The sequence below is a fragment of the Sceloporus occidentalis genome, unplaced genomic scaffold (assembly GCF_023333645.1).
Source record: "Sceloporus occidentalis isolate IW3139 unplaced genomic scaffold, rSceOcc1.0.p SCAF_173, whole genome shotgun sequence".
NCBI classification, from domain to species: Eukaryota; Metazoa; Chordata; class Lepidosauria; order Squamata; family Phrynosomatidae; genus Sceloporus; species Sceloporus occidentalis.
The window spans coordinates 1,124,518-1,255,434 of NW_028317153.1; the positions used below are offsets into that span (position 1 = coordinate 1,124,518).

General features: G+C 38.3%; 2 protein-coding genes across 2 annotated transcripts; one reads left to right on the forward strand and one right to left on the reverse strand.

Moving 5' to 3' along the window:
• Nucleotides 1-1,519: 1,519 nt before the first annotated feature.
• LOC149279288 (EKC/KEOPS complex subunit TP53RK-like) lies at nucleotides 1,520-2,732 on the reverse strand. Its single transcript, XM_089501401.1, has 2 exons — nucleotides 2,498-2,732; nucleotides 1,520-1,998 (listed from the first exon to the last, which is right to left on the reverse strand). Exons 1-2 carry the CDS (start codon nucleotides 2,730-2,732, stop codon nucleotides 1,520-1,522), a joined length of 714 nt encoding a protein of 237 aa, XP_089357527.1.
• A 2,830-nt stretch (nucleotides 2,733-5,562) lies between these two features.
• LOC149279289 (solute carrier family 2, facilitated glucose transporter member 10-like) lies at nucleotides 5,563-72,476 on the forward strand. The gene is made up of 6 exons (XM_089501393.1): nucleotides 5,563-5,586; nucleotides 6,870-6,933; nucleotides 7,801-9,120; nucleotides 9,556-9,678; nucleotides 9,989-10,124; nucleotides 72,134-72,476. The coding sequence occupies exons 1-6, from the start codon at nucleotides 5,563-5,565 to the stop codon at nucleotides 72,474-72,476; spliced, it is 2,010 nt and encodes a 669-aa protein (XP_089357519.1).
• Nucleotides 72,477-130,917: the final 58,441 nt, after the last annotated feature.

A 130,917-nucleotide genomic window follows, 5' to 3' on the forward strand; every position in this document is an offset into this window, starting at 1 on the left:
CTACATATTACCTCTATACAGCACACATTCACTCAAACCCACCAACTTTCTACATCATATTACCTCTCTATACAGCACACGTTCACTCAAACCCACCAACTTTCTACATCATATTACCTCTCTCTATACAGCACACGTTCACTCAATCCCACCAACTTTCTACATCATATTACCTCTCTCTATACAGCACACGTTCACTCAAACCCACCATCTTTCTACATATTACCTCTATACAGCACACGTTCACTCAAACCCACCAACTTTCTACATATTACCTCTATACAGCACACGTTCACTAAAACCCACCCACTTTCTACATCCTATTACCTCTATAAAGCACACGTTCACTCAAACCCACCAACTTTATACATATTACCTCTATACAGCACATGTTCACTCAAACCCACCAACTTTCTACATATTACCACCTCTGTACAGCACACGTTCACTCAAACCCACCAACTTTCTACATGTTACCTCTATACAGCACACGTTCACTCAAACCCACCGCTTCTAGATGCTGTTACCTCTATACAGCACACGTTCACTCAAACCCACCCACTTTCTACATCTTTATAAAGCACACGTTTACCCAAACCCAACTTTTTACATCATATCTCTATACAGCACACATTCACCTCAAAAGTTTTAAAGGCTAGAAATGTTGAACAGCAGCGTATATATACTTTAGAAACCTACTTTATGTGTATAGTATGGGGCAGTCACTTTAACATCCTGTTATTCCTCCCCCCAGATGTTAAATTGCTGATGCCTTTGTAAAGGGTGGGGGGAGGAGAAAGGAAAGAATTTCAGGACAGGAAATTGATTAGATGAGCTTCTGCCATAGCATTCACTTACCTTTAAATTAAAACAACTTTAAAGTGAAAAGCAGCAGTTTCCATCTAAACACTAGACTGTCATTATGCAGAGACGTCTACAAGAGACAGACGACCATGGAAACCATCACGTCTGTTTCACCCCCTACTTGTCAGAGGATGGAAGTCAAGCTGAGATAGTGAGAGGAGAAGGTAAATTGCTGAGAGGGAGTGAGGGTGAGAGAACCTCTGGAGTTTTAGGGCGATGATCTCTCGTACTTTCCTGTACGCTGTCTAAACCAGCTTGCAGGAAGCAGCTTGGGGCCACTTTTGGAACCGACAAGCAGTTTGGGGAAAAAGCTGGTACTGTGGGACACGCTGCTGGTGAATTCAGAGGGGGGAGGGTCCTGTGGTCTCTGATTTGCTCCACAAACAGACCTGGCGTCGGGCTTGGCCTGTACCGCACCACTCTCCACGTTGTCCTAGTGTCAAAAAATATCTATATCTAAATAAAGAGAATATATTTTTATAGAAAAAAATGGTTTTCAAGGTAACATTTTTGCATTTTCCCCAAAGTTAATAATTTCTTTACAAATAAAAAGACGCAGACACAGAATTCTGAATTTTTTTTTTTTTAATTAAATAAAAATAACTTTTTTTTTTGAATACCCTACAAACATGATCCATTGACGATTCAGCGTCCTTTACCCGACCATCGACCTTTTCCGCCCTCTCAGTCTCACTTCGTCGAGCTTTTTAATCACGGGGCCTGATTTCTTGGAGGCAGAAGTGTAACTCTTCAACAGGGCTTGGAAAAGGTCCTCGGTGTTGGGGTGAGTGCTTAGAAAAGCCTTTTCTAGAACGTACAGATCGACGCCTTTGTCTTCTGGAAGCGCAGAGATAAAGCTCAGGCCAAAATCGATCAGAACGAGGCCGAGCTCATCAAACGGAGAACGCAGGAGCATGTTGGATGTCGTGAGGTCGCCGTGGATGACGTCCTCGTCGTGCATTCGCGCCAACAGCTGTCCTATTCTGTCTGCCAGGAGGCACAGTTTGCCATCATCGCCGGCAGCCCTCTGCGCAGATATCATATAGTCCCGGACGGTGGTGGATCCCTCGATGTCTTCAAGGAAAATGCAATTGGAGACATAGTCGACGAAATAGACCACCGGAGCTGCAATGCCTAAAAAAAAAAGAGACAGAGGCGAGTGAGTCATGTGAACACCAGAGTGCCAAGGATGGTTTAGCGCAGGGGTTCTCAAACTGCGGCCCTCCAGCTGCTGCAGGACTACATCTCCCATAATGCTCCTTCAGCTAAGGGGCTGGCTGAGGAGTATGGGAGATGTAGTCCTACAGCAGCTGCAGGGCCGCAGTTTGAGAACCCCTGGTTTAGCGTCTCAATTTCTGGCAGTGCTGCTGGTGTTGTTACTCCTGACTTGGGTCTTAGATCTGGACAGTCCTGCAGGTTTGGGGGAGTTGCTATGTATGGGTCACTCCACTGTCCACAAATCTGCCTCTGAGGAGCTTGAAGTGCTCCTTGTGCCTCCGACACTTAAGATTACATTACAAGCACAGCCAGCAGGCAGTGGGCTGCAGCAGGGGAGTCACAGCCAGCAGGCAGTGGGCTGCAGCAGGGGAGTCGCAGGCAGTGGGGTACAATGCTGCCTAGGGGCCCTGCTCACCTGCCTTCCTGCACCTGAGGATGGAGCGCACCTCCTGTGCTGTCCGCCTGTGGCTCAGCTTCTCGTCCAGGGCCGGGTGCCTGTAGGCCTTAGGGAACCTCTCCTTGACAATGGCTGCCTTACCCAGAAACTTCCCTCGATACACCCGAGCCTCGGCCCCCTGTTTCACTAACGCAAAACCGTCCAGGAAGCTCCGAGTCCGCCGCTTGCTGTCGGACTCCGCCTGCCCGTCCATTGGAAGAGCTTTCTGAGAAGATACGCTGACAGCGTACGATCTCCAGGCTAACACGGAGCAAACGTCACGCAGAAACCGTAGCGGATATAGTGAATCCCACTAAGTAGCATGCGTTCGCATGCTTTTGGTGCAATATGAAATATTCCCCGGGCGGAAAAACGTGTGAGCAGCAAGGTTCCGAAACTGTATGCTAAAAACCCTGATAATAATAATAATAATAATAACAACAAAAAACCCTAAGAGGCACCAAAAGGCTGCTCATCAGCGCACGGCATTTGTCTACAGCTCCCAAAGCCTCAATAATGTGTATACAAACAGGAGGAAAAGGGTTAATAAATTAAGCGAGGTAAATAAAACTCCATTATTCTTCTAAATGCCCCACAAAGTCACGTAAAACTTCTGACACCCCCCCTAAAATAAAAGCGCTCGTCTCTCGCCATTTTTAATGTTGGGGTGCAGAAACGCAACTACTTAGCAACTGCTAAGTCCCTGCAGAATTTTTACCATGGGGGGCTGAGAGTCAATTCCACAAATCCCCTGAATAATTACCCCCCAGCTCACCCCGGATCAAACAGTATCCCTGACACCGGCGGGTTGAAAGGGGTTTTCATCAGAATTCCTGTATCCTCGTGTTGGTTTATAACACCTAATAATCCTTAATTAATGGTCTTTTTTTAACGATAAGTTTTCTTTAACGCCAAGCGGTTGGCTTCAGGGTATGATATGGTCTTGTATACAATCTAGGACGGTTTAATATAATTATATACGTTTCCACTTTCTCTCCAAATTCTCCCATTTTTGTCACAAAATAACTAAAAAAACGTCTGTCGCTTTGTTCGGTCCTAGAGAGAGAGAGAGCAAACTTGGTAAAGATGATCTTTATTGGCCAACTAAAGTATAATAGATTGCAAGCTTTTCAGACTATCTCGCTCTCTTCCTCAGTCATATTATACCATATACCCAAAGAAGACACCTGGATAGCTTGCAATCTATTATACTTTCGTAAGCCAATATATACAAATGTAAAGAATTATTACAAACCACACTTAAGGTGTTTCCCTTCAATAACCATGATGATAGAATACAATAAAGTAGATCAGCATAAAAAACAAACATATATTTTGTAAACAAATAAATGTGTCCCATAATAAATAAATAAATGATAGGAAATAGTTACTCGGTCACGCGTTCCCATTCAAGAACATCTGCTCCATTGAGCCGTTAGACACTCATTTAAAAAAAAATCACCCAGTCTTTTAAGCCTTTGCTAATTAACATCATAGATGCGGTTACCATGGTTACCATACCCTTTAAATCCTCTCCGATAATCTCTTTAGATACTTTTCCGCTTTAACATCGATACCAGTAATTCTCTTCGGACGCGACGCGAAGCTACGCACGAGTATATATATATATATATATATATATATATATATATATACACACACACGACGGCCCTAGGCATCAAATACAAAGTCCCTCTTCTGTCGAGATAAATCCTGCCACTCTCAGGATAACCAGCCCTGGCTTATCCTAAAGATTTGGAGATCTATGGAGATTTATGATGGACCATTGCGGAAGACTTCCTTCTCTAATGTATTATCGGTCTCTATAGGAAACCTGGCCCCTTCCCAACCGTGCTGTATATGGTTAATGGCATTTAAGTGGAACAGCCTCCCAGCAGAAGTGGTAAAGACTAACAGACAAAGGGAACTTGGGTAAAATCTGTACCCCATGTACGAACTGAACATTTTATCAGCATTGAATCCATATAACACAGCAAAGCAACATTGTAGGAGCTTCTTTTTGCCTGGCCACACATATATATATATATATATATACATATATATATACATACATATATATATATATACATATATATACACATATATATATAATGTAAAAAAAAGTATTTTTTTGACATCGTGTCTACTGGACTAATACAGCTAAACCCATTTACATTATATATATATATATATATATATATATATATATATATATACAATCACATAATCACTGGAAGAAATCAGGGAACTAAACACTGATTAATTGCTTTCTTTCTGTAACTCTTTTTTTGTTTGGATTAAACTTTGCAGTTTATGCCCGCGTAACACACACACGGCCATAAAGGAGGAGAAAGGAATTTTCTCTCTGCCACGTCCTTCCAACTTCCTGGAAAAACATTCACTCCCACAAAAAAAAGGCAGCCTGATGTGTGAGTGAGTGAGTGAGTGACTGCTGAACGCTTTCCAGAGGAATGCACACTCCATACCGCACCCTCCCGTGAGTATAACTCGTCCACGCTAATCTGCGATAAACTCCATCATTCCACGGGAATAACGTCAGCTCTGCATTTTTATTCAATACCGTACAGAAATAGAGTAACATTGTACATCACTTTTTTTGGTGGGACGGATAATTTAAGCCCCTGGTTGGTTATCAATGTAATTCAAAAAATGTCATCTTTTACTATAACCTATTAATCTGGTATCTGGAATATTTTATTAACTCAACTGTGTTTAGGATAAGGTAAGGCTTTATTAACTAAACTGCATTTAGCATAAGGTAATGCTTTATTAACTAAACAGCGTTTAGGATAAGATAAGGCTTTATTTACTAAACTGCATGCGGACAGGTAGTTCGTGTTATAATTCAGTTTGATCAGATGATGCCGTGAGCCCAGAGATACTTACGGAAAATGAAGCCCTAAACTATACGTTCTTTTCCCCATGAGTGTCGGGGGTTAAAAAAAGGAAATTCTGGTCACCCCGGCAAAAACAAACCAGATTGTTTATAGAGTCAATACCGTCCCTTTAATTGGAACACGTTGATGAGATCAGCCCAGGTGCGTTCGGTAAATAAATTCAGTAACATCTGCAAACAAACGTGGTTTGCTAAACCGATCCCCTCCAAAATAAATACAAACAAAAAAGCCCCCCCCTGTACTGTAGCTTTGGGTTTAATGAAGATCTTAAAAACCCATTTTCTAAAAATCTGATCACCTTCATTTAAATCTAAACACAAGTTTAAAACCTGAATCCTAAAATGTAATATTGAGATAAGGAAACCGAATTAGGGAGTGTCACAACAAATCCAAGACTGTTGGCAGGTGTGAACAAGTCAGCTGCATTTTTTCTGATTCCCTGCAGGTAAAAAAATACTGAATTCTGGTGTTTTTCTGTATGCTTGTAAATTCACGCACTTCACCCATTAAGCAGGGGGGTGATACTTCATTTAAAACGCCTTCAACGGTGAGAAAATTGGACCTCAGACACCGGTAAATATCCGTTTAAATGTAAATGATTTCATCATGCAGGATCAGAGGCATGTATGACATCACAGGGCTTGGATGTGTCATTCGAAATGCTCTCGGCTGGTATGAGCACCAAGATGTTTACTGTCTGCTGACACTGCTTAACGCCACAATTTATGATTTCTGGATTTTATTTTAACTGCCTTCCTCTGACGAAGCTCTCCCACGGAGTTTTGTATCGCAGGCGGGGAGGAAATAGTAAAGACAGCATTGAGACAATGTAACTCGGCTAACTTATGATTTCAATCCTGACTTTTATTTTTGAGCAACGTTGATACAAAGTGACATCTCCTTCCTCTTTGAGGTGTTTCTTCAAATTGTATCAACTCAACCTAAAAAGAGGTCACATGATCCGTCTGGCCTAACGCTGGCCTATTTTTTGTTTCTTGAGGAGGTCAAAAGTCCTTCTCAACGCCTGGAGGAAACAGAATCCTTCTTCATCCGAAACCCAAGCAACGACTTTTCTGTTACATTTTATTTTGTCCGAGTAAAAACTCGCAGATGCGCAAGGAGCTCCCGGCTCAATAAACAACGACTTTTCAGTTACGACGAGCTCCCGGCTCAATAAACTGGTTCTGCCACCTCATGACAATGTTTTCTTGTTGCAGCAACTCAATGTCAGGTACGCCCTCCATTCTATGTTTAGAACATTCTTCTCATAAACTAGGGAAGTTACGTGGAAAGAAACGTAACATTATTTGTAAAGTAAAACCCAACAATGGTTTAGAACGTTAATCCATTTCTGAATTTTTTTTTATTTTTTATTTTTTATTTTTTTTTTAAAGCTCAGATTAGATTTTGACCAAATCTCTGATTTCTTCTAGGTGACTCTTAAAGAGGCGATAACATTGGGCGATGCTGCCTGGGTGACCATCAATGCAAAAATGGGTATGTATTATTTCTATTTTATTTAACACATTAAATTATGATTTATTCTTCCATGGAAATCTCTGATATATTCTAAATGCTGTTTACGTTCTGGTGATCTGTCAAAAAACATGTTTGCGGATCACGTTGACACAAAGTAAGCACATTGTGTGTTTGAATAGCCTTTAATTGGTCTAAGGCAAACAAGCTTCAGCGGTTAAATAAAATGAAGTTTTCAGAACTTCTTAACAACTCAATGCGGTGATAGAAAATAACGTGAAAAAGAAACATTTGCAGAATTATAAAGATAAATCTTTATTACTGATGGTGTCCTGGAAAAGCTGACTATACAGAAGTTTGGGTGCTGTATAGTCAGCTTTTCCAGGACACCATCAGTAATTGTTAACATGAGGGAAACTGCAGCTTGGCTTGCGCATCTGTGATGTAACCGTTTTCTACCATAGGAGGTAGTGGTAGAGGGAGCTTTATATATAAAGAGCACTTACTGGTTTAGATCAACTTTGTTTTCTAGCTTCATACTCTGGTTTGTGACTCAACGTTTCGGTCTTGCCTCGGTTGATGTTCTTCTCAACGCTCAGAGATCGGAAGCTTTGTGTGGTTGGGGTTTTAGTAAATAAATCAACCCGTTACCCTTCTGTGGTATGGCGCCTACTGGCCAAATTTACAGCCAAGCATACTTCTGGTTCTCTTTATAGGAGACCGAACACATCTGATCACCAGAGAAGCTCAAATAAGTCCTTCAAACACCAATGGTTACTGTATTGCTTTTATGTAGCAACTATGTAACAATGTATAGAAATATAAAGTTGTCTTTGTATAACAGGGTGGTCTTCCAAATGTATCTAACCAAATCTACCTTTATTTTAGGTGTCAGCTCTGCTACTCTTGTTTTAGCAGCAGCTGTGTCCACCCTCGGTGGGCTCATATTTGGATATGAACTGGGGATCATATCCGGAGCGTTACTTCAGTTGAAGAATGCTTTGTACCTCACCTGCTCCCAACAAGAAGTCCTGGTCGGTGCGTTGTTGGTCGGCGCTCTTCTGGCTTCGCTTTTTGGAGGGTTCGTCATTGACCGTTCTGGAAGGAGGACCTCAATACTTGGCAGCAATGTGGTGGTGTTGGTCGGAAGTCTTATTTTAATCGTGTCTAATTCTTTTTGGTGGCTCGTCGTCGGAAGAGTGGTCATTGGGGTTGCCATAGCCATCTCATCCATGGCGTGCTGCATTTACGTCTCTGAAATAGTACGCCCTCACCAGCGCGGAATGCTCGTGACTCTCTACGAAATGGGCGTTACCGTGGGAATTCTCGTTTCCTATGCAATGAACTACTTTCTATCAAACTTAAATATGGGCTGGAAGTATATGTTTGGACTGGCCATTTCTCCAGCCGCCATACAGTTCATCAGTATCCTTTTCCTTCCTTCCAAATCTACGGACAGTGTTTTTATTGAAATGCAGGACATTGAGGACGAGGGCAAACCAAATCCACCAAAAAGACATTTTTCTTTTTTTGATCTCTTTAAGTCTAAAAATAATATGAGAAGCAGGACTCTGGCGGGTCTAGGCTTGCTCCTATTTCAACAATTCACAGGGCAACCCAACGTTCTTTATTACGCCTCGACGATATTTCACTCTGTGGGATTCCGAAGCGATTCGTCTGCCCTTCTAGCGTCCGTAGGACTCGGGGTGGTCAAGGTCCTCTCCACTTTAGTTGCCCTGAGTTGCGCGGACAGAGCCGGACGGCGAATCTTGCTTATCGCCGGGTGCCTGGTGATGACCGCCTCCCTCACCGGGATCGGGATCTTATGTTTTAACATCGAACTGGACAGCCACAAAGACTGTGAATTCCTTTCCAAGGTGAATCCTTCTCAGGATCTTTCTAATTCTTCTCTAATGTTTCCAAATGCCGTTGATGGAGCAACTACAAGGAGCCGTCAAACCCGCCAGAGCGTCTCGGTGCCAAGAGAGCTTCCGCCAGGTGGGACTGGCAACCCCACAACCCTAACCTCTTCTTCTTTTGGTGCGTCGAGTACGGAGGAGTCGCTTCAACCGAGCAGAGACAGCTCAAAGTTCAAGACGACGCGTGCTGCCGGCGCTCAGCCCCTTAACGATCACGTTATTTTAAATTGGATTACTCTGTTGAGTATGATGACTTTTGTAAGCGCTTTCTCTATTGGATTCGGACCAAGTAAGCATAAAGCAAATATGTCATTAAAATTAAGGCTGATGAGTGTTTCCGAGTTCAGAAAATGTTTTGTTTTTTTTCTCCTGGATTCTGCTTCCAACCAATAGGAGGCCAGCAGAACAAATACTCCGCCTCCTGGTTACTTTTTATTAAAATGGGGCATTTTTGTTCCAAATTAAACACTCCATTTGTTGTAATAGTAACTATAAAGTAGTTTCTAAGGGTCATTTATTCTCTGGATGTTGGAATATGCAATATCTGTAAAAATTTGCCCGATATTAGTTGTTATTTTGTAATTTGGTTTTTAAATTCCCAAATCTCACCTTTCTTTCTTTTTCTACCCTGTCGTCTTAGAGAATCCAATTCTTATTATAAAATGCCCAATTCTTCTTATTAATTAAAAATAATGCTGGTCTTTATTGCATTCTCTTTGCCCAGTGACCTGGTTAGTCCTCAGTGAAATATTTCCGGAAGGAATCCGGGGAAGAGCGTTTGCGTTCTGCAACAGCTTTAACTGGGCGGCTAATCTTCTGGTCAGTCTTTCCTTTCTAGATGTCATCGGTAAGTATATTTACTCTGCGGATCCTGTATGTAGGGTCTCCGAATATCGTTTTTAAACAGAAACCAAAAAATATAGACGTACGTTACATACAGAAGAGCTTCATTTATAAAGCCACTTCCTGCTGTTTCTATACACATTATCGGGGCTTTTAGGGCTGTAGAACCCTGCGATCCCCTCATACCCAGCAAACATTCTGACCTCCTAGAAAAGAGGGGCATCAGGGGGGGAGGGGAGAGGGGCATCGGGGGGGGGGGTGAGAGGGGCATCAGGGGTTTAGAGCTTAAAGTATAACTTTTTTCCCCACTTTAGATTCTATCGGTCTGCCGTGGACGTTCCTCCTCTATGGCATGATGGGGGTTTTTGCCACTATATTCATTTATTATTTTATTCCTGAAACTAAAGGTCGCTCTCTCGATGAAATTGATAAAGAGTTTTCATCTACAAGGTACGTGACGTATACTTAAAAGGTGAAAATCCAAGTTTGTTCCAATAAACTCCCTTTATCTGCAGACCTGGAGCCACCGTTGCTGTCAGTCAAGTGATATTTTGGGTGACTTTCCCGGCTCAAACACCACACTGAGCTGATGCTTTATGACAACGCTAATGAAGTCCCTTCCTCCATAGACTTTCATTAGTCAAAGAGTCCGGCTGGGTAATTAAGACCGAGCCGTTCTATTGTTGATAAGGAGTTTTAAAAAACATTTTTTTTCTGATACTGGGAATAAGAAATGGTGAGCATTTCCCTTTAATGTTGGAAAGAGAGCAGTAAAGGTCCATATATGAGATACGGCCCCTCGAGGGGCTTTTCTGTGACCACCAGCCAGATGAATGAATTACACAGCGATGTGGAACGCGAGAGATGAAAGCCTGCGCGTAATATAAATGTGGGTTTGTTGTGTGATCGCTCTAGAAAATTTAACATCTCCCAAATTTTCTGCCCACAAACAAAGCAATTGGTGTTTCCTCGTTATCTGGAAATTCTACGATACGTTTCCATGAATCGCCGCTTTCGCTATCGTTTCTGGAGTTTAGGCTTCGTATAGATTTTGGAAGCTATTAACGTAACCCCAAAAATCCTGCAGCTCATTGGCTAAGAATAAGCCCGTGGAATATTAATAACCCACATATTTAAACCCTTAAGTAAGGCCAATGAGCTGTGGGGTGGACTATTAAAGGGTTAAGTCCATTTAGAAAGCTCCCAGGTATTTTTTTATAGTTATTTTGTAGCATTTACACATTTGGAAGAAAAATCTTGATTCATTATAGGTTTACGAAAGGAAATGCGATTTGGGAAAATGTCGGAAGGAGGTCGCTTTCTGATCCTAAATATGAAATAATGGGAAGGTCCAACACGTCGGTCTCCAGCGCTTCAACCAGCTCCTAAAATTCCTGTGTGTCTGCGGATAAAATCCTTCAATGCCTCGTTTAAATGGAAAAGTGGCTTGAAGGTCTTCGCTGCCGTAGATCTGGATGTTTTCTTGGTCTCGTCACTGTATAACTATGATGGAAATTAAAAAACAAAACAAAAAACAAACTTTTGGTATCTTCTTTATTTCTGCGAATGGCTTTTAACAAGAAGTCCCTTGATTTTTTTAATTTTTTTTTCATTGACCAAAAAGCAGAATTTTGTGGCCATTGGCCATGTACGTGCCTCTTGTCGATAGAGTCCTATAACTCTGGAGTTGATACCGTTTGGGTAAACAGGTAACCAGAGTACTCCTTGATACTATCAGAAGACGTAATAAACCGCGCACACTTGTATGTCTTCTCCTCTAACAACAGATATTGAAAGAGTGGAACCAAAGCTCCTAATTTCACGCCCCCCCCCCCCTGATGTACGAGGGATATGTGTAATGCCTACTGAATCCACTAGATGGCGCTTGTGATCTAAGTCTTGGAATTCTAAATGTTCCTGTTTAGAACCCGGAAAGACGTCTCCGTATTCCTCGACTTATGAATATTAATGACCGATCTCATGTCTTGGAAAGCCTGTTGTGCGTTTGCACATCCTATAACCACATTAGCCGTAACGCTGCAGTAATCAGTGCATAATCTGAGAGTTTCTAATAACCAGCTGCAGAGAACAGATGCAGAACACGAGACGATGTTGCAAAGCGATCTGTATGTATCCCAGGCTCGTTAATAAATCGGGAAGAGGACTGATCAGCCACTATCGATATATTAGATTATATTTTTCTTTATATTTCTGTTCTAGGCAGACTTTTGTGGGTCGGATTTGCTTTACATTTTTATTGCACTACATTAAATAAGTAGATCTTAGTTTCCTAGGTCGCCTGGTACGATAATAAACTGGATAATAAAATATGACAAATTCTACCATCAAGTTGACTTGATTCAGGGCAAATGGCTTTAAAATGAAGTTACCCGGTCAAAAAGAACTAAAGAATTCTACAGACAGGGTTTATTAGCAGATATTCCTACGAGTTGCAAAAACATAAAGCTTTCTTGGTTCTCAGCCTTGCCTTATGTCCTAGATACACGTGCCAACTTAAATTCCTTCACTGGATTAACCTCTACCACTTCTGCTGGAAGGATATTCCACTTACCCACCACCCTCTCATAAAGTAAGTACATTCTAAAATCACATCTAAGCCTCTGATGTTCTAAGTTCATAGAATGAGCATGGAAATGCTCCATCCAGGGTGTGAAAAACCGATTTCCCAAGAACTCTCGTTACTTTCTCTGGAACCTTTCCATAGAAACACTATTTCCATTAATGTTTATTTGCTCTGGTCTTACAGCTGAGAGCCTCGGATGAACAGGTTCTGCAGACGGCGCTCAAGCGTCCTTATTTCATTCTGGTTGACGTATTTCAGTATTTGCGTGTCCATTGGATCTGGCTGGTTACTAAAGCATGGCTCGGAAAGTTTTTGTTTTTTTCCAGGACACCAACCAACGCCGAACCAACAAATTCCAGAGAACGTCTCCTAAATACGCTACAGCTGTGTGTGTAAAGCTGCACCAAGACATGAGCTTAGTTGGCCTCCAGCTCTTGTAGATTGGGTGGCCACATTGTGACCATTTTGTCCAGTTCCGTAAACCCCTTTTCCCTTTGGGGTCCCGGCTCCTGCATTCAAACTGGGTTATAGAGAATTTTGGTGGACACCAAAAGTATTAGAGATACTTTGTTGGGGGAAATTGGAGAAGAAGAATCGTCTAGAGAATAGGGTGCGTGATTGGTGTTTATGGCTGTTTTCTTATACGTTGAACCCAGAGCGCCTGCAAATGATGAGCTTAAGACAATAATTGCCTCTTTTCAGAAGAAAGAAGGAGCTAATCAACGAGACTCGCGGAACGCGTAGAACCCAACGCCGCTGCGTGATCTGCTACAAAAGGGTGTTTGCGTAACCGTACAATGCGTTTTGTTCTCGTGACATGGATTTCTTGTTAGCTAATCCGTTAGGTAAGAAAAGCGATCTAGAGAGTTTGTTTCAACAATACAGAGCTGTCTAAGGTGGAGGTTTCGGCGCCTCTGTGGCTACGTTGGTGGCGTGCTTTTACATGCCACGTTACACTTGTGACCTACAGACAATCCAGAAGGGGGTAAAACAGATTTTGCTGGGTAATTAAGGTCTTCGATGTAGCAAGAGTAGGCAGGGCAGGCAGGAGCTAATTTTCAGCATCAAAGTAATGTCGTAGGCTAGACGCTGACGGGGCTGCGCGGGTCAATCGAAGAGAAAATGGCAAATCAAGAGGAAATCGGGGTGCGATAATTCATTAAATAGTGGGAAGTGTTAATGGCTGTTTATTGGTCATATAGGAGCACGTTATTAGTCATCGCTGGAAAAGCCATGGATATTATGCAAATTAATCATAAACTACCACAAATGTAGGAAAATTTGATGGAGCCAAATTAACTATTTTTTTACAGCCACTACAACGCCCATAAAAGGCAAAATTTTGGCCAGCGCTCCACGCTGGTCACATGATCTCCACTACTATAAATTTTCAGTAGAATGTTTGCAGCGAAACATAATTTAACTATTTCATGCTCCTTCCAGAACTTTTTAAAATACCAGTTTTTAGAATGTTTTTTTAAAAAAAATAATAAGTCTAACCCTAACACTTACTTTCACTTAGTGAAATTTATATTTATTTATTTATAGTTTTTATTTATTAAAGTTTCTATGTTGATTTAATGTTTGTTCAAAATTGTGTAAGTATTATTGGAGCCAGCAGGTGGCGCTGTTCCCAAAGATTTTTCTTGTTCTTCTATACACTCCAGGTTTAAAGATTTCAGTAAAAAATGTTTTAAGGGAAAATAAAATAGGCAAAAACATAATGTTGAATAAAGATTTTTCAGAATTTTTTAGATTTTTTTTTTTGTTGAAAATATGCATTTTCTTTCAATTCCTAGAACTAAAGATGGGGCAGGTGGGCGTAGAAAAGAAGAGTAAGGCGGCTTCTGAGCATCTGGAAGATATTTTAAAGACGACGTTGACTCTGATTGAAAATCCATCTAATTCTTGGTAACTGAAATGTATCATAATTAGAGAGATTTGATTAAATAGGTCTTCGATATCCAAGTAATAGGTTCCCTAAACCTGCCTTCAAGTACCATAAAGAGGCGAAAGCTATTTTTTCCTTTAACACAGGTGGATCCATCTATTACCCCGACACTAATGAACATTTTTTTTTTCATATTTCAAGATATTCTTAAGATTTGGCCACAGCTACCCCAGAGCCGGAGATAACACCCCATGCACTTATTGTGAAGGTTATCAGGATCAAGAACATACAAGGCTGTATAGGCCGATGTCTTGGAAGAACAATCTTGGTTTCATAAAGAAGAACAAAATTCTATGTTCTAGATCAAGAATCGTAGCTGTATTTTTATTAAATGTATTATGAAAAATGGAAACAAAAGTGTTTAATACAATAAAAAATATTTTATTAACCCAAAAATCTATTTTTTTTTGGTTGGCTCGAGACGTTTGAGATGTTTGAGAAGACATCAAACTGTCTTCCTTGGTGGAACGTCCAACTTCAGCAGATAATGGATAGCGTCCCCCCTGTTTTTAAAAGCTAGGCCTGCTGAAGCGGAAAGATAATCTTTGAGCGTTAATAACGCAGCGGAAACGGTTTTGTGGTTAATTTGAGGAAGATCTACCAACAGTTCGGTAATTGGTTAGGTCAAAATTTCAGGTTCGATGATAATGTTCTCGGGTAATTAATCACTGGAGGTCGGACGTCCCATTCAAACCGTCTCAAAACCAAGGCGTAAAAAATAGCTAAATTCTAAAACATGGAACATACATGTAACATATTACCCAGCATTAGAAGGATATTTACCGTGCTATACATATATCATATCTCATTGTACAGCGGTACGGAATATGATGGTGCTACATAAAACAATAAATAATAATATGCAACATTTATAATAAAATACTCTAGAAATATATTTAAAGTAGCTCTGACACCAAAAAATTTATAATTAAATTTTTTTTATTAATTTTTAAAATCCGTAATAAAAATGGTTGATACGTCACAGCATGCCTTCCTGATTGGCTGCTTATTATGGAAACACCATTAAAACCTTTGTAATATGTTTTATAACTGGTTACAAGGACCAGGAAGTAGGACATTTCCTCGGGAAAAAAACCCCATTATGCCTTAACTTTGCATAAAAAATCCTTAATTGCCATTTTCAGAACATCTCAGGGCCAATGAGTTTCCATCACAAAATGTAAAATCTACATTCCAATATGATGGGGCTATAGGGACCTTCTTGGGTGGGTAACTCGCTGTGGCCACTCCTTGGTCCCTACTTTAAATGTATCGTTATCTTGCCATAATAAGGTTAAATAATATATGTTATATATAATATGTATATATAATATATATATATATATATATACAGAAGCACCTTGGCAGCAGAAGTAGCTGCGTGTTTGGAAAGCCCTTCCTTCTGGATGTCCCATCGGGCCGGCACTAACTTGCCCTTGAGGGAATTCCATATTCTTTGTAATGCATAAATTCACACCACCGATGTGAGAAGAGTTTGTCTTACTGAAGAATGTATCAGTTTCAAAGTTCTCACTTTCTTTGGTTCTTTTTATTATAGTTTATGGCTAGAGGCTTGGAGTATTTCAATAGGAAGCTACTCTGTTTTAGGATGAACCGTCTCTTCTTCACGGTGTTTTCGAGAACCAACATATCATATCTACCTGAAAGAAACGAGGAGTCACTTATATACAGTATATATTTTAACATAAATAACTATGTTTACATGGGTTTGGAAAATGACATCATAATAATGTTGGGGCACGTAAAACCAAGTGGCCCCATTAACTCCCCCCCCCCGTAACTCACATATATACTGGCACACATATGCACACACACTCATGCTAACACACATACTTACACCTACATATCCTTGCTTACACATACACACTAACACATACAGTCAAGGTTGGAAGGCCCTTTGTGATTGCTTTTGGACCGGCTCCTGAATTGCCCCCCGGACCACCCAGTCCCTGCAGTAAACGGTAACATGGCTGCCTCCGCTAAATGAACTTGTTACATTCAACAGTAAGTTACTATAGCTACAAATGATGTCAAATACACAAGAATATATGTCCGAAATGTTGTGGAAATCACAAATGCAATAAAACAGAAAAAAATTCCTTTAATTTTTTTTTTTAACCTCAAGCCTTTAAGTCCGAGAGTTAATTATATTTCAGTTAATCAACAAATCCATTGTTAGATCAAATGTCCATCAACTTGAGTTCCGTCGTTACTCGAAAAGAGCGACTCTCGCTCCCTGGAATTAATGGAACAATATGATTGGAAATTGAATTCTAATCCTCCGTGCTTCATAGATTGCTGAACAGCCTTTCAGCCATAGAATCATGCGATTCTCTCCAAGTATTACCAATTTAACTTGAATATAATCAATTATGGGAACTGTCAATCACTCATGTTTGCTTTTTAACAAGCTGAGAAAATAATGTAATTGAATGATCCAGGATACTTAATTCTTTAAATGTACTTTTATGACAGAAAAAACAAACAAACCATTGTTGGGCAAATAATTAGATTATTCTCCTCACACACAAATCGACGATATTTAATTAAACTAATTGTTAAATAGTTTTTCATTTGGAACCCTGGTTTATATTAGTTAATATATTTAGTACATAAGGACTGGACACAATTTTTGATGGGTCTTGTAGAACTGTTTGTAACGACCGTCATCCCAAACGCCCCAAGAAACTTTTTATGTGGTGGTGGCCACATTTATGAGGAATTTGATTTCTTTAAGTCTTGGTTGTCGTTGAGCGTCTCATGGACCTTGGTTGCCATGTCTTGGGTTCTGCAGCAAGATACATGATGTTACTTGAGACCATGTTGTAGAAAGGCCCTGCTTCTTATAAGCATTAAGATCTTACGTCGAGCTAACGTTCCACGGTCTCCTGACCCATGGCTGAAAAGTATGGCGCTCCATGGTCCAACAACATATCTCGGCCACCCCTGCTGGCCTATTTCAACTCAAGTATTAAGCAAAGAAAATTCACCTGAAACCTTCGGACGCTACAGTTGAGCTTGGCCGGCTCTAAAAAAAGTTTTGTTTTTTCTTTAAATTCTATGCATGAAGGGTTTAGTAACCAAACCGATGGGATGAAGAGTACCTGGTGATAATGGTGGACCTGAATTGAGATTAAAAGTGGGAATGTCTCATCTGCGAAAAAGTAGAGCTAAACCCAGCAATGACAACCACCAACCCTGTTTATTAATATTATTATTTAACGCTTATGTTTCGATATATATTTTATATTCCATTAAAGATACATTTCACGCAACTTCATTCATTAGCCATCATTGCCATTGGAATCCTTCCATCATCCCAAACAAGAAGTCATAGGCCACTTCCTGGACTTAAGCGAAAAGGAAGACGTATTTTAGGGGGAAAGACTTACAATCAGGGATAATTTGGAAAATCCCTGTTCTCCTTTAATTTTTTTTTTACACTTTTTTTTTTTTTTTTTGTGTTCCAAAAGATTAATCCAACAAAGCGTCTCTCATCATTCAGCCTTTGGATAGCGGAGTTTCGTAACTCATTGTTGGAATTCAGTTCCTCAAAATTCTGATGGACTGAATCATATGAATTTTTTGCGATGACGAGTTGGCTTAATAAGGGCGATTATTCAAGCTTTAATAATGATATGTTGATTGATTTTTATTTTATTGCAGAAAACTATAATTGTGTTGTTGATGCCAGGTTTTCGTGGATAGTTTTTTTTTGTGTGTTTGTAAAAGAGATTAGGTGCGAGTTTCAATTTCTTAAATGAATCATATTCAGCTTGTTTAGATGGCGTTTCTTTAATCGCATGTCCCACTCCTGAAACTCTAAACTACTCTGTTTTGTGTTATACCCAGGGGGATATAAGTGACGCTGTCTTTAGGTTCTTTCCTGTATTAACAGAAAAACAGCATTGTAAGGCTGGCAACTTTTGGATCTGGGGGCAATTAAAGAAAAATGGCCCCCGGTAATTATAACACACACATACACACTTACTGTGAACCTAACTTTGCATGGCGGCTGTTTGTAGCACACAAGGTTGCTGCCCCTTCCATTGCAGGGTCACCTAATGTTGTATTACGTGACCCCACTGAGCTCCCGGACCAGTCCAAATTGAACAGTTGCCATCCAGGCCAGTCCGTCCCTGTTTGGTAGAACCACCAGAGCTGACCCTGTTGGGTAGTAAATATTTTCTCTAGCCTCTGAGACACCAACTGGACCCAGTAGGGTCAAACTGGCCATCTGGCACACTGGGCAGATGTGTGGTGGACCAGTGGCCAATAGAGTCTCATACTTACCGATACGGCCACTTCAGCAGCAGATCAGAGTGACCACTGGCTGCATAAATATAACAATGCCGCCCGCATATCCAGTCGTCATGCGCACATACGTAATTTTGCGTCCACTGCCCCCCCCCGTCCGGCCCTGGACCCAATTAATCGGATTTCTTGACATTCCAATATAGCTCTGTACTATCCCTATCGAGAAATTTACAACAAAAAGATCTAGTGCTCTTACTTACAGGTCAAGCCTTGACTTGAATTTCTGTCCAATAAAACTCAACGTTATATATTCTTTTTATTCATTTTTTATTACAAAATCCCACGTTTCTAGGTCACCGAAATGCCTTTTAAAGACTTTAGAACCTTCACTGTTGATCTTTTACAAAATAGTTTGTGCGGATTAGCAAAAACCCACATATGAAAATCTGTAAATGGTATATAAAATCACTTATTACTCCTGACTTTTAGGAATGTGGCATTAAGAAACCCATCGCAAAACCTATTAGTAATAAGAAGTTTTTGTGATGGAGCCAAATCAGTCATAGTGGGTCTTTAACCGAGGCATGACAGCTCATTTGTTTAACTTGGGTCGGATTCGAAAAGTTTTGATGGAGTCTAATCTTCTGACCTGTGTTTACTTTGGCTATGAAATTATTAAAACATAAGAAGACTTCCTATTTCCTTTGCTTCGTCGGGTAGCACCGGGGCTGGGACGGAACAGACGGACGTGAAAAATGTAGCAGTCGAACGTAAGAAGGTTTATGGGTTGAATTAAAAAAAAAAAAAAAGTGATGGAAGGTTGTATGATTTCTAAATAATCTGGGTTTTACACTAAATACCCAGTTGGAGTTCATTTAAATTAATGAAACTCGGAAGAAATACTTGGTAACTGAACTCAAAGTGGCTCAAGTTCCATTTTAAGTCATCGGCACTGTTGAGAGTCCTCTAGACGTCACAAGAGTAGCCTCCGATTAAGAATTCTTTGGAGTGAACACATAAGGTGTTTAGCTCTTGTCTCCCCAGCCATAGCATGGCCAATAAATTAACTTGTTATGGGGTTCCGACGCCTTGAGTCCTCCATGCAAGACATGGTTGCGTTGACCAAGGTCTTCTACAATCTTTCCCCCCACAAACCATAATTTATATCAGATGGGTCTTCATCTAACTTGGGGAATAAAGAATAGTAATTCTGATGAGGTAAACGGCTAATGGCATCAATCTGAATTTGCCCAATATGACTTGTAAAATTCTATATTTTCATGGCCACCAGTTTTTCTAAATTAATCTTAATTGGGCCAGAATTGCTAGACAGAGAAAACAAATAGTGCCAATTCAACGGAGGGGCCACGAGACCACAAGAAGTTAGGGTTCAGCCATCTCCCCAAGCCCATTCTTTTTTTTCCTTCCAAACAATCCGTATTTAGTGATGGATCTTATTTTTGTGAAACTGTTCACCTGCCATGAAAGCATATGGGCCGGTTCCAATACGGTCTTACACAACCTAGTAGGTGTTATCAATGAGGGCTTATCAGATGTTCTGACGTCATGTAAGGAAGTTTTACATCACCGAGAGGGTAGTGGATACATACAGCAGCCACCCAGCAGAAGCGATGCATGTGAACGTTTCTTTATCCTATAAGAATCCACTATAACTCATTATACAAGAAGACCAAGGAGATGGTGGCAGTCTGCCAGTGTCCAGAAGAAGCTGGGAGATTACCACCCATGAGGCCTCATTACCCCAATTTGGGTCCTCTCTCTGGTCCTGGGGGGGTTATTTTATGGAAGAACATTAGCGGCAAAAGCCATTATCTATATTATGGTTGTTAAAGGAGATCTTACAGGCGTAAGCATTCAAACCAGACCCGCTGACAAATGAATGAGAGGTTAAAGACTACAAATGGAGATCTTCTTACGTTAAGACAAGCAGAACAAAGTGTTACACGCTGTGATTTTAAAGACTACAAAAAGAGGGTTTTTTTCCCCCATGTTTTGGGGTAAGATTAGTATGTTTTGTCTTCTCTCAAATTCCAACCAATTGCCTTTATCCTCTGACCTCCTTACATATGACACGGAAAATCTTCTTTGAAGGTTCAAAAGGCTTTTATTTTATTATTTTTTTAAAAATAAACTTGATACAGTGTTTAAAAAAATGGTTTACGGTAAAATTGCATACTAGGGTTACGAATGTATATCTCAGAAGTCAGTCTTCAAAAACTATATGCAGATTGGTAAAATTTTAAATATGCTATTATTGGACATGCAGAATAGGAATCTACCAATAAGTACATTTTTAACCCATATTCTTTAGCACATCGATAATCTTTTGAACTTCAGAATCCTTAGTGAATATTAAGGGAATTTCTAGACTTTCCATGATTTATGCAAACATTATGAGGAGAAAAAAAAGTAATATTTTATCTTAGCAGGAAGTCACTTAACATGCGTTTTTGGAGTTTATGTTAATTTAGGAAGTCTTTAGTCAAAGGCGATGGGAATGATCCATTGGTAGCTATGGTGATTGCATCACTTTTACCACTTTACAACATTTTAAGGATTTATAAATATATAAATTCTGCAGGAGGTAGGAGGAGGCATTCCCGTCCTCCTCATCTGCCATTGGTTGCATAGGATTAAATACGGTAAATTAGAGTTTTGGAATTCAATCTTTTGCACTTATTTTAATTTAATTGTTTTCTGAATAAATGTATTTTTGGCTCAAAAATAATGATAAAAAAAAACACCAAAAGGCATAGCGGTCTTCTGCAACGAAAATGTGACATTCTGCCCTGGTTTCCTGGCTCCTGTATTGTGCATTCAGGTTTTTGGACTGTTCCTAGTTTAGCCTCTAGTGGCCGCTCTGCCTATGTTTCTGCTCTCCTCCTATTGTTGCCACCTGGCCTCGTTACCTGCTGCCCTGCAGTATAAAGGGCTGTAGCTTCCAGCAAACTGGGCCTTGGTATTGAAGTAATAGGACCATTTTGCCCCGGGCCCCCTTTTGTACCTGATCCTGTATTGCTCCTGCCTTCAGCCCTGCCAGTGAGCTTACAGTCGTGTGCCCTGCCGCTGGGCTTCTATTTCAGCATCAGCCTTGCCAGTTCCAGTCCTGCTCTTCTGTCTGCTGTGTGCCTGTCTACCTTGCACCATGAATCGCAGCGTACAAACAGACAGCACTATCCCTGCACCGAGGCCCCTCGCTAACCTGCTTAACCAGTGTGTGACAGAATGCCAAGGCCATACTGAGGAGTCCACAGGGATACCATCGGTGTTATTGATGCTGGCTGAGGGTATGCTGGTGTTGTCCAAGTCAGTTAAGTGCATGGTTGAGTGCAACACTAGGAGTGCTAGTACCAGTCCAGGGCTGTGTCTGAACCTAAAACGTTATAAACGAGAACCCCTCACTAAAGCAGAAAAACAAAAGCGACAGGAGGGAAATTTATGCTTTTATTGTGGGGGGACAGATCACAGGATTTCTTTCTGCACGCTTCAGGCCACCTAAACCAGCTAAGTCCTCTGTTGCTGATGAACAAAATAGCCAGGCCTCAGAACATGAAAGTCATGGGGAAACTAGAGGTGAATCGGGGGAGGGTAAACCCAATGCTCCCATTAACCCTTTCAATCCTATCGTTGGGCCTAATGATCTGGAAATGCCTAGTGTGTCTGAACTTACAGGGGAGGAAAATATGTCTTTTGAGGCTCCGGATCTCGGTGAGGAGGACATAACGGAGAATAATTTTTTGTACTGTTAAAGAGGCTGTTTCATCTACTGCCCACAGAAGCAAAACGTAGAAAAGGAAAACTGTTGCTGCAAGGACTCCTATGGTGATTGGTTCTGTCAGGAGTACTACTCCTATCACTCAAAGCAAACGAAAAAAATAACTCTGGAAAATTGCAGACTGCACGACATCCTTTAGGGGCCCCAGGTCTTGTCTTGTCTCGGCTTCTGACGGGACAATCTTAGGTAGAGAAAACCTTGCTCAGTATGAAAAACATTTTAGTGAACACAAGTAACTCCAATGTAAACAACTACCTAAGGAGTCTAAACATGTTTCTTTAACCCCTTAATGACAATTGCCGGTTCTGGCACGGCACGGAAAAACAAGTCGATTACGACAAATGACGTGCCAGAACCGGCACGTCTTTAAACGGGTGCAGAAAGTGATCTACGTTCGCTTTCTGCACCCAAACGGTGTTGCTGTAATGCCTCCACCTCGAGGCATTCCGCAACGCCACGATCGGCACCAGGGGCCATGTATGGCCCCTCCCCGGGGCGTCAACAACCGCCATACATTGTTTTAAAAGCGCCCGTTTTAAAAGCGTTTACGAGGCGATCAACGATCACCTCCTAAACTTAAATGGTGTCGCTGGAATGCCTCGATCAGGAGGCATCCAGCGACACCAAACACTTACCTCTGGATGGGCTGTGACCGCTCCAGAGAGCGGTCACAGCCGCCGCTACCGGTGATCTTCACTATCAGCAAGATGGCGCCGGCCCGGGAAAAAAAATAATAAAGATGAAAAAGTTCGCTAGACGGTCTCCAGACCCTCTAGAGAACTCTGGCTCCACTTGCAGGTTCAATACAGGTACTGCATTCAACCATGGAAGTCAATGGAGCCCAGCTTTCTAATCACAGTGTGATTAGTAAAAATAAATTAAAAAATAAAATAAATAATAATTAGAAAAAAATAGTAAAAAAAACAGTAAAATGTAAAAATAATTTCCCACTGATGTCAGGGGAACCTTTAAGTTGAAAAAAATTTGTAAAAATTTTTTTTAAAAAGGCAAAAAAAATAAAATAGATATATAAAAAATATATTTTTGTGAGCAAGTCCTAAAATTAGCACATTACCTTAAAACAATTCTCGCATGGAAAGAGTTAAAATACTGGCATATTAAATGCCCATGGGGTGTCTACTTTAAAAAAATGTATGATTTGATGGGGTAAATTGAATTGGCCAGGTTCAACAATGTCTCAATTAACACGGGGGAAAGGATGGCCATACATCTAATTTCCAATTAGAAAAATGCACACGTACCAAATGTGGCCTTTTAGTTCCCCCCAAAAATGACAAACCCATGCATGTGGGGTATCACTGTACTCAGGAGATGTTGCTGAACACATATTGGGGTGTCGTGTGACAGCGGCATATACCAGGAGCTGTAAATTCATACATAACATAGGTGTGTGGGGGAAAAATACACACAAAAGAATACTACTGCAAACTTTGAAAAAATTCTGGTGGTAAAATGTGTGCATGCAAAGAGTTAAAATACCAGCATTTAAAATACCCTGGTGTGTCTAGTTTTCAAAAATATATGGTTTTGTTGGGCACACTGAAATGGCCCGGCTCAAAGATGTACCAAATAGGGCATGGGCAGTGGATCCCCAAATGCCAACATTGAAAAATGCGCATGGCCCAAATGTGGCCCTTTTGCCCCCAAACAGCCAGGCAAAATCATTCATGTAAGGTATCGCTGTACTCAGGAGATGTTGCCGAACACATATTGGGGTGTTTTGTGATAGTGACATATACCAGAACCTTTTAATTCATACCTGAAGTAAAGTGTGTGTGACAAAACAAATGCAAAAAAATGACTACCACAAAGTTTGACAAAGACTGGTGGTAGATATGGTGCATGGAAAGAGTTAAAATACTAGCATTTGAAATACCCTGGGGTGTCTAGTTTTCAAAAATATATAGCTTTATTGGGCATACTGAAATGGCCCGGCTCAAAGATGTACCAAATAGGGCATGGGCAGTTGATCGCCAAACGCCAAAGTTCAACATTGAAAATGCGCATGCCCCAAATGGGGCCCTTTTTCCCCCAAACAGCCAGGCAAAATCATTCATGTGAGGTATCGCTGTACTCAGGAGATGTTGCTAAACAAATATTGGGGTGTTTTATGATAGTGACATATACCAGAACCTGTTTATTCATACCTGAAGTAAAATGTGTGTGAAAAAACAAATGCCAAAAAAATTACTACCATAAAGTTTGAAAAGGCTGATGGTAGAATTAGTGCTTGGAAAGGGTTAAAATACTAGCATTTGGAATACCCTGGGCTGTCTAGTTTTCAAAAATATATGACTTGATGGGGTAAATTGCATTGGCCGGCTTCAAAGATACCCGAAATGGCACATGGGGGGAAGAATTACCAGATTTGGAAAAAATGGCTTTGAAATAGCAAAACGCTACCTGTACTTATTGCCCCATGATGTGTAGAAAAAAGCAAAAAACATAAAAACATTGGGTATTTCTAAACTCAGGACAAATAGTAGAATCTATTTAGCAGGTTTTTTCATTACCTTTTATAGATGAGTAAAAGATTTTTCAACTAAAAGTTAGAAACAGTCATTTTTTTCTAAATTTGTCACCGAATTTTATACTTTTTTTAATAGTAAATAATATGATACAATCAAAACAATCTCATTTAAAGAAAGCCCTTCTTGTCCTGAAAAAAACAATATATAATGTGTGTGGGTTCAGTAAATGGGAAAGAAGAAAATTACAGCTAAACACGAGCAGCGCAGAAATGTTAAAACGGCCATTGTCACGAAGGGTACAAAAAGTAAAATCAGCCTTTGTCACGAAGGGGTTAATAAGCCAAAATGATTCTAAAAGAACCCCTAGCTCCTTTTCTAAACCCCTTGTCCTTGGCACGGTTCTGGTGTCTGATAAAGCTGAGGTAAACAAGAAAAACAAACCTGGTGCTCGCCAAGAGAAAATTATGACAGCCGATACAGAGGAGTCGTGCTACGTTCTGCCACCAGATTGTACCTATGCCTCTGATGGGACTCAAGTGAGACTTTATGAAAATATGTTGTGTACTAATTCTGACTAGTTACCTGTTCATGTCCTGTCTGTCTGGTTTTCTGTACTAGGGACTGGAGTGTGCTGTTTTCAGCAGCTCCTTTTAGTGTGGTCCCTCTTCGTTTCAAGTTTTGTCGCGTTCTGAGCTCGCTCCTTAAAGAGGGGGTACTGTGACATTCTGCCCTGGTTTCCTGGCTCCTGTATAGTGCATTTAGGTTTTTGGACTGTTCCTAGTTAAGCCTCTAGTGGCCGCTCTGCCTATGTTTCTGCTCTCCTCCTATTGTTCCCACCTGGCCTCGTTACCTGTTGCCCTGCAGAATAAAGGGCTGTAGCGTCCTGCAAACTGTTTCTTGGCATTGTAGTAATAGGACCGTTTTGCCCTGGCCCTGTTCCTGAATTGTTCCTGGCTTCCTTTTGTACCTGATCCTGTATTGGTCCTGCCTTCAGCCCTGCCAGTGGGCTTCCTGTCATGTGCCCTGCCAGTGGACTTCCTGTTGTGTGCCCTGCCTGAGGGCTTCCAGCAGCGTGTCCAGTCGTGTGCTCTGCCAGTGAGCTTACAGTCGTGTGCCCAGCCCTTACAAAAAATTACTGCAGTTTTTCTGAAGTAATACTGCACATTTACTGCAGTTTTACTGCATTTGTACTTCACTGTACTGCAGTATTACTGCACATTTAGTGCACTTTTTTTTTATACTGCAAACCTACAGTTGTGCTTCAATGTACTGCAGCTTTATTGCATTTGTACTTCCGTACAAAAATAACTGCAGTAAAACTGCAGTACAGTGAAGTCCAAATGCAGTAATACTGCAGTAAATGTGCAGTAATACTGCAGTAAAAGTGCAGTATTGCAGTTTTTTCATGTCCAAAAAACTGCAGTATTACTTCAGAAAAACTGCAGTAATTTTTTCGTAAGGGTGCCGCTGGGCTTCTATTTCAGCATCAGCTTTGCCAGTTCCAGTCCTGCTCTTCTGTCTGCTGTGTGCCTGTCTACCTTGTACCATGAATCGCAGCGTACAAACAGACAGCACTATCCCTGCACCGAGGCCCCTCGCTTAGCTGCTTACCCAGTGTGTGACAGAAAACAGTTTTCTTTTTCCGACTTTTGTAAATTTTGACCGTAAGAGTCTATCTATCAAAGTCATTTTTTCTGAAATACCCGTTGTTTTTTCAACATTCCTTTGGGTTGCCAACTTTTGAGATGAATCTAGACTTATGTTACTCAATGTGTTAAAAATGAACAGGGACTTTTTGTCCACTATCTACAAATTCAATCATTTGAACAGCTAATGCATCAAAGTCTTGTTGGGCGTTCAAAGGCTTCGCTTTTTGGGGGAAAAAAGTAAATTTTCTACTTTTAGAAACTTACTTCACATAGAGGAAAATGAATTATGAAAAACTCTTGACGGGGGTGGATCGTGCACATGGCAGCCTAGAGTCCGAGGTTTTTGGGAGGCTGGGGTCTGGTGCGGCAGGGATTACCTACCCCATTTATAAAGCAATTGGGTGGGGGGCAAATTGTGCCCTGCTTAGAGCCCCATACCTATACCAGTAAAAACCATTTGAGTCAAATTTAGGCTGGAATTTGCGTTAAACAGGATAATGGATGATGCTGGACTTTTTAGTACATGTGGCAAACCACTATTACAGAAGTGAAATTTCCTTTAAAGACTATTTTTGGGCTATCCTCCCCATTTCGCTCGCCTCGTATCCCCATAGTCACCCTAACAGCAGATAAAATAATAGCTTTTTTTTTTTTATCACGGACTTCAAAAGAGAACCAGACAGATTAATGAACTCTTTGTTTTTGCACTTTTGAGTTCAGGAATAGGAATTAGATATCGTTGAATATGCTCCGCAACACGGTTTTGGTGAAAGATTTGGAAAAGGGTGGGAATTTTCGGGCTTCGTGCCAACGGCTAAGTGCTCCAAATGATGCACCAAAGAGTAAGGAGACACCAGTATGAAGCTCATTTCCAGAATGCTTTATGTTAAAACTTGGTTACATTAGTTCATCCTTTTACTCAAAGTTCCGTAAATGTATAGTGCTTCACCCAGAGCTTCAAACGGACATATCTTATTATGAAGAACCAGAGACTGAAATAGAGACCCCGTTTCAAGCCCAGCTTGAGTTTTCGGTTGATTTATTTCAGCACAAATGGTAAATATCGTATCATCACATTATCTGGACTTCCCTTGGTAAACCCAACCTTGGAGAAGTCCAATATTTTACCATGTGAGGTCTTCTGAAGAAGCTTGTAAGTTGGATATTGGGCATGTTGTCTCCTAAATGTGCCTTTGCGTGCTTTAGTATTAGGGCCACTTGGCTAAACTCCAATATTGCCACCAGAAGCCGGCTAACAGAGCGTCTTGTTAAACGAGACAGACCCTGCCAGTAATATTTATTTACCTGCCTCCAGAAACCATATTCTCCGAAACAATTTCAATAAAAAGGAAGCACTTGCTCTTTGGGGCATTGTCCTGGAAATCATTAATTGCAGAGGAATATGATACTGTAACTGATATTAGGAGAAAATGCATTTAATTGGGGCTGCAAACACAGCGGAGGGTTAAAAAAAAATCATGGCAGGTAAAATGATGACGAAGACATAAAATACTAAAAAATAAATATGATGGAAATGTTCCTGATAGGGCTATAAAGTAATAAGAACTAGAACGGAATGTTGTAAAGAAGAAGTAACACGTATTTATGGTTCATGCATTTTCTAGTTTAGCACAATATATACGGGACAACGTCTGCAAAACCAGCTCTGTGTAAAAAATATATATTTTTACTAGAAAATTAATATTTCTTTTGGAATCTAGAAAAGGCCCCTGGGAATCAGCGTAGCTAAATGGACAGGGAGCATGTATGTGTGTGGGTTAGTGCATGCTCAGGGCATGTCCGTGTTTTGATTGGGGTATGTTAATTGAGGGGTGGGAGACCCTAGGTGATATAAGGTGCCCTCTGGGTGACCCCGGTCACTGTCCTTTTTTACAGGCACGGCCAACAGTCTTACCTGCTTCCCACCCTCCCTCCCTATTTCTTGTGTACTACCTTTCTTTCTTTTGTCACAGCTGGCGGTTTGTGTGTCCTTGCCGGTCTGGTTTTGGTAAGTGATGGAGTTTGGATGCTGGTGTAATGGAAGGCTCAATCCTCCCCTAACCTCTGGTGTTTTATTGGACGTGCCCACCGAGCTTGTTGGACGGCTGGTGGTTAGCATTGGTGGTGGGGCAGCGAAAGGTAGCTGTCAATTTTGTTTGGACGAGGGGGGAGGTGAGTACCTGTGGTCTGGATTGTGCAGTGTGAGAGGCCGGCAAGGACGGGGTTAATTCGGTTCCTGTGTTGGTTATGTTTTGAATATGTTACGGTAATGTGTTATGTATATTTGTATATTTGTATTTATTATTTATCGGTTATTGTATATTATTCTTATTGGTTTATGGTGTTTTGGGCCAACACAGTGTTTTATGGTTTTATAATAAAATTGTGCTGTGGCCTGCTTTATCCAATTTCGGTCTCCGTGTCGTTATTTGGTGGGTTAAACTGGTTTTGGGTTTACAATGCACGATACACACTACCTACATACATGGATGCTTTGGGAGACGTGCCAGTGAGGAACATTGTCGGCCTAAGACTCCAGCAAATGGTAGATCCATAACGCGACACTCATCAGATAGTAATAGCTCAAATATTTAGTAAAGTCCACTCGAGTTTAGTTGATCTTGGGAGCCCATGGCTAAAAATGTAATTTGGGGGAAAGAAATCTGTGTGATAAAAAGTCAGGCAATGAGATCAGGAAAGGTGAGTATATATCAATTAATATCCAAGTCAGTAGAAAGAGGGATCTGATGCCAGCTACTCAGACCCATGAAGCCCCCATTGGACAAAATTATAGAAAGGCTGGAGCATATTGTAGTCAATAGTCCAAAAATATAAACCCCAAACCAAAAGGTGGAGATGCAGCAGGCAACGGGTTCCATCACTGGGCAACCCCAAGGCAAGCCAAATGGAAAAAAATATACCGCGAACACAAGAACAAACCCAAAAATGATCATGTCCTACATATGACACACATCACAGGCGTCCAACACGCTCTCCAACTGAAGTCATGATGTAGACGTACTCCCTCTGACCTCAGATTAAGGTCTGCTCAGTTGATTTTGGCACTCACTGTCCTTGAGGCACCACTATCTTTGTAAAGTATAAACGCACGGTATCTCCACTGTCTCATTGACTGCCTTTTGTAAGCCCTGATGAAGGCCCTTCTGGCTGAAATGTCTACCTAGGCATGATCACACAATATAGTTTGCACAGTATGTTTGTATTCATTTAAATGGGTACTTAGGGTCAGTCCTAAGTAGCCAAGTAAATATTAGCCAACTCGGCAAAGCTTTGAGATGTTCACCTTAATTTAAGAGCAACCAGCATACGCACACCCACAAGTTCATTGTTACATGGAAACTGGGGATAATAATGTGGCCCTAGGACTTTAAGTCTGGAGTGATGGATCAGGCGAGTATGGGGCACTGCCCAATGGACAGTTGCCCAGTGTGCCAGACAGGCTTGGAGAGGAGGCAAATATAATGGAAATTGGGGTTTGCGTTGGGGAGTTAGAATTCAGGTCAAAATATCTAAAATTTTGTTCTGCGGTTCTTTGCCAATACAGCAAAATACTAGAGTGGAATTGACCATCTCCAAAAATCGCCGATAAATAGCACTTTCCATCCAGGGGAAACTCTATTTTTTCACTCTCAGGAGTGAAAACTGGTTGTTTCCAACCACTTCTGTACCATATAAGCAAGCAAAAAAAACCCCAAGCTTTTTGTCATAACAGATCAGATTCTAAAAATGTTAGCCATACTTATGCAGAGTTTGGCTCCTTCCCTCCTCCGTGATCATAATTATAATGAATTCAGCGTTTTGTTGTGTCAGCTTATCATTAGCTAAATCAACGCTCTTTTGGGGTAAAAAAATAGGGAAAAAGAAAACTTTGCTTTTTTTTCCTCTCTCTAAACTGACAGAATCCTGAAAGTCAGGAAGCCGGTGCCTTGGAGAAGCATGTGTCACCATGAAATAATCGCCCTCGGAAAAAACTAAAATCCCCAAGTGTCTCCCAAAAATGCAGTTGTTAAAATAAATTACTTTTAGGAAAAATAAACATTATCGCCTTTTAATGACAAAGGGGACATACCTATTAGCTTTTAATTAGGCAGATAAGAAGCAGCTGTTCCTTCAGGTTTTTGTTTCTCTAACATTATTTAAGAGGTCCTTCTAACGTCAACCGTTTAATGCGAAAGGCATTTTCGCATTTAAAAAGATGGAAAAATTTAACCTGATCACAGCCGTACACTAAAAAACATGACTTTCTTCGGGTTTTAACAGTAAGAACGCTTAAGCCTCCTGGATTTTAAGAAAGGATCCAGCTGGGGCTCCGTCGGTTTAATGATGGAGGAGGGTCTGTTGCTGGAGTTGTATCCGTTCCTCAAGGGTCTTCAGTCCTCATGAGGCTCAGACACAGGATTTAATGGATACATGTATTTCGGTGGCATGAAAAACCTGAAGTCAGGCACTCTCAAAAAATTATTATTTGGTGGCAGATAAATGGAACAGCCTCCCAGCAATAGCGGTAGAGGGTAATACAGTGAGGGTATTAAATATGCATGGGATAGGCATATGGCTCCTGAATCTAAGACGAGACCAACGACTGATTAAGGTTTGAGTCTTTATGGCAGGAGAAACGGGCGACTTAATGGGGGCCGGATGGGGCCGATCTGCCGGCATGTTCTATGTTTCTCTGGTAATGGTAGAAAGTAGCTCTTTCACACCGTGGAAACATCTGCGGAAAAAAATTTGACTCCGCTATCATTTAATAGACGTGTTACTTCAGGAAGTAAAGTCATGGGTCGCATTGTGACGTCAACGAGCAGTTATCAGCAGCTTCTCTCTAGCTGTAGTTGCCACAAAAGGGGGTAAAATTGTGGGATACCTGTGATAATTCCAACGGGAACAAAGGTTATCTTTTTAACAAGCTTTACAAGAGATGACACAACGTCGAATGCTTTGGGTGTTATCTGGTGGAGAACCCTCCATTTCTAAAATCATGTACCATGATGGCCTTGTTAGTTCTGTCCGAGAACGCATGAGACCTTTGAATCTAAAACGGGGCCAATACGCAATGGTCAAAAATAAAAACTTAATTTCATGTAAATTAAATCATTTTGAAACCCTTTACACGATGGGATTTTCCCTTTAAAACAAACAAAAAAAAACCTCCAAAAACTTGGACTTCACCAATATAATTTTGCACGACTTTCATAATTGCTTTTTTTTTTTTCTTTGGCCTCCACGACACTTCTGAGTAGAAAATTCAATTAACTGTACCAGGTCAGCAATGATGTTTTTCCTGGCGTACGTTCATTCTGCCAGGGGAAATGTTTTTTTTTTTCTCTTTTCCTCGGGATTTGGTCATTTAATGTTGTTAAATTCTTCCAGAACTCCGGTTAGATGCGATTATAAATATGTCGATTGTATTGTGTTGATTGACAGTGTTGGTTGAGGGATTAAGTAGGGATTACCGCGCGGAATAATCACAAGGTCCTTTTCGTGGTCAATAACGGCGGGGAGGTTTGCGCCTCCAATCTGTATTAACTCTGCGATAACCTGATTATATATATATATATTATAAAATAAATGGGGCCCCCCACCCCTTGTCCCCAAAGGAACTCAAAGAGTCAACATCATAATCACATTAGCCGGGCTGGTAATACGTATGTTCTTAACTCTTATTCAAAAATGTTTCTGGAGATGTGGGGTTTTACAAAGAAGGGCTATAAATGGTGATTGAATCTAACAATTTTTATTGTTTCCGCTGTATCTGGAGTATGACGTTCTAATCTAAGGGTGTAAAGGATTTCATATTAAAGGGACTTTAATGCATATGCATAGCTGGGTCCCTTTAAATTTACGTGGTGACCCCCTTGCCCCTGTATCCATTTGCCCCGTTCCCTGCCCCTAGCTGCTTGCAGTGCAGAAGATGTGTTGGGCCAAACCTATCACCTGGCACGTGATATACTTAACGTCAGCTCCAGTGCTGGCTCTGCAAGTATTGTGTGCATGGGAGCTAGTGAGAGAACCCAACCAAGGCGCTCCCATTGATTTCCCGACATTGAATGTCCAGACATCATATCCATGGACATAAACATGCCCAGAACATCACATAGAGGACAGAAGGACGGGTTTCTATCAATCCATGCCAACTGAAATAGCACAGATTGCAGCTCCCTCTGGAATGACACACCCCATGGATGGAAACATGACCCACCAGGGATGTGGACCACCACGCATGTACATTCAAATTCCCAGTGGTGTGACCTACTAATGCTTGTTCTTCTCCCAATAGGACTATACATCCTCTGCCCACCACTTCACCAACACCTACTTTATAGAAGACCACTCTTCACATAAAGACTTCGGGTCTCTTTTTCCCCTGTCTTATCGTTTCCTTATGAAACTCAAGCCCTGGTGCCTACCTTACCGGGCTGTTCAGCCTTTTCATATAATACTTTTGTTTGCACATTAAGTGTTCATTATTCTTGGCTACAAAAGTTAGCTATACAGAAGAGCATACTGAGTACTTAATATATCCAGTATTATTCTAATACCCAAATATATTGAGAAAAATAATTTTCTGTTGGCTAACGCAACACCCGCAAAGTGGTTCCAGTCCACTGAGGCCTCATCGGCCACGCATCAGCGCAGACGGAAATCACCCAAAGCTCTTCTAGATCAACTCCAAAGCTTCACGAAGGTCACTGAAAAAACTGTTATTGTATAGAAAAGACAGCATACCATAACATCCTCCTGTTTATTTTGTACTCTTATGAACCATTAATCATTTTTAGAGAACATCAGGGAAACTTAACAGATAGTAGAGAAACAATCGTAATAATATGGTAGCCTTTGGTGATCCTTTGAGTCCTCTAAGCAAAGTAGGTTCTAAAATGTATTATTAGAAATATGCAGAATATGATGTAGCTATATAAATCAAATAATAATAGTAATAATAGCTTGCGAACGGGGCCCTCTGTAAATGCTGGCACCAAATACAAAGAAAATTATTAAAAACAATAACAATTATATTATAATTATTATTAGTAGTAGTAATATTATTATTAGTAGTAGTAATATTATTAGTATTATTATTATTAGTAGTAGTAGCAGTAGTAATATTATTATTATTTGCAGTAGAAGTAGTAGCAGTAGTAATATTAGTAGTAGTAGTAGTAGTAGTAGAAGTAATAGTTGTAGTAGTAGTAATATTATTAGTAGTAGTAGCAGTACTAATATTATTATTATTAGTAGTAGAAGTAATATTATTAGTAATAGTAGTAGTAGTAGCAGTAGTAATATTATTATTATAAGTAGTAGTAGAAGTAGTAATAGTATTAGTAGTAATATTATTAGTATTAGTAGTAGTAGCAGTAATATTAGTAGTAGTATTATTAGTAGTAGCAGTAGTATTATTATTATTAGTAGTAGAAATAGTAATAGTAATAGTAGTAATATTATTAGTATTAGTAGTAGTAGTAGTAATATTAGTAGTAGTATTATTATTAGTAGTAGCAGTAGTAATATTATTATTAGTAGTAGCAGTATTATTATTATCAGTAGTAGTAATAATAATAATAATAATAATGTTCAGTAGTATATCTTGGCACACCGGTTAACATAACTGATTGTAATTCTTGGATATAATTCTTAACCTATCACAAACCCATCACTTTTCTTATAGGCAAGTTGAAAAAGGTGGTTTCACAAGTAATTAAATATTTTTTTAAGAATTTTATTTTTTCTCACAAAAATAATAAGATTTTTTTTGTTAGAACCATCGGTTGAAACAAGGCCCCAGGAAAGTCCCTTTTGATAAAATGTATTTTTACTAACCTAAAGTTTTCATAAAGTTGTGTTATATGTCGGAAGCTTCTGTAATCTACGTGTTACCTGCAGCCATAGACCCATCGCATGCGAACGTAACAATTGAAAGGGAAATGCTATCCAGCAGCTGGCCGGGCAGCGCAGAATCAGAGCATGTATCTTCCACGGGCCTTGGAGGAATATTAAGATATTGGTGTCATAGCCAGTGGCTTCCTTTTTATGAGGACACCTTATGAATGATATGTTTCCCCCTGGGGATTAGCAGCCCTTTCTGAATCCATGTGAACGAAGTGATTCAATCGTGCGGCAACTTGCTGCCTCCGAGGCATGTGAAAAGGGGAAAAGCTTTCCAAATCACGCTGATTTATTCGGTGTAAAAAAATTCATTGTAACCAGAAACAAGGAACGCATTTTCTCAGAACATCACATTACTGTCTAGGGTTCCCTTTCTGAAAATGATATATGGAAGTACGTATATATATATATATATATATATATATATATTTATGTATTTTATTTTATTTTTTTAAATACATACTCAAGCAGAGCTATAACCTGAGTACAGAGGGTCGGAAACGTGTATAAAAACAAAGTATGGCATAAAATACAAGTAAAATACAGAAGTTCTATCACTTGAAGGGTTCAGCACATAATCACCTTCAGAACCTTTTTTCACTTTCTATAGAAACAACCAATCAGTGCCTGCTTTTGTGTCACATGACCATTAAGCCTTCCCGACAGAATTATGAATGAATCAAAATGTTATGCCATTAACAAATTTTTTTTCGTTTTGGGCATTCAACAGTGCCATGGAATGGTCTTCAGTAACAAAAGTGGAACGGAACCTTTAAAGGAAAACACGTATATAAGAACGTCATTAGTACCAAGAATGTTGCTAGGGATTCTTGGTTGGAAACAATATTTTGGCCGCACTATGTTGGAATAACGCTGATATTGCGATGTTATCTATAGGGGTTCGTTGGAATTTGGTACAGTTTCGCGTGACTGTTCCTATATAAACCAACCCAACAACAATTTAGTTCTATACAGTTCAGGGGTTAATCCGCATTAAGATTTCTAAGAAGCATCTGTCACTGCAATTGTCTCGCAGAAATAACAACCAGCTCAGCTGTTTGCTTGGAAAGTCGGAAGGTCAAGACTTTGACCTCTGTTGAGGAGTATCAGTTACAACCCAACGCCAACCCTACCAGCAGGACTCGGAATATTCACGTCCTTCTAATAATACATACACACGGCTTCTAGTAAAGTGTCTTAGGGTCCCTGCCAGATTTACTAAAAATATGTCTCTTCCCACTGATGGGGAGTTACTTAGGGAAGTTTAAGTGAATTACATTAAGAGGATAATATCATGATTTGAAATGATACTCATGAATAGAATTATTTCTATCAAATGTTTGCACCGAGACGTTGAAAGATTGACCCATTCGGCCAGAGAGCAACGAAAAAGCCCTCTGGAACAGGGAACGGATCGCAATTTTTAAACCTTTGAAACACATTCAGTTAATTTGCATAATGGGTTGGTGCTTGGATATGCTAATGAGGCAGTGGCATCATAAGGTTTGGAGGTGTAGGCAGGTGAAATGTTATTATTTATTATTATTTTATTAGTAGTATTATTATTATTATTATAATGACAGTATTATTATAAAACATGGAATGGCTTTTTGCCACGGTTACATTTCTTTTACCTTCTTAACTAAGCCAAACCGCTCTCAGGTGTGTTACCCAAAGTACTAAAATAAATTTCAGGGCGGATTCATGTAAGGTAATTGAAGATGTATATTATTGTTATTATTATTTTTTTAACTTAAACTTAGTTTACTTGTTAACCTGTGGGATATCACTGCAAGAAGTCATGTGACATTATGGAGCCACCACTTTCTTGCAAGCCGTACTGCGTGGATTGCTTTCTGGCAGATGTCCTTGCTAAGTCTTTTCCACCTAGACCTTCATTAGGTCTTTATTAAATCTGTTTTGTGACAGATGTAAGAGTCCTTGCTAAGCCTTCTCCAACTAGACCTTCATTAGATCTGCTTTAGGTCAGATGTAACAGAGTCCTCGCTAAGTCATCTCCACCTAGACCTTCATTAGGTCTGCTTTAGGTCAGATGTAACAGAGTCTTCTCTAAGTTTTCATCACCTAGACCTTCACTAGTTCTGCTTTAGGTCAGATGTAGCAGAGTCCTTGCAAAGTCTTCTCCACCTAGACCTTCATTAGGTCTGCTTTAGGTCAGATGTAACAGAGTCCTCTCTAAGTCTTCATCACCTAGACCTTCATTAGCTCTGCTTTAGGTTAGATGTAACAGAGTCCTCGCTAAGTCTTCTCCACCTAGACCTTCATTAGATCTGCTTTAGGTCAGATGTAACAGAGTCCTCTCTAAGTCTTCTCCACCTAGACCTTCATTAGATCTGCTTTAGGTCAGATGTAACAGAGTCCTCTCTAAGTCTTCTCCACCTAGACCTTCATTAGGTCTGCTTTAGGTCAGATGTAGCAGATTCCTTGCTAAGTCACCTCCAACTTTATGAGTCAGATGGTTCACTTAGGATAACTAAGAAGCCAGGTGTTATATGATGACCGCAGGAACAGAAAATAAGACAAAGCCACACACCCTGATTGAGGTGGTCTAGAACAATTCCGTAGAGTGACCTTTAACTTGCTTTTCAGTCCAGGTTGATTGATTTCCAGTCGAACTCTGTAAAACAATTTTTTTGTTATAAAACCATATAAAAACGGCACCATAATAACAAAATTTTCTACCAGATTCACTCTTTTATAAAATAGCCCAATGCAATCTGTCCTTGGTTTCTAAACGGCACCCGCTCAACGTTTCGAGAGCCATGATGGTGTTATTCCATTGTGTGATGCAGAACCCCCCCCCAAAAAAAAGATATTGTGGACATTGACGATAAGATTGCAGGATTCTAGCGGTTAAGAGGTTAATAAATTTTAAGGGTGAGTGGTTTCCAGCGTAACAAGATACTTTGTATGTGCTTTCCGCAGTAGCAATCGACTTTGCATCGACATCCTTGTGTTCAAAAAAAAAAATTCCATTAGATCCAGGACTAAAGGCTGGCTTAGGCACTGTGTGGTTTTACAATTGATTACCTGATGAAATCTTATCTAAAATCTTTTTATTTTATGCTATTATAGACACCGAGGGAGAAGAGTGAAGCCCAATTTGGAATGGGTTTGTTAATGCACATTGCCCATTGGAAATGGCCTTGGGGTTAGCAAAAGAGATTAGAATTCCTATTACCCACTATTTTGTGTCAGGTTACCAGTAATTGAAAAAATTTCATTAGTTATGAGGTTACATATTGATACATTGTATCAGGTTCAGCAGCCTTTTCTTTAATCTTCATTTATTAGCTAATTTCCTCTGTTGGGTTCACAGGTTCAGGCAGAAGTGCCAACAGGGTCAAACCATTCTAGGTCTGTAATGCAATGTAATTCTATTTCTACCGCGGCTGCTAAACCAAATCCATATTTACCACGTACGGGAGTAACAGGCTCCATCTTTATCCAAATGGAACCCAATCAATGGGGAGTTTCTCTACCTCAACCATTATGGGAATTCATTAGTGGCTTTATCAAACGTTCTAGAATTTACCCGGAATGTATCTGGAATTATCGTTAGGCACCATTTCTTTATCTTTATTATTCAAAAATAAATATTAATTGAGTCAAAATATATATTATGCCATTATATATACAATTTAGAATAATTTCTCCAAGCTCTGGTAGGATCACTTCCAAGAAGATGGTGGTGGTGATTTATTTATATATCAAAACTGGTGGACAAAAGTGAAAAAAAGTAAAATTATTCTTTTATTAGGTATCAAGTCATAAATATGTGGTTGCTACAACCATAGTGATAAATATGTTGGGAAGGTACACCATTGGATGGTGTCTACTTGCCTCGTCTAGGGGATCCGGTGGACGTATGGTCCCAAAGTAACATTGCCCCATAGCTTTAGGATAAGGATTATAGGACATTGGTAGTTGGGACCTTCACTTCCCATGATGCCCTGCCTGCGGGCTAAAAGGGGATTATGGGAAATGTAGTTCATAGCAAGTAGAGTGTAGGCTACATTGTCCTAGGAGGACCTTCCAACATCTGGACTCTGGACCACAGATACAGAGGAAGGAGCAGCCCACGCAACCACCTACGTGGACATTGGCTTTCTCTACTTCCCACTCCAAGAAAAGCCATTGTGAGACAGGAAGAAAGCCATAGTCTTAACTCCGGCACCTGTCGGATACTTTGTGGTGGCCAATATTTCGGCACCTTTCTGCTATTGTCAACTACGGCAGGAAATAAACCAGTCATTGGCATGAAAAAAAAACCCTTCACATCTGCTAAACCAATATACGAGGAATGTTCTATATATACTGGCAACACTTCTGAACCCCTTGGCTATTTCCAGCTCCAAGCATCCTTGGGATTCTTAAGCGACATAAATTTTCTTTGCGGCCAAGGGACCAGATAGTACGTGTGGTTTTGCAGACCTTATTTCCCAAAACAGATATAAACTTGGTGTTGGTGTATCCATCAGATTCAAAACTTCCTTTTCAAAACCACAAAAATTTATAAACCCCCCCCCCAAAAAAAACCCCATTTAAAAAAAATATATATACATTTTTTTATGTGGATAAAAATATTATTTTTCATAGCTTAAACACACACTTTGAATATTTTTCTGTATAGTATAAGAACATTTTTTGTTGGTAATTTGGATATTTTTAATACATTTGTTCATTTTGTCCCCTAGACACTTGTGTTTAATGAATCGAACAGAACAGAAGTCTTAGGTCTTTGCCAGGGGTATAAATAATTACTGCAAGGAACTTAAATCTTATATTTAAAGAACAGGACACCGTCAACATGTCTTTAAGAACATGTATGTAAATCTTAAGTGGGTTACCTAAACTAAGTCTCAAATTACATTATTTGTCTAACAAATTGTATGGGTATGTACAGACGTAATCCCGGCTAATTGCATTTTTTAACAGATGTTTTAAGTATATGGGCAGCACAAAAAAAAATCAAAAGAAGTTTTGTTTTTTAAAAGCGTGTTTTAAAGTGGATGACTGCCTCATTACTCTTTTTTTAAATAATTACGGCACTTATCTTGACATGTCAGTGGAATTAGAGGCTGTTAAGATGCCGAGGGTGTTTGATTTTTCATCATTTGCTGTCTTCTAGCTAAAGAGATTGGTGGGATCAGTGTCGTTTGGCTGTTTTTCCCAAAATATCAAACTTTTTCTTCTTTTTTTTTTTTTTTTTTTTTTAATCCATAATGCTCCACGTTCCAATATTCCATTCTTTATCGCCGCTAGATAGATCAAATAACCTTGGTGCAGAACAGGTCTGCTAAAATTATAAGGGAGCTTGAAAAGGATCCAGTTGGAATGTAGATGCTGTCGAGATGCCTTGTTGCAGTTAGCAAGCTTGCTGCCTCCTGTGGCCAATTATAGAACTGCAGGTGAGAAAAAACATTCCCCAAATTCTTTAAACCAAAGCAATCCAGGGGCAACTGTCACCCTGTCCCTGTTGACCCCAAACCACCACCTTGGAGGGTAAATATAGGTAATAGTTTTATTCTTCTACGTCTTACAATCATGGCCGTCTATTCAACACACTGTGATATTACAGGAAAATTCTTTAAATTTAAAATAAAAGGACATTTTTAGATTACAAATATTAAACTGTAAGAGTTCATAAACGTGAACTTTCAAAATATACAAATTTTTATATATTATATCATGTATTGTATAAATATTTGTAAAAAGAAAAAAGAAATACTATTTATTGTGTATAAAAGCACAAGTATACATACCCATCATAAGCTTCTAGTAAAAGCACATTTTGTGTAAAGTCCAGACTCTTATCGTTAAAATAATTATGTATGTTTAGAAATGACAACAACATTTTGTTATGATTATAATTTATAACTGTTTCAGATAAAAAGACAGAATGTCGGATCACAACGGAGGCTTTGGGGTGCAGCTCTGGAGCTGCAGCTTCTCCATAAATAATTTTTTTGTTTTTTTTCTTACAGCATTTTACTTTAATATGCATTTTTCTTTGATGAGGCTGCTTGAGACGTTAAACTTAAAAGAAAAAAACCCCAAACATTTAACCCTTTGAGTGTTTATACCAATGAGAGTACTCAGATGTACGGCTTGTTAGCTACACGTACGTTTACTGGTACATTTTCGTTTTTATGCCTCATTTTTACAGCTGCGAGCTGCAGACAGCATTTGCGATTTTTAATTGACGTACATGTTTTAGTAGCTATGGGACCAGATAGCTCATGTGGTTTTATTACCCTTTCCCACATAGGAAGCCGAGCTGCAGTTGGTGTTTCAATCAGAAACACATCCAACTTCCTTTTCAAAACCCACAGAAATGTACGAGGTTTGCAAATAGCCAGAACCATGGATGATTACCTCACTGGGCCCCCCCTAAATCCCAATTAAAACATACGGGATGGAGTACCGACCAGCACATAATCCAGGTGGGGGTTCCTCGGCTCTGTAAAACCTTAACGTTTCAATCAAATGTAACGTTATGGGCTGGTTAATGGGAAGCTGCCATTTGTAGAAGCCACCCAACCTTCCACATAATTTATGGTTTCCTAATTCTCGACCCATCAGTCTCTTTAATCTTCTGGGCCCCACACAATGTCTGATGAAGTATCCTATGGGCCCCCGGCAGGCCACCAAATTAGCTTCTCCATGCCTGTACGTTAACACCTTTTTATGTGTCTTGGCGGCCCTCGGCACCGACTTTCCCGGGGCTAATCCATCTCTAGGATGGACAATGGCCCTGGAAGGTTTTATGGGGCCACCACACCTTAACGTTCATAAGAAAACTTACAGGAGATGCTCTCGTCTAATCTGTAAATCTATAACGAGGGATGGGGGGGCGGTTTCTGAAACAGGACAGTCCCTTTTAAAAATCAGGGCAGATTCTTTTGCTAGAAGCTCGGTTTACTTTCAGTTAGTAAAGTGAAATAGCCCGGAGGTTTGTGTATTTACAATTTCAAAACTAATTATCTGTAGCGGACATTTTTTTTTGCAAAGTAAATATTTTAGTTATTTTTCTTTCCAGCGGGTTCTGCTTTGAGATTTGAATGGCAGCTCGGCTGCTGGTTGGGGTGTTATAGACTCCGTGCTCTCTGAAGCCACCCTTTTTTTCTTGGAGAAACAGTCCGTCCGTGAAAGAGGAAAAATTCCCCAGCAGTTCCATCTGTTTCTGATCGAGCGAACGAAACCTCAACTCTTGATTTTCAAGAAAACAGAAGGAGCGGATTGTTCTTCTCGTCCCGTAATGTTTTTATTTTATTTTTTATTTTTGTGGATACATAACTCAGAAAGTTGAGAAACAATTTAACCGATAATCTCTAATAGACTTGTGGATTCCGAATTTTGATGTGAAGGAATTTTATTAAATTAGTTACTTCTTACAAATATCCAAATATAAGGCGGGAGCCCCAAAGGAACAAATGGAAATGAAAACGGCTTTCCCCACTCTCGCTCCCTCTTACTTCTACCACAACCCCTTCTTACTTTTACCACAACCACTTCCATGTCTCCCATTCACAGACCTTCTTCTCTCCTCTTCAGCACTCTCCGGAGTACCTCCACGTGGAGGGTGGAGCCTCCATCACACCACAGGGACAACCTCTTCGCCATTCCTCCAATCACGTGGAAGGGAAGAAGAAAATAATAACTCGAGAAAGGCGGGAAAGGAGGGGATTGAAGCAATACAGTAACATACAGGGATTGGACAAACGGGGTTACGGGTGACCACCTCCCCTTTGGTCACACGTAACCCGGATAATTGCATAAAAGGACTGGAAAAAATTAACCAGTGCCGTGTAACAAACCCAGAGCTAACCCTACCGTAAAGGCGAAACCGTGCCACATCAGCAGTGGGTGCTGTGATTATTATTTATTTATACTATATTGGTGCTGAGGACACCTCTAGCCGTGTTACCCAACGGCTGTATTTATAAATTCCTTCTAAAAAAATAATTTCCAGCCTGGCGCCCAAGTTCCATCCGGAACCTAAAATCACCGACACATTCACGAACCTGCCCCAAGCATTTGATCTATCTGAAATGTATGTTGTATACCCAGTCCAGGCTTGCCGATTAGCTGGTTTCCTCCCCGCTTTGCCAGCCCCGTTCACTTCACTTAAACGTCTGAGCTAAAACCAGATTTTCTACCACGTCTAAGACCCTTAATAGCGAAAACCACTTAAAGCAAAGTCAGCCGGCTATTAAACACGTCCTCACCGCAAACTTTTAAAGCGACGGTCTCATTAAACCAATTCAAAATCTTGCAAAAGTAAATGAGATCCTTTTAAAGCCATTATCATTAAAATAACGTATTAGGGTCTGGAAAGACAGATTATGGCTGGCAGAGCTAAAGACGATGGAGAAAGAAGATGAAAGTCCCACTATTACAACAGAACGCTGACCATTTATTACCGAGCGCGGACGTCGTATCAATTCCAGGGTGCCGGAGTCGATGGCGAAGAACTTCTTTTTGTTACCTAATACTTAAATGCTACCACTTACTCGACGTTGAAGTTGATACGCGGCACGAAACCATGTAAACCCGTACGAGAGTGTGTTTATATTAAGCACTAAGCTAGTGGCCTGGACAGGTGGCTCATTGCGATCATATTCTTCTGCTTCCTTGACTTAGCGTTGGCTCAAAACCAAACCGTGGAAGCATTCTAGATCCAAGTGCTGCCAATTTCTGATACAGCTGGGAATAGCCTAAAAACGCCCGATGACCCATATTTCCATTGAGCTATAATTCCGCCAAAGCATGAACTAATATGATTTTATTGGACCTCGATTTTAAGAGACTTGAAAATATAATTTTCACGTTGAAGTTAAACGTTTTAGTTACAATATTACTTATACTGTATACATAAGTATGCGTGTGTGTGGTATATGCTATTTTTATGATAATTATAGTTTGTAATTTTATATTTGATTTTCGTTCCCCCTGTTTCCCTGATTTCAAATTTTGAAATATCGTCTTATCACCATAGCAACCAATGGAATGGTCCAGGATTGGTTGCTACAGTGACAAGACCACGTTTCAAAATGGTGACAACTCTAAAGTTACATTGTCATGGAAACGTGCTTGTAAATATTTTGATTTTCATAAAAAAACTTTTCTACCTCGAAACTCGTCTGCTTCTTTTCTCCAAAAATCAGCAGGTAAATCCCACTGTATGCATCTACTTCCCTTAACTACAAAGGTCAATGCGTCTCTATAGGGAAAAAAAATTGATAGATGAATATAACCATCAGAATCGAGACATTTACAACCATCTATATTTTGAACTATTTACAATAGATGAGCTCCATAAACTATAATAATTCGAGGAGTTTCTGAAATGCCTTCTTCACGTGTACATCCTGGGGATTCTGTGGCCAACCATTATCTTTCATCCAATAAATCGTTGTGACATTGTTTCGAGTTAACATTATAACATTTGGTCCGAGGACTCCTCTCAAAGCACTTGGCAGAGTAAATTATTTAAGTTTTTAGCAGTAAAGATGCCCCTGGAGCTTTGTGTAAAACGGTTCAATTGTAGGATATCATTTAGCTCTGGTTCATATAAGGTAAAATACATCATATACTGAAAATGTTAAAGGATAAGGATTAACACTGCTGTCTTATGTCAAAAAAACACACAAAAAGCTATATACATTTCAATTATGTTTTTTTCTAGAAAAATATGGGAAATTATTCAATTGGACAAACAAGTTTGGGGCAAATGTTATAAGGGACAAAGATCTTCTGGGACCATGGGTTGGGATCCATCTAAGCATCTAGGACACCAGCGTTTATAGATGTGCAGCCAACCCCCTAAATTTACAGACAAAAACTTACAGAATACATGTGTCAATTATCAAGAACAACCAGCTTTACTAATCATTGGTCGTCAACCAGAACATTGCATGTCCATGTTTCCTAAGAATAAAACTCTGGCTGATTAAAGCTGGTGGTTTCCCCGTCACTTTATATAACTCTCATGTGATGTGGACAAAATTACGAGGTCGAGTGTCCTCTTGGCTCTCCATAGGGGCTCGTTTTAGAAATTTGGCTCAATCTTGGAGGATTAAAAATGGTGCCAAAGTTGACACAATCAAGTTCTTCAGCTTACTTTACTCTTATACCATTAAATTATTATTATTTTTTTTAATTTTAGATGAGTTTAAAAGAAAGATTAATCTGATTACTTCCTAAGGCTCAGCTGGCCAGCTGTGCACACTTACTAAGAGATAAAATTAAATACAAATTTCACGTTAATAAAAGTAATGTTACGAAGTTTAATTAATCGTTACCCCACTTCCTTCTTATTTTACAAATCTGTGCTTGATCTACAAATTATTTAAAAGGATTACAAGAAGAAATCAAGATGTTGGTGGACACCACTGGTGGTCTACACCCGAAAATCAAAAAAACCCACATCCTGCTGTAACGACTCAAACCTTAATCAGTCGTTGGTCTCGTCTTAGATTCAGGAGCCGTATGCCTATCCCATGCATGTTTAATACCCTCACTGTATTACCCTCTACCACTTCTGCTGGGAAGCTGTTCCATTTGTCTACCAACCTCTCCTTACATATTACTGAAAAAAACGCTGAAGCATCCACAAGAATGTATCTGGTTTTTTTTGTTCAAAGAAATTCTTTGGAACCACGAAGGATAATGAAGTAAGAGTTCTCTGTAGTATCCATCTGTCCTTTTCCAATAAGGATTTCGAAGCTTATGGAAAAACAGAAGACTTGTCACCTCTGAGACATAACCGTGTCATTAGCAGATTACCTTAATTTTGTTTTTGAGTATTACATTATCCATTTTTTTTGGCTCTTTCTTTTTTTGGAGGAAGGGTGGGGATGGTTGTTTCTCCGAGAAGTGCCTGAAGCCTCCCGTCGGAATGTTCTGGCTCAGATGTTTAGGTACAATCTAATTAGCGCATTCCAAACTTCATTTTCACTGAAACACAATCAATTGTAACTCGTTTTTGAATCATGCTGTTATCTCTAATTGTTAGCACGGGTCTCCGATGACTATGCAAGTAAGTAAATTATCCTTTCCCATATATGAGAAATTTGCCATTTACCCTGACAGCCTTCAACATTACTGATGAGTGTGCTCCTCGTGATTAAATAATGAGAACGCAAAACAAATTTTCCGTTCCTAATAAAAGAAAGCGCTAATGAACTAAAATTAAAATCGAAATTCTCAGTTCTCTCATAAATATTGCAATGTTTCACTTCCTCACTTCCACCGAATATGGAAGAAAAAAATGGCAATAAAAAATATTAAGTCAGCAAAATTAGATCATAGTCAAGCAAACTGAGTTTTTGTTGTTAATGTTCAGTTGTAAAAGTGGATTTTCCATGGAAAGAATTAGACAGACCAGTATTTATGGGGCTTTAAAGACAACCACTTTTTCCGAATCTTATGGTTTATGGTTTCATACCAACGGTGCCTTCAAAGCTCATGAGAAGGAGGATCTGTCAGTCTTTGGGGTCAACACAATAGTTGGGTAATTCTAGAAGGTTCTCGAAGGGGTATATAAAGTATTGCCCAAGAAAACCCATTTCCTTCTTCAGGACCCCCTCAAACCCACATTCTGAGGCAGGGATCCTAAAACATACAGATTCGCCAGGGGTAGAAGTTGGGGGGGTAAGGGTACACGGGGCAAATGCCTGGTGGGCCACTGGCCGACATCACCACATACTCACCCATCTGCCTCTGCATCTGAATGGGCACTGACATCAGGCAGCCGCCAACTCTCCATCACCAGTCCGATCCCGGCATTGTGGGTGTTATGGAGTCATGCACCTTCTATGATTACCCCAGCACAATGTATAGGTACATTGTTAGACCTTCCTTATAGTAAACCTCGTCTACACATATATTATAAAATGTTATTCTCTCTATTATGTTTTTTTTCTCCAGGAATCAAGAGAATCCTAGCTCAATCGGATGCTTTTAAGTCAAGTTATAAACTTTAGTTCTGCAGGGATTGTAAAAAGATGAATCACTGGCAACTGGTGAATTTATCTGGGTCGCTGTCTAGACACAAATCTCTCGGGGAGGACAGAAATATGGAAATGTGTGGAATTGGGCCGTAGAATTATTTGTTTAGGCTTAATGCAAATTCGGTGAAACTCCTTTTTTTTATTATTATCACATTGAATTTATATATTGTTAAAAATGTAATATTTGTTAAGAAGCTGATGGTGAAATGATACTAATCTATCCAGACCTTGGCTGCTTTTATTAGAAGATTGTATTCTATGTATGGCTTTTATTCTAGAATCCAGAATGCATCCAAAATACCCCCCCCGCCAATAATTCAGGATTCTCTCTAATCCGAGGCAAAGTTTTTGTATCATGTGACAAAATGCAATGAAACACCTGAATGTTACAGTAAGCTGGAAGCACGTCAATAAGAGTTTGATTGCATAGTCATGTGTTCATCAGGATCTGGGCTCATATGGTTTCATTCAATTATCCCTCGATGGGAAGACATCAGCGGTGGTTTTGTAACCTCACTTTGCTTGCGGTAACTCGCAGATAACTGATACATGGCCGGTTAAATAAGATCCATTTAAACCAAGTGTAAAATGAAATGCTTTAGGCAATTAGGATGAAAGTCAGTGAGATGGGAGGATCGGGGGAGCGGACGTCACCAGAAGCTCCGCCATTTTGGTGGACGTTCGCTGGGACGTTATGTCTCTGGAGATGAGGACGAAGGGAGAAGAAAGAAGAGAGAAAAGAGAAGATAGAAGAAATCTAATTTCTTCTATCTTCTCTTTTCTCTCTTCTTTCTTCTCCCTTCGTCCCCATCACCGCAGACATAACGTCCCAGCGAACGTCCGTTGAACAAAAAAATGTGAGACACTGAAGCAGATGTGGCCAACAGATAAGGTAGGGTAGTGTGTGAGAGAGTGTGAGAGGGTGAGTGAGAGTAGCTGTGGGTGTCGGACAACAAATTTTGTTCCGGAACTTAAAATGATTTTCGCTCAAAATGAACGGTCATCAAAATGAACGGTCTGAATCATTCGATTTGCACAGGTCTACTAGCCAACCCTTTAAGTGAACTAAAAATAAAAAAAATAGTAAAACAATACTAGAAACAAAAAAAGACAAAACATATGTATATATAACCCCCTACAAAGTGATAGCGTTGGTATGCATAATAATAAGGGAGATTTTGTGTGCCAAAATCAGATTACAGGTATCAGTATCAATCGTCGGTAAAACGTAGTAGTCAGCGACCGATTAACCAATAGGATATTCTTATATAGTAGTTCTGCAAAAAAAGCTCCTCGAAGGAAGAAAAAAAGCCCTAAAAGACTTGTGGAATTATACTAAATACCGACACCTTCTTTCCTAAAACCCAATATCGAAAAATTCCTTCCTATGCCCCCCATCTATGTGTGGGTAAGAAGATTGGGGTGATCTTTGGGAATATTTATCAAGCCTTAAAACTGGCAGGTGGGCAGAAAAGTTCATGGGAAACCTGCCCCCCCCATATATATATATAATGTTGAACTTATTTTTTGATTTTCATGATTTACAAAATTATAGCATTTTTACATCCTTACCAGTTCTTATTCATGCCCTATTTTATTAAAATATAATCTTTAATTATTACTGGTTAATTATGTACCCTTTTTTGTAATTTATTTCTTAATTGTTTGTGGTTAGCCAAAAATTACATTTTAACTTTTATGAATCCACAAATTGAATTGCTCCTAACAGTTGCTGTATATTTGAGAAACTGATTACAGATGAGTGCAAAAAATATCACTAAACCCCACAAAAAAAGTACTAAAATTTCTAAAGGGTGAAAAAAAAGTTTAAAATATTAATCAAAATGTAATTTCCTGATTCAACATTTCTTTATCTCCTTCTAAATCTGCCATTGTCATTTTTAGCGTGCGTATAAATAATTCATTTTTTAATATATATATATTCTTTCAGGAGTATTTTTATGTTCACTCGTTTTACTTGACAAATAGCTCACCTTTTCAATGGAAGAGAGAAAAAAAACAATGATTTGGTTAAAATATTATTACTTGACAGGATTAATATTTTTTTTGTGAATTTGACTAAGGCTTATTAGAGTTTTTCTTATTATTTTGCTTTATTTTTATATATATATATATTTCAATGCCAGAGTATCCTCCTACAGAACGTGAGGACACACACGTTTTTTTAATTTAGTGGTTCTTGTTCACATCAAATTAAAGGACTTTATTTGCTGTTCTATACATTAAACGTGACAGACGGCTAGGTTAGCAGTTTCACCCAGAAGCTCTTGATGATACGACAGACACACATTGAAATCATGAGCAAATCAAATCGAATTAAGATCATGCCAGACCTTTTTCGATGGAACCAAACCACATGTTGGACTATTTCAAGTTGAATGTATACATTTTTCTTCCTTGGAAACCAAAGAGTTAATGGGCTTGGATGCCAAGACAATGAAGCAATTGATACAGCAGTGGGGAAAAAGTCTTCATACATAAAATGATGTAGACTACACATCTCCTCCAGCTGACACAAGTTACTTATAAGTAATCACTATTTTGAAATGGTGTAACTTTCATTTTTTAACATATATATTTAAAGATTGGTCGGCCTACGTGAACGAAGAATGTAGTTCGTAATGTTGACGAAACATGTTGGTTACATATGGAAACTCTGGATAGTAAAACATATTTAAAAACAAATGGAGCTGAGGGGGGTCGACCTCTAGAAATGATTCTGACCCATCAAACGCAACAAATTCGTGGAAAATATTTGGTGGTGATGTTAGGGGAGCAGTGAAGAAGACTTCAGATGAGAGGCATTCAAAGGAAATTAAGAAGACGCCATGTCTATGAAATGTTTTATCCTCGCACGCGTACATATTACCCAAGAATTAAGTAGCTATGACCTCATCGATGGTAACAGTGATTATAATTCTAACTAGGACTAGCTCTTTATGTTGTTTCATGGTCTCCCTCGCTCCTTGTGGTTTGTTCTCCCTCACGTCTTATGTCCATGTAACCCCTTTGTCCTCCGTTTCCCCTCCTTATTGCCACCTAGGCTTTGCCTTTGTTTTGTTAACCCCCTTTTCTGTTCCCCTTTAGGCTGGTTGTATTTTTGGTGACCCCAATTTGTATTTTTCCATTATCTTTTGATTGATTGCGCTAACATTATGTCCCAAAGCCTTTCCCTTGTCCTTAATAGCCTTAGGTGTCTTCTGGGTTGAAGCTACTTGCCAATTTGCAGTAGACCTCCTTCAAAGATTTTAGTGACTGCGAAGAGGGAGACTTGGTGTTGGGTCCTCCATTTGGCCAACCATGTATATAATATGTGGTCTGCGCACTAATGATTCAACAACCTACATATTCCAAAAAGACATTAAGTAACATAATCATGATTAATTCTTCGTGTATGATTTTGAATTCAGCATTTTTCTCCTAATTTGAATTATTTCAACTTTATACATTTGGGCACACGGTTTTTCCAACAAATTTTGAGATCCTTAAAACATCAAGATTGATACAAACTAGATCACCCAACCTTAATTTCATTCAGTGAAATTTAATCACACAAAGAAATCTTGACATTTTAGTCCCAAATTTTCTGGAGCTATAAAAATGGTTTATACAAACTTCTAAAACTCAATTTCTTTTACAAACTTCTTTCTAAAGTGATAAAAAAACATGATTATATTTGTTTTCTATCCAAAATCTAGATCTCTTGGCTGTGAAAAGGGTAGATACTTGGGATTTATTAATTGTTCTCATAAAAATCGCACATCTTAGTGAGGGTCTGTGGTTTTTTTGGATGTGAACATTTCTGTTGTTTAACATTTTTTTGGCAAAGTAACTCTTCTAAATTCTCACTGCTGCTGTCAAAACAAAGGTGGAAGTGGAACATTTACAATTTACATTTCTGGAAAGAGGGGTTTTCCTTATCACAACAAACAAAAAAGTTAAAAAAAAAACCCCAACAAATCAGGACAGGTCTTTAGTTTTTGCAATAATAAAATGAGTGTCTGTGTGTGTGTATAGGGGCTGGGGACAACTGAAAAAAATAAATACAATTAGAAAAATCCAATTGGTTACTGTTATCCGAACCACAAAGAATAATAAGAAAAAAAAATGAAAAAAATAAAATAATACATTTTTTTTTTAAAAGTATATATATATATTGGATAATATCAGGACCCCCACCTTGTCAAAGGTATATTTCCTTGGAGTTACAATCTAATGATTATAGAAGTGAAAAAATTTCTCACTCATCCTTTTCTTTTTTTCTTACGTAATATTTAAACATATCTGATTTATTGACTTAAGACTAAGTAAATCCTTTCAAAATTAAAACCTCAAGTGCCATTTCTTTAAAGATTTTTTTTTATATTTCCCTGTCTTTCTCTTTTCCTCATCTTTTTATTTTTTTATTTTTAGGGTGTGACATAAATCATTATCGGGAAATAATTCCCAAAACATAAGCCCTACCATTAATTTCTCAGACAATTTACTATATAATCAATTGTAGAATGTTAACATTTGTATATATTTACAACATTAATCACAAGACAATTATCATGGAAAACTTCAAGATTAATGCATTTTAGGTCAAAGTTTACATTTACCAGAGGGAGGCTTTAAAAAATATTATTTGTAAGCCTGATTTACCAAAATCTTTTTTTTTTTTTTTGATGTCCAGTATTTGAAAAATGAAAGTCTATGGAGGTCTGACAGAGACTTTTAAACATATCCCTCCACCCTTCATTCGGTGACCACATCCCCACCCGGTTTTTAATAATAAAAACGATAAATTTAAAAGGTTAAGACAAAATCTAGCACATTTTTCTTTGCTTTTTCCCCCTTTTTTGGCAAACACATTGTTTTTAGTAGTATACAGTTTGCACTTTTGAGATTTACAGCTCGGAGAAACAGCTGATGTTTTCATATTTTTAGTCTTGAGACTCCTTTTTAAAGGCGGGAGGTCCTGATGTGCATCCAAAATAATTATATACAAAGGGAGGCCATGATCAGCAATATATATATCTTCTTAATGTATGTATGGTTAATTTGGACAAGGCTTGGATTGACAATACAAGAGAGAAGTGAAATGTTAAATGGACGGAGTTGACACCTTTTATTCGGCCAACACAAGGAGATGGAAATTTACACAAGGTTTCAGACTCTGAGGTTCCTTCTTGAGATGGAACAATGGGATGAGTTTATGTTGGCCCAATAAAAGGCATCAACTTTAACTAAATACTTCATTTTCTAGTGAACTAACAGAGCTATTCTCAGTTTTCTTGTATGGGAAACTCTTAAGCTAGACCCAGCCCAACATTCTAGTAGCCAACCGCCATGATACCATTGTATCTAGAGGTCTTATGAAGACAAGGCAAGATGGTTAATTACAGATGGAGACTTGGATGTCCCTGGTACCCAAGTAGACAACCAGGGATGGAGATTTTAGGTGGTGGTGCCCCTGGTATTTGAGGGATCGCCCACCGTTGCCTCCACCACTCCATCTGGAATTACTACAATGCAACAAAATTTGTGACATTACAGTTCAGCCAACTGTACAACTATCTACACTAAAAGTCTTTTTGGGCCAAGGTACCAACTGGTACTCTTAAGCCAGACCTAGACCATACAATGCTTTAATTACTATCAGAAATAATAATAATAATAATAATAATAATTATTATTATAATAAATGTTTTTTTGTAAACTAAACAGATGGAAGTGAATGTTAATTTTCTGCACATATATTCCTAACCCAGTTATCATTAATTTTGTCAAATATTGCAAACGCAATATTCCCGTGATAGCCTTTTTATAAAACAGTCTAGTAATTATGATCATTAGATTGGATAACCGTCATTAATGCGGACAAATCCATATAATAAATCAGAAGGAGAATTCACAAGTCTGCCTACTTAGAATGAATTAAAATTCAAATTTCAAATATAATTTTTGAACATTCCGCTAACACAATAAGGCTCGCTTCCACCAAAGCGGCAATTAAAAATATAGAAACGGAGTTTAAACTATGTAGAGAAGATTAATGGGATCTATTTAATATGTTAGAATAGAATTTTAGGTTAAGAAAATATTTATATTCTTTTATCACCGGAAAATTTCTTAAAAAAATAGGAGAAATTAGGAGGAACATGGGAAATTATAAGGGATTTTGGTCAGGAAGAGATGATGGGAAGAGGGATTGAAACGGGCATAGGACGGGGGAAATATTTTAGGGTAACACTAGAACAGGAAGTTATGAGCTGATGGATTTAATTTGACAGGGTTTTTTGATGTATGACAAATAAAAATGGCATTAAGTGCCTTCAAATTTGACACTGTACTTTATCATCTGTATTTAATACGTCTTGCCAACCAGCGACTGAAGACCGGACTATGACAGCCTAAATGGCGTCCTATTCTTGGGGAAAATTACTTAAACGTTACTTCAAAGTTCCTTTAATAGCCGATCCTCAAAGTGTTCCCTTTTCAACATATTCAAAAGGTCATTTGGGGCCATATTTATCAAGGCAGAATTGGTTTACATTCTGTGAACATGTTTGCCTATGACTTTATTTTTTTTTCTGTTTTACCCCAAAGTTTAAATTATTTGATAAAAAAATTAAAAATAATAATAAAAAATAATAAAAATACAAATAAATTCTCCCTATATATTCTTCATCATTTTCTCCCAGTTGAATGAAGGTTGGATTTATTATCTCTAATAGGTATTTGAAAAGAGACAGTCTGTGTTTTTCTCTGGTGGCTAATCCCGACGAGTAGACATCTTCCTGTTTGTCTCCAATGACCACACCGTCGACTTTTCCAGTCCATAAAGTCGATGGAGACCTTTCTTGGGTCAAAAGGGAAGAATATTTATTTTTGTGTTTCTTTCGCTTCGCTGAGGTTGAAGCGCACATCTTGATTTAAATTCTGTCAGTTTTTGGAAAGCTAATGGCTCAGAACAAAAAATTCCCACTGAGGAGTCCAGTCAAAACATCCCGAAAAATAGCGAAATGGCCATCTAATCAAGCCCATATGTTACTATGCTGCTCGCCACTAATTACCCGGCTTAGATCAGAAACTGTGACTGCTAGGGGCGGCCTCATTTAATAAGATTTATAGGAGTTCCAATAAAGTGGAAGCGCTCGACCATGTTACACCTTTCTTACAATTTTCAAAATAGTTTTATGGCCAAGTTCTTACTGCGGACCTCATGGACAAAATCCTACATCCAGTTATGATAAATACTAAGTCGTATAAAAAAAAGAAGATTTAAATGTTGGATTATATGGAAGATTTAGAACGCTCATAAAGGTTGCCAATAAAGTCCCCAAAATAAGAAAAAAAATGAAAAAAAACCACTGAATCATCGGAGGTCTTGAACATAAACTGACATAGAAAACCAAAAAAAAACCATGAAGAATTGTGTAAATAAATTATTTTGGGATACAGATATTAATAATTAAATAACATGGAGTCCATCAAGTCTGCTGATTTTATGGTCTATATTGTGACATGAGACTTGGCTATTGAGTAAATTTTTGAGGATTTGAGGAAAATTTGTTGGCCTTTTTATTTTTTTAGTGTGTATTAATATATATCTTATTTACCAGTCTTTACGATAACAACAGGTAAACAGTTAGTATTATTATTATTATCCTTTATTTATATAGCGCCAACAGTTTACGCAGCGCTTAATACAATACATAAATTAAAGGGATATGACAAGACAAGAATTGACAGACTAAGACAAACCGATACATTTGGTGGAGAGAGCCCTGCTCGCAAGCTTACACACTGAGGCCGCTGGTGCAGATTTGGTATGGTCCACGGCTCCAGTGGGGTTCAGCCACCATGCAGGGGTACAAAAAAATATATATTGGCCCAAATCTTTTTTTTATGTTCACTAATTTATGTGGAATTCTTATTTTCAGATTAAATAATTGTATTTATTTTAAAAAGTCAGAACTTATTAAGGCAGCATGATAAGGTTGGACATATTGGAACAGAAACTTAAGGACTATTCCATGCCCAGGAGCTTACAGTCTAACATCACTTTTGGCTTCATATGACTGAATTTCAACAGCACAAAACAAATAAAATTAGGTCAAAATTGCACAATGTTTTTCAAATTTACTTTTGAAGTGTTTGGATGCACTTAAAAAACACATTGTTGCAAAACAGGACTGAAGAGAGTCGTAGAAGAATCGCAAAAGAACACTTATAACTAAAATATAATAATAATAATAAAACATTTAATAATAATAATTTGAAAATAAAATACCAAATTCCTTTACATTTAAAAAAAAAGTTATTTTTAAAATTGATTTCTACTTTAATAAACTAAAGCGACCAGAGCCCATAAGAGACTTCACCTCTACGAAATTTCCTTTTGGGTCAGCAAGTAAAGAATTAAGCATATATAAAATAAAGATAAAAATTTACCGTCAATGATAAAGGTCTGGAGTGGTTAAGAAATCATTCATTTTTTGGCAACTGTTTCAGGAATGAGTGTATTAAAAAAAAAAAAAAGGTAAGAAAAACTCATGGGTAAATGAGAATGAAGTAGATAATCCTGTTTGATCCTCCATAAATCCTTTGGTCATAGTGGACCTGTCAATCAAGGTATTTTTTTTTTCTTTTTAAGCCCAAAGGGACTAAATCCCACACAATATAAAATGATTTATTAAAACTGTGTATATGTCTAAAAATGATTAATATTGTCAGAAATAATTATTTTTTTCTTTTAATGCTTTTATAAAATAATAATAATAATAATTTATAAGCATTTAAGGGCACAATTAATTATTAATTTTTCTACATTTCTATTCACATTTTGTTTTTTTTTTCATTTTCTGACATTTTCACTTCCATTGAACCACAGCTCGAGTCGGACTCACTTAAAGATTGTTGAGAAACAGCCACGTAATCGCGTTATTTCTCAAAGGCAAACATTTGTTTTTCGGCCACAATCGGGTTTCTCGTCCTAATGCTCTTGTGTTTGCATTGGAATAAATCTTTATTGTTTAGGTTCCTTGCCAGGCGGCACCTAATTCACTATAAACAGACAAGCAACCTTAAGTACATTTTGCACTCAAACAAATCTCAATTAACGACATTTAAAAAAAATAAATCTGAATTTGCATTCGTTGCGTAGCCCACATTTTAAGAAATTCTTTTGGTGAATAAATATGTGGATTGCGTAAAATTCCCGCAAACGGAAAATTGTGCGATGTGTGTATACCGGCCTGCCCCAGTGTTAAATATTTGTCTTGTATCGTTGTTGCCCAATTGGCAATTTCCCCCCCCCCGCAAACTTGATCCACTTGAGTGTGTCTGTGTCAAGTGTCCTAAGTAGATAAGTGATCGCTACTACAAAACGATACAAAGAACAAGTCTGAGGTCCACAACTCTTACTTTTGTTTACAATGAAGAGGGGAAAAGGTGTTCTTGTCCACCAAAGATCTTTGACCAGGAAGTTTTTGATGATATCCCTTTTTCTGCGTTACGCATGTCCTCACAGTGAATGCAAAGTTGGATCTTAAGTTCTAGAACGTTCTAGATGATACAATGTTTCCGTTTCTGTTGCCTGAGAAAGTTCTCCCAGACAAGCTTCAAAGGCAGTAGAAGATGTAACCTGTGGAGTTTCTCAACACTTCACCTTATGTCTATGGAGTAGGGTATCTCCTATCACCCAGTGATTACAGGGAAGTCTGGATAGTTTTGTCCATCACCAAATGAGCCATTATATCATTATTTCTCAACCTGTGGCTTGGATTTCTTCAAATAGTTCCAGGGGGAAATGTTTCAGAACCTGGTTAATTAGAAAAGTTGGCAGTTTTTAATAGGGAGCTGAAAGGGTGGTAGATAAGTGGAACAGCCTCACAGCAGAAGTGGTAGAGGCTAATACAATGAGGGTATTTAAACATGCATGGGATAGACATACGGCTTCTGAATCTAAGAGACCTACGACTGATTAAGGTTTGAGTCTTTACAGCTGGAGAAATGGCTGACTAGACGGGGGCCGAATGGGGCCGATCTGCCAGCAGGTTCTATGTTTTAATGAAACATACTTATTTTAAAAAATGCTTATTTGATTAAAAAAAAAAAAACATTAAAGACCAATAAAAAGTACCAGGATGACACTGGTTTCTCTTGAATTCTTCAGGACCTGATTCGTTTTTGGCAATAAAAGTGAAACAAAATAAGGGGGAAAAAAGTAAAATGCAACTCAGGTGGGTCTGTGAAAATAATTGCGATACCCATTGATGAATCTGTTTAAATTGCGGTTCAATAATTACATAACAAATGTTTTTTTGGATTTCCCATCTGGATTGCCTTGAATAAATGTTTTTAGCAGTTCTCAACGTTCTCCGTGTTTTTAAGACCTTGATTCATAGTTGGCGTCACACTCAGTACAGCAAACCGTGCAACAATTTCTTCCACAAATAATGCATAATTCAATCAGCGATTAATCTGGCGTTATTATCCAAGGGAATTCCCCAAGAGGAGCTCCACAGGATACATTTTCTGGGCTGCGAACATAGAACGGCGTTCCTGTGATCAGCAGGACGTATTTTACACGCATGGGAGTCGTGGAAGGGTTTATTATAAATTTCCTATTGGAAGATTCTTTTTTGAGAGTCTTAAGTAAATGCCTGGTGCCTAATGTAATGAAGTCATACTTTACTGAGAGGGTGGTAGATAAGCGGAACAGCCTTCCAGTAGAAGTGATAGAGGGTAATACAGTGAGGGGATTTAAACATGCATTGGATAGGCATACGGCTCCTGAATCTAAGACAAGACCCACATGTGAAACAATACTTTTTTTACCCAAATTCAGCCATGTTTTCTGGAGTAGGCCAACTAGACCAAGGGCAGAAGGTGTAACAGTCCCCAAACATGGGGGGAAATCATCCTCTTGGTCGATCAGGCCCTCTCAATGGACTCCTTACAAGGGGGTCCTCTTAACCCTATTGAAGACTATGCAGAGCGGTCTCAACCTCCAGAGGATGCATTGAAAGCCACTGACGTTGTATGAGGATGACTGACGCAGACAAGGTCACACGAGGTAAATATGCCGCTGCCCACATATGTGGACATTCAAGATACTTGACCTACTTTCTTACTTTAAAAGCAGAAAATGAATTCCATAACATTTTTAATATGTCGAAAAGTGAGAGTAACTATTCGCTTGTCACCAAGAGCCGGCATGGAGACTTTCCCTCGCCCATAATTACAACATTTGTCATCTCTCTTTCCTTCGTCTAAAAACCCATTCGACACGTTTTGTCTACGACCTGCAGCCAGGATCCCCAAGCGCAACTTTTATCTGTCACTCGCGCTTCTACAAAGCCAATGGACCGCTTATATTAAAACACCATTAGCGAAGGATTAGGGTCTTTGAGCTTAAAGTGGTGTAAAAATCCCAAGAATGCCGCACTCAAATGTGGCTGCTTGTTTGGAATGTAAACAAGCAAAGGCCACGGAAGAATAGTTACAATGTTTCAAAAAGAAGCCCCTTCTTCTGTGTTTGACGATCTTCTTAATAAGGGATCCTTCTTATTGTCAACTAATCCCTAATGCCCCAAGCATCCTTATACCATATTTTGCATAGACCTCGGGCAAAGAAAAGGTTAACCCCTTCTACTTGTGGCATAAAAAAAACCATAAATTAGTCCGGAGCTTAGAATATAAGGGACAGGTAGAGACATTTTCATATTTACCTTTTCTTCTTCTTCAAAAAATAAAATCTAAATAGGACAATAAATCTTAAATTTAGTGGAATTCTTAAAAAATATAAATTTGTTCCTACAGTGACCAACTACGGCAACATTACACTTAAACTGTTCTATAAAAGACACAGCCATTTAGGTGTAATGGGCCCTTTCTAGTTGCAAGTCATGGGGCGAATATTACTTTTTTTTCGAACGGGAATAATTGGGGCAAAATACATTTTAAAGACTCGTATTTTAAATACATTTTGTCCCAAAAAATTCTTCTTCCGAAATATCTAATCATTTGTTATTATGTCGATTGTATTCGTGGTTACTGTAGAAAAAAATCTCTATTTTAAAGAGAAATGGTTAATTTATACCAAAAAAAGTGTCGATTTCCTGGCAGTCGACCCGATCCATACGTATAATATTTCAGTAGTGAAATAATTTATCATCTGATCATCTCACCCGTCAAAAACCCAGGACATTTATCTCTCGGATTCCTTCGCTTCATGACACAAAAGGGCAAAAAAAAGACAGACGAGGACACTTGGCTCGATTATTGATGATATTGATAGGGAGCACGTAAAACATGGAAGACATTAAGAAAAAAACATATGTTCTTAGGTTTTCCGGAGACTCTTGGGGATTTATTTACTAAGGCACGCAATTAAAGACGTCAATTTCATACCTTCTCTCAGGCTATCCTAACAGACCCATCATCATACAAGGTGGTTGCGTATGAACAGCTCATAGCTCTCGATAGTTTTTTTAGCTTTATTTTCCCCGGATTTTAAGGACCTATATTTCTATACATTATACAATTTTAAATCTTTACACTGTTCTTGGGTGGAAATATCATGAAAATCAGTTTCCATAGAGTAAAGTGTATTATAAACGCCAATGAAGTCGGCCGGTACAGTTGTAGATCATGGCAACCAGTTAAAGGGTACAGTGGTTTTTTTCAATATATGTTGACTTTATGGGGACATTATTCTTCGAAATAGGCTAATTCCCCCAAAAAACACCTCTACCGGATTCTTGGCAGGCGGTGGGAGCGCCTGCCATGGTGGAGTTTGGAGTAACAGCGCTGGAGTTGGCGGGTGAAGACCGTCTCCAAAGAAGTTGACTTTCCTTTCATTATCCAAAGAAAAAAAAGATACAGATTAACAAATGTTTTGAGCCTCGGGTTGTATTGTTGGAAAATTTGGGTCAATGGGATGACCTTTTTTTGCCGGCTCAAAAGTGTTGTTGGCCATTAATTTAAAATGGCAAAGAGTTCGACCACCCTAAAGGGAATATGGCGGACTATAAAGGAGATCGAGGCTTCTCAGCAGTTTGTTAAAGTTTTTTCTTCAATCTTCTCTTATTGTATGAAGGTGTAACAAATTCCAAAATAAATTAATTGGGGAACCAGACAGGCAGCACCCCCTAAAGAGCTTAATTCACACGAAACCTGGACTTTAACCAAAGACACCCGCTAGTAGAAACCACCCAGAAGACCTCACACCACAAGTGGAGCTTTATATGAGGAACTATTTTGCGGTATCTGTAGTTTTCGGTCACTTTAACTCCTGATGTTGGACTTTGCGTTCTTGTTTTTGATTGCACTCTCTAAGAAGACACAGGAAGTGACAGCTCTGTTTAAGAGGCACAAAGGCTACCAGCAATACCGTATCCATAGTTACTATGTATTAAGAATATAGAACACAATATTCATTATATATTACATTATATTAAATGTATTACCTTTCCTTTGTTCTTGAAAGGGTAGTGTCTCGCTTTATTGTAAGTTTTTTTGTACTAAAAATAATAAATAAATAAAAACCCTTATTTGCCCATTTTTTTAAAGCTTGGCATCTCCCATTGAAACGCGAGACTTTTCAATAACCCCTCCATTAAAACCAAAGACTGTAAATATATAATAGTAGCCGTAGATGACCTGTTTGTGTCCAGGAGAAGCCTTGAACATATGTGCGATGACTTTAAAGCTTTCTTTCTACCCTGACTAATCAATGATTTGCTTTTAAATATGCAGTGACCAAATTACACCCTTATCTATGTCATCTCAGCCCCGGCCAGCATGTCTGTGATGGATAGAAGGTTCTCTTGTGTCCTTCTGATCTTTAACTTGTGTTGGGGGGGGGGATTCAATAAATCAAGTTTTACAAACAAAATTGTACAAAAGAGATGACCCCCTTCTCAAGCCGTAGCAAACCCCAGGAACTTAAGTGGGCTAACGGCAACGTAAACTATGATGAACTGTGAGTTGGCTTCGCACCGAACTGATCAGGATTCCAGATGCCGGGGTTTAGTATTTTAGCCCCTGGTGATTTTAGTGAATTCCCGAGCCCCCCGCACTGCAGGTGCATTCAGGCCGACTCAGTGAGTTGAACTCTTTAAATAACAATTATCATGTTTTGGGATAATTTCCCAATTGAAGCCAAAGGACATACAGTATGTCCCCTCTCAATGAAGTAGACAATTTGGTCCATAGAAACCCATGGGAATAAAGGTGGACATTCTCTGGGTCTATTCAAAATAGTTCTTTTGCATATTTTACTTCACTAAGAGGGCGGTGGGTAAGGGGAACGGGCTCCCAGCAGAAGAGGTAATACAGTGAGGGTATTAAACATGCATGGGATAGGCATATGGCTCCTGAATCTAAGACGAGAGCAACAACTGATTAAGGTTTGAGTCTTTACAGCAGGAACCCGTTGTTGGAACCCTCATTAAAACTGAAGCCCACCTTGGCCTTCTGTATTCACTGGGCACCATAGTGCATTTTTTTCAATAATATGAGTGCTAGCTCTTGGATGCTTCTGGAACAACCTTAGAAAAGCACCCACTTCAAACCCTCTGAGATAATTGGCTCAACAAGAGAAACCATGTCAAAGCATTACTTTGCGTGATAATCGTTAGCCTAATAGCCCCATAACAATTATCATACAAAGTAGCTGCTCTCTTTGTATCTTTGTATCAGTCAGTGAAACCAAACCTCAGATGATTGATTAGCTAGAAAACAAGCGTGAGCGCCTTCAACCAAATATCTGAGGCTTTCAGAAGGAATTTGTACCCAAATGCTTCCAGCAATGAGATAATTAACCCCTCTGGCACTGGACAGGTTAATTGATAGAGGTTAACTAGGAGTCAGTAGCACTAAATGAGTTTCTTTTTCTGATGAAGACCAAGGAATTCTAAAATGTATTTTTTTTTTTTTGCCCACTGGGAGAGAATAAAATGGAACATTCCAGCTGTTGCAATTGAAAAACGATGCCATTTATATAATATATTACTAGTTTTGGTGCATTGCATGAGGCAAGGGTAACAAGTTAAGTGAATATAAACTTTAAGGGATGTTGGAGAAGTCTGTGTAGAACCTTTGTCCTTTGCATGAGGTAGGGGCAGGGATAATGACCTCACCAGAAAGACTACCGGCCATCAAATTCGATCACTGCTGTGATCTTACATAATATAAAGGAAAAAGGGTGGCCATACTTTTGTTGCTTTTAGGACACAGACCTGCACAAGAACCTTCATCATCATCCTAGTTGTGATCTTCAGAGCTATAGGTGGCGCTCTATCTCATTAGGACACACAGGACCATGTGGTGATCACTGATGACCCAGCCAAGATCGTTCTCTGGTCCTCTTCAGGGACCATTGATAGAAGCTACCAACCAAAGTTTCTCTGTTCTTCCAACGTTATGTCCAACATAAGTAACAGGAACCTTGGTCTCATAAGAAAGCTTTAATAAAACATTCTATGGATTGTTCTCTACTAGATTTTGGGGGTCACTGAAGACCCAAAAGAGAAAAACTGATACATAAAAAGTATCAACACTCACAAAGACGATGATGATTGTTGAACACAATCATCATCATTGTTTGGGCTTTGCATCTACGCCTAATTGTCAACGGTATAAATCCCAACTAAACATCGATCCGATCTATGACCTCCGTCTAAAGTCTCAGAGGTAAACGCATCATTATTTTGAGAATGAAACATTTGGCACGACACAAAGTAAAATTTCAAGTATTAGTTTTTGGCTTCCAACGCTGTTCTTGTGTTCGTTTCCCATATTTTTTTGGGACTATCAAGGCTAATAAGTTACGTAACTGTTATGAAGACTTATAAACCTGACATTTTGTTATTCAAGCTAAAACGGCTTGTTTTTCTTGGCCCGATCCATGAAAAGAAACCGACAAATCTAGTAACCTATCAATAATTTGTGACAGGTATGACAGACGATAAGGCGATTCCTGAAAGTGTGGCGTGAACTTTAACGGCCTTACGGGCAAAGTTAATAACACTTCTGGTACTTGCGTGTTCCAAACAGGTTTTCGATCATTTGGGGTTTTTTTTTTAGATCACCAATCAATAATTATTGGACTTTTTATTTTCGGCGAGGCCATTCAGTAGTTGCCTCCATTGGAGAACTCTTGATTTAATAACATCGTTGTTGGCCGCTTTGTAAAAAATGTTGACCTTCAGGTTGACCTAAGTAAAAACAGAGAAGCCCAGTTGATAAGTTGGAGATGCCAGATGAGGAAGGGCAGTCAGAATGTCTCTATCAAAATGTAACTAAACATAGAAACATCTAGAAACATAGAACGGCATATCAGACCCATTCGCCATCCAGTCGCCTGTTTTTCCTGCTCACCTCGTAATCAGTCGTTGGTCTCATATTAGTTCATGAGCTGTATGTCTATCCAACATGGACATGGGCTCCTTCTAGAAGCTTGGAGAAGCTGTTGCGAAATCAGGCTAGTTGTGTGTTAAAGTCACATTGAGCTCAGCCGTCCTCCGATTAAACGTTCAATTATTTCCGCAGACCCAGAAAGGGAAGTCCAGGTGATGTCAGGTGGAATCCGTAAATCATATATATATATATATATATATATATATATATATATATATATATATATCGTACTGTTTCTCCCAATACTTGTTTTTTAATTCTCTTACTATTACGAGACACCAATACCTAAAACAAAATATCTCCCAATATTTTACGTCTCAGTTTTAAAAGAAATGTGTGTTTTTTTTGCTGTTTTTTTCTCTCCTTTATAACTCCGGCAGTCTCACTCCCACCAAAGCGTTAGCTCAGAAATCATTAAATCCAATTCTATAAACTACTAATCCTAGCTCGTCATCGCTGCCCCGCGCTCTCCCCGCCGGTGAGGTTGGCCTTCGTCAGCTGGTTTTATCGCACAGCTCTCTGTGCCTGAAGCCGTTCCTTTGTTAAATCCCATACGCTGCTCTGGAATATGTTTCTTGGCAGATACAGACCAATTCACTGCGAGTATAACTTTCAGCTGTTCGCAGAGTCCAACTTTTGGAGAAAAAAAACTGCCTTAAAAACATTGTAAGACTTTCATCCTCATTCATGTTTAATGTTGGCAATATATTTTCCCTAGGACTACAGAAGATCTCTGTTAAACATTGGAATTATCAGATCGGGTTACTTCTCTACCCTTCTTATAGCTTTACACCAACCTTATGCTCTGCATTGAAGAGAGAATGTGTGTCTGTTTTAAACTCCCATGGAAAAAGTATTTCCCTCCTTGAGCATAAACCCAGCGCTGTACACAGTAATACCCCCCCCCCAGTACTGTATACAGTAATAACCCCCAGCGCTGTACACAGTAATAACCTCCCCAGTACTGTATACAGTAATAACCCCCAGCGCTGTACACAGTAATACCCCCCCCCAGTGCTGTATACAGTAACATAACCCCCCGGTGCTGTAGACAGTAATAACCCCCAGTGCTGTATACAGTAATAACTCCCCAGTGCTGTTCACAGTAATATAACCCCCCCAGCGCTGTATACAGTAATATAACCCCCCCAGTGACTTTCTCTGCTCAAACACCACACTGAGCTAATGCTTTATGGCAATGCTAATGAAGTCCGTTCCTCTATACACTTTCAATAGTCAAGGAGTCCTTGTGCTGATTAAGACTGAGTAATTCTATTATTTCCCACAGGCAGTATGATAAGGAGTCAGGGTGTTTGTCTAGTAGATTGGTGCTCAGATAACAGATCGAGAACTCATACAAATGGCAAAAACATTATATTAGGGGCAAAAACTACAACTGTTTTTTTTTTAAAAAGTGTGATATTTTTGAAAATGTACTTTTAATCTGATATTAAAAGTAAATTCATACAGAGCCACGATCATATCAGCGCATCCCGGCAATATATGCCTCCCGTTTCAGTTGAAATGATTCCATTTTGTTCTGTCGCGTGAAAGTTGACGTGCCAAATGTCAAACGTGCTTTCGAAACACTTTTGTTTTTCACGACTTGAGACAGGGAGGCGTTTTTTACAATAAGATTTACAATAAGGCTTTACTCAGATCCGGCTAGTGTTTCCATAAAAAGAGCAGAAGAATAATGAGGTTTAGTTAAATATTGGGTTAGGTGACAGTCGGTGGAAGGCCGACCCGTATATATAAGTAGTGACGCGGATTGGAATAACCCCATTGCAAACTTCTAGTCAATATTTCAGTGATGGCTGAATATTCCAACGGATTTACTGTAAGTAGCAAAATATGTATTTTAAGACACTATTTAAATGGTCAGCTGACGCGGCGCTCAGGGGAGGAACACGTGGAACACCAATGAGATTATTGAATTTCCAATCTTCTGAGGTGGGGGGAAAAAGTCCATATGATGTAATAGCCCAGTGACTTCATAAGAGAAGAGTAGAAACACCAAAAATTCTGGAGAATTTATAAAAAAAAACTGAGTTGCGCATAAAAAGAAATCTAGATTGTAAGCTCCTTTGGGCAGGGCCCTCCTCACCTGTAAGTCTGATTGTTATGTTAAATACTACTTGTCATGTCCGGTCTACCCATTGTACAGCGCTGCGGAATATGATGGTGCTATATAAAACAACAAATAATAATAACAACAATATATGATTTGCTTATATACAAACCCCAAAATATATGCGTAATTTTTTTTTAACTGGTTTTTTTTTTAATAACTGCTCCCTGCTATACCGTAATTTAGTAGTAATTTTCCTATACAATTTAAGTGTTTTGTTAGAAGAAACTTTGTAAATAAATAAATTAATAAATAATATTTTTTTTAAATGTGTCCATTGCTATATTTCTGTATGGGGGGGGAGGGGGGTTTAAAGGGCTTTTGTTTCGTTACGGTAAAAAAGAAAAATTAACAAAAAAATAAATGAAATAGGAAAAGCAAATTGAAGTTTCACATTTAATAGTAGTTTGAACCCAGAGCCAGCTGAGACTGTGACGATTTCAATTAAGTGGAGGGAATTGCAGGGGTTAGGTGATTAGACATGGCTCTCCATGGAAAATGAGAAGGAGGTGACAGAGAACGTGCCGTGAGAATAATTAGGTACGGACGGTCACATGAAATTAAAACTATTCATGTAAATATTACTGTTTCGACACAAAACCATCTTCTGCTTATAAATGACAAGAAAAATCTTGGTCGAAGAGCAAGTATAACGTCCATATGGCTGCCAACGTACAATGGGTTTTAAAGGGTGCCGCATATGACATCATCTCTGTATTGTGATGTCACATCCTGTTCACGTTGCACTATAGTGACATCAAATTACCATACTCTGCTTTTTTTTCCCCATTCATAAATGTAGAATTATTTATTCAAATTTGTAAATTAGAATTAATGCCACAATGCTGCCTTCAAAATAAGGTTTATTTACCAATAAGCTTTACTGTTTTATTATTTTTATTATTAATATATATTTTTATCCTGCTTGGAAAAAAATAGTTGGGAATAATATATATTTTTAAAGTTTGTAGACAACCGAAAACAGATGTACGCCTTTTTTTTTTGCTACATAAGTATAAAAAGATCCTGAATGTATCCAGTCTGAAATGTAAATTTTCTGCTCCAGTTCAGGCTGTCAATCCAAAATTGGGCCGGTCTCGATAAATGGCGGGTCAACACCTGACCTTGTCTGTTGCATCTGTGACATTCCCTCTGTTAACATCTGCTAAGCCAATTATACATTTTCCCCCCTTTTCATAGAAAAAAATGATTTTTTTAAATAATTATAATAATAAAAAAATATTTGTCATTTGGGAGTCGGAAACTCAAGACATCAAGTTCAACGATATTTTACCGAAGGCAGAATCGATTGAAATAACCCGTTCACCTGGAATAAACACTATTGTTATAATACAAAAACACAAACAAAAAAAACCCGAAGAAATGCATGCCAAGAACAATATTTAGGTGTGGGAATGAATTGTACAGATTAACATCTTTTGTTCACAGGTGACAGGTACTGTGTGAAAGTATGTCGGCATTCAACGCAAATTAGCTGAAAGGAATTATCTGAAAGAATTTTCACACGTAAGAAAGTAAAAAAAATAAAATAAAAAATAATAAAAAAAATTATAATAAACATAATTTTTTTTTTTAAGGTTTATTCCTGGGTGATAAAAATATAGTTGCCACGACTACCTTGAAGGGTCTTCGTTATCTAAATCATTGTACAGCGCTGCTGATTATGACGGTGCTCTATAAATCAATAACTAATACATATAATAATAAACCGTTTTTATGATAATACTAGTGTGTAGTAATAGTTTAACACTCTCAAGCAAATTAAAAGAAAAATAGAAAAAAAACTTTTTAAATGGTTGCTTTTACCTTCTTTATGACATCATCACACGGTACCATCTGCAAATTTATTTATTTTTTGAGTGGAAATGTTCACTTTGTGAGGGTTTTTGGTCAAATATTTGCTGGGACGGTGTCAGACCAAACACACGGCAGCAACCAGAATGAATCATTAACTGGAATTTAGTTGTAATTTTTAATTTTTAATTTTTAATTAACTAATATGGTGTCATTCATGATTTATCTCAGCACCATATATGGGGAGATTGTTAAAAATATGGGATAATGGGATAAGCGTATGATCGTAGTACCAGTACTAATGAGAAGGTGGTAGATAAGTGGAACAGCCTCCCAGCAGGGCTGGTAGAGGGTAATACAGTGAGGGTATTAAACATGCATGGGATAGACATACGGCTCCTGAATCTAAGATGAGACCAACGACTGATTCAGGTTTGAGTCTTTAGAGCAGGAGAAACAGGCAGACTAGACGGGGGCTGAATTGGGCCGACCTGCCAGCAGGTTCTATTTTTATATTGTGTCATTCAGCTTTGTAATTCTAGTTAGAAAAGCTCATCTGGAAAGTTACAGCAAATTTAAATCAGGGCATGAAGGAGTTAAATCCGGACAGTACCTCTGCCCATCTACCCCGAGACCCCAGGAATCTGTCCTACAACTTTCCCCGTTCAAGTTGTCGAACTGCCCCTTCGTGCTGAGATCCTGATAAACTGCCTGTACAACCTCAAATTCTACCCCTTCACCCAGAAAATAATCCCAGTCTGAGTAAATCAAAAAATGTTCGGTATTTCTGACCAAAAATTATACCAGTGTCGGAGAATTCCACCTTAATGGAGATATGCATTTCTCATGCCCCCCAAGGGACAGGGGAAGCTCTGATCTGAAGACTTTAGCGACTAACAAAAGCATTTCCCGTGTGTTTTACTTGCAGTTCCCACATGTAGCCACTAGGGTGCACAAGTAGTGCTACAGGCAGCATTTCCATCATCATTGTATCCTTTCTGTGCTCCTTTTATACAATCCAGATATACATATCATCATATTGTGCACATTGAGTATATGAACCCCTCTATTGTTACCCAAATGTTTTGAGACACCATATTATTGGTCCTCTAGCTCCGGCACGTCCCCTTATGAGTGGCCCTACCCTGTGGCCCACTACCCAAAGGTGCTTACACTGATATCTAATTTTTAAACCGCCTCAATGAAAGCCGGGGGGGGGGGGCATTGTGTTGTTCATCCTCAGTATTTAGCATCCAAACCGGACATCAAAAAGATGGTGGAGTAACCAGAAACTACGTGGGAGGAGGACAGAAGGAGAAAGCCTGGAAGAATAAAAACCCATCGCCTTAACGGCGGGGCTTATTTATTATTAAGTGGCAGAACTCCTAATGAACAAACACAACTTTCTTCAAAGATTCTTCCTGTCGGAGTAATGCCACATTCCACTAGTCACAGACCGTAGAGGACAGTCTTCTGTTATTTACCTACAAGTCTGATTTAAAACCCGAGTATGTCAGAATTGAAAAGCATTCGGATGTCAAAATAATTGCAAACAAAATAAGGTTCTTATTAATGTCGTCACAGGGTCAAAGACGGACACAAAAGAAAGGTAATTTTGGAGAAGTGGAGAAATGAAACATTGTGCAAATCACTTTGATGACTCTTTTTGTTTTAATCACTTTTATCTCTTCTATGACACTTGGAGAAGTTGACTTCCTTGAGCCCCAACAACATTCTGTAGTAGACTTCAAAGGCTTATTCGGTTGGGGTTAAGCAGTGTATGGCTCTCAACATGGAAGACTCTCGTGTTTATTTAGAACATCCACAAAGAAACCACAATTTACCATGACACGAGTGTTTAAGAGCAAAAATAATCATATCGTATTACTCTCAAAATCTCTCTCTACTAAATTATTTTATGTTTTGTTGGATGGCAGCAGAAAAGGAAGGTGGTATTCTCTAAGGCCATCCAATTTCTTTTTGGTATTTTGTAGGAAGAGGGAGAAGAAGAAATGTAGCCACCTCTTCCAAGAAACTCCAGAAATGGAACCTTTATAAAACCAGGTGATAAAACGATCACGACCTGAAGGTTCCTGGTCTAGTCCATTTTCTAGCCCATTCTGATCTCTCTACCTGAAAGTATTACCCTGGTGACTTTGGTGAGTACATCCCTTTGATTTAACAATAATAAGGATTCAGATAAAGATGGTGGTATCTTTGAAGGCCATCCCAGGTGGGTATCTACCTCCCCCCAAGTTATTTTAGAAATGGAACGTTTTTCAAACAAATTGATACAACGATTGATAAATCCCACAACTTGGAAGTTCCTGCTTTAACGAGGGCTTGCGCTAATTCTTATCTCTCTACTTGGAAATATTACCCTGGAGACTTTGGTGACTTCATCCCTTTAACAGTAAGGATCCAGATAAGGACTGGGGTATCACCCAAGGCCATCATCAATCCTTTGTTATGTGTAGGAATAAACGGGAATGACTTGTAACCACCTCCTCCAAGTTACTCCAGAAATTGAACTTGTATGAAACGAGGTAATACAACAATCAATACATCCAACAAATTGAAGGTTCCTGCTCTGGGCCATTTGATTTAGTTCAATAACGAGGTGTGCTAATGCCTATCTTCCCACCAGAAAATATTACCCTGGTGAATATATGACTTCCACAGTAACAAGGATCTAGAAAAGGATGGCGGTATCATCCGAGGCCATCATCAGTCTTATTTTGATATGGTGTAGGAATAAGAGGAATATGATAGGTATGTACCTCTTCCAAGATACTCCAGAAATGGAACCTTTATCAAACAAAGGCATACAATGATCGATACATGCCATAACTTGTAGGTTCCTGCTCTAGTCCATTTCATTCAGTCCAATGAGGACTTGGGCTAATTCTTACCTTTCTACTAGAAAATATTACCTTGATGAATTTTGATGACGGCACCACTTTTATTTTACAGCAATCATGGACATGATTATGGCGAAGACATTGGGTTTCCAGTAGGTTTAGAAGGATTGACTGTTTTGGGTATTAAATGAAACGATAGATCATGGAGTTACGGGGTGTCATGGACTATTCCACATATTTCGGCTATTAAGGTTGAAACTTTGTATCGTTATAACATGGTTCCATTAGGATCCATCAAAATAGAGGATCTTAAACAAAAAACAATATAGTCACCAACTCTGGCTGTTTTGTCTACATTGGTTGATACAGATATACAGTGGAATTTTAATGCCTAGAATTTGAGTCCAATCTTTGCCACAAATTACGTAACATAAAACAACAGGATGCCATTAATATGTAATATGTGTGATTAACATGTGAACACGCTGGGTATCAGATAGCAGCGTGGAAAGTATTGGATATGCCTAATTATCTAAATTTAAGGAATTGTCCTACTGTTGCTTCTGTCATTTCCCAAATATTTTGTTTAATGACGACGTTACGTTTCTGCATTAAATGCATTGGGGAGTTCTCAGTCTTCACCTAATTTATATCGTGCTAAGAGTGATTATGTCTGCAGGCCGCTAATTGGCGCCTTTCTCTTAAGTGTAAAGTATTTCTTGGGCCATCATTAGTCAAACAGACTCATTATATCACTGAACTTTGAGTAACCTAAAGGATCAAAATTCAAGAAAAGTTCCTTAAGATTGCAAATAATAATCTTCGTGCATTCGGCGGATCTTGAAATATAATTTTTTAAAAAAATTGCATACAATAATAATAATAATAATAATAATAAATATATATATATATATTATAGTAAAAAATGCTTGTCATGATCAAAATATCTTTACATAATTCAGTATAAATATGTATTTATATGGGTACAATTATATAGAATATATATAATTGAATATAATAAGAGAACTATAATCTTCAGCTATAAAAATGTATTAAAAATATTCTAATTATAATATAAACATCTAATTTAAAAAGCTGATGTTCTATAAAGATTTTTCCTAAATACTATGCCTTTCCTGAAATGACAAGCTTTCAGTTAGTATTTTAATCTATTCTAAAGTTTTCTTAAGAAATATTCCTTTTATACATATATATATTTAAAAAAATTTTTTGATGTGGTGTTTTGATATGTTGTTCATACATATATATAAAGAAAAATATATTTTTATGGAATATTTGACTATTTCAACTTATTGAAAAAAAAGGAAAACAATATAATAATATAATATTAAAATAGTATGAATTAATAAATGTGTTTCTTTTTATACGTGGCTTATTGCTATTGATTCATAAGTGAGATTTAGTGGCATTCTATTCGATTAGTGTATTACCTGATAAATTTAGACGCGTTTTTCCTGTTTTTGGTAATTTTTGTCCCGCGCTGTATTTGTAGCCAGTAGATGGCGTCATAAACGGTTAGTTGCTGACGCTTTGTCCTCGGCACAGGTTTTGTATGGTAACCAGTTGCACAATTAACAGAAGTCAGTGGTATGTACTAATTACTGCTCTTAACATTATTATCTTACTGACAGTATGCATCATTGGATAAGAAAGATAAGACAATCATTAATATTGGGTGTCATTGACAAATACGATCATTATTTATCCTTGTACAGCGCTGCGGAATATGATGGCGCTTTAGAAATCAATAAATAATTAAAAAGAAGATAACATTTCTTAAACTCTTATTCTGGTTTTAATTTTATTTTCCCTTTTAAAAAAATAACTTTTTATGCATTATTTTATTACATTTATTTGCCACAAATTACGTAACATAAAACAACAGGATGCCATTAATATGTATTATTTATGTAAATTACATTTTATTTATAGAGCAAAAGCAGATTCCGTAGCGCTATTACAACAGGAAAAAGCAAAAACTAAAAAAAAACATAAAAATTGCTAATATTTAAAGTTAATAATAATAATAATAATATATTATTAATTTAATAATTAAATTAACACATCTTAAGACAGACCGGTACAGACGGAGAAGAAGATCCTGCCCATGTGAGCTTACAATCTATGAATATAAACGATATTATGTGCATTTTTGTCTGCCAAAGGCTCCGGGTGTCTAACCAGTAAATGAAGCCGGTCGTTAGCACGTAAATAACTTATTCCAGCAATCTTATTATCATTAGTTAGCTTTTTACAGCTAATTAATAACTGCAGAAAAGAAACCAAAATAAAACGGGGACTTCTGGGTCTGTCTGTTACATTTTCCTTGGTTTCTCGTTTAATTAAATTATCCCATAATGAAATCTCTCCCAAATGAATCCCTTTTCAATCATTAATGAGATTCTGAAGCTCTGCTCGGCGTTTCATCTATTATACATTACGGCAACTAAACAATTTCTGCTTCTATGTGTTTTTTCAACATTTTCTGTATGTTTTATTAGAGGGGCCAACTGGAAAGAAAATTCAAGCACCCTCCTGCGCGAAACCGAGGACAGGGGTTCGATGAGTGATTTTATCGGGGAGCCTAAAGCCAAGCAGGTAGACTTGTGGCTTTGCCGCCAGCTTCTTCTTCCTCGTTGGGTTACATTAATATTTGGAAGTACCGACATCAATGTGAATACTAATACTAGGCGTGCAATAATAGGGGGCCTAGAAAGTTTGGGGGCCACAGGAAGTTTGAAGGCCCCAGAAAGTTTGGGGGTCCCGTTGCTACATCAGCAACAGGACCCCCAAACTTTCTGGGGCCTTCAAACTGTGTACCCTCCACCATTTAGAGATGGTTGATCTTCTGGTGATCTGGGAATCCAGGACCCCCCATGTGTGTCTACGCGCCCGCAGTCCAATGCTTATGACATCACTACTTCCTGTGTCACTATACACATAGACCAGCCAGGAGCGGAAGGCTAGTAGTGTGGCTTAATGTACAGCTCATTCCTATCAATACCTCACCCACACCTTAGCGGGGTCCGCCATCTTGTCCCTGTGCCACCTCTTTGTCATGCATATGTAACCCGTAATGATATAATCTGAAATATAAATCTGACCCCATTACCCTGTCCAAATATCTCCATTTTTCCTAACTTTTTATGTTTTAACCCAGAATACACCAGCAGATCGGCCCCATGCGGCCCGTCTAGTCCACCTGTTTCTCCTGCTGTAAAGACTCAAACCTTAATCAGTGGTTGGTCTCGTCTTAGATTCCGGAGCCGTATGCCCATCCCATGCATGTTTAAATTCCCTCGCTGTATTACCATCTCCTACTTCTGCTGGGAGGCTGTTCCACTTATCTCCCACCCTCTCAGTAAAGTAAACCTTCCTTACATCTAAATATAATATAAGGTTGTGAGAAGGACCCCCACTACTTTCTGATTATCTCTGTCTGTGGATTCCTTTACCAAAGCCCCATGAAAATACACATACATACAAATGATACGCACATAGAACCTCTGGCATTTCAGAAGTTAAACAAACCGGATTAGTTAAGGCGTACTAATGCTCTTTAATAAATGAGTTTCATATTTATGTATTTTCTTTACATAATTCATTAAATATTAATACCCGTCCTACTCACGGAATAATCATTTATTTTTCTCATGTTTCTCGAAAAGAGAATGTACTAAGATGTAGCAAATCCTCTGGGATTCTGTTCTTTATTGTTTCCTCTTTTTACCAATATCTTGTTTTTTTTTAGCTGCTTGGTAATGATCTCAGTTTCCAAGGAGAAAAAAAACCCCAAAACAGACGTTTCAATCCAGCCAGCCCATATTGGTGATATTGGAAACGTATGTTGCTCATCAATATGTCATCTGTGTCAATAAGCAATTAAATATTTATATTTTTACCGGTCATTTGAGATCTTTACAACAACAGGCTTGTTATGTTGCACATTGTATCTCGCTTTATTAAGTGCTTTGCACATATGGACAAAGTATGGACCTTTAAAAAATGGAACTTTGATCAATAACCCAAAGGCAACTGTAGCACGGGGTGAAATATCATATTGTGTTCAAGGTGATGTTGTTTCATGATGAGAACCCAAAGCCGCTGGACGGAAATGCATCTCAAAGCAGATTCCATTTAGTGGGTTTTTCTAGTATTGGGTGTTACCGTGTTCTTCGATGAAGAGTCGTTGATGGACTAAGTTGTACGCCAATGTCAAATCATTTCAAAGTTCCATCCCAGCCCTGGAGAAGTCTTAGAATTCATTTAATTAACATGTAACTAGTCAATTAAGGATTGTTCTACAGGAAATACTAACATAAACGTTTGGTTACATCCATATGGAACAACCAGCCATCTTAGGATGTTGTCATGTTTCTCAATGAAGCCGAACCGTTCCATCCTAGTCCTGAAGAAGTTTTAGAATTGCTTTAATTGAGGCGTAACTAGTCAATTAAGGATTGTTTTAACTTTTGGTTACATTCTAGAAATCCATACGGAACCATCAGCCATCTTGGGATGTTGTCATGTTTCTCAATGAAGCTAAAAGCTACGTCAATAATGTCAAATCATCTCAAAGTTCCATACCAGCCCTGGAGAAGACTTAGAATCCATCATTCTATATTTCTTTGGATCAGATGTTGTCTATGGAAGATCGTCCTCCTTGCCTCCCAGGTTCCTCTTACCAAATTACCCCATAGTTTATAGATTCATCCTTTATTCTTCTAGTTTGGTTCATGATATATTCTTTTTCTTTCTTAAATTGTGTTGGCCAACACTAAAAAAATATCACAACGACCTTTTACTAAATAATAAGCAAAAAGTAGATGTTCCAGAGGGTCGTTACAAATTCCAGGAGATGGAAGAACAGAGCTTCACACCCCTACTGACAACTGAACCCACCTTGGATGCCAAAATTATCTTAAAGGAGTCATAGCGTTGGAAATATCTTGTGTGGGCCCCAGGATCTCGCACATGGATTGTTGCCTTGATACGATAGAGCTACATTTCAACTTTCCAGAAGCAGGTCATTTCAAATTCAGAATTTCAGTAAACTACCCCAAAATACATTTTTTCCCCCCCGGGGGGAACCGGACAGATGCATCTTTGGACTAGTCGTACTTATTGAATTAGAAACACTGACTGCTGGCAACATTGCTGTTCCGAGCTGGAATTTGAGTGGGGAAGTGTTTATTGTGTCTGATATAATAGGTAACACCTATTAACACCTGCTGATACCTATCTAGAATAATTAGGTCAAGACGCACGTGAATAAGACCTTGGCAAATCTAACCCCTATTCACTCGGAAGCTTCCCCTCCCCCCGACGAGTCTCTGAATATACAGATGGCTGTATTCTCTTAGCCAGCTGTCTCTTTTTTTGCCATTCAAAAAACAATGAATGCAGTGTTTTCCATGAGGTTGACTACCCAATTTAAAATACACCTATGTTACAGTAAAAAAAAATAAAAAAAAATACTACGGCGTCTTACCTGTTAATAAAATTAATTAAAGAATAATAATAAAAGAATAACAAGGTAGAATAGAACAGGAAGGAATGCAGAGATGAAAAGGCTCCGACTCTCAGACTGTCCGGGGAAACTCTTCCATAGCAAGGATAGATAGCGACCGTGCATAATATTATTATTTATTGATTTATATATCACCATCTTATTCCGCAGCGCTGTACAACAGGACATAACAAGCAGTCTATTGTATTAACAATTTGGACTTACAGAAACAAAAAGTTAAGGAGACTGCTCAGAGGAGCTTACAATCTATATGGATATATTTATAATCTAGAAGGACGTTTACAATCTAGAAGGATGAGTTTTTTCTGCAAGAAGGGTTGAGCTGGGCCCATACAGCTATGCATTATATAGGTCTAATCTTAGAAACCTGGAACCTGCTGTCAGATCGGCCCCATTCGGCTCAGTCATTGGTCTCGTCCCAGATTCAGGAGCCGTATGTCTATCCCATGCATGTTGAAATTCCCTCACTGTATTACTCTCTACTACTTTTTCTGGGAGGCTGTTCCACCTATCTACCACCTCTACAGGCCCAGCTTATTCTTGTATGAGAAACCCTTTACAATACATTGTTTCCAACAGCTTCATTTCACGAAAGGCGTGCTACCCATCTCACCTACTGTTCCCACATGAATTTCTTGGACTACATGATAGAATCTTTTCAATGAACCAAACGCTGAATATCGATTTCTCAGTTACATTCATGTCCCGGTGTTTCCGTGTTAACTCGCGCCGTATCTAATTTTATCGTAAGAATGCACTTTTCAGTTAATTCTCACCAGTAGAACAGCTCCGAGGCAAGTTTCACAAGACAGAGCTAAAGAACTGATATCATCGCGCACAGTATAAAACCTGACTTCATATTCTGGGGGGTTTAATTATAAGAAGGAAGCCAACCTTATATCACAGTAACCCCGTAACTCGATACACCATCCCTCGCAAATGTCAACAGCCCGATATCTATGAACTCTTACAAACAATACCCAATTCTGTTTCATTGACGCTTTCCTCCAGGAAGATCTCTGTATATATTATTAGATACAGTTACAGTTTCTTTATATTAAATTACCAAACACCAGACTTTTCTTTAATATGTCAGCTCTTTTGGAACTTGGCTGCCAAGTTGAATATTCTAGAGCCGGAGACTTTGTTAGAAAGGTCATCGTCGAAGACTTATTCTTGGTCTGCGTCTTAATAACGTCAATGACTCCTATCCCCGGTGGAGATATTTTTAACAATGATGGATAAATGCCTTGTAATAAGTAATAAGAGGTATATTGTCTCCTTCCTAAACAACCTTATGTTCACTTACCCCTTGGGTATGGTGATGGAGTTGCAATTTAGCAGGTAGAACCATTTTCCATGCTTCTAGAACTTGAGGTCTCACCGTCTCCGGTCAACAGATCTAAGCCTCGTCACAAGAATTCATGGTTGCTCTTTGGTAATTTCTGCCAAGGAGAAGAAGACTGTTAGGTCTTCAGTTAAGGAAAAGGCAGTGCGAAAAGAGGTTTTAGCTCCCAAAGCGTAACAGAAAAAGTAAATAATTAATAAATAATTAATAAAAAATTGAGTATAACTTTGTTTCGGTTGTCCCGGGTTTTACCGAGCGAACATTGAGGCCGAATGGGTATGAATGGATCAAAAACAACCTCATTAAGGGCTACGTTAAACATAGCAATAACCCACAGTTAACTCTTTATCGATATGTTTTACACCTTAATCTTAATATTATTATTTGTATTTTATTACAATCTCCATTCTGTTATCTGCGGCAATATCAAATGGGGGAGGTTACCCATTTACAACAGGAGTAGCTGTTCTCTAGAGCTCATGCACAGAGCAAAGAGGGAGGCTAGAGGCTGTCCATCGAAATCCGAGACAGATGGCAGGTATGCAGATCATTGCCGAAGGGGTCTCTAATCCAGAATGAGGTGTTTGGAAGCTTAGCATGCTGCGACGTTATGGACCCCTGGTGTATTGACCTGCACACGGGGAGAAAATGGAGTACGCAGTAAGCCAGGTTTATATTGGCCACAGGTTATGGCGCGAGGTGTTTTATTAGTTCGTCTGATGCCTTTAAAATGAACATTGGCACTTTACAAAGCCCCAGCCCGGCACATGGAAATATAATCCGGCTTAGGTCCCGATCACGACAATGAGGATAGCGCTCTGTCTGGGATCACCTTGTTTTGCCCGGGTTCACAGCTGTTTATGTATCGGAAAGGCTACTTGTAAATGATGTCTGAAGCAATAAAGGAAAGGTGCCAACTTTATGAACTGTGCCAAGATTGACTTGCCAACCCTACAATGCCAAGAATATCTCAACGGAAGATGCAAGGCTTGTTGTAGCTCATTCCGCGACGATAACCAAATAGTTTAGAGGTTTTGGTTAATTCCCTAACAAAGCTGGCAGAACAATAAAAAAAAATACTCTAATTACCCCAACGACATATATTTGTGCGTTATTTTTTTTCCCCTGTTTTACACGTGTAGATAATAAGAAACGTGATAAAACACAGAGGCCGTGCTAATTTTGATGGCGCGGAACCAAGTCAGCTCCGGGGCTCAGTTTGACTTACGGGAAATAGAAAAATATTAGACAATTTAATGACGGGAAAAAAAAGTACATTGTTCTGGAATTACCCAAAAGTCTGTTTATATGGCGCAGTTGGGTCATAAGATGGTTTATAGAACTGGCACTCATTGTCTCCATTTAATACAGATACACAATTAATCTTAGAGGTTGGTGGTCTTGGATGCACAAATTATTTTTGGGTCCAAATTTTAATAAAAATATTAGAAGTGAAGACGTTGACACCAGGGCTGGACTGGCGATGATGGGGTTAGGGTCAAAGGTGACACGACCATATAGACTATTTAAGATGTGATTAAGATCCCTAGTAATCCGTATAGCCCCCCCATCAGATGACCCATTTTATGTTCTTTTTTAAACAAATACATTCACACACATATAAGGAAAGGGATAGCGGACTGGCGCCTTGAAGATGGTTAAACTTGGAATAAATCCGAAGCCCCTTTCATGAAAAGTTACGACCCACGTGGGATTCTAAACATTTCTTAATTTGGAATCACTAATTACAAGCTACATTTAACGCACATGTGCATATGTATTTTTATTCTTTTTTTTTATAAACTCTTTTTACATTTTGTTGATTCGCTCTCTTGGGGCAAGACCACAAACTAAGAAACATTCAGTTCACTCATTGACTGCCAATAACATCAAACTCGGCCATTTTTTTGATGCTAAAAGTGGTCACCTGAACAAATTCTTCATGTCTTCCACCCCTACCCCAGCTCTGGTTGGGGAGACACCCACGTAGTTTAGAATAGCTCTCTAAAATTACTCAAACCAATGTTTTTGTAACATATACATATATATATATATAATGCATATGGAATGTAGAAAAAAGCAGAAGCCTATTTTGTTTTGTTTTTTTATTTCGCTTCCAAGACCACTTTTTTATTGCGCTAGCGAGTAATACACCATTTTGACTCGTAATTTCACCTTAAAAAAAACAAAAACAGTAATATACACAACTGGGATAATTTTGTCTTTAATAAAAACTAATGGAGGATGGAGGGTATATGCCACCCCAAACACTATTTATTCTTTGCAAAAATATAATAATGATTAATTCATGATTAAAAAAAATGGAAAAAAAATAATGAATAATAATTTGAGCCAAGAACCAAACAAGACCAGCCAAAATATATTTCACTAAATACTGTATAATAATAATAATAATAATAATACCACAGTAATAATGATAATAAGAATAATAAGAATAATAATGACATTTCTTTAAACGAGAAATTGCTGGAATTGATAGATAATATAAAATAACACTTATAATACGGTACTTTATATTGATTAAGCACCAACTCCCATCACTCTCCCTTGCACCCAGAAGACCTCACCATGATCCGAATTCCAGAGGAGGTAGTACAGTGGAGATCTGTATGGTAGGACCCTGATGGTCTATTATGGGGCCCTTCCATGAAGACACTTAGGTACCTTGGTGACTTTTTGCTCCTTCTGTTCTGGGCAATCATAGGTTAACCACACGGATCCTTTGAATTTAAAATTAATAAAACGAGCTGCCATTTCTAAGCGATCAATCAAATAATGAACTCAGGGGCGGCCATCGTTTCTTTACGAATCCCCGATGCACAACATTTTTAATGATAACTTTTCCCAAACGGCATGTGTTTAGCAAGCAGATTAAGTCGCGAGATGCTTATACGGAGTATTTTAGCGTAATAAATGCTGGGGGGGGGCTCTTTGTAATTTGAGGGCTCACATAAGCGTAGGAACTCATATCATGGCTTTACACATCTGTGATAATTTCCTTCAACTTTTAGTTTTTATTACCTGGTCGTTAAATTCACATTGAGTTCTTAAAACATAAATGTTTAAAACAGATGTGGTTGTTAAACTTACAATATGAATTTTACAACCTGATATTTTACGATACTGGAAAAAAAAACTCCCAAAAAACTTTAACCGCAAGGTCAGGAAGAGCATTTGTAGGCCGGGCACAGAGAGGACATTAAACTGACCTAATAATACACAGCTGAGGCAAGCTACATCAACCTATAATATCTTATTAAGGCATACTTCCTGTATAGTAATGTAATATTACATGTGCTCCAACCCTTTATGCAAATCATTTCCATATATGGACTGATGAGGCGAAACCTGATCATTGGTCAACAGCAGGGCTAGACGAGGCCGCCCTGGCACTTGAAGGCTGGTGGCTCTATATAAATATCAAGGCAAGATGATGGCAATTCAAGGCCAAGAGCAATTCCAATCCAAAGCACTAAATATGGAGTAGTCATCATGGAAACCTACTATTATTATCTACTAGTAATTAAAGGTCATTGGCCACATCTAATCTGCCCATTTATAAGATACTGTAAGAGTCTTCCTTAGTCCTTGATCCTGTTTTATATTCAGGATAATCTTATGTCCGCCCCATGTAGTCCCACACCACTGGAAGGCTGTTCCACTTACCCACCACCCTTTTAGTAAAGATCTTTTTAGATTTTTTTATTGATGCCCCTGACCCAATAGGCTTTAAGAATAAATTTGCCTGTCACCTTTCTTTTTCATTAGTTACCAGCTATAGTATCTAATAAAATACATATATGTTTGTGATGCCGGTGACGCTCCACACGATGGGCCTCGATCCAAAGAACGGAGAAAAGAAAACAATTCTTGCAGACGCTGTTCCGGCTTTTAAAAACCACAAAGTTGAGTTCACATTTTTCTTGAGCCTTCTAAATATTCACACTTTGGAGATTTAACCTTATCTAGGTCACAATCTTCCCTACAGAGTTTATTTAAAAATATTATTATTCTTTTATTTTTTTTTTGTAGATTTCACTGTTAGCCGTAGAAGAGCTAGAGAAGCGTTCTCCCTTTCCTCCTGGTTGCGTTCCAAGGCGTTTCAGATTGTTCTTTAACTTTTTTTTACTAATTTACCAAGTGTTTTTTTTTTTAAAAAAATCTACAAAACTTTATTCCCCCACCCCCCCTAGTTTATTCCTCCTGACATCTATTCATGAAAAAAATTAAACAATTTACAAATATTTTTGAGGATGGCCCTTGAGTATTACCAAATACTGTCGTAATATATAAAATTCCCAGTCGTTAAACTAAACGTGTCCCGATCTAGCTGTTAATAAATATATATGTAAATATATATATAGTATTTTATGTCAAGTCGTTATATTGTGGCTGAGCTTCCTGTATAAATAGTGAAAAAGAAAAATACATACATTTCGATAGGTTTATTAAATAAACATTAATATTTTGCAAAAGAAATGTTATTCCATGACACCGGTCAAAGTTTACTATATAACACCTCCCCCCAACGACATAATATCCTACAAAAATTTAAATCCAGATGCCAATTTTGTGGGTTTATAGATCAACACAAAAAATATAATTCATTAAATAGTTATGTGTAAATCTGGGAGGAATTCTGTCTCATTTGATGTCTGTTTTTAGGAAATCTTTTTAAAATGTTCTCGTGAAACGTATATGATTGTTAACTTATACTTAAGACACCTACAGTCGCTCATATGTTCAACTGATGATTGGCGCCTCTTGGAGCAATAATAAAATATTCGTATTACATGCTTGGTTCCTCTTCCTTTGAATAATTGTTCAGGTATTTATTATTATTATTATTATTATTATTATTTCAACGTTGTATAGTTTATGTGGGAATTGGAACATATAATCATGGCTTTATGTATCAAATGAGGTAGCTACGGAAGGCCTTTAGATACCTTTTACAGGTCATTTCAAAGTATGAATTATAACTAATTCATTCGAGACATTGGCCTCCTTTGTGGTAAATATAACAATGTTTTCACATTTGGGGAGATCATTATGATCCAACGCCTTCTCATTACAACACACGTAGACTTTCTGACGATTCCGACATCACAGAGAAGAGTCAGACAGGAACGACGGCCTTCTAACTGTTCTAAAGTCTGGTTGAGGATCCCACCAATCGCTTGAAGGTCTCTGTTTTGAGAAGGAACATCTCATTGTTCTTCATTTCCCATTTATTAATCACAAGACTCCAATATTTTGGGATTTCTATTGACACTTTAGGGAAATTTAGGGAAACTGTTGTTGAAAACATCGCTTGTAAAATATTTATTTTTGTACGGAGAAGTTTTTGGTTAGGGATGTCCATAGTTCATGTTCTGATGTCCACATGTCGTAGGATCACAGTCTGAACGTCAGCGGATCACCGTTTTCCCAGCCAGGTCTCCACCTTTGATCCCTTTCTACTAATCAAAATATTATTTCCTCAACTTCCTTTGGTCTTTGACCAGTTTGGCAGACATCGCAATTAAAATAATTGTCGGCATGGCAAAGAATATTTTTATTAGCGGTTTGAGAATGAAAAACTTCAAATATTTCTACAGCCAACGCTTATTCCGGTGAACTTTAAGTAAAATGTGTGAGCTTGTGGCAAAGACCTACGAGCCTAATATTTACCGCAGAAGGTTGGCTCATTCCAGATTGTAAGGGGAATTGGTGGAATTTTCCAATATTTCAAGGCAGGGTTTCTTTCCAGGGACTTTGCCGAGTCCAAGCCCAACCATTATTTTTGTTAGTTGCGTTCTCCCTGACCTATTCATTGCTCCATTTTTCACATTAACGAAGGGTAGCGTATGAATGCCTTCTCCATCATAACTCTACAGCAGGATGTAATATGAATGCGGAACAAGAAAGATCGTAACAAGAAATTACGATGCCGGGACATAGAATGCTTCCCAACTGTGAGACAACTCAATTTGTTTCACATGTTTTATGAGCTCATAATAAAAGAACATATTGGTTAAGTAGTTTATGCAGAACAAATTTCCATTTGGGAGATTTTTAAAGCAGTCGTGTATGTTGTATGGATTAATCATTTGAAATCCTATCTTTGAAAATTCTGAAATCTTTTTGACCACAATTTTAATAACAACATGTTTGGTTACTAATAATAAGCGGTCACGTAAAGCTAAATGAAGGTAAATTCCTAAAGGTTGAATTAAAAAAATGAAAAATGACCAAGTCTTCACTTGCCACCCTCCAGCGAAGCTCTGGGGACCATTGAAGACTATTCAATTAAGAGAGAAAGATGAATAAGACTGGGTCTATGAATTTGGATGCGTTTGATCTTCCAGAATCAATATATCCATTTCAATTTTGGAGAAAGGTCCTGGAGACAAGAATTAACCCATGTGCTAGACTTTTACTCCAGGGAAAGCATCTCTTAACGTTCTACTGATCCCAGCATAGATATTTTTGGAATGTTTTTAGATAATTGTAGTAGAAAACTCAACTTTATTGGAAAGCCAAACAAGTTTTAGCTAATCACTTCTTGGCTTCATGAGTATGGTGTTGTTGGAGTAGCCCCATCACCTGGAAATGTAGGGCAATGTTGGGACCTTTCTGCTCTTTTGTCACGGCTGCATTAAACCAACTTTATTGGATTTATAAATCTTAAATGTATTTAATTTTAAATAATCGTTCAGGTTTGGCAGTATTTAAAGAAACTTTTTCTGCATTATGAACAGTATGGCACTATTTTGGGATAAACAAGACCAGCGACCACAGAGAAACTCCAGGAGCTCTAGGCCATTGATACTTTTTCCTTATCTACTTGGGCAACTCGTTAAAACCACCAGACGTTGAAGTAGAAACCTGGTATTTCTCACTTCCAGAAACTGGCAAGGAACGGCAACCAATGTCCACTGTTTTTCTGGTTTCTATCAAGGCCATCATCTCCGACGGAAGGAGCTGCTCAGTATCTGCCGCCTGTACACTTTCCCTTGCTTCTTGCCGATTCGAAATAAGATTGTATGTGATGTAAAGGAAATCTGGAAGTGTTTATGAAAGCAGTTGAAAGGTTTTGCCCGCCCCAATGTTTGTGGCCTTTCTGATGTATACCCTCGGTAGTCTTGATGTTGACCTTTCGAAAGCTAAACAGGAAGCTCAGTGGTAAAAGTCTGAGAATGTGCCAGTGTACACGCAAATAAGGTCCTAGTGTTCAGTCAATTCAGGGAGCCAGCAGACTGTCCCGGTGCACAGTCAATGAAAAGACAGCTCGCAAACTATTATAACTTTGACAAGAAAGACAGAAAAAAAGAAACGGTTCCGTTTTGCGCTGCAAAAACTATAAAGAGTATCCTTTAAATGTTAATTGCATCTACTGCTGTTATTTTTCCAGTCTTCAACAAATATTAGTTCCTAAAAATGGGCAACTTTTATTTGAAAGCGAGCACATTTTTGAGAAAATTATTTGCTACGCCTTTCGAAGAAAAAGAACATTTTTGAAAATGCTGAAAATTTAAAAAAAAATGTTTCTTCTTTAGAGTTTTTGCAAAGAGCAGGTCTAGAGATAGCAGACTTAAATTGTACTAGAACGGCATGTTGTCATAGCAACTCCACGCAAATTTTTTGTTCTTTGCTGGTTGGATAAAAAAATTCAAGATGTAAATAATAAAGTTATAAATACAGATTCCTTTAACTTAAATTCAGTATTAATTACATCAATATCTGTAATGATTACTCTGCAATGAATATCCATATTTGATGTATAATGTCATATGTGGCTGCCATGACATCACAACATGCACCATCCACCTACTTCTCTCTGTACTCCTTTAGCACATGCTCAGTGCCGATACGGGCATCTTCATGCGGAGTTGCAAGAAGTCGAGACCTCGAACGATGGCCAGGACAGCTGACATAAATGGGACATAAATCTGGAATTTTTGGAACCTTCTTGCCCGCTTCGAGATTGGTGGCATCTCTTTAAATGTATTCTGAAACAGTCCACCCTTTTATTCCACTAATGTCGTAATATTAACTCGATAGTCCTTGTCAGCCATAGCAGAGCTGACCATTTCTTTTTGTCTTGGTATGTACAAGGATCAATCCCACCCCCGCAAAGAAAAATAATAAATAAAATTTGGTATTTCACTTCTGTTTTTGCAATCAGGCTTTGTGGTTTATCCCGGCGCATAACCTTCACTTCCATTACTTTAACTGGCCTCCTCTTGCCAACAAAATTCCTTTCATGGCTGACCATAACTAATTATAGTCATGTTAGTCATAAATGACTCACTTCGGGATCTAAGGTCAAAAAAGGAACCTTTATCTAGAAGGTTACAACAGTAGGAAATGCCCTTTCAGAGCAAATAACGTTTTTGATGAGAAAAAATCACGTATTGGTGATAGAGCTCTATAGAACTAGTCCTGGAAAAAAATATTCCTATACTTTAGTGCAAATTTAAGTTATTTTTTTTTTATTAAAGACGACCTTTGACTTACTCAACAAAATTTTAAGAAACCATTTGAAATCTGATATTCTCCTGATATAAGATTCGGAGGTCTTAGTCTTTGCCCTGAAACAGGACCTGGTATGAAGAGGAATACGATGCACGGGGTTGTGCCGGGTTACTGATAAAGGTTATCCACTTGTATCTCAAAGTTCTAGAGCAAGTAGAAGAGTCCAGACCTGCTCCAGATACTGTCATCTTCTGGAGACCACCACGTAAAAAAAAAAAAAACATAGGCTCCATAAGCAGCAAAAAGTTCTCAGATCTGTAGATAAAATACCCAATCCTAATATGACCTCACAATGATTTTGACTTCCAAACCAAAAGACTGTTTGTGCTGCGTTAAGTATACCGGATACTTTTTGGCAATGGATACGGCGAATGACATCACTTTTAGGGCAAAGGCTTAGGGGAAAAATACTGATTTGCAGTTTTATACATTAATTAATTGTTAGGCATACCATAAGAAAGCCAATTATCGTATAAATTATAAGTATACAGTTATTATATTATATGTTGCATAAAAAGTGGAGCAAAGTCTTCATCTCCTTGGTATCTGGTGATATCATCCGAAACACTCTTGGGGGAGTTCTTCACGAATCAATGCTTCTAGACTGATGTTACAATGTAACAACCAAGCAAAAATTCTATTGTAATGAGCTCTATACCTTCTGGTTCTGCTTATACATTATTTTGTCTTGTCTTGGTATCTGGAAGATGAAGGTGTCCAGTGGTCTGGATCTTGATCCTGCTGTCTAACGCAATGGTTTGGGTAGATGTAGATGTCTACAAATGAGGTCTTCTGAAAATCAGCCTTCTGTGGTCTACCTTCCACTGTTTACTGGAGTACTGTTGGTATTTGACCCATATGTTCCTTAACAATACAATCATGGAAGAACATACCAGAACATGAATAGATACTTTTATGGCATTAACCATCAACATCATCACTTTCAAGATGGAGAGGGATCGCCTCATCTTTAGATTTATGTCCTAATGAGAAATCTTTTTGATTCCTTTCTTTAAAAAAAACCCATGAAACCATGAAAGTACGATGAAGTTATACTAACAATTGAATATCAAAAGAACAATGATACCGAATGATATTAACGGAAATACTGAAACTAGAAGAAAGTCCATAGACTGGTGGGATGTGACACATTTGGGCAAAAGATTTCTTAGAACAACGAGCTTGTGTCATCTTGGTCATTATTTGGGGTGATCTTTCCAAGTATTAGTCATGGGTAAAGAATCACTTTCCATGCCATGAAGACCCTAATCCGCTCCCAGACATGGGACATCTCATTCTAGACTCTTTCGATGGCCGTCCTGGTTCTGGATCTCTGACTATTCTTTAACAGACAATGCGTTTGCTACAAATGCATATGGTTTCATTAAAGCTGTGTAAAACACCTGTGGTTTTGGGTTCGCCTCAAGAAAAAGACTCAGGCTTTGGTTTACTTGTGGTTTAAACTAAACTTGATTGTTGGTTTTGGATCACGTAAAGACATGGCATAAGTAGACTATGAAACCATTTTCCAACTAAATCATTGGGTTTTTTTTTCCCTTTATATCTTAAAACAGCAGCTAGAGCGAATGAATCAGATATAAACCCCCAAACTCCTCCATGAATAGAAAGCTAATAAAATGTTGGGGGGGTGGAATACCTTTTTCGACAATACACCGGAGGCACAGAGGAGAATTTTTTTGGCAATCAACTACTTCTTGACCCACCTAGTCGGTCAATTTCCTACCTGGTGTAAAACCTCAGACTCTTTGTTCATCAGCCAACTTTTTTATTTCATATATTTGTTGAGTTCCCTCGTCGTTTAAGGCTTTCCAAAATCAGCCAGTGGCAATAAGGCTTTGCAGCCAATAACACGATGCCTGTGGATTTAAACTGTATAAAATGTCTATTTTTACTGTGATTTTTTTCTCATCTATTTCTATTAAATAAGAACAGACTATTAACTGCATGTCGGGAAACAATAAAAACTGTGGCCAGCCCTCCCCTCTTAACGATAGATGCTGATACTTTTCCAATCATCATTTTGAGCCCCAGGCAAACACACCTCCCAAGTGTCTCTGTTCAGTCTGGTCAGTCCCTCATTTCTACCCAAAAACCCTCTTTTCTCCCCATTTCCTAGAAATTAAGGCATTCAAACTTTTGGGGAGGTGGAACCAGTAAAATATTCCTGCAAAGTTTTCGATTAGACACAGACATCCCGTATTATATGTTTTGTAACGCACATTAAATATTATTGTTTACATATTGTTAGTTTTTGTATTCATTGAAATTTCAATCTTTAGTAAAAAAAAAAGAACAACGTGAAAAAGTCCTTTGTTTACTTGTGTTTGCAATTTTTTTCGACCCCAGGACTTAATATACAGCATCTAGCAAGGGCCTTGTTGTGTTCTGCAACCAGAATCCGAGCCGTTTCTTTTTTATAGGTAAAGGATTTGATTAGCCCCAGACATATTGTAAGTATTTTGCTCGTGGAAAGGCTCATCTGGGAGAACAAGTCATAATGAACTGGCAAATTGTTTTGATTAAAGTTTTCTAAAAAAAAAAATGTGTGTTTCTGGGGAAGACCATCCAGAACACTGGAAGAAATAAGTAGTTTCAGATGGCGCTCGAACGCCGACAAGAGTTTTTACTAGTCGCACAGGAAGCCGAGGGTGGTACATAGCTGCAGAATGCCAAGCTGTAATCAGATAGGGATGATGGGGTCTTTACAACGGGTATAACAATGGTAGACTTGGAGAGCCGACTGCTTCCAATTTGACGCCAAGTTCCGTGTGTGTTCTAGGTCAGGGGTGGACTCCAGATGTGGTATAATACAGTTCCGTCATGCCCAGACAGCCGTGAGTCATTATAGGTCAACAGCAGCTGAACTGCCTCGATCTGTATGGTTCTGATCATGGTAACATCACATATCTAGAACACGTGTTCCGTACAAGATGGTCCATGTTAAGGAAGTGGTCGCCAACCTGTTGCGTGCAAGACCCAAAGGGGGTGCGCAATGGTTCCAGGAGGTCTGAATTGTGAAGGCTATCACTATGGGGCTTGCCCCATTTTTGGAGGCTCTTAAGTGGTCCTCGTAGGTGGCACATGAAGACCATATTCCACAAGTCATTCCATAAGTGAAACGCTACACTACCAATGTCTACTGCTTTGGAAAGTTTATTGTTTTGGATGTACAAAAGCTAAACAGATAAGTTAAAGAATGTTCTCTCCAGAAGAACTCCATTGAGATTTTATAAAGGGTATGGAACATTTGGACCACTGATCACTTACTCTTCAGGCTTGTATGATGTCATAATCCAGCTACCATCCTCCCTGGTAGAATGAGCCACCAAGTGAACAGGAGAATATCAGTTTTATAGTCCACAGAGGTCTGTACTCAATGGCACCAGACTTACTCTCATTCCGTTGTTTGTTACTTTACACTTATTGATATAATATCAAAAACATCCTCGTTGACCCCAACTTTTCAATATTTCCGAAAATATAAAATAAAAATTTGGCGTTTCAGAAGAAAAAAACTTCATATTAATCAATAAAGCCTATGTGTCTTTTTTCTCTCTCTTCAACCCCCCCGCATTTTATTCTGTCATGGTTGGATCCTTTCTAGGCTCCTCCAATTAGTTTTTTTTGTATCACTGCAATATATTCTACCGAGTCCTGTTGTGTGTTTGTTAGCACTGACTGTGTGTGTTTCTATTGTGGAACAAAATGCACAATGAACATTTAATTGGCGGAAAATTTGGCCAAATGCTGAAATTTGCCATTCTGCCCTAGTACCTACCCACATCCCCCCCCCCCCCCGTGGGCATCTCATTGGCATTCTTTTTTTTTTTTTTTTTTTAAATGCATGAAAATAGACAGCGTTATCGCAGGGTACCGGCTGTTACAAATTGAACAATTGCGTAAAATCCCTTAAATGTTAAGTAAACAATCCAGAAAGCTCAACCTTCTATCTGGAGAACATTGTTTGCTTGCAACTATTTACTAAATCACAGGATTTTGAGATGTTTTAACCATGTCAGCTCTGGAGGGATGTACGTCACAAATCACTCCTCTTAAGATACAACAGAACCTCTTGGAAGACAATCGCAGATTTCCACCGATATCCAGAAACAAATTCAATTATTGGTGGGGGTTTTTTTTTTTACTTTTTGTCTTTTTTTACTATTAGAAAATGGGAATAATTTTCCTGCTGAGGAAAAATCCTTACATCTGCACAGTTTTTTTTTTTTTAAATCCTCTTTGCACCTACCTGTGAGAAAGGTGGGAGGGGGGAAAGCAAACAATGGCGAGTGTGGACCCCCGCGTCATGGCTGAGTGCTTTGTTGAAACAACACCAGTATTTGCCTGGGAGTCAACACCTTCCAGCAGGAAGTCCCAGTTGTGTTTAGATGACTTGCACACAGACAGATGTCAAAAGGTTGAGTCTAGGATACAAATAAAAGCTAATGGGTTGTATTTATGGGGTCCACATTGGACCCTGGAGTACAGCATGTTCTGCATCACAGAGTCCGGAATCTAAAGGTGAAGATACAATTTATTGAGTAATAGCCTTTCATGGAGAAAAAAAAAAACCCCCTTCACAGCTGAATGGAGAAAAAACACATTTCATGGCATTTTACGAGAACAGAAGAAGTATAGGAGGGAAGTTTATTTCAAAGGTTAGAACAAGAGGCCATAATCTAAAACTATAGAGTCAGAGGCTGAGATGGAATGGAAAGAAGGTTTACGTTACTGAGAGGGTGGTAGATAAGTGGAACAGCCTCCCAGTAGAAGTGGTAGAGGGTAATACAGTGAGGGGATTGAACATGCATGGGATAGGCAAATGGCTCCTGAATCTAAGACGAGACCAATGACTGATTACGGGCGACTAGATATGGGGCCGAATGGAGCCGATCTGCCTGCAGGTTCTGTGTCTTTATGTAAAGAAAGTCCGCAGTCAAGAATAAAGATATTGACTTTATTTTAGTTTTTACTGGATTATGGGTTTCTGCATCATGTAGAATGCAAGAACGTAATTGGAATGTTGGGCGAGTCACTAAAAGCTATTTAGAATTTTAGAAGTTAAACCGATGGGTCTATCAGAAACATTTAGTAATCTTTGCATAGATTGCAATAGAAGAAAACATTGATCATTTTATATATATATATATATATATATATATATCACTATTTTATATATCATTATTTTCAACTCCAATCAACACAGGGTTTTCCATTCAACTAAGGTGATAGATTTATCTCCGCCGTTGAATCCAGTCCAATGCCTTGGTTGCCAAGAAAATTGACACGTTATGTCATCTCTCAGTATCTTGATGGGCTTACAATCTGCAGTTTGTGCCGAGCTCAAATGCCCCTTTAGAAGAAAAGCATTCCCAGTGAAGCTAATTGCTGGTGTTGATGGACAGGATTTGATGAAGATAAGACAGAAGTGGGAAAGTCCTCTTCTATCAAGTACCGGAGCATAAAAAAACACACTTGGGCTTTATAGCTTCATAAATGTAAGTTCCAGGTAGGAATTATCCTCCTGTTAAGTGCTGATTGTTGTTGCCAAAGGCTATTATATGCCGTATTTAACATGCTCCGTGGTGTTTAACAATCCAAGTGTTAAAAATATTCTCGACAATGAACAACTCAAAATATTTTTGGTTCATGAATTAAAGCTTCCTGTGCGGCTCGCCTATAAAAGCTACCTTCGCCTTAAACTTACTCCTTTCCATAGAAATAGATCATTTTTTAATGACTTTTCTAGGTAAGAGACATGTTGGTCCTCTTGATAGAAGAGGACTTTCCCACTTCTGTCTTACCTTCATCAAATCCTGTCCTTCAACACCAGCAATCAGCTTCCCTCGGAATGCATCCATAAGACACCCCAACTCTACCGACGAGGAAGATGGGCGTCTATAAATATGGGTGACCATGTTAACTGAGGCCATGTTAACTGGAAAAGTTGGACAATAGTTTTAAATGTGACCTCATTCCTATCCCTGAGTCCAATCACAAGACCCTTTCATTGGTTCTTATGATGAAAGGACCACTTCACAAATGTAATCAATAACCACCTTGGTGACCAGTCCAGATCTTGTAGGGCTGTTGTATTTCAGGTACACATTATATGCATCTTGTATATAAGTTAACCTGTAGAGATAACCACCCTTAGAGGGGTATAGCTATGGAACTGTGAATTGCCCTTAATACCCTTCATCATACTAATTAATGCCCTGTCTCTGGGTGTTATCGTACTGGACATATTCATCCCGATTTTCTCGCTAATCATCCATTATAATTCCAATAATCAGGGCTGGACTGTGGATAACGAGGTGGCCCTGGCACTTTAAGGCTTGTGGCCGCCAAATGACGTAAGCATGACCAACGGCTGGATATGACAGCATATGTTGCTTGTTTATTTTAAACTCTTCAAACGACGCATTTTTTAGAGCTTGAAGTCCACATAACCCCATCTAAGAAAACAACAATTAAGTCATCGCGTCCCATGAAAGAAGATCTTTTCACCCATAGCATATATTTTTCACGTCTTCCTTGAGCTAGACTTTGGAGACCAATCCATTCTAGAACAACAAACTGGTATTCAAAGTCAAGATGATCCAAAACTCTTAAAGCAGCACGGTGGTGGTTTTCCGACGACATGTCGGTAAAGTTCATTGACGAGTCTGGAGATAACGCTTGACATCCTGGTTTGTGAATAGATGGCTTGTCAAGGCTTAAAAGGCCTCTCATCGCTGAATTGTTTTACGGATCCTAGTTGTGATAATCTTTAGATTGAGAAATACAGGTAATCCCAACGATGACAGCAGGAAGTTATGGGACGACTAAGTCTGTATTTGCGGGTCATAAAACGAGATCACAGAGAGGCTTAAGGACACAACTTCTTAAAAAGATGATGGTTATAGATTGTCCTTGTCCCGACATGTAGGGATTTAACGCAAATGCTCCAAATATGGTGGCCGACGTACTTTTAACCTCTTGGGACTATTGTCTGCAAGATTGGATACCAGCTTTCTCTATATAGTGTTTTCAAATTCTTGAATGTTTAAAGTTTACTTTGCTAAGAGGGTGGTAGATAACTGGAACAGCCTCCCTCCAGTAGTAGTAGAGGCTAATACCGCGAGGGAAGTTAATCATGCATGGCATAGGCATATGGCTCAAGACCAACAACTGGTAGACTAGACTTTTTCTGGCTTTCTCTGCCATACCCCCCTCCAAACAGTATGCTTCTTGCAGCCCTTCTTGACCATCAAACCTCCATAAGGTTTGAAATGTAGGCGTAATTACTAAAACATCTACCATTGTCACACGTTAATTAAAATCTGATTATTTAAGAAAAATGTGACCCTTTAACATTCTAGACCCATTCTAGATACAAATTAGGAGACATTACAGATCTTCTCCCGCTGGTGTCTGCGTTTTGAGGAATGCGCTCCAAAATTGTGCAAACGATTGGTTTCTATTGCGCGTGTTTCTTTAAGTGTAAAGTTTGTATTTTCATTTGGTGATTGTGCAATTTTCTTGATTTTAATAGCGTCTGTACGGCCCTGTGAATATTTCCCTGCAATCACGCAAGTTGATTGCCCTCTCAGCGTAACACATGGTTTTTATTTTGTTTTTGGCCTTTCCACTGCGTAAATGCATCAGACGGTGATTACTCAGGATTCTGATAAACATTTGTTACAGAAGTAACAAAATGTAATTTTTGGGTAAAAAAAATAAATCTTTTTTTTTCCTTTTCTTAGAGATAGTCATGGAAAAACAAGCAAAATATTTTAAATGCTCCTTTAGATACCTGCTTTGGAGTTGCCCACAAACACCATATCCCTTGACGTTATGGACAATTGTAAAACAAGACAATTGGTAAGTGATTAATATGCCAATAGATTGTAAGCTCCTAAAATCAGGGCCCTTGTCTCCCTCTGTACCAGACGTTAAACACGCATGGGATAGGCATATGTCTCCAGAAGCTAAGACCAGACCAACGACTGATTAAGGTTTGAGTCTTTACAGCAGGAGAAACAGGCGACTAGACGGGGGCCGAATAGGGCAGATCTGCCGGAAAATTCTTAGTTTCTGTTTTATATGTATGAGCTTTCTACTAAATATTCTTGTTATCTGCAATTAAATATGTTAATTATTTGAGAACACCAAAGCGGCCATCTTTCCCAGATTTCAGCATAAAACTGAAATTATTCTACAAAAGAGAAAACAAAGAATGTATCTAATTTCTTTATATTTACAATAAAAATAAAATAAAAGTGGTGCAAAAAATATATTTTTTTTTTATAAGAAATGTGAGAAAAAGAAAAAAACATTCCAAATATTAAAAACACAGGATGGTTCATCAATTATATAGGGCCATGAATCACATGAAATATAAGGATAAATCCCTGGACAAATGGAGTTAATCTGCAGGTTAATTCAACACATGCAGAGTCTTCACACCTCTAAAGAGCGTTTCACAGGCAATAAATATATTTGAAAAATCTATCGTGGGACAACAAATAAATTATAAGGAGAGAAAATTAAATGGAGACAGAGGAGAAGGCGGTCTAATAATAATATTAAACTCATGTTGTAAAAAAATATTCTCAGACTCGTATATTAGCACAGTTGTGGGTTAAAAAATTATGCATTTTAATAAAAAAATTGATCTTGTTGTTGAAGGTATAAGTGTTGTGTAAAAAAAACAAAGTCATTGTTGCGTTGGCCTCCATAAACCTTTTTCCATGGAAAATCGGTAATTTCAGTGTTACATGGGTATCTGAGGTGTTTGAAGGGACGTCTGATGGACAGCCCCTGGAGGGCTGGAGGTCAATCAATTCACGTCAGAAGATTGTGATAAAAAATATTAGATGACTCCCCAAATGTTCTTCGTTGACCATGTTGAATATTTGAGGTACGTGAGATGTTTCTACCTGCTTACCAACAGTTGGGTTCCTCAATCTATAACAACTCATGGTGTTGAAACCTTATGTGTGTGGAGTTGCGAACATGCAACAGTCAAATTACAGGAGCAGTGTCACGACGCCATGACATGCATCACTCAACAAATCTGTGGCATACATTGGCCAAGGCCAACAGGACCAACAGGAGGTCCCTCTGCTTCAAAACTTTGTGGGCAGACCTCTCTGTTGGGACCTATCAGACTCCTTGGTACGTTCTTGGACCAGTTGGGGATCAGCAATATCCGGCAAAGCCTCCATAGTATCTTTACTTGTTACCTCAGGTTCTTCTGGTGTCGAACACCAGGATATGATGTCATATGATGTTAGCAGAGAGGATGGAGGCCACAATCAGTGATGGGTAGCTGGGATGCTACCTTAGGTCGGGCTCAACCAAAATACACCACTGCAAGGAATACCCCATGCCACCAGTTGAGATAGACACTTGTTGAAGAAACCAAATCTTTGGTTTCTTCTTCTGGAGGAAAAGCTGTCCAAACCATTGTATTCTAAGCTCCAAGCTGCTTAGCAATGGCCAATTATAAATAATGCAGAGCCATCTTAACTGGTCATTATTAGAACATATATTTTCTACCTTACAGCTGATTTTGGCATCAATTCCATTATTCCTGGAGCTGCCTGTCAAAAGAATTATTTTTCTTTTATTAATTCCCAAGGAATGATGTACATTTAACAGCTGCACTTACATTGCGTTTATAACACATTTTTAGTTAACTCATTAATTTCACAGAAGGATGTGGAAACCCAGAGAGCGCCAAATAAAGTCATTTTATGACAAATCACCTCAAATAGGGTTATTTTTTAGCATTTTATGAAGGCGAAAGTCTAGTATATAATTTTTTTTATTGGTGTAACGAGACAAGCTTTTCAGATCCGCTTTCACGCCTCACAGATAAAGGTTTTGAAGGTTTAGTTCTCATTTAGCATTTTAAAGAAACAGCCCAAATATTCATTTGTTTCCCTTATTTTCTCCGTTATCTCCAGAAGTCTCAGTGATCTAGCGACGAGTCCCACCAGTTCAAGAGCAGAATTGGCAAGAGTAGAATTGGGCGAAATGTAAATTTTTCCCCTCTCGTGAGCTGTGAAACCTCTCGTAGAACATGAACGTCTGAGGTAGTAGTGCCGAAACTTCTGCTTAATGATGTCACAAAACATGAGGCGACCTCAATGATTCCATTAGATGACATAGACATCATGGCACCCCTGACGCACTTGAAATTCTCGGCCGAACCATGTTTTTTTTGCGAAAGTTCCTAAAGGGTGGAGGTGACGTTTTTCTGCCACTTCTAGAACATGGGTGAAAGTTTTCAGGAACGTAGACATGCCTCTGTCTTTGCTATAGCTTTGGAGGTGATATCTCCGGCAAAACTCCATGGGTTGTCCTCCACGGGGAGTTACATTTAAGGAGAGGCGCAGTTCTTGGGCTTTCCATCACGTTCTTGAAGAGCGTAGCGACAGATGTTCCCATGAAGTCACCAACCAAGCACCATTCTTCACAGGCTTTCGGAAACCCATTAATAATAATTAATAATAATAATTACTGCACCTTCACCAAGTAGCCTCTACATAACTAACTAAATCCATCAGTCATCATTATCACTATTGCCACCCACAGATTAAGACAGAATTGGACAAAGTGTCTAATTTTGTTTCTTCTCTATAATTATTCTTTTTTTTTTATCCTCTACTATAGTAATATTTTATATAGTATCGTATGTGGAATAAATGTGAAGATTCACATCTTTGCCCAAAATCCTTTCTATAGTCCTATATATTTTTCACCTGTAGCAGGTTCGACAGTAAAAGTCACAAAATTCTCACGATCTTTCTTGAGAATAATGTTTTTTAAGGCTTTGGGGCTTATTCCAGATAATGTTTCTTACCTGTTCCGGTTCTAGGGTAGGTGCCGCTCCCTAACCAAAGGCTCAGTTCTGGGAAATATTTTTTTTTTCTATAAAACAGGAATACACCCCCCAAAAAATATTTTTTATCGAGAGACATTTTTCTACATCCCTTTGCTAGAGATGGTTAAATCTTTTAAAGAATTAACAGTACATAAAGATGATGCCTAAAAAAAAGTTCAATTTATCAATAATATTTTTTTTAAAACTGGTTTAGGAGTTTTTCAACCCGTTTAGTGCTTGAAGTAGCCAAATCAGTGGCTGGGAAGCTCTCCTATTGCTTTCTGTTCCTGCGCACTGGAGGGGTCTCTATGGATTGTTACATTTTTAAGATCTTTGAATGTTTATAAATTAAGGACTCTATATTGATACACTTCCTATATTATGTGCGTCTCGGAATTAACTCCTCGACTGCCAGAGTGCCAGAGTCACCGCGTTATCCACTATCGACTTCCCCCTGGCAGTGTTTCGAGGAGTCTTTCTGGAACGTGTGTTTGTACTGCAGCCCTAAGGAACATAATAATAAATCAGCTCTACACGTCTTCACACACATATTATTCCACCAGGAGGAGTGGGGGCTCACCCTTAAAATATGAGCGGCAGGATGAGTAGAATATCTGGGGTCAGGGGTGAGCCTCTTGCAGGGAAGGAGTTTGTTTTGTATCTACCTTCAGTCTGTTTCTTACGCCCTCGGGGATATCGCTTTGGTCTTTTGCCCTGACGTTCATTTTTCAGACTCAATAGTAGCAGAGTTCGGGGGGGGGGGGGGGGGGGGGGCATGGGAACATGTCTGCAAACAGAAAGAGCAATAAAATTGAGCATTTCGGCCTTTAGCACAGTACGTCGGCCAACGATTAAGCCACGTAGACCATAGGAGTCCAACTAAGTGCTGGATATCGCTGGGAAGTTTTGGTTGACTTTGCCGGATGGAGGTTCCACAAATACCCAGAGGACGCCTTCTGTCCATTAGTTAAAATGGTTACGATGGAAAACATTGAAACCCCAAATCAGCCATTCAGGACCTGCCAACATCATCAACTCCAAGAGGTGACCACTAGGCAGCCACCAGTCGCTCTGTGCTTCCGATGGGATTGCTTTATATCTCCTCAATTCTGAGGTTGGAAAGAGAAAAGAAGTTGGGTCATGGATGAAACCTTACAAAGCCTAATGTTACTTTGTATCTGTAAGCGGGAGGGCAGCACGATGCGCATTCCTCACCCCCCCAGACTCCAGAAGGGTCACAGTTAAGGTTATCACCTCCCCACACAGGTGTGTCCAGAAAACTGTCTAAGATGATGAAGGATCCACCTGCGTTTCATCACGACTGTAAGGGCAGGAGAAGGCATTTTTGCATAAAGTTACCCCCCCCCGAGGGCCGTGATTTCAGGTTTGCCGTAAAAAGAACGACTTTCTGGCAAGACTCAAACTCCGATCATCATGATACGATAAATAAAATACAATGTTTCAACTCTCGCGGTCTCGAGTGAAGTCTTCCAAAAAAAGATAACGCTGGTCATCCTAAACTGTGTCAAAATATATGATGTCACACATTAAGTCTCTGTGGTTGATGATGTCATATGCTCTACTCTGGTACATTCTGGACAGGGTCCCTTATTAATCTAAATAGACTTTTTTAAAGGATTTTTTTTAGGAGAAATTGGTTTGAATTGGTTTTTTTTTCTACAGAAATGGCCCCCAATCTTCTCCACCGCTTTTGGACCATTAACGAATACAATCCTTTTCCTGCTAAAAGATTGATGAAGGTTGAATCCTCTGTTGAAAAACATTTGTTTTGTGAGGCACAAAAAGAAAAAAGATTTATTGTGTATCTCTTGTATTTCACCATGACCTAAGTTACTGATTTGAGAGCTCGTGAATGCAATGTTTTACGCTGACAGCCCAACGTGGAGGAAAACATTGGCTTTTATCTACTCTCTAGACAAATGTACTAGACTATTTATCAGGAAACCTGCAGAATGTTGAGTGCTTTGGGGGGGGGGAATAAAATAAAAAAAAGCGGCTTAGGGGTAAAAGCCCAGGTGTGATTATCACAGAACTTCATAATTCAGGAAAGTTAGATTTTTTTTTTGATTTTTTTTTTAAATTGAGTCTGTTTTTTTGGTAGAAAGGACGGCTTTTACATTATGGGGCATCCTAAAAATGCAGATATTATTTTTGGAAAATAATTAATCTGAAAATAAAGATAATAATAATAATAATAATGATAATAATAATAATGATAAATATGAAATATGAGACAATATATATTATATTATTATATTTATTGTGTCACCTCGACCTGCGTCACTCCAATGGTGACCATGAAAAAGAGTTGTTTCAGGTTAAGTACTGAATCTGCATACAAGGGGATTTACCCCTTGGCTCTAGGGTTTTTACCCCAATCGCAAGTAGCTTGGGTTGATTCGGCAGATTCTCAGAGTTTCTATCCCAGTCTCAGGGTTTCGGGGGCGGGGAATTAGTAGATTTGGAGGGTTTCCCCCCCAATCCCAGGGTGTCTTGGTGAATGGACAGATTCTGAGTGTTTTTACCCCAATCTCAGGGTGTCTTGGTGAATGGACGGATTCTGAGTGTTTTTACCCCAATCTCTGGGTGTCTTGGTGAATGGACAGATTCTGAGGGTTTTTTACCCCAATCTCAGGGTCTTCAGATGAATAAGAAGATTCTCAGTCTAGATCCAACTCCTTGGTGTTCTTCTCTGAGCATCCCGATTGGTTCTTTTCTCCCTGCTATACCACAGCTGGAATCCCTGCTTGAATACAGGTGACCCCATTCAGAATATCCTTACCTCCTGTCATGTTTTAGATCCGTTCCCCTATATTTTTATCTGCCATACGGGAGTCATTTAGGATGCTGCGAAACTACCCAAAGTTATGGTTAAAAGGTCCTAAAACAATCCATTTTCACATTACATTTACACAAATTCTTAAATCCTAAACAACGAGAAACAACAAAAAACAGAAGCGGAAACCCGACAATCCGCTTTGACGTCACTTTAGTTGTAAGCTCTGTGGTTGAGTTGCTGCCATCTGTTTCCATATCTTAAGCCATTAATTTCCTCTTCTGGAACCAGAAGATTTTACCTGCATTTTTTTTTTTAACCAGATTTAATAAAATCTTTAAAAAAAATAATATCCCACTTTATAATCCCAAATCCCTGCTGCTTCCGAACAAGCAGGTTTGGCAAGTTTAGGAAAACATTGTAGGAACTCGTAGCCAAAGGGGGCTCCACGAGGAAAATGTTTACAATCCCATCTGTTGGCCCCGTGACGTCTGACGCTCTCGCAAAAAATCCAGATCTTATCAACCCAGGTCTAGAATCTCGATCCTACGCATCGTCATTGTGGGGAGTAGTTGTTGCCATTCGCTCTTTCCAGAAGGGGAGGCCCTGAAAATATAAACGTTTCAACGGTGTTAGCATGTAAACACGTACGCCCGATACGCTCTAATTCTCAACTTTCTCAAGACCATAAAACATGTAGTTTGATGGGATCTCCGTGATATCGCTTTTCTCTTCAGTGTTTTCTGCCAGATAAATTCAATTTTTTTCCGTTTACCGTTAAAAAAACCAAAACTTTTTTTCTCATTTTAGCAAATTTTCCTTATTTTGCACAATTAGGATTTGAAAGTAGAAATGTAAAATGTACGACTCTATCGTGAATAATGGTATTCTAATCTTAGAGGATATCCCATATTATTATTTATTATTTATTTATTTATGTCGCCATCATATTCCACAGCGTTGTACAATGGGTAAACTGGACACAGCAAATAGTACATATTAGAACAATTTGGGCTTATATACCTTAAACAGATTGAAATCTAAATAATAAACTTTTTTAAGGGTTTATCAGTTTTAACAATTGAATAATTTCATGCTTATAGAAACCTGGAACCTGCCGGCAGATCGGCCCCTGTCGGCCCCCGTCTAGGCTGCCTGTCTTTCCTGCTGTAACGACTCAACCCTTAATCAATCGTTGGTCTCGTCTTAGATTCCGGAGCCGTATGTCTATCCCATGCATGTTTAATACCCTCACTGTATTACCCTCTACTACTTCTGCTGGGAGGCTCTTCCACTTATCCACCGTAATTTTAAAAGGCCACATCTCAATTTCCAGATCTTGGAATTCTGTTTCAGGGTTTCATGAGAACCTGCTGAGTTTGATTCCTGATCCCAAGTACTATGGGCCCCAAAAAAACTCCTTTATTTTAAATATTTTAATTCCAGAAAATATTGACATATCATTAAATTAAAAAAAATCCCTTGTATATGATTTCTCCGCCACCCCAAAAACCATGTGAAATGTGTTTGTCCCTCATATTTTAATTTATACGATAATTCTCCCAATAATTAAAAATTTTACAATTGTGGTCTTATTTACAAGGATGATTTGGCGAAAAATTAATTTAGATTCCGAGCCCAACGCTAAGAAACAGTCAATGCAGTGCTTCCTCCAGTAATTATAGCATTGGGTGTAGAGTTTCATACCACAGTTATGGGGCTAGAATTACAGGACCTGAGCCGCGAGTATAAAATCGGTGGGAGAGACACAGAGTCCCCGCACATGACTGGGCTTAAGGAATCAAGAATATTTCATTCCTTTTTTTTGTTTTACTTTTTTTTTCAACTTTTATTTTTTTCTACATTTCAATAAAGAGTGAAAATATGTAAAAAAATTTAATCATAAATTGTAATTTTATTTAAATATAATATCTAGTTTGTAAAAATGTTCACCATTATCCATTTCTGTGATATAATTTAAAGAAAAAATGAATATCTAAAGAATAATAATTTTTATTTACCCCATTTAATTTATAAAGCCGTTTCCTGCTGTTTCTATACACATTATCAGGGCTTTTAGGGCTGTAGAACCCTCCGATACCCTCATACCCAGTAAACATTCTGAGCTCCTAGAAAAGAGGGGCATCAGGGCGATTTGGAGGCCCAGAGAGGGACTAGACAGACTAAAAAGGGGCACTTGGGAGCTATGTTCCATTTCAGCCCACTTGTTTTCCTTTTCAGAAAGGCATCCCCAATATCTTCAACCTACAAGCACCTTAATTTAAGAGTAGTAGTATTTTTATAATTTTAAATTGAATAATTTCAGGTCATAAAAATTCAGCATTTAAAAAAATAAATATATATATATATATAATAAAAATACATTATTATAAAAAAAATGAATATATTTATTTTTATTCTGGTCCGTCAAAAAAACTTATATATAAAAGAAACTTTTGTTAAAGGAATATTAAGTTACCATAAAAAAAAAATTAGATAAAAAAATTAAATTCTGCTTACGCATTTATTACAATGATTATAGTTCTCGACCGAAATAAAAATCAGTGCCTGACAGGAAAATTATTACAAGCAAATCCTTTAATGTGGAAATTATAAAGTGCTTTTGGAGAATTCCTGAGGGGCTACGCCCTTGAAAAGACCCCTGATTGCCTTTAAGGATGCGGTTCAGTACATGTGTTAGAATTTATTGTGTTTCAAATTCAACATGATGAAGATTTACACAACTTTTTCAACATGTCTGTTTGAAGATAAATGGCTCGGTCGTTTCACCAAAGCGTTTTTATAAAATATTACCCCGGTTACTTGTCAGCGAGGACGTTTCTTTTAACTTTTATGTGGATTTATACGCGGGTCGGAGAACCGGCTGGGTTTTAGGGTACTGGTTGTCGGGGAAACGTACATAATTCCGCCGGCGCTTGGGCTCAGGCAGCCAATGAAAAGGGGCGATGATCCCGATTAGATTTTTAGAGAAGAAAATAAAACCAATTTAAGATTTTTTATATCTGGAAGTCCCATGAAGCGGTAAGCCACTCTTTTTTTCATCGACTTACTGATGGAACGTGATTAGGTAATAAATCAGGACTTTTTGAAGGAATATAGATATAGAACATTCTAGAAACATAGAATCTGCTGGCAGATCGGCCCCCATTCGGCCCCCGTCTAGTCTGCCGTTTCTCTTACTATAAAGACTCAAACCTTTATCAGTCGTCGGTCTCGCCTTAGATTCAGGAGCTGTATGCCTACCCCATGCATGTTTAATACCCTCACTGTATTACCCTCTACCACTTCTACTGGGAGGCTGTTTGACTACCATGCTCTTAGTAAAGTAAACCTTCTTTACAATAGAACGACTCAATCCTAATGCATTTCCTACCAAAAAAATCCATCAGCATGCTTTGTTTCCATATAAATAACCCATAGGCATACTAGAGGTTCTCCTACCTTGGTTGGTCAAACTGTTGACCTCTTTTCATGGTGGAGTAAAAGTCTGTGGTCGTCTTCACACAGCGGGTTAATTGTAGGTAAAGGAATAATAAAAAGTGATTTTAGGGTGGAACGAAGGATATTAGTGGCCAGAGAATGTCCCAAAATGGGTGATGATGTCATTAGGTCTGGTGACTTTACTCATGTGCCCTGAAAAAGTAGCGCCTAGAGGGAAAGGACACAGATGTCTCGTTGAAGGATGTCTCTCATTCTTCAAAGTTTTATATTAATCAAAGAAACCCATCCCAGGCGTTCCTCATCAGAACATATTTCAACATTAACAAGAACAACTGATACACGTTAGCAAATAGGTAGTTTATTTCCGGATATATTCAGGATTGTGAACCATTTTTAATTCTAATTTTAGAACCTTGAATTCCATGACTGGTTCCATGGAAAGCCATATTTATTAAAAAAAAAAAATTTTATTAATTTAATCCAGTTAATTTGTTAACATAAAAAAATTGACATTAAATATATATAAATATATTTATCACTCGACCATCTTTGGATCTATTGAGCAATTCAAGGCAAGTTCTGGGAAGCCTGTAGAAAATACACAATTCTAGAAAAAATTGCCAAAAAAATCTGGTATAAAATCTACAAAAACTCATAATTCTGTCTTAATGATAAATTATTTCTCAACCGTACATATCTCTTTGCTGTATAAATGTGAAGCTATACGATAACTCCCAGGATAGGCTATGAAAATGTCACAATGCCACAAATTCACCTTAAATCGTCTGACAGTGATCATACACCCAAATCCTCGGTATTTGATAAAAATCCTTCCATGGTTAGGTTTGTCCTTTGAACCACCCTGACCCTTACCTTGACCTCGTTGTCAAAGCATTAAGGGATTTTAACGTCTTATTTTTTTTTCTTCCAGTGACAAAAGACGGATTATATAAAACATATCTATCTTTTAGATCAAATTCAGGACTCCTTAATCATCCTAAATGTGGTTTCATTATAGTGTCCTGAAGCTGACAAGATGATTGTATGAGAATATAAGATGAAATGAAATAATCAGATACGATTACAGCTTTAACGAAAGAATACGGCATATTGTACAATAAATTCTAAAAAAAAACAAAAAAAATACATTCATTCTAATTTTATCTTCACATTTTTAGAACTATTTTTAATAATATATATTTGGTTTAAATTAAAATAGATTTTTAAAAATAAATAAATATATATATATATATAAATTGTTTAAATATCTGAAATATCTGGGATTTATAGCTGGCGGATTTTAAATTGCACACACATTTTGTAAATATTACTAAATCCAGATGATAATGTTAAAAAAAATTAATAATCATTGTTATTAAATGTAATCGTTTTACATAAATTGGCTAGGTGTTTGGAAAACAAATTACATTATTTTTAGCTGGAAAATATTAAGAGAAAATTAGGCTGCCCAATAGCTCAATCTACAATCGACAATCACCTTATCATTATGTCCTTGTTGTTTTGCATGTGGTAAACAATAAAACACCTCAGTCTTAATGACCCATATGACTAATAAAAGTCTATGGAGGAACAGACCTTATTAGCATTGCCATAAAGTGTCAGCTCAGTGTGGTGTTGAGCAGGGAAAGTCACCCAACATATCACATGACTGACAGCGATGGCGGCCTCCAGGTCAGCAGATAAAGGGAGTTTAAGTGTTAACTATGGATGCAGGTCTCGGAACGGGATGGAGTCTTAAACCCGACGGATTAAGGAAGAGAAAGCTTTGCGATATGATTGGTCCGTGAGTCATTTCCTGACAAACAAAATGTAGGTTTCGGTAAAGAGATTTGTGGAATTTGCCCAGAAGATGTCGGCTGTCAAACAAACCGAAACCGACCACTTTGAGGATGAGCTCGACAAATAGTCTACGGTGTCAACGCTTGGGACGGCTGCCAATCCAACCCAACCATTCCAACCAGTTTCCCTTGGAAGAGGAGCCAGGTTGCCCCCTACATTTAAATAAATCTTATTCATTTGTCTGTGAATTATGTAAACACAGAAACAGAGAACCTGCCGACAGATCGGCCCCATTCGGCCCCCGTCTAGTCCCCCATTTCTCCTGCTGTAAAGTCTCAAACCTTAATCAGTCGTTGGTCTCGTCTTAGATTCAGGAGCCGTATGCCTACCCCATGCATGTTTAATACCCTCACTGTATTACCCTCTACCACTTCTGCTGGGAGGTTGTTCCACTTATCTACAACCCTCTTAGTTTGTCAAATATTAATTTTACGCTACTTGGTTCTTTTTGGGTGAAAAGCCCCTAAAACTTCTTGGATCTTCGCAGCACAAAACTCTCTCCAAACTATGAAATCACGTGAATCGACGTCTCGAACCCGTCCCGATTTGGGATGAACCCGAGGAACGTTTTAGTAGGAACATTCTTTTTTACTGTTAATACACCTGACCCCTTCCCACATCAGACTCGAGGGAATAAAGGCGCTCCCGACAAAAGGTGCCAAACACTATCCTATAAGTAAATAATATGAAAGGCGCTGCCATCAATGCCCTTTGATGTAAAACAAAAGAGAAACCCCAAAGCAAACAGGAGTATTTATTGCCGCGCATGTGGACAAAGGGCCCCAGAGCCCGAGATTACCGGCAAAAGTGAATATTAAACAGCGAAGAAAGCGCCCGCTTAGCGGCGGCTCTGATCCGGCGTCTCACTGCCAAAGCACCCGCCGTCGGTTATCTAATCCCTTCTTACCGTAGGAATCTCGAACAATACAAGTAAATAACCGAATAATACAAGTAAATAACCGAAAAATACAAGTAAATAACCCATTAAAAGGCACAAGAGCTTTAATTTCTCTCTGTCGGCGTCCGCTACACTTAAAGCGCGGGCTGTGCATAGGGGGCTATGTGTACATGGTGCAATCACCATGGCAACAAAATTGATCTTCAGGCTGATCGGCCCCCATTCGGCCCGTCTAGTCGCCCAGCTGTAAAGACTCAAACCTTAATCTTGATAAAGACTCAAACCTTAATGTTGGTCTCGTCTTAGACGTATGTCTATCCCATGCATGTTTAATACCCTCGCTGTATTACCCTCTACCACTTCTGCTGGGAAGATGTGCCACATACCTACCACCCTCTCAGTAAAGTAAACCTTTTGTATATAACCCCAAAGTGATCATCACAGGTCTTTTCTCACCTGTAATTCCACATATTAAAGCAGGTGAGTCTGATAGAAGACAGGTCTGTATGCAGCATTCATCCTGGAATGGTTTGATGTCCGGACTGATATATTGGGTACAGGAAACACTTTCCCTATAAAGTTATCTTATATAATATATAGGGCTGCAGCCTGCACTTATCTAAAACCAGAGATTCAAATAAGCAAAGAGATTTTCACTCTTAATTCTACATCTATGCACACTGACACTTTACATGAGAGAGAGAGTGAGCGAGAGAGAGAGAGAGAGAGAGAGAGAGAGAGAATGAGAGGAAGGGAGAGAGAGAGAGAATGAGAGAGAGAGAATGAGAGAGGCAGAGAGATTGAGAAAGAGAATGAGAGAGGGAGAGAGATAGAAAGAGAGAGAATGAGAGAGGCAGGGAGAGTGAGAACAAGAGAGTGAGAGAGAGAGAGAGAGAGAGAGAGAGAGAGAGAGAGAGAGGGGGAGAGAGAAAGAAAGAGAATGAGAGAGGCAAGGAGAGAGAGGGAGATAGAGAACAAGAGGGAAAGACAGAGAGAACGAGAGAGAGAGAACGAGCAAGAGAGAGAGAGAGAGCCAGGGAGAGTGAGAAGGAGAGAGAACCAGAGAGGGAGAAAGAGTAAAGTCTTATTACTCGCTGATCTCCTATAACATTTTATTCTTGTGTTCCTTTGACACAGAAACATAGAATCTGCCATCAGATCAGAGTCATTTTTTCCTAGTTTCTACTTGCTTTTAAGAGCTCAAACCTTATTCAGTATTTAAAATTCACTGACAGGGTGGTGGATAAGTGGAACAGCCTCCTGGCAGAAGTGGTGCTACTCCCATAGGTTAATCTAAACTTTAAAATATCACGTCTATCAGGGCAACAATTCTCCATGTGTGATATAAAGGGAGACTCGCCCACACCCCTATTCATACCCGGCTTTATTTTAAGCATAAAATCTCGGGCAATAAAAGAGTCGGCCACTGGCACAAACGCAAATGGAAGCTGAGACCGGGCAGAAGCAAGAACATCAGCGGGGCGATGATAGAACTGTCCATTAGCTGGGCACATTAATTAATAATAAATGTAGGCAGACTTCTGGGATTAACATTACCCCCCCAAGAAGAAAAAGTACGTTTAATTGCAAAAGAAAATTTAAAAAAATATAAATATTATTAATTTTTTCCTAAGTTTATTTTTTCTGCTTCTAGAAGATCCTCTCTGATTGAATCTGAGATTTTATCTAATAAACCATTTTTATTTAATGTTTAAAAATCTCCTTACATTAAGAATAAAAAAATATAATAAAACAGGCGGCTACGACAATTTTATTTATGGTTCTATATAATGTATCCCTATATTTTTTTTTTTTCCTAGGTCCCAGCGCTACATCCCCTCTCCATACAAAGGAATTGGAGATCTGTCTGTTTGGGATTGAAAGCTTAGTGAAGCCACCCCCTCTCTTGTCTCACTCCTCTCCCACACACCCTCCCCTCTCTCCAAAGCAGTCTGTCCATACCCTCCCCTCCTCAAGTTGAGCAGAGGACACTCACAAGAACAGCACCTGGGCAGGAGGATCACCTAAAACCCTCTGTTTTTTTCAGATTTTTGGTTTATGTTTTTTTTGACGCTTTCTCCTCTCCTCTGATGAAACCAAACAAACTTCTCAACTGAGAGAGGTTCCTGAAACCATCCTGGAAAAAGATCTCAGAAGGTTTCTCCTTCCTTCCAGGCTTAGTTGCATGGAACAGTGGAGGCTCTGCAGCCTCTACATTCACTTTTGAGGTTTTTTTAAAGAGACTTGTCCAGCTGCAGAGAGACAGACAGCAGTTGGCTTGAGAAACTGGAACTCTTCTTTCAGACAGTGGTAAGTCTCATCTGACTGCTTTTTTCTATACATGGTGTGTGGATTCTGGAAAAGTTGATCTTTTAGATTCTATTTAAAAAAAAAAAGTTTGTTCTTCAAACTAAATTTTCAGAATAGATCTGATATTTTTAGTTAAGAAAAATCCTAGCAAGCTCAAAATCTGAAACTTAAAATTCTCTTTAAATAGGAAATACGTTCAGTGTCATATTGTTACAATGTTGATTATTTTTATTATGTTAGCAAATTCAGCAAAAATGTTTCTAAAACTTTTTGAAAAATCAGCTACGTGATGTTATTTTCATTAAATAATGAATTAGAATAAGTGTTGTTCGTTATTACCAAGCCTTATTATGTCTCTCGGTGGCGTCATCATCTTCCCAGGATGACTTCAGTTTAATGATGTTGCACTGGATACAGAAAACAAAAAGTTCATCTGAAATCTTCATTTTTTATTTAAACACTTTTTCGTCACCACATTTTTTTATATCTTTGTAATTGCATTATTATTTTTTATTTTTTAATCAATTTTCAAAAGATAGGGAGCAACAAATAAATTGCATTATTTTAAGTCATATTTATTCATAAAGCATACCATTTGAAAATGTTACTTTACATCAATGGAATAAACCTCAATAATGCAATTATTTATGTAATTTATATAATAAATATTGCAGCGTATATATATATATATATATATAATACATGAGTTAAATTTACTTAATTAAATAAAGTATTAATTCATAGAATAGTCATTCCAAGTTTGTTAAATAGAATTATTTACAACAAAATAAAAATTCCAAAAGGTTTAGATTTATATAAAAATCCACGTTAGAATAAACCCCGTAATCATTCAATTATGGCACAATTACTGTATACAATTCAATAATAGATTATGCATGTCAGGTAATATTGGATAAGGCTGTTAGTTAAATTTTAATCCGCAACAGAGGTTTTTAATCATTTTTAAGTTAAGTTTAAGTGAAATGAAGGCAATAAAAAAGAAAACTGTATTACCAGCTGCTCATAAGATTACTTTTTCTTAAAAATGATTTACTAGTCTTAAACACTATAGTTGTAGGAGAGGTTTTAAGCAGTCAGCGGAATCTTGTAAGGAAGTTATTAACATTACACTTTCATAACTGCTGTATTTCATACTAAATCCATTAATTTCACAATATCCCAGAGGAATAAATGTAGTTGTTAAAACACGTATACTAAATTTATTCACTCAAGGGAAAATAAAATACCTTTTAAGAATTGTCATTTATTGGAAAATAAAATATTTTATTATTTTCCTTTCAAATTTTTAACTATATATATATATATAGATCTATATATATACATATATATACGTATAGATATTTTCCTAAAAAAGTAAATTATGTAAATCAGTATCAAACAGACAAAAATAAACTGTACTAAAGTAACTAATATTTTTTATCACTGATAAATTATCTACAGGGGTTTTGACCCCCCAAAACAATCTGTTAATTAAAACATCCTACAAGCATCTCTAATTATCTCTGATTTTAGAAAATTGTATAAAATCGAGGAATTGTGTTTTTTCACTGTAGAACTATTTACAAAAATCACCTGCTTTCACAAAGGAAATATTTTTTAAAAAAATTTATGTAATAAACATTTTAATAATATTGTTATAAGAAATGTATATTTTATTAATTATTATTTTTTGTTTCATTGCACCATTATACCAACTCAATTCTCTTCACGGGGTTTTAGTGCTTATTTTTTATTATTAGAATTTTCAGCGTTTTGTTAATAGAGCTATTGCGCGGATTAGTGACGCATTCTAAAACAGAGATAAATTGTATTAAACTAAATTAGCGAGAATATTAATTGCTTATATAGGTGCCAGAAAAAAAATATTAAAACAATTAAATTTTATCAAATATCAAAATATTGTCATTAAAAATTATTACTATCCTACAACATAACATGAATCATTTTTATAAGATCTTTATTTAATGGACAATTTACTGGGATTCTAGAACTTGATGTTAAAATCATATAAACCAACCAAAAAAAAGTGAATTCAATTTTGTTAAATGATGAAATTATTTAGGTGATTCACGTGGGAACCTAATAAACAACCTAAAAAAAAACAGACATAATTTAACACTCTCAAATAATTCTTTATTTATTGTGTGTATTTGATTTTTTTTAAATGTGTTGATTTTAGAATATGTTTGTTTTTGGTGGGGATTTCCGCAATAAGTCAATAACGCAAAAAAGTATCCTCATGTTTTGTAACAGTGTTTAAGGGCTAGATTTTGGGAAGAATGGGTTCTTTGTTATAAGAGTAAAATGTTGGATTTGGTAAAACAAATGCTTTTGATGCTTGAACCAATGTAGAGAAGTCCTGTGGATATAGTAAATAGTATATCGTTGACAGAAGAGAATCCTTAGGACAAACAGGAGTATCTTCTTGAGGAGTGTACCTACTACAGAGAGATGTTAGGAAGAGACAATTGCTGCTTCTTTACTTTATCTCTACCTTATCCTCGGTAATGATGGCCCATTTGCTTTATTTAAAGATCTTAACTTGCTTGATGGTGTTTGACTAACACCCTATTTAAATCAGGTGCGGACAAACCATCCAATTCGGTGACAAATAAGTGTAGTGACATAGCCGTGATAGTGATCTGCCACCATTGCCCTAAAGGTGTTGACACCCAAGAAAAAGAAAAAAAAAACAAAAAAAAAACCTTCCATGGCCAGGTTCCTTTTCATTGGCCATTGTCAAAAGAACTGATTTGCAGAAAAGATTGTCAAGAAATTAACAATTTAACCTGATTTAAAAAGGAAGGTCGTTTTAAAATTTTTTGAAAGAGAAAAAAAAAAACTTTTGGAAACGCAAAAACAAAAATCGCTGAAATTCACACTTTAACCTGATCTAACAAAGTTTTTTAAAAATATTTTTAAGAAGAAAAAAAAAACTCTAAGCTTTTCTCTAAGCTCCTCTTGATTTTTTTTTTTTACTGAAAATATATATATTTTTTAAGATTTTTGCAGGAGTATAGTTTTTTTTAAAATCATTTCTATAAATTCTTCTGTAGTTTTACTTTCTTATTAGGCATGGACAATCAAGCTAAATGTTCTCTAAACATGGCCTCCTGCGTTTCTTCCACCTGATAACCCGTTTAATAATGATAGATTTGTCCCATAATCGCTCCGCAGCCCAAAGCTTCTACGTTCTACGTCTCTCCCTCCAGCATCCTGGGATTAATACTGGTTTAACTCTATAAGTATAATTTGATCGGAATGTTAAAGAATAGTGTGGTTTAACCCCGGCGTTACGACCCGAGGGATTCATTGTTTTATTTACTGCTACAGAACACTTTTCAGCAAGTGGAGGCTGAATTATTGAATGGTATGGTCCAGCATGCTTAATCTAAACCAGGGAGCAACTGCCTTCTCCAAACCCTATGAAATATGCTACGATCTAATGAATCAGATATATTTACATCTAGAACCAATTGAATGAATTGAGAGCACAAGTCTTTAAGCTCGTAGCTTCCGATTTATGATTATTCCATGTGTGCCAATGTCTCAACTCGAAGGTTCTACCTTTTATTGGGCCAAAGTAGCAAAGAAAATGTCGTCACCTAAGATTTCAGGAGCGCGGAAGCCTCTCAAGATCCATTTTAGAATGATTTTGATTTTAGAATTCTATGCGTTGTTCCTTTTAAGGTCTTTGGTTAATAGCGAGAGTATGAAAACAGGGAGTTGAATGAGCGCCCAAAGTGCCCACAGCCTAATAAGCTCCATAAGTGGAAAAAAAAGTGAAAAAAAGATAAACAGGTCTTTTTTTATGATATGCTAATTTGTGGTTTTTTGGTAGTGAATCCAGAAGTGAGCCGATTAGGGTCATGAGATTGGCTTTTTGATGGTTCTACCCTTCATCAGGTCCGACTTGTACTCCTCTTCTCTTTGGAGCTCTGATCGGAAACCATAAAGATTATAAACTTTAAAAAATGTATATATATATATATACATATACATATTCTGTCCTTATTTAAATCTCCTATATGAACATATCCATATCAAGTTGGGCGAGATGTGAAATCTTACCCTCGTCACCCACGATAATCTTTCTCTAAAAGAACTGCCGAGCGGCACATCCAATGAGGTTACTAGGCTTGTTTAAGCGGACAGAGGCTTGGGCCTGGACCCCATAGTCATTATGGTAAAATTGGGCAAATTCCACTGTTTTTACATGGTTTATTTGTGGTATATAACCAAGTAGAAATCATAAAGCTTATAGAAAGCAGTCTCAGAAACCGTCCTTCATTTACCAAGATATTAGAAAAGATAAGGGTTTATTCACTAAACTGAGCGGTAAATTGAGATGTTTCATTATGAAGGGTCTAACTCAGCTCTTATCATGAGAGAGTATTCGTTTACCCCTTCATGATCTTTAGTAAAGTGGGTTAAAATGTTCTAACTCACCTATATCAGTTTCCTTGAGCGTTCCGTTTCTCTGGCATCTATCACTATTCTCATGATTTTTAACAAAAACAATAGTAATATAAGCAAGCTTTAGATGCCTGAACAGGGTAATCTGATGGAAGGGTTAACCTGAGGGAAGGGTTAATCAGAAGGAAGGTGTAATTTGATGGAAGGGTTAATCTGATGGAAGGGGTAACATGATGGAAGGGTTAATATGATGGAATATTTAATCTGATGGGATGGTTAATATAATGGAATGGTTAATTCGATGGAAGGGTTAATCTGATGGAAGGGTTAAAACGATGGAATATTTAATCTGATGGAAGGGTTAATCTGATGGAATGGTTAATTCGATGGAAGGGTTAATCCAAAGGAAGGGTTAATATGATGAAATGGTTAATCTGATGGAAGGGTTAATCTCATGGGGGGTTAATATGATGGAAGAGTTAATTATCAAAGCATATTTACGGGATCTGCAAAACAATGATCTCCAAAAATCGATGCTTTGGTACAGTTTTAGACCCCCTCCAGTACTTAAGCGGTTCAACCAAATACCCCAACTCACTCCACCTGTTGTTTACATAAATCTCTTTATACATATCACCAGGGGCCATCATTTCACAGCAGAAGATGAGAAAATTCCCAGATTTGATAACTTCAGGTTTAGTGTTCCATTCCAGTTACAATTTAACGGCTGGGATCCAATAACCATCCCAGAAAACACTTTACTGGGATCTAACGTCTGCTCTAATATAGTGATCCACATTATATGAAGTGTTTCTTTTTACTGTTAGAACATCTGCATCGCACATTTCCTTCCCGTCACCAGGGCCGGCCGAAGACTTAACGCCGCCTGGGGCGAAGTTTAAAACGCCGCCCCCCCCCCGCCGACGCCGGGGGGGGGGGCGGCATTTTAAACTTCGCCGACGCCATAATCTACGATCCCCCCCCGGTACTTACCTTTAAACAGTCCTGCGGCGAGTCTCCCTGCTCTGCCACGGTGCCGGCTTGTAATGCTGAGCGCCGGAAATTGACGTCACTTCCGGCGCTCTGCATTACAAGCCGGCACCGGGACCGAACAGGGAGACTCGCCGCAGAGGAGAGAGAGAGAGAGGGGCGCCGAGAGGGTAAGCGAAAACCACTCGGTGCCCCTCTCTCTCTCCTCCGCTTCAAAAAAAAAAAAAAAAAAGCGCATTGGCCGGCAAAGTGCCGCCCCTTCTAAAGTGCCGCCTGGGGCAATTGCCCCAGTCTGCCCCATTATAGGGCCGGCCCTGCCCGTCACGATTACCTGCTTTAGAAAGTACAACAGAATTGTTTGGGGTTAGTCACAGTGCTGCTAAACGGTGCGCGGTGACAGCAAGCGTCGGAATATTACGTGCAGCGTATACCGTATTTATAGACATATGTGTTAGATAATAATGCAGATTATCCCCAATTCCTATTATCACATATATATATATATATATATATATATATATATATATATATATAACCACATTTTCCCTTTTTACATAATAATAATTAATAATCTCCTTTTTTTTTCGAAGAAAATGCGTCATTTCGGTAATTATACTTTAGTCTAAAACTCAAAGGCACCCATGGCAGGATACAGTATTTTATAGGTCACCACGTTTTTCTACTTCCTGGCCTTGACTCCCATGTCTGGAACTTAAACGCAATACAAAGCCATCATCACTAGGGGCAGCTCTGAGCAATGATTAGACAGGAAGGAAGTGGAAAGCCTCAACTTCCTGTTTCAGTATCAAGCGGGAAGGCTTTAAAAGAAAAACTATGCCTGTACAATACGTCTCTTTCCTAAATCTATACTTTTTTTGTGACTATGCACAGCAGAGTTTCCCATTGTATAGTTATATACATAATATATGACATTTTATTATATTTTATAGATATACCACCAATCATCTTCCTTTTTAATTTAAGGTAGAATTGTTAAATAGTGCTGGGCAAGCATTAGCCGGGCTGAACTAACCTACTGAATCCGCATGACATCTGTGAATAACCTTTGGACGTGCGCGAGCCGCGAGGGCCCAAGGAAGGAAGGGGATTGGATATTTTTAGCCAACTTGGCTCCGACTCATGTTTCTTCCCATCTGACCAGCCAGGTGTCATAATTTTTGAAAACCCCCCTTAGTGCCAAATAAAAACCTTAATATACCCGTAACTAATAAAAAATGTTTTTTTTATAAAAACCCTCTATTTTTTTATTAAGTAAGAAAATTGTTATTTTTTAAAAAAAATTGCTTGAATTTTATGTGCATTTAGGAGAAGTAAAGAGGGTTTTAGCCCCGCAAAGAGTTAAGGGAGAAGAAACATGAACAGCCGCGCTCTCTCCCAGCGGGTTTCACATTATTTTTCTAGAAAAAGTAACGTGATATCCAAGACAGGCTCCCCTGTTTGTGTTTTTTTTGTGGAAATTTAACTGCATTCACGTTAACAGGAGCTTTTGGGACCATTTGATCTGTTCGGTCGTTGGCCGTTATGAAATGGCAGGAGTTAAGTCGTCGGGGGGGGGTTGGATCTCCAACGCGTTTTTTTCAGTAGCCGCTGAAACGTTCTATGGCTGGGCTTTATCTGCGGCTTTTATATATTTGCAAAAAAAATAAATAAATAAATAAAATGGACCCTGGACGTAAGAGACATTGAAGGAAATTGTCTCTTGTTGGCAAGGTTAGAATAAAATGGAATTAAAAGAATTCAAATTAATTTAGATAATTTTATTTTTTAGATTTTTTCCATATTTTTGGGATTTATTTTTTTTACTCACGCCCTTTACTTAAAACCGGTGATTTTCTTTACTAATCGCTACCCGTGTCAAACAGAAAAATATAATTACACAAAATTTCATGACAGATTACCTGTAAAATTACCCATCAACAAGGGAAGGGTAGGGCTAATTATATTTTGGGGTAGGGCTGAGTTAAGTAACGCCTCGGGGATCTCTTCATAACGCCATAGAAATACGTAGATATAGATTCTGGGAACTGGAATGTATCCAGTAGGTATTCAGACGCTAATCTCTGGGATAGTCTTTGCTTTTGGGCAATTTAAGCAGATAATTTGGGGTATCCTTTGTTCCTAGTCCTGCCTAATGCACAAACCTTTCTCAGAAATATTTCTTAAATCATATGAAATTTTTCTCCATTCGTGAATTTTGGCGGGAACACTGAATTGTCATGTGACACCAAAGCGGGCACCAATAGGCTGTTGCCATAGAAATGGAAAAAAGTTTCTGTGTTGTTTTTTTTTGTGTGTGTGTGATTAAACCTTCAGACGAAAGAATAAAATGACACATCTTCTAAGTTATTGACCTAACATGCTAGGGAGTGTATTTAATGTGTTATCCGTAACGTGATGTGACGGTATGATGTCACGTGACCCGAAGATGGGCTGTTTTCACGTGTGTTTGAACATGTACACGTTTTGAGTGTTCCTTGCTTCTGAGTTTTTAGGGTCTTCTATTTGATTTTTTTTTTTTATTCTGATTTTGTGGAGCTGAGAGTTTTTTGGCGTGTTACGAACACGTGTGTTCACCCTGTTAGAACCTTAACAGCCTACATGTGTGTTTCAGCCTTCTACAAGATTCATGCTATCCCGAAAAAAATGTTTGAACGTAGTCCTGGACGACAAGACCATGTTTAGACACGTAGGTGTAAGAATCGCTGGTACATCCAACTTCATCCGTTTGGATATGAACCCAAGATTTTCTTCCACCCACGCTCGCCCCGCTCCATCCACCGGCTAATTCCAGATTAAAACCTCTTTGTTAGCGGGTTTCCCATCTGTCCTTTAGGGTTTTTTGGTTTTTTTAAATGTAAAAAATGACCCTAGATGTTCAAGGCAGAGCTTGGGCTGTAATGGTGGATCCCCAACTTCATGCCATGGTCTCCACAATTTAAAGGGATGCTCCAGTGCTCCGGGAGCTCATTCCACCTACAAATTGTTTTTTTGTTTTTTTTAAAGCCACCTTAAGGAGAAGCTGCAGCTCCGGCGCTGTATCGAAACTCCGCCCCCGTGATCCAAAGATATTGTTAGACTCCCCCTGACGGCTGATCTCATTAGACCGAGGGGTTAACGTTTGTGTTTTATCCCCATCCTGGGCAAAGTTTATTATTATAATGATTTATCCCAAGACAAAAAAAAAAAAGCCCTAATAAATCCACCCCGCTCTGGGGCCCCTGGGGCCCCCTGAGCCTTCATGGCTCCTAGCACTTCACCTTTGAACCCCTGCACGTATATATCACAGGGCATGAAGGTACATGCTCCAGGGCCCTTTAACATAACAGCTGCCTGGTGTAAGCTATTGGGATCGATCAGGGAACTCGTCACAAGCTTTGAAGATCGAGAACGTTTTGGTGATTGAGAAAAGGTGAACAAATTAACTATTTAAACATCAGACAGACTTTACATCTTATTCGATATTATTTCATGCTTTAGGAGTTTAAAGGGCTTTGGGGTCTTCGCTGGTGGTCGGAATCAAAAGAACGACGAGGACTTTTTTCTTTGATGTCATTCTCTCTGAGGCTTCTCAATCATGAATTCTACCTCCTCGGATTCTCTGTTGTTACATATCACAGGCTGGATCCCACTCCTTATAGACCCCCTACAAGTATTTTTAAACCAAAGCGGGCAGATCAGCCCCATTCGGCCCCCATCTAGTCGCCCGTTTCTCCTGCTGTAAAGACTCAAACCCTAATCAGTCGTTGGTCTCGTCTTAGATTCAAGATTTAAATCCCTCACTGTATTACCCTCTACTGCTGGGAAGCTGTTCCACTTATCCACCACCCTCTCACCCTGGGCGTCGGTAATAGCAGGAAACTTAAAAAGAAGCTCAAAAGAAGGCCAAACGTACCGCTTCCCCCGGGCACGAGAACAGAATTGATAATTAAGTGCAAGTTATATATAACTATTCTATATACTATATATATACTATAACTATTCTATTACTACATGGTGGTAAAAATTAGGACATTATATTGGGACGGGGAGCAAGAGCAAAGGACTATCCTTGGAAATCCAGGAGAGTTTGCAGGTATGAGTCTCTAATCATGGAAAACCTAGGGATGTTATGGCCCTTTCTTATGATGTTCTTGATCAGTCCGCTCCCACCCGTCGAGTCTCGGGGAAATTCATATCCATTGGGAACACATGGGTTGTATTAAGGCATTTGGCTGCGGATGGTACGAGGCTTTTGTACGGACTACTACTGCGATCCTTCGTGTAACCGAAAACACACTGACATATTTTTGCTATAATCAAGGCAAGCAACGTATGGCTCCTGTGATCATTTTGTTGTCAAACATCTCGAAAGCGATGGGATTTCTGCCGATAACTGCCGGCTTCTCTACCCCAGGCGGAATTCTTCAGAAATAGCTTGATTTTTGCCCGTTTTGATCTGGATTTTACGACAGAGTTGTTTTTTTTCTTCTTTGTGTTAACTATTTAAGTACCCGCTCAGAATGAGAATTTTTTTTCATGCCTGAAATTATTAATATACTAATTAATTATCAATGGAAGAATATATTAACCATTTAGTGAAAAGCGATTCCTGGAGGACCGTCTTTAATCCACGGGGGGGGGGCTTTTATGTAGGTTCTTTAAAATTAGCAAACTTTGGGTCCTACAAGAAGATTTAAGATCTGTTTTTCATTTCTAATGTCTCTCCTAAAGAGCTTGCAATCTTTTTGAAATCTTCTCTTAATATTTATTAATATTTCCCTATTATTATATTTCTTTTCTTTTTTCTTCTGAATTAGTTTTAATTTCTACATACCTCGGGGTAAAATTAGAGGATACAGTTCTCTATGAAGTTGAGTTCCAGAGGTGCCCATTTTTGCCTACTGGAAACAATGTAAGCACAGTCAGGACAGTTGGCAGCTATGTATCAATGAAGATCCTGAGAAGTCCGTGGATGTCTCACTCTTACTTCTAACCACACTCTCATTCATTGATGAGATTACTGACCACTGCTATTTACAGCAGTAGGTAACCGGAGACTGCAGAGAGATTTATTAAGGGTGGTTGGGAGATAAGAATAGAAGAATCCACAGCCTGAGCGTCTTCATTCCAAGAATATCTCGGATTTATATCCTATTATAGAATTCTATTTCTCAAGGTTCCATTAAACTGCTCTGTGAAATATTTGATGGTATGGTCCTGCGAAACATGGAGAAAACCTTAACAATATTTAACATTTTTACCCATTTTAGACAAAATTGGCTGGAGATCCGTGATTTTATTCCAGTTATTTTTGGATTCTAAACTTACTTTTAAGTTATTTTCTGGATTTGTAGTAATTTTTTTGTGTAAGGAGTGCCGGATATTAAGAAGGTCTTCACTGTAGACATGTCCCATGGAACTCTCTCTGGGCGCCTGGTAGTAAGTAATTTGCCACTGAATGCTAATGGGGTTTGGCAGAACAATTACCCCAGAGCTTTGATGAGCAGCCCTTTTTTGCGAACCATTTTCTCTCGGTGTGGCCTGAAACCTCAGACGCAATTTCAAAAGGTCATGTCAGCACCACTGACCCCCTTTAAAGTTCCTTGATTGCCCATAGATGAAAGAATATGTCCTGGCTAGTTAAAGAAACAGGAACTTTCTTTGGTTCTTCATTCGCAAAACTAAATGGTTTCAAGCTCACGATGTTGGGGGTCTGTCTGGCGCCTGCTGACCATTAATTAATTAGTTGACGCTGCCTTGGAGGAGAGGTGGAGTGATTGGTGACTTTGACTGCCTCTTAGAATGTTGTAGATAATAGGAACTGCACCGAACGTTTTAGAATCTTTAAGGAAATCAACATTTTGGGGGTATCTTTGGGTATCAGTTGACAAGACCCTAATTGCAAAGGATCCAATTGACTTTATAAACCGTCTAACATCTATAACCTTTGGAATGGACTCTGACTGCTTTAGGGCTTCATGATACATCAAACCCACCAGCATTTTTATGGGTCCAAATCACAAGAGGTGTAAGGCCAGCCAAAAGTATGGCGGCCCAGCCAGTTGACCTGAAGACCTACCGTGGGGCACTCAGCTTCAGACCGTTGCGAGGTGGCCACGTAAGAACCGCAACAAAGGTTTCAGCTTCTTAGGCTGGTCACAGAGGGGCTTCCCAACCAGACTAGGATTCCCATTGTTCCCCACTAAAATTGTGACTACCCAGTTAAAACTGGGACCTGTTGGGCGGTGTGATATGTATCCAGATGTAAAATGTAAGATCCATGGCTAGCTAGTGAAGCGCACCTACCCATCTCTTTGAAAAATTGAACGTTCCATTTAAAATGGCAACATTCTTTCTGCGTTTATTAGAAACGCTTACACATATATTTGAAAGGTAAAATTTTATACGGCAAGAAACCGTATATTTGCTTTTTACTAGAGTCATTGCTATGCTGGTTTATGCCAGATTTGTACACAATATGATATTTTCCATATAAAAAGGAAATTCCCAGATCTGTCATTCAGGAAGCAATCTCTAAATTAAGGTGCAGAGGTCATACAAGGTCATACGCCAGAGTCATTTCCAATCTCTTTTCCGCTACTAAATGTTAATGGAAAAAAACAGTTTATTAAACCCATCCTAAGTGGGACATTTTAGTTTTGTGCTCAATTAAAAAGCATCTATTACCCATAATAATTTTTTTAAATATATTTGTTTATGTACACGGGTTAAACATTTAATGAGGACATAACGAATTCTACAAGGTTCTACAAGGTGCCGGATTTCTAATTAGGAGGAGCAGACCTCTTACTGGAGTGCCCCCCAGTTCTTATCTAGATCCAGATACCATCATGGTGCAGACTGGTCGGAGCTATTCAGGGCCGGTCTGGGAATGTCATACTGCCACTTTAAGGCCAGCGGCTGCCAGATGACATATGCGTGTCCACCCAATGACATGCGTTCTACCACCTCTCGGATATACGCGTCTCCATAACACGCAGCAGGCATGTTTCCAGCCGGTGGCAGCTCAAAGCCTAACCTGAGCAGCGCTATTAGTAATTATGTGGCCCTATCGGGTCCTATAGTCTGAGCCTCCTAATATTGGCCTTTACACCAAAGATGAGGCAGAAATTTAGGCCACGGTGGCGCAAATCAAATAACTTTGTATCCGCAAAGCCAAAACAGCGCTCATGCAATATTTTGTATATTAGTTGGGTCGCTCTCCTGCTCCCCTAAGATAAAACATCACTGTCCCTTTAATGGTGGAAAAAAACCATTACATCACCCCCCCCAAAAAACAAAAACAAAAAAAAGGCTGCAAAGTGTGATTTCCACTTAAATTCATTTAGCAGACACGATTCTTATAAATAACCCTTTGTGTTAAATATTGTCTTTGTTTTGTGGTGAAAGGGCGAGTGCGTGGACCATATTGGTATATACGGTGACAGCTGTTTATTGCAAAGAAAGGGGGGGTTTCCAGCCAGAAGCATCTGAACCCGGTCAACTGGAACGTCCATTACCGTACACACCAGCTATTGTTCAAGAAAACCATAAGTTTTTTACCCTGCGCTCAACACCGGGTCGTAATACTTTAGCCTGGGGTGACGATCTCCCACCAGTTACTTAAATACTGGGGAAAAAGGAAGCAATCAAATATTTTCATCTATTTTCCTTTTATTAACAGTATTTGCTTCTATTTTGTACCGTAAGCACCCAAGTCTGTTATAGGCTAACATGAGTTAGAACGCCCAATGGGATACTATTGGGAAAAAACTCATTTTTGGAAACTTTAAGGAAATTTGATTTTTTATTTTTATTTTTTTTGGTTGGGGTAGAAAACATATTTCTGATGACTTTTTTTCATGGTAGAACAGAATTTAAATTCCCTCTGTTACTGGAATTGGCCTCGTATTTTTGAAAGTCTGGGCCTCCGGGTTTTACAATGGGCCTCTCACGAGATTACCTTTCGCGGGGGTACTTTAATGAAAGTTGAAACCTTGTTTCCAAGGGAAACCGACTCGCTGTCTGATAAAACAAAAATACGGTTTATACGGAATTTCAACAGAGCTTCCAAATGGCTCTTCCGCCATTGAAAGCGTCAGATAAGATCTTAGAAATAATTCCTATAATAAAGCGCTCAAGTGTATTTTTTATAGCATTTTTAATTGTTACTTTGTAGTATATATACAGTATGTATCATGCAGAATATTATCTTTTTTTTAGCATTAAATACTACGCTTTATTTTCATAATAGGATAAAATATATCAGATGATGCTGTAGCTTTAAGTATACGGGGTTCCACGCCACTGTTTATTTTACTGTTTAAGTTCCAAGGGCATTTATTTTCAGAACACAAAACAAAGGAGGGACCATTATATAATAAGCTTCCTTAGATTAAATGTAAGGAAGATTTACTTTACTGAGAGGGTGGTAGATAAGTGGAGCAGCCTCCCAGCAGAAGTGGTAAAGGGTAATACAGTGGCTCCTGAATCTAAGACGAGACCAACGACTGATTAAGGTTTGAGTAACCCCCTTTCACTTTCGCTACAGAAAGTTTTACACTACTGATTATCTGTATCCGGCTACCGAATAGGAGGAAATCATTGCGATTTGTTTATTTGTGTAGCGCATGCATAAACCAGACACGCTAACTGGTGACGTGACGAGTAGAGTGGGATACAGAGGTAGACTTTCAGAGGAATGCTTCAAAAGACTGACGGGGAAAACACGATGGCTTCAAATACACAGGAAGACAAAAATTCTAACAAAAAACATTTTGGCTACAAACAACATGGAACTTGCTACTTTGTTAACGTTTTTGTTTGTTTTATTAAGTAAATAAATGTTTCTAATTGAAAGAAAATAAATGTGTCTCACCGATTGGATGATGTAAGGATTCTGTGCGTGGCGAGGGGGGGGCTCAATTTGCCACTTACCCCTCACCCCATCCTCTACAGGGGCTTTTGCTTCTGGCCCAGAGGTAACAAATCCCATACGTCCTAAAACTGACTTCCTTTATTGTTGTGTTCTGGCTTAGAGCTCGTCTAAGGCCTTCCCTCTTAATATATACAACGCTTTATGTCTCATGTAAGGAAAGGGCTTAAAGTTGATGGAATTTGTCTTTTAAAAAAAAAAAAAAAAAAAAAAAAACTAATATGCATAATTTACAGATTATATATTTAAAGAGTTGACGGAAACCATTTATTTGGCAGACGATCGTTGAATTTTAAGGCCGCTAAACTATCAGCACTTGTACAAGTTATTCGCAAACTTTAAAAAGAATTACAAATTTAGCCGATGTTTTTCTACAAATTTCCAATTTATAAATAAATGTAATGAAAGGGAAAGGATCCACCCCCCTCCTCCCCAACCTCCTTACAAATTAAGTATTGAAATTAGCTCTGCCGGTTTCTAAAATTAAACCGAAAATTGATAGGATCCATAAAAAAGCATCAGAATGTCAGCGTTATATTATGGAGATTTGAACGCCGGCTCCCATTTCCCAACGGAATTTCTAACTGGTATGTTGGGCATCCAGCATTTGGTGTTTGTGAATGGATACAATGTTACATTAGATGCAGGGCTGGGCTTCAGTTACATGTATGTATGTATGTATGTATGTATGCATGTATATATATAGAGAGAGAGAGACAGCCATTGGCCAATGCCATCGGTCGGTGGTCTCTTTATTAAAGGAATTCTAAAGTTTTCCGACCCTGTTTCTGATTAATGTAGCAGAATCATCACGAGACGACACCTCTACATATATGTCTTTTATGTTCCATGTCTCCATACTGGTCACCCATGGACCCTGAAACCAATTCTCCCATCAACAAGAAGTCAAAAACCAACAATATCTTGGGGGCTTCTCATAATATCCAAATTTAGAGATTATAACAAAAGTTCCTTAGGAGCCATGGATGGATGGATCCCACAGGAGGGGGGGGTTTCCAGAAACGTAGACAAGAGAGTATGACGTAGCCAAGAGCATAAACTCAATATTTGTATAGATTGAGGTCTCTACAATAAGTATAATGGTTTATTAACCCATAAGTTGGCTTTGGAAAAAGCCCCCCGGGGGCAATGAATGCAAGTCAACCCTGGGAATGGACAAAACATATACTCCATGCGAGGAACATGCACCTGTGTTTAGAGACCTAGTCATTTACTGTAATTAAGACTCCTTAAAGAAAATCCAGACAATTCCCACGTTGCTTTAAATGCCAGGACAATAAGATAATTAACATATAAAAAAACTATATGAAAAAACTAAAACTTCGGGAAAAAAGAGGTGAACCTAAAAAAAAAAATCTGAAAAAAAAAAAGTTGAGATGGAAAAAAATAATTCTAAAAATTGAGTGTTTTGCCCCGTAAATCTATTTTGCCTGAATATATTAGACCGTATACTTTCAATACATACATTATATGGAACAATGCTTATTTTTTTCCGATTTTATTTCTTTTTTTTCCCAGGACACTTTAAACTTTGTGATTTTTTTTTTTCTTTTTAATTAAGTACTGTCTTCCTTCTGCTAATTCTTTTCAAATCTGGTCATTCATCCGTTGTGAAAATAAGCGTCCCTTGTTCATTACAAGGTTAATTCCAAAGAAAAGAATGTTTCATCTTCCTGCTTACCTTGGAACGATTGGCTCGAAACCTGAGCTGCCCGAAAAACTAAAAAAAAAAAGAAAAAAATCCGCCTTGACTGGAGGTCTTCTGTCTGTCCCTATCTAATCTCTTTCACTTGTTAATTGCAGGAAGTTTTCCGATGGTCCCCTCTACCAGCTGTTACCTTTTCTAATGAATGACCTCCAATTCTTCATCTGTCCAGTGTGACCAGTAAGGGACTGCCTATGGTTGGGTGGGTGGGGGGGGTCCATTAAAAACTTAAGAAATCCCATAGCCAACCCAGGAGAGAAAAGATGTTGATCTAGAATTAGTGCACCAGGTAACTGGCCACCGTGAAGAACTGGCTCTAAAATAAGTCTAGATCCAGGAATTTTGGTGAGACTCATAAGCAAGATCCAGTCGAGCTAAAGGTAACATTTATTATTTATTAAAGCTTAAATTGGACTTGAAAATCTCAAGTTCTATTACAGTCCAATAATGGATGGTGTTTAATTCGGATTTGTTACTTTGTTACGTCGGAGGGGGAGAAGCTTCTTGCCTTTCAGGATTTGGCTTGTTGAGCAGGCAGGTATCCGATGTAGCATTGAGCCGGTCATATAATCTCCTACAAGTTCATCAAAATTAGATTAGGAAGATTATATGGAAAGAAGCTTCGGTTCTTATGTTATTCTGCTGTGTTCTTTCTCGGGAACAAAAATATATAGCCGGGTAATTCTATGCATAACTGGCAGAAATGTACGGGCAAATGTCATATAAGATCTTCTAATTCCCAAAAAGCAACCGGTTTGTAATGAGAACAAGATTTGTTTAATTTTAGACTCAAAAGTTTCTTTATTTGGCTGCCTGAATATGTATTTCATTAATGAATATTTATATGCGGTTGCTTGGATTTTGGGTAAATTTAGGAGTATCTGTGGAATATGATGGCATTATATAAAATAAATAATACATACAAATAATCAAATAATAAAAATAATAAATTTATATATATAGATATATATTCATACATATTAACAAAAAAGTAATAAAAATAACAATAATAATGATAATAAATAAAAACAACAACAATAATAATGATAATACGATATGTAATCATATTTCTTTAACCCTTCTTGTTTTAAAATCTTATTTAACTAAGAATTGAAATTCCCTGAGACAGGAAGGCAAAGCTCTGTTAAAGTTTGATGACGATAATCCTTCTTTCCAACTTTATCAGAGATTTGGCCAATCCTGTTTTTTTTTTCTTTCTTTTTTGCTATCCTGGTTCTGCTATAATTTTGCATTTCGACAGTTTGAAGGCATAATTTGGGAACATTTGTTCCCCAGATGTATTTTGAAAGTAAAAGCCAAGGAAAAGGTTAGGATGAGCACACATAATAGAGGGTGTTAAAAAGCCATCGGAGTAATGCGTGTTACATGTTTTGTAAATGTTTTCGGAAATCTGTGAAGGGGTCAGGGATTGGAAATTTATGGAGTGTTAGTAGAAAAACATCCCTATACGTATACCTCCTACGTGTCTTCATGTATAAGATCTACATTTAAACGACTCCAGAAGCCACCGTTCGGTCCAATAGAAATGGTATCCTTGCCTTAACTCATCTCTCATTGGCTGTTCAGTGTTCTGATTTAGAACGCTGATAGATTACTTGTTTTTCATAATATGGAATCAGTTATAATTAAAACGTTCTAATATACGATGTGCTATACGGGCTAGAAGTTGCCCCCCCCCCCATGTTTTTGGAGCGGTAGACATACCATAGACACTATACAGGATCTATACCTTTAATTACTATTATATAACATTATCATCTAATATAAACGTAAAACATGTATTGTTTCCTAGTGATACATTATTAGCCATTCTTTCCCCAAATAGTTCATATGTACATTAATATATTTTATTATTAGAACCGTAGTTATGCTTTATATATGAAAACCCATGATGTGTATAAGTAAAATAATCAATATTGAGAATATATATATATATAAATATTTATGATGTCATTCCATACTATCTAATCCCATAATTTGAAGTGAATAAAGTAATTATGTATTTTTAGAGCAGTAATGGCATTTCCTTATCGTTGAGTTGAATTAAAATGTCACCCAAAGTTCTACCTTCTTTCATTTAATTTTATTTAAGGTTTTTTTAATCATTATCGCTTATTTCTGCTCTATAGCTGACTGTTATTTGATAAGCACACATATGTCTAGGCTTTGGCGAGGGGAAATTTCCCACCATTGTCTTTTTAATAGCCTAGAGGTCTTCTCAGACACCTGACGAGTGATTGGCCGGCTTATCGTCCCGCGATATGATTGGTCGCTGGATCCTCGGCAGAGTTTACCAAGAAACTTTGTAATTCACATATTTTATTCCATCAGAGTTCCTGCTTAGGTTTGGATACCGGTTGGAAACATACTCCTTAACATTAGTTCTGAGCCTTCACATATACAAAGGTCTCAAGGTCACCTCATTCATATGGTTCCCAGGAATTCTGCTAAAACATTAAGACCGGATAACACTTAGCTGAGACATCCCAACTTGGAGACAGATTTAGAACCATATGCTGGTGATAGATTTCCTTTAAAGTAGAAATCAATCATCAAAAATACTACAACACCTACTTAGTACTTACCTATTATTCTTTTTTTCTTATTTGTGTGCTTCACCTGACGAATACATTTCTAACACAATGTAACATGAAGAATCAATTCTGTGTTACTTTTGAGTACCCCAAAGCTACCCAAAATCATTTATTATGGCAAAAATGTATTTATTCTGGGTCTGATTAATTCTAGTCATGTGACCTTAGAAGAAATAACTGATTGCCTGAAAGGCCTTTTTTTGTATATATATATATATATATATATTTAGTATGTACTAAAATAAGGGAGGTTATAAGAAACATTACTGGAATGGCTTGACAGGGCAATGACGCTAAATTAGGGCAATCTAAATAAATAAGATATTTTTTTCCGTAGTTGTAGCCCCAATGGAAACATATTTTTCTAGTTACGGAAAACAATGTTATTTGGGATTAAATGTTTGTTTTTTCTGCTTGATGTTGCCTTAATACCCTCGGATATTGAGAAATAACCGCTCCTCGCGCTGCCCCTCCTAGACGATCACTGTACGGCAGGAGCTGTCAGAGGGTCTTCAGAACAAAGCCGAGGTATTAAACCGTAGCGAGATTCCCTGATACCAAATCCGTCCAGGAAAGCCAATTCTGTACTGTCCATATCCTGTACATTTGGTATCGTGTTTTCTTGGCATGCTTTTATTATACGGCTAAGATACGTGAACTTAAAATTCCTTTCCGAAGCCTAGATGAGGCCGATCGTCCTCAAAAGAAAAGCCTTAGCCGTTTGCAAGAAACCTTAAGTAAAACATTGACTTGGACATGTGAGCAGATGTCATGATCGTCCAAGTTGGGTCTAAGAAAAAGCCCATCTGAGACAATATGTGAGCAGCTGGTATTTCTAACAAACACATTTAGGGTTAATGAGAATGTCGCCGGTAGAAAGATTAATCAGGCTTGTCAATAAATTATTAAAATTGGTAATTATCTTTAAAGCCATACTTCGAAAAGGATAATATGTAGCATAGGGTTAATACAAAAATGAGTCCAACTATCCCAAAAATATCTATTAAATGGAAACCCAGGGCATTTTGTTAGAAGCCTTGCATGCTTGTTCTACTGAAATAAACGCAATGTGTATAAGATGTCCGAAGGAGCATCCATTCCAACTTCCTGTTATCAAGACTCCCCATTAAGTTATCTCTTCCCTTTTAAGTTGCTGATTGTTGCTGATTGGCTCAGGCAGCCTTTGTAAAGGAGGAGAAGGGAGAGAACTTCAGAAGCGGAAAATGTGACTTTTGCAAGCTAAAAATGTAAAACCCAATTACGGAGATTGGAAACCAAAACACTTAAGTAGCTATAAGTAGTTTTTTTTAAATTAATTTAGTAACGTTTAAAGTTGTGAAGGTGCTGGTTCCACTTTAAAACGATTGGGCACGCAGGTAATGTTATATCTTATTATAATAGAATATTAAACTAATGTACCCAGAACTATTCATCAACTCTAATCTTTACAAAAGCAAAAAAAAAGAGAATTCCCTTTTATAAAACATATCTTCTTCTCTAAATCCAGCAGGCAGATGAAAAAAAATTGTGAATCCTTTGGAAAAAAAAAATATTTGACGCAGGTGGTAGGACAAAAAGAAAATAAAATCTTGCATAGTTTGAGAATTTTCAAACCCAATGATATGAAATAATCAATCACCAAGTAGCTAATGAAATCCCAGCGCTATGATGTAATTAGGATATTGTGAATAATTATACAGCTATGGCTGAAACATCTGTTTCCCTTTGGTTGCACCTAAATTATTTTATTTCCCCCATTTTCTCTACATGGGGGTGGGAATCAGAGGAGAATTTTTGTAAGCCGTCTAGGTTGTAGACAAATTAACTGCAAAGCAAGCGTGTGTGTGTGTGTGCGTTGGGGGGTTAGGGAAGTGAATGGACTGTGGGGGGGTTCTGTTGGCTGTAGGGGGCTGACAAATTGAGTTAGCGGTACGAGAGCCTAGTATAAACAAAACAATATGTAAGGCACTTGGCTTTGTGAGGAACCAGGGATTCTTACGCCCAAGGCAAGGGCAGCTTCCTGCAACTGGTATGACGAGAATTTATATGCTTCAATATGTATCAGCAAACGGACTCCCAGAACACCAACATATAGATATTAACCACTGAGCAAGGTTGTGTTGGCATCTAATGTTACATGTAATTAAAGATAAATTATACTCCAAAATAGGAAACAAATATAAAAGCAATATCCCCATATGATTTTGTTCATCTTTTCAATATTACTTGTTTACAACCAGATCTTTTTTTGTTCTCTATCGCCCAAAAAACAGATCCAGAACAGGGCATCAAACCTTAAAATATTTACCACTTAAATGTGCCTATAATAGGAGCTTAGTCTGACATCTGTCAGGGCTAAAGTCTACATTTAGGATATTGTGCCTTGAAATTATTTACTAAAACACCTAAACACTAAAGAGACTACAGTAGTTGTTCCTTCACTTCTTGTCATATTAAACAAATATAAAATTTGTAAAATCATTCCATATCTGGCCCAAATTTTGTCTCTGGTTTTAACTTGGGGGAAGTCAATTTTCTGGACACACGTTACTTCCTGTTGTGTCTTACAGCATAAGTCTGATTGGAAGATCAGCTGCAGATAAAAATAACTTCCCCCAAGTAAGAGGGAAACAAAACTAGAGATAACTTTAGTTCCTATAGTAACTACAACACCCTCTTTCTTTTAAAACTCCTTATTTCATACTGGTTTAAAATTTAGGGTAAATTGTCATTTAGGCTGATAAATAATCCGATACGTAAAGTGTTTATACTGGAGCATTATTAGCAGACTGAATTAATACAAATGTGCCAAATCTGCATCTTAAAAATAGCTTAATTTACATTTTAAATTGAAATATCTCCATTTTGTTCTTTTTTTTTAAGCAGATTTCAGTCAAATTTTACCATTCCTAATCTAACATAGCAGAAAATGAAACATTCTTTCTGGATTTGTGGCCACGAGATAAGAAAAGCACACAAGGAACGACTCAAAATTCATAAATGTATTATTCCCATCAATATTTCTTACTGCTGTCGACGTGAACGAGTTCAGACGGCTTTTCCATAATCGAGGCAAGTTTGTGAAGTCATTCTAATAATCCAGGAAGGCAGTGTCTCCTGCTATTTCCTGATTTCTGCTCTGTCTATAGATTGTTTGGAACAAGACCAAATAGCTTGTTGGTAGAATTATTCCAAAAACATATTGCAATATGTTCCTTATGTGTTTGCGAGGGTGAGTGGGAGTGTGTGTGTGTGGGGGATATTTGAATAGGTTAACTCTTTCCGCGCATCAAAATGTTTCGGTGTAAGAAAACGACAAAAGTATTTTATCAAGCGTGTTTCTTGGTTGAATGAGGCTTTATTTTGTGTTCTAGTTTTGGAATGTTACAAATTAGCCAATCAGGGGGAGGAGCCCGGGTGCATGATGGAAAATAAAACATTTTAAACATAAGAGAGAAGCATTGTAGCTAATTTATTTCTTTTAAATCATTTTCACTGCAATACAACATTGTTTACATTAACCATTTTCCCAGAGAAGCGCTCAACGCATTTCGCTCAAACACAAAGCATCTCAAACACAAAGCAGGTCATTATCACATTCCTGCCCAGTGTGATAAGTGAGAATTAAAAAAAAAAAATGCGGGTTACAGTTTGCTGGCATTTAAACGGTTAACTTAAAAAAGACTTGCAGATGGAACTCGGGAGGCCTGGGGGTCAACTTAAATTCAACAGAAGTGCCAGTCGAGCATGAGTAATTGCATTTAAATCATATTCCTTAATCATCTTCTCTGAACCAAGACTGTCTACAAAATAAAAAAATAAAGAGACACGCTAGTCTTGACCTACATTCTTTTTATATGAAGTGTTATGTTGGCCTCGGCAGGATAATGGAGCTAACAGACCCATCTGTCAATCTCTTTCTGAATATTACTTCCTATTATCCTTAGTGCGAGGCATGTGCAGAAGATCTTATCTCAATTTATAATCTTTACTTGACAGATCATTACCATTTGCCTTTTTCAAATGTCCTGCTGTTATTTATTGTACAGAGTTATCTCTAAGTCCCTGTTCTTTTCCTCTTGCTCCATGCACTGTCATGTCCGTTCACTGTACCATCAGAAGACGCAGAAGTCGTGGTTGTGTCGCCATTGTGCTTCTAAGGTTTCTTGGAAGGACAAGCGAACTTATGCCTATTGGCCAAAATGCCACTTCCCGCACATCCCGTTCATTGACAGCTTCCAATCACGGCAAGCCATTCTCCTGCAAGCCATTCTCCTGCCGAGGTAGCCCAACTTCACCTAGCGAGGCTGGGACGTCTTATACAGAAGGGGAGTCTGAGGTAGATCCCATGAAAATTAGTGGAGATATCTACCATACCAGCCTTGATCTACCTACCATCAGCCCTGAGCTTCCCTATGAACCATCCTCATCAAAGATGTCCACCGTTGGGTTCACCATTGGTGGAACACCACTAGCGCTGGTGCTAATGTTACTCTCACACAAATACTTTTAATGACAAAATGCTAAATTTTGCTCAAAGAACATTACGTTTGGAATTTGCTCGTGACTCCCTACAGACACTCTTCGCTCAGATGAATAGTGCTTCTGCCCCAACGGTAAAAATTGCCCCTTGGATCTGTCCACATTTAAAATAAGGTGAGGCGCTTGGATTGACAGAACCTGATCATCTTTGTCCCAGTTTTCATATGGAAATCTACATTAGAAAAAGTTAGATTTTTTGTTTGCCTGTGAAAACAAGATTAAAAAATCAATGCTCTGTTATTATTATTTATTGTTTTAATTAATGATAAATCCATCTTTCTAGAATAAAGCCCTGGCGATACCATCTATAACAACCCACCTCCAGTAATGATAATATTCCATTCTCTAAAAACTAGATAATATTCCATTCTCTAAAAACTAGAACTAGAACAGTTCT

Bases quoted from the DNA above. Each gene is read 5' to 3' on its own strand.
- LOC149279288 (XM_089501401.1), bottom strand. From the start codon at position 2,732: ATGGACGGGCAGGCGGAGTCCGACAGCAAGCGGCGGACTCGGAGCTTC. The intron at 1,999-2,497 runs GTGAGCAGGGCC...TTTTTTTTTTAG, and splicing joins CCTCAGGTGCAGGAAGGCAG to GCATTGCAGCTCCGGTGGTC.
- LOC149279289 (XM_089501393.1), top strand. From the start codon at position 5,563: ATGAGATCAGCCCAGGTGCGTTCG. The intron at 9,121-9,555 runs GTAAGCATAAAG...CTCTTTGCCCAG, and splicing joins CTCTATTGGATTCGGACCAA to TGACCTGGTTAGTCCTCAGT. The intron at 9,679-9,988 runs GTAAGTATATTT...TCCCCACTTTAG, and splicing joins TTCCTTTCTAGATGTCATCG to ATTCTATCGGTCTGCCGTGG.